At 45.5% G+C, this 143,416-nt stretch overlaps 4 protein-coding genes and 2 long non-coding RNA genes across 21 annotated transcripts in view; 1 reads left to right on the top strand and 5 right to left on the bottom strand.

Moving 5' to 3' along the window:
* Nucleotides 1-64,479: 64,479 nt before the first annotated feature.
* Nucleotides 64,480-75,708, bottom strand: rcc1 (regulator of chromosome condensation 1). Of its 2 annotated transcripts, none has more exons than XM_054735520.2 (10): nt 75,603-75,708; nt 67,836-67,924; nt 67,464-67,651; nt 67,205-67,384; nt 67,013-67,109; nt 65,707-65,829; nt 65,496-65,636; nt 65,294-65,413; nt 65,042-65,194; nt 64,480-64,886 (listed from the first exon to the last, which is right to left on the bottom strand). In XM_054735520.2, the coding sequence occupies exons 2-10, from the start codon at nt 67,912-67,914 to the stop codon at nt 64,711-64,713; spliced, it is 1,257 nt and encodes a 418-aa protein (XP_054591495.1). In that variant the 5' UTR covers nt 67,915-67,924; nt 75,603-75,708; the 3' UTR covers nt 64,480-64,710. The 2 variants fall into 2 exon arrangements, with proteins under 2 accessions (XP_054591495.1, XP_054591496.1); XM_054735521.2 differs by lacking the exon at nt 75,603-75,708 and adding an exon at nt 68,054-68,072.
* Nucleotides 75,709-78,675: 2,967 nt separating this feature from the next.
* On the bottom strand, nt 78,676-105,492 carry phactr4b (phosphatase and actin regulator 4b). 8 transcript variants are annotated; one of them, XM_054735517.2, is made up of 17 exons: nt 104,609-104,780; nt 103,593-104,240; nt 97,009-97,124; nt 96,702-96,746; nt 91,243-91,413; nt 90,645-90,725; nt 89,238-89,741; nt 85,541-85,858; nt 84,640-84,771; nt 82,770-83,298; nt 82,436-82,698; nt 82,162-82,360; nt 81,971-82,026; nt 81,642-81,703; nt 81,409-81,546; nt 81,197-81,273; nt 78,676-80,044 (listed from the first exon to the last, which is right to left on the bottom strand). In XM_054735517.2, the coding sequence occupies exons 4-17, from the start codon at nt 96,712-96,714 to the stop codon at nt 80,029-80,031; spliced, it is 2,559 nt and encodes an 852-aa protein (XP_054591492.2). In that variant the 5' UTR covers nt 96,715-96,746; nt 97,009-97,124; nt 103,593-104,240; nt 104,609-104,780; the 3' UTR covers nt 78,676-80,028. The 8 variants fall into 8 exon arrangements, with proteins under 8 accessions (XP_054591492.2, XP_054591489.2, XP_054591490.2 ...); XM_054735514.2 differs by lacking the exons at nt 103,593-104,240; nt 104,609-104,780 and adding an exon at nt 105,344-105,492; XM_054735515.2 differs by lacking the exon at nt 103,593-104,240.
* Nucleotides 105,493-114,472: 8,980 nt separating this feature from the next.
* On the bottom strand, nt 114,473-118,172 carry LOC107395642 (endothelin-2). Its single transcript, XM_054735511.2, has 5 exons — nt 117,944-118,172; nt 117,369-117,525; nt 117,069-117,182; nt 116,502-116,555; nt 114,473-116,413 (listed from the first exon to the last, which is right to left on the bottom strand). Exons 1-5 carry the CDS (start codon nt 118,089-118,091, stop codon nt 116,338-116,340), a joined length of 549 nt encoding a protein of 182 aa, XP_054591486.2. The 5' UTR covers nt 118,092-118,172; the 3' UTR covers nt 114,473-116,337.
* A 3,698-nt stretch (nt 118,173-121,870) lies between these two features.
* Nucleotides 121,871-126,568, top strand: LOC139069819 (uncharacterized). 4 transcript variants are annotated; one of them, XR_011520487.1, is made up of 7 exons: nt 121,871-122,819; nt 123,061-123,167; nt 124,038-124,102; nt 125,395-125,583; nt 125,686-126,187; nt 126,256-126,317; nt 126,388-126,566. It is a non-coding gene; the product is annotated as an uncharacterized lncRNA (long non-coding RNA). The 4 variants fall into 4 exon arrangements; XR_011520486.1 differs by having other exon boundaries at nt 126,256-126,568; XR_011520485.1 differs by having other exon boundaries at nt 125,686-126,317; nt 126,388-126,567.
* Nucleotides 126,569-126,672: 104 nt separating this feature from the next.
* On the bottom strand, nt 126,673-128,423 carry LOC107397340 (uncharacterized). Its single transcript, XR_001574504.3, has 4 exons — nt 128,113-128,423; nt 127,765-127,871; nt 127,171-127,279; nt 126,673-127,093 (listed from the first exon to the last, which is right to left on the bottom strand). It is a non-coding gene; the product is annotated as an uncharacterized lncRNA (long non-coding RNA).
* A 2,381-nt stretch (nt 128,424-130,804) lies between these two features.
* LOC107395643 (HIVEP zinc finger 3) overlaps nt 130,805-143,416 on the bottom strand; it is a 104,905-nt gene continuing 92,293 nt past the window's right edge. For all 5 annotated transcript variants that reach the window (XM_070550773.1, XM_070550771.1, XM_070550775.1 and 2 more), the window contains 4 exons: nt 134,337-134,512; nt 134,123-134,224; nt 132,424-133,046; nt 130,805-132,275 (listed from right to left, as the gene is read on the bottom strand). In XM_070550773.1, the coding sequence (XP_070406874.1) occupies nt 131,646-132,275; nt 132,424-133,046; nt 134,123-134,224; nt 134,337-134,512 (1,531 nt within the window). In that variant the 3' untranslated portion in view covers nt 130,805-131,645. The remainder of the gene's footprint in view (nt 132,276-132,423; nt 133,047-134,122; nt 134,225-134,336; nt 134,513-143,416) is intronic.

The following is a 143,416-nucleotide window of genomic DNA, read 5'->3' as shown; positions in this document are numbered from 1 at the left end:
CGTGCGCGAAATGAATGGCTTTTTGGGGACCTTAACATACCCCAAAACTCACAATATTTTGCACAATTGTCAGGCCTGGTGAAAAATTTGATATTTTAAAGGTCCCAAAAAAATCGCAAAGAAAATGGCTGAACAGCGCCCCCTACAAAGTGAAAAAAACCCCTCTCCATAAAGCTTAGTTTATCGTACAGTTATGAAATTTGGTACACTTGTAGTACTCAACAGTCCGCACAGAAAAGTCTCTTGCAAGCATGGTAAATATCAAACAGGAAGTCGGCCATTTTGGGATGAAATGGCGATTTTTGGCCGTTTTTGCCGTTTTTAGGGTCAGTCTCTGATTGGATTGCTCGATCAATTTTCGCACGATCGTCTCAAAAATGGTATAAAATTGCTCAGAAGAAATGGCCGAACAAAATGAGACAAGGATTCTGAGTTTTCGTATATGATGAAGGGGCGGGGCCAGGCCTCGAAGTTTGACTACTCGCCAAAAAAATTATAACTGCTATAACTTCATAATTGAATGGAATAGAGTTACCAAACTTTCTGTGGTCATTTGTCATCCTCCCACAAAGTAAAATGAATGGTCGGATGATGACATCACACAAGCCCCGCCCCCTCAGGACCAAAAAGGTCAAGTTTTACTATGAAAGGTCCCAAATGGCCCCATTTCACTCAATCCCCACAAATTTGTAACTGTTAACTCAAGACAAGTGGGGGTTGCTTGGCGTCACTTTATGGGAGTTTTCGACAGAGGGCGGGGCTGTGGCGGCGCGGCGAAGTCAGGCGTACCGCCGTGGCCTTACGTTTGCCTCCCATTTCGTCATTTCTAAAAATATCGTCACGAAACTTCTTGTGAGTGATCCTAGTCCGGCCCCTCAAAAGAACTGATGTGAACATCCGGTGGGCGTGGCCTATTTTCTGAAATAGCGCCCCCTAGGACCATTAAAACTGTCAGCCCCAAGCCATGCTTTGACTGAGGATTACGAAATTTGGTACACTAATGTGGTGTCTCAGGACCTACAAAAAAGTCTCTTGGACCCAAGTGCAAAGTCGTACAGGAAGTCGGCCATTTTGGTCCAAGTACGCGATTTAGTGGTTTTCGCACACGTTGTTTGGAGAGTGATGCTCCGTCGTCCTTTTCACCAATCTCCTTCAAACTTCTGCCATATGCTCTTAAGACATCGGGGAAAAAATTCAACCGTCGGATTTTTCAAAAGTTGAAAGGTGTGGGCGTGGCTAAGCCTCAAACTTTGACCTTTCGCCACGCCACTCTTTTTTTCACAGCTTCCTATTGGACTCCTTTTACCCAATCACCAATAATCTCTGGCAAATAGCAGTAGACAACTTGAGGTCACTTGGTATCCAGTACTGGCAGGTTTCGAGTAAAGGCGGGGCTTTGGCAGCATGGCGAAAATCACCATCACGCCATGGAAATACGTTTGCCTCTCATTTCTTCAGTTATTGTGATAGCGCTACGAAACTTCTTGTAAGTGATCCTTGTCTGACCCCCAAGAGACAAACATAGCTGAAATTTGTGGGCGTGGCCTATTTTCTTAAATAGCGCCCCCTAGGACCATTTAAACTAATAGCCCCAAGCCATGCTTTGACTGAAGATTACGAAATTTGGTACACTAATGTGGGGTCTCAGGACCTACAAAAAAGTCTCTTGGAGCCAAGCGTAAAGTCGCACAGGAAGTCAGCCATTTTGGTCCAAGTACGCGATTTAGTGGTTTTCGCACACGTTGTTTGGAGAGTGATGCTCCGTCGCCCTTTTCACCAATCACTTTCAAACTTCTACTATATACTCTTAAGACGTAGGGGAAAAAATTCAACCGTCGCATTTTTCAAAAGTTGAAAGGTGTGGGCGTGGCTAAGTCTCAAACTTTGACCTTTCGCCATTACTTTACTTGACTTAATAACTCCCATGTGCAAGATCAGATCTTTTTCAAACTTTGTCTGTGTGATCATTGACCATATCTGTAAAAAATGACAATGTGGACAGCTGACATCACCTAAGCCCCGCCCCCTGACCACAGGAAGTCTATTTTTTTATGCTGAAATGCCCATATTTGTCCCCTCTAATTTAGTCAACAAGACACCAAGGTCATGCACTGTCTTCATGATGCTGTATTGACCATTCAGATCTGATAGCTTTCCAGAAAGGGAAGGGCTTTGATGCCATGGCGAATTCTGGCGTAACGCCGCACCCTTACAATTCAATTTAATGGTGAGCTCAGAGGGGATGCTGAGTAAGGGTGAGGTGCGGACTAGGAGGCCATTTGCGGTTTCTAGTGTCGGGGCGGTTGACGTTTCTGTTCTGCCAGACGTGCCCTGGTGCCCCGGGCTGTCGGCCAGGCCGGAGCGGCGCGGAGCTGCGAGGGCCGAACGACGCTGCTTGCAGCTTTAATTATTAGGCCCGAGCAGCGAAAGCGCTGCGAAGGCCTCTTGTTTTTGCTCTGTTTATTATTATTTTTATTTATTATTCCGGTGCCGCTTTGAATGGCTTTTTGGGGACCTTAACATACCCCAAAACTCACAATATTTTGCATACTTGTCAGGCCTGGTGAAAAATTTGATATTTTAAAGGTCCCAAAAAAATCGCAAAGAAATTGGCTGAACAGCGCCCCCTAGAAAATGAAAAAAAACCCTCTCCATAAAGCTTAGTTTATCGTACCGTTATGAAATTTGGTAGACTTATAGTACTCAATAGTCCGCACAGAAAAGTCTCTTGCAAGCATGGTCAATATCAAACAGGAAGTCGGCCATTTTGGGTTGAAATGGCGATTTTTTGCCGTTTTGGCCGTTTTTAGGGTCCGTTTCTGATTGGATTGCTCGATCATTTTTTGCACGATCATCTCAAAAATTATGTAAAATTGCTCAGAAGAGATGGGCGAACAAAATGAGACAATAAAACTGACTTTTCGTAAATACTGAAGGGGCGGGGCCAGGCCTCGAAGTTTGACTACTCGCCAAAATTTTTTAAATTGCTATAACTTCATAACTGAATGGAATAGAGTTACCAAACTTTCTGTGGTCATTCGTCATCACCTCACAAAGTAAATTGAATGGTCGCATGATGACATCACACAAGCCCCGCCCCCTCAGGACCAAAAAGATCAAGTTTTACTGTGAAAGGTCCCAAATTGCCCCATTTCACTAAATCACCACAAACTTGTAGCTGTTAACTCAAGACAAGTGGAGGTTGCTTGGCGTCACTTTATGGGAGTTTTCGGCAGAGGGCGGGGCTGTGGCGGCGCGGCGAAGTCAGGCGTACCGCCATGGCCTTACGTTTGCCTTCCATTTCGTCATTTCTAAAGATATCGTCACGAAACTTGTTGTGAGTGATCCTAGTCCGGCCCCTCAAAAGATCTGATGTGAACATCCGGTGGGCGTGGCCTATTTTCTGAAATAGCGCCCCCTAGGACCATTAAAACTGTCAGCCCCAAGCCATGCTTTGACTGAGGAGTACGAAATTTGGTACACTAATGTGGTGTCTCAGGACCTACAAAAAAGTCTCTTGGAGCCAAGTGCAAAGTTGCACAGGAAGTCGGCCATTTTGGTCCAAGTACGCAATTTAGTGGTTTTCGCACACGTTGTTTGGAGAGTGATGCTCCGTCGCCATTTTCACCAATCTCCTTCAAACTTCTGCCATCTGCTCTTAAGACATAGAGGAAAAAATTCAACCGTCGGATTTTTCAAAAGTTGAAAGGTGTGGGCGTGGCTAAGCCTCAAACTTTGACCTGTCGCCGCGCCACTCTTTTTTTCACAGCTCCCTACTGGACTCCTTTTACCCAATCAGCAGGAGTCTCTGGCAAATAGCAGTAGACAACTTGAGGTCACTTGGTCTCCAGTACTGGAAGGTTTCAAAAAAAGGCAGGGCTTTGGGAGCATGGCGAAAGTCGCCATCACGCCATGGAAATACGTTTGCCTCTCATTTCTTCATTTATCGTGATATCATTACGAAACTTCTGGTGAGTGATCCTAGTCTGACCCCAAAGAGACATAGACAGCTGAAATATGTGGGCGTGGCCTAATTTCTGAAATAGCGCCCCCTAGGACCATTTAAACTAATAGCCCCAAGCCATGCTTTGACTGAGGATTACGAAATTTGGTACACTAATGTGGTGTCCCAGGGCCTACAAAAAAGTCTCTTGGAGCCAAGCACAAAATTGCACAGGAAGTCGGCCATTTTGGTCCAAGTACGCGATTTAGTGGTTTTCGCACACGTTGTTTGGAGAGTGATGCTCCGTCGCCCTTTTCACCAATCGCCTTCAAACTTCTGCTATATACTCTTAAGGCATAGGGGAAAAAATTCAACCGTCGGATTTTTCAAAAGTTGAAAGGTGTGGGCGTGGCTAAGCCTCAAACTTTGACCTTTCGCCATTACTTGACTTAATAACTCCCATGTGCATGATCAGATCTTTTTCGAACTTTGTCTGTGTGATCATTGACCATATCTGTAAACAATGACAATGTGGACAGCTGACATCATCTAAGCCCCGCCCCCTGACTAAAGGAAGTTATTATTTTATGCTGAAATGCCCATATTTGTCCCCTCTAATTTAGTCAACATGACACCTAGGTCATGCACTGTCTTCATGATGCTGTAATGGCCATTCAAATCTGATAGCTTTCCAGAAAGGGAGGGGCTTTGATGCCATGGCGAATTCTTGCGTATGCCGTAACCTTACAATTCAATTTAATGGTGAGCTCAGAGGGGATGCTTAGTCAGGGTGAGGTGCGGACTAGGAGGCCATTTGCTGTTTCCGGTGACGGGATGATTGACGTTTCTGTTCTGCCAGACATGCCCTGGTGCCCCGGGCTGCCGGCCAGGCCGGAGCGGCGCGGAGCTGCGAGGGCCGAACGACGCTGCTTGCAGCTTTAATTATTATTATTTTTTTTTCTTCCGCGTCTTTGGGTGGCCTTTAGGGGGTCTTAGCATATCCAAAAACTCACCAAATTCTGGCCCAATATAGAAAGTGCGTGAAATTTACGTATTTCAGTGGCAATGTGAAAGTTCATAAAAAAGTGGCTGAACAGCGCCCTCTAGAAAGTGAAAAATACCCCTCTCCATTAAGCTTAATTTATCGTACAGTTATGAAATTTGGTTTACTTGTAGTACTCCACAGTCCGCACAGAAAAGTCTCTTGCAACCATGGTCAATATCAAACAGGAAGTCGGCCATTTTGGGTTGAAATGGTGATTTTTAGACGTTTTGGCCATTTCTAGGGTCTATATTTGGTTGAACAGTTTGGTCATTTTTCGCACGATCGTCTCAAAAATAGTGTGCGATCGAACAGAAGCGATGGACGATTAAAATGAGACAATAAAATTGACTTTTCGTAAATACTGAAGGGGCGGGGCCAGGCCTCAAAGTTCGAGCACTCGCCAAAAAAATTCAAATTGCTATAATTTCATAAATGAAAGAATTACAGTTAAAGTAACTTTCTATAGACAATCGGCATCGCCCCCCGAAGACAAATGAATGTTCTATTGATGATGTCACATAAGCCCCGCCCCCTCAGGACTTAAAAGGTCAAGTTTTACTGGGAAATTTTCAAAAATTCGCCCTTTCAAATAATCATCCCAAATTTGTAGCAGGTAACTGAAGACAAGTTGGGGTTTCTTGGCGTCACTTTATGGGAGTTTTCTGCAGAAGGCGGGGCTCTGGCGGCGCGGCGAAGTCAGGCGTACCGACGTGGCCTTACGTTTGCCTCCCATTTCGTCATTTCTAGAGATATCACCACGACACTTCTTGGGAGTGATCCTAGTCCGGCCCCCAAAAGAATCTAATGTGAACATCTGGTGGGCGTGGCCTATTTTCTGAAATAGCGCCCCCTAGGACCATTAAAACTGTCAGCCCCAAGCCATGCTTTGACTGAGGAGTACGAGATTTGGTACACTAATGTGGTGTCTCAGGACCTACAAAAAAGTCTCTTGGAGCCAAGTGCAAAGTCGCACAGGAAGTCGGCCATTTTGGTCCAAGTACTCGATTTAGTGGTTTTCGCACACGTTGTTTGGAGAGTGATGCTCCATCACCCTTTTCACCAATCACCTTCAAACATCTGCTATACACTCTTAAGACATAGAAGAAAAAATTCAACCATCGGATTTTAAATAAGTATAAAGGTGTGGGCGTGGCTAAGCCTCAAACTTTGACTTGTCGCCACGCCACTCTTTTTTTCACAGCTCCCAATTGGACTCCTTTTACTCAATCACCAGCAATCACTGGCAAATAGCAGCAGACAAGTTGAGGTCACCTTGTCTATAGTACTGGCAGGTTTCGAATAAAGGCGGGGCTTTGGGAGTATGGCGAAGTTTGCCATCATGCCATGGAAATACGTTTGTCTCTCATTTCTTCAATCATTGTGACATCGCCACACAATTTCTGATGAGTGATCCTACTCTGACCCCTAATAGAAATGGACAGCTGAAGTTTGTGGGCGTGGCCTATTTTCTGAAATAACGCCCCCTAGGACCATTAAAACTGTCAGCCCCAAGCCATGCTTTCACTGAGGAACACGAAATTTGGCACACTAATGTGGTGTCTCAGGACCTACAAAAAAGTCTCTTGGAGCAAAGTGCAAAGTCGCACAGGAAGTCGGCCATTTTGGTCCAAGTACTCGATTTAGTGGTTTTCGCACACGTTGTTTGGAGAGTGTTGCACCATCACCCTTTTCACCAATCGCCTTCAAACTTCTGCTACATACTCTTAAGACAAAGGGGGAAAAATTCAACCATCGGATTTCAAATAAGTATAAAGGTGTGGGCGTGGCTAAGCCTCAAACTTTGACCTTTCGCCATTACATTCCTTGACTTAACAACTCCCATGTGCATGATCAGATCTATATCAAACTGTGTCTGTGTGATCATTGACCACATCTCAAGACAATGACAATGTGGACAGCTGACATCACCTAAGCCCCGCCCCCTGACTACAGGAAGTCGATTTTTTCATGGTGAAATGCCCATATTTGTCCCCTCTAATTTAGTGAACATGACACTAAGGTCATGCACTGTCTTCATGATGTTGTAATGACAATTCAGATCTGCTAGCTTTTCAGGAAGGGAGGGGATTTGATACAATGGCGAATTCTGGCGTGACGCTGTGACCTTACGTTTGACTGTAACTTCCACAAACAGCCTCCGATTTGCCCGAGACTGAACATCACATCACCAGTTTGGTAAAGATAGAGTATCTCCTAGTGGTGAGACGTGTAATGGTGGGCTCAGAGGGGATGCTGAGTCAGGGTGAGGTGTGGACGAGGAGGCCGTTCACGGTTTCTGGTGGCGGGGTGGTTGACTTTCTGTTCTGCCAGACGTGCCCTGGTGCCCCCGGCTGCCGGACAGGATGGAGAAGCGCGGAGCTGGGTTTGGAGAGGGTCGGGGATGGAGCGGAGGGGGTGCGGAAGGAGGGCGAGCAGCTTCGCTGCGAGGGCCGAACGACGCTGCTTGCAGCTTTAATTATTTTTTTTTTTTTTTTTTTTTTCTTCCGCGTCTTTGACTGGCCCTTAGGGGGTCTTAGCATATCCAAAAAGTCACCAAAATCTGGCCCAAAATAGAAAGTGCGTGAAATTTACGTATTTCCTTGGCGATGTGAAAGTTGATAAGAAAGTGGCTCGACAGCGCCCCCTAAAAAGTGAAAAATACCCCTCTCCATAAAGCTTAGTTTATCGTACAGTTATGAAATTTGGTACACTTGTAGTACTCAGCAGTCCGCACAGAAAAGTCTCTTGCACCCATGGTCAATATCAAACAGGAAGTCGGCCATTTTGGACTAAAGTGGCCATTTTGACCCCGTTTTGACCATTTCTAGGGTCTATATTTGGTTCAACAGTTTGGCCATTTTTCGCACGATCGTCTCAAAAATAGTGTGCGATCGAACAGAAGCGATGGACGAATCAAATGAGACAATAAAATTGACTTTTCGTAAATACTGAAGGGGCGGGACCAGGCCTCAAAGTTCGAGCACTCGCCAAAAAAATTCAAATTGCTATAATTTCATAAATGAAAGAACTACAGTTAAAGAAATGTTCTATGGACAATCGTCATCAACCTCCGAAGACAAATGAATGGTCGATTGATGATGTCACATAAGCCCCGACCACCCTCAGGACTTAAAAGGTCAAGTTTTACTGGGAAATTTTCCAAAATTCGCCCTTTCAAATAATCACCCCAAATTTGTAGCAGGTAACTGAAGACAAGTTGGAGTTGCTTGGCGTCACTTTATGGGAGTTTTCTGCAGAAGGCGGGGCTGTGGCGGCGCGGCGAAGTCAGGCGTACCGCTTAGGCCTTACGTTTGCCTCCCATTTCATCATTTCTAAAGATATCGCCACGAAACTTCTTGGGAGTGATCCTAGTCCTGCCCCCCAAAAAATATGATGTGAAAATCCGGTGGGCGTGGCCTATTTTCTGAAATAGCGCCCCCTAGGACCATTAAAACTGTCAGCCCCAAGCCATGCTTTGACTGAGGATTACGAAATTTGGTACACTAATGTGGTGTCTCAGGACCTACAAAAAAGTCTCTTGGAGCCAAGCACCAAGTCGCACAGGAAGTCGGCCATTTTGGTCCAAGTACTCGATTTAGTGGTTTTCGCACACGTTGTTTCGAGAGTGTTGCACCATCGCCCTTTTCACCAATCACCTTCAAACTTCTGCTATAGACTCTTAAGACAAAGGGGAAAAAATTCAACCTACGGATTTTAAATAAGTATAAAGGTGTGGGCGTGGCTAAGCCTCAAACTTTGACTTGTCGCCACGCCACTCTTTTTTTCACAGCTCCCTATTGGACTCCTTTTAACCAATCACCAGCAATCACTGGCAAATAGCAGCAGACAAGTTGAGGTCACTTGGTTTATAGTACTGGCAGATTTCGAATAAAGGCGGGGCTTTGGGAGCATGGCGAAATTCACCATCAAGCCATGGAAATACGTTTGTCTCTCATTTCTTCAATCATTGTGACATCACCACACAATTTCTGATGAGTGATCTTACTCTGACCCCTAATAGAATTGGACAGCTGAAGTTTGTGGGCGTGGCCTATTTTCTGAAATAGCGCCCCCTAGGACCATTAAAACTATCAGCCCCAAGCCATGCTTTGACTGAGGATCACGAAATTTGGCACACTAATGTAGTGTCTCAGGACCTACAAAAAAGTCTCTTGGAGCCAAGTACAATGTCGCACAGGAGGTCGGCCATTTTGGTCCAAGTACTCGATTTAGTGGTTTTCGCACACGTTATTAGGAGAATGATGTCTCGTCGTCCTTTCCACCGATCACCTTCAAACTCCTGCTATATACTCTTAAGACATAGAGGAAAAAATTCAACCGTCGGATTTTAAATAAGTATAAAGGTGTGGGCGTGGCTAAGCCTCAAACTTTGACCAGTCGCCATTACGTTACTTGACTTAATAACTCCCATGTGCATGATCAGATCAATTTCAAACTTTGTCTGTGTGATCACTGACCACATCTGAAGACAGTGACAATGTGGACAGCTGACATCACCTAAGCCCCGCCCCCTGACTACAGGAAGTCTACTGTTTTATGGTGAAATGCCCATATTTGTCCCCTCTAATTTAGTCAACATGACACTAAGGTCATGCACTGTCTTCATGATGTTGTAATGACCATTCCGATCTGATAGCTTTTCAGAAAGGGAGGGGCTTTGATGCCATGGCGATTTCTGGTGTGACGCTGTGACCTTACGTTTGCCTGTAACTTCCACAAACAGCCTCCGATTTGCCCGAGACTGAACATCACATCACCAGTGTGGTAAAGATAGAGTGTATCCTAGTGGTGAGACGTGTAATGGTGGGCTAAGAGGGGATGCTGAGTCAGGGTGAGGTGTGGACGAGAAGGCCGTTCACGGTTTCTGGTGTCGGGGTGGTTGACTTTCTGTTCTGCCAGACGTGCCCTGGTGCCCCCGGCTGCCGGCCAGGATGGAGAAGCGTGGAGCTGGGTTTGGAGAGCGTCGGGGATGGAGTGGAGGGGGTGCGGAAGGAGGGCGAGCAGCTTCGCTGCGAGGGCCGAACGACGCTGCTTGCAGCTTTAATTAGGCCCGAGCAGCGAAAGCGCTGCGAAGGCCTCTTGTTTTTGCTCTGATTATTTTTTGTTATTCCGTGCCCCCTTTGAACAGCTTTTTGGGGACCTTAACATACCCCAAAACTCACAATATTTTGCAAACTTGTCAGGCCTGGTGAAAAATTTGATATTTTAAAGGTCACAAAAAAATCGCAAAGAAAATGGCTGAACAGCGCCCCCTACAAAGTGAAAAAAAACCCTCTCCATAAAGCTTAGTTTATCGTACAGTTATGAAATTTGGTACATTTATAGTACTAAACAGTCCGCACAGAAAAGTCTCTTGCATGCATGGTCAATATCAAACAGGAAGTCGGCCATTTTGGGTTGAAATGGCGATTTTTTGCCGTTTTGGCCCTTTTTAGGGTCCGTTTCTGATTGGATTGCTCGATCATTTTTTGCACGATCGTCTCAAAAATTGTGTAAAATTGCTCAGAAGGGATGGGCGAACAAAATGAGACAAAGATTCTGACTTTTCGTACATGTTGAAGGGGCGGGGCCAGGCCTCGAAGTTTGACTACTCGCCAAAAAATTTTAAATTGCTATAACTTCATAACTGAAAGGAATAGAATTACCAAACTTTCTGTGGTCATTCGTCATCCAGCCACAAAGTAAATTGAATGGTCGGATGATGACATCACACAAGCCCCGCCCCCTCAGGACCAAAAAGGTCAAGTTTTACTGTGAAAGGTCCCAAATTGCCCCATTTCACTTAATCACCACAAACTTGTAGCTGTTAACTCAAGACAAGTGGAGGTTGCTTGGCGTCACTTTATGGGAGTTTTCGGCAGAAGGTGGGGCTGTGGCGGCGCGGCGAAGTCAGGCGTACCGCCATGGCCTTACGTTTGCCTTCCATTTCGTCATTTCTAAAGATATCGTCACGAAACTTGTTGTGAGTGATCCTAGTCCGGCCCCTCAAAAGATCTGATGTGAACATCCGGTGGGCGTGGCCTATTTTCTGAAATAGCGCCCCCTAGGACCATTAAAACTGTCAGCCCCAAGCCATGCTTTGACTGAGGAGTACGAAATTTGGTACACTAATGTGGTGTCTCAGGACCTACAAAAAAGTCTCTTGGAGCCAAGTGCAAAGTTGCACAGGAAGTCGGCCATTTTGGTCCAAGTACGCAATTTAGTGGTTTTCGCACACGTTGTTTGGAGAGTGATGCTCCGTCGCCATTTTCACCAATCTCCTTCAAACTTCTGCCATCTGCTCTTAAGACATAGAGGAAAAAATTCAACCGTCGGATTTTTCAAAAGTTGAAAGGTGTGGGCGTGGCTAAGCCTCAAACTTTGACCTGTCGCCGCGCCACTCTTTTTTTCACAGCTCCCTACTGGACTCCTTTTACCCAATCAGCAGGAGTCTCTGGCAAATAGCAGTAGACAACTTGAGGTCACTTGGTCTCCAGTACTGGAAGGTTTCAAAAAAAGGCAGGGCTTTGGGAGCATGGCGAAAATCGCCATCACGCCATGGAAATACGTTTGCCTCTCATTTCTTCATTTATCGTGATATCATTACGAAACTTCTGGTGAGTGATCCTAGTCTGACCCCAAAGAGACATAGACAGCTGAAATATGTGGGCGTGGCCTAATTTCTGAAATAGCGCCCCCTAGGACCATTTAAACTAATAGCCCCAAGCCATGCTTTGACTGAGGATTACGAAATTTGGTACACTAATGTGGTGTCCCAGGGCCTACAAAAAAGTCTCTTGGAGCCAAGCACAAAATTGCACAGGAAGTCGGCCATTTTGGTCCAAGTACGCGATTTAGTGGTTTTCGCACACGTTGTTTGGAGAGTGATGCTCCGTCGCCCTTTTCACCAATCGCCTTCAAACTTCTGCTATATACTCTTAAGGCATAGGGGAAAAAATTCAACCGTCGGATTTTTCAAAAGTTGAAAGGTGTGGGCGTGGCTAAGCCTCAAACTTTGACCTGTCGCCGCGCCACTCTTTTTTTCACAGCTCCCTACTGGACTCCTTTTACCCAATCAGCAGGAGTCTCTGGCAAATAGCAGTAGACAACTTGAGGTCACTTGGTATCCAGTACTGGAAGGTTTCAAAAAAAGGCGGGTCTTTGGGAGCATGGCGAAAATCGCCATCACGCCATGGAAATACGTTTGCCTCTCATTTCTTCATTTATCGTGATATCGTTACGAAACTTCTGGTGAGTGATCCTAGTCTGACCCCAAAGAGACATAGACAGCTGAAATATGTGGGCGTGGCCTAATTTCTGAAATAGCGCCCCCTAGGACCATTTAAACTAATAGCCCCAAGCCATGCTTTCACTGAGGATTACGAAATTTGGTACACTAATGTGGTGTCCCAGGACCTACAAAAAAGTCTCTTGGAGCCAAGCACAAAATTGCACAGGAAGTCGGCCATTTTGGTCCAAGTACGCGATTTAGTGGTTTTCGCACACGTTGTTTGGAGAGTGATGCTCCGTCGCCCTTTTCACCAATCGCCTTCAAACTTCTGCTATATACTCTAAAGGCATAGGGGAAAAAATTCAACCGTCGGATTTTTCAAAAGTTGAAAGGTGTGGGCGTGGCTAAGCCTCAAACTTTGACCTTTCGCCATTACTTGACTTAATAACTCCCATGTGCATGATCAGATCTTTTTCGAACTTTGTCTGTGTGATCATTGACCATATCTGTAAACAATGACAATGTGGACAGCTGACATCATCTAAGCCCCGCCCCCTGACTAAAGGAAGTTATTATTTTATGCTGAAATGCCCATATTTGTCCCCTCTAATTTAGTCAACATGACACCTAGGTCATGCACTGTCTTCATGATGCTGTAATGGCCATTCAAATCTGATAGCTTTCCAGAAAGGGAGGGGCTTTGATGCCATGGCGAATTCTTGCGTATGCCGTAACCTTACAATTCAATTTAATGGTGAGCTCAGAGGGGATGCTTAGTCAGGGTGAGGTGCGGACTAGGAGGCCATTTGCTGTTTCCGGTGACGGGATGATTGACGTTTCTGTTCTGCCAGACATGCCCTGGTGCCCCGGGCTGCCGGCCAGGCCGGAGCGGCGCGGAGCTGCGAGGGCCGAACGACGCTGCTTGCAGCTTTAATTAGGCCCGAGCAGCGAAAGCGCTGCGAAGGCCTCTTGTTTTTGCTCTGATTATTATTATTTTTTGTTATTCCGTGCCCCCTTTGAACAGCTTTTTGGGGACCTTAACATACCCCAAAACTCACAATATTTTGCACACTTGTCAGGCCTGGTGAAAAATTTGATATTTTAAAGGTCCCAAAAAAATCGCAAAGAAAATGGCTGAACAGCGCCCCCTACAAAGTGAAAAAAACCCCTCTCCATAAAGCTTAGTTTATCGTACAGTTATGAAATTTGGTACACTTGTAGTACTCAACAGTCCGCACAGAAAAGTCTCTTGCAACCATGGTCAATATCAAACAGGAAGTCGGCCATTTTGGGTTGAAATGGCGATTTTTTGCCGTTTTTGCCGTTTTTAGGGTCCGTTTCTGATTGGATTGCTCGATCATTTTTCGCACGATCGTCTCAAAAATTGTGTAAAATTGCTCAGAAGGGATGGGCGAACAAAATGAGATAAGGATTCTGAGTTTTCGTATATGTTGAAGGGGCGGAGCCAGGCCTCGAAGTTTGACTACTCGCCAAAAATATTTAAATTGCTATAACTTCATAACTGAATGGAATAGAGTTACCAAACTTTCTGTGGTCATTCGTCATCCACCCACAAAGTAAATTGAAAGGTCGGATGATGACATCACACAAGCCCCGCCCCCTCAGGACCAAAAAGATCAAGTTTTACTGTGAAAGGTCCCAAATTGCCCCATTTCACTTAATCACCACAAATTTGTAGCTGGTAACTCAAGACAAGTGGGGGTTGCTTGGCGTCACTTTATGGGAGTTTTCGGCAGAGGGCGGGGCTGTGGTGGCGCGGCGAATTCAGGCGTACCGCCTTGGCCTTACGTTTGCCTCCCATTTCGTCATTTCCAAAGATATCGTCACGAAACTTCTTGTGAGTGATCCTAGTCCGGCCCCCCAAAAGATCTGATGTGAACATCTGGTGGGCGTGGCCTATTTTCTGAAATAGCGCCCCCTAGGACCATTAAAACTGTCAGCCCCAAGCCATGCTTTGACTGAGGATTACGAAATTTGGTACACTAATGTGGTGTCTCAGGACCTACAAAAAAGTCTCTTGAAGCCAAGTGCAAAGTCGCACAGGAAGTCGGCCATTTTGGTCCAAGTGCGCGATTTAGTGGTTTTCACACACGTTGTTTGGAGAGTGATACTCCGTCGCCCTTTTCACCAATCACTTTCAAACTTCTGCTATATAGTCTTAAGACATAGAGGAAAAAATTCAACCGTCGGATTTTAAATAAGTATAAAGGTGTGGGCGTGGCTAAGCCTCAAACTTTGACCTTTCGCCACGCCACTCTTTTTTTCACAGCTCCTTATTGGACTCCTTTTACCCAATCACCAGGAATCTCTGGTAAATAGCAGCAGGCAAGTTGAGGTCACTTGGTCTCCAGTATTGGAAGGTTTTGCAAAAAGGCGGGGCTTTGGGAGCATGGCGAAATTCGCCATCACGCCATGGAAATACGTTTGCCTCTCATTTCTTCATTTATCGTGATATCACCTCGACCATTGTTGTGAGTGATCCTAGTCTGACCCCCAATAGAAAAGGTCAGCTTAAGTTTGTGGGCGTGGCCTATTTTCTGTATTAGCGCCCCCTAGGACCATTAAAACTGTCAGCCCCAAGCCATGCTTTGACTGAGGATTACGAAATTTGGTACACTAATGTGGTGTCTCAGGACCTACAAAAAAGTCTCTTGGAGCCAAGTGCAAAGTCGCACAGGAAGTCGGCCATTTTGGTCCAAGTGCGCGATTTAGTGGTTTTCACACACGTTGTTTGGAGAGTGATGCTCCGTCGCCCTTTTCACCAATCGCCTTCGAGCTTCTGCTATATACTCTTAAGACATAGAGGAAAAAATTCAACCGTCGGATTTTAAATAAGTATAAAGGTGTGGGCGTGGCTAAGCCTCAAACTTTGACCTTTCGCCACGCCACTCTTTTTTTCACAGCTCCCTATTGGACTCCTTTTACCCAATCACCTGGAATCTCTGGTAAATAGCAGCTGACAAGTTGAGGTCACTTGGTCTACAGTACTGGCAGGTTTTGAAAAAAGGCGGGGCTTTGGGAGCATGGCGAAATTCGCCATCACGCCATGGCAATACGTTTGCCTCTCATTTCTTCAATTATCGTGACATCGCCACAAAATGTCTGGTGAGTGATCCTAGTCTGACCCCCAATAGAAATGGGCATCTGAGATTTGTGGGCGTGGCCTATATTCTGAAATAGCGCCCCCTAGGACCATTAAAACTGTCAGCCCCAAGACAAGGTTTGACTGAGGATTACGAAAATTGGTACACTCATGTAGGGTCTCTGGCCCTACAAAAAAGTCTCTTGGAGCCAAGCGCAATTTCGCACAGGAGGTCGGCCATTTTGGTCCAAGTACTCGATTTAGTGGTTTTCGCACACGTTGTTTGGACATTGATGGCCCGTTGCCCTTTACACCGATCACCTTCAAACTTATGCTATGTACTTTTAAGTCAAAGCGGAAAAAATTCAACCGTCGGATTTTAAATAAGTATAAAGGTGTGGGCGTGGCTAAGCCTCAAACTTTGACCTTTCGCCATGACATTACTTGACTTAATAACTCCCATGTGCATGATCAGATCTAATTCAAACTTTGTCTGTGTGATCACTGACCACATCTCAAGACAAAGACAATGTGGACAGCTGACATCACCTAAGCCCCGCCCCCTGACAACAGGAAGTCTATTGTTTTATGGTGAAATGCCCATATTTGTCCCCTCTAATTTAATGAAAATGACACTCAGGTCATACAGTGTCTTCATGATGTTTTAAAGACCATTCAGATCTGATAGCTTTCCAGAAAGGGAGGGGCTTTGATGTCATGGTGAATGCTGGCGTGACGCCATGACCTTACATTTGACTGTAACTTCCACAAACGGCCTCCGATTTGCCCGAAACTGAATATGGCAATGAACAATCATGCCCTTTAGCCAATGAGGCACAAACGGTTGGTGAATGTTATATAATGTCACCAAAGCTGACCTCAATGGGACTTTTCTGTAGTTGGTCACAGCGCCACCTAGATAACGTTATCCTTCGATAACTTTAAAAAACATGGTCAGAATAGCATTAAAGTTGGTCACTGTCATCACACCACCAGTGTGGTAAAGATAGAGGATTCCCTAGTGGTGAGACATAAAATATAATGGTGGGCTCAAAGGGGATGCTGAGTCAGGGTGAGTTGCGGACAAGGTGGCCGTTAGCAGTTTCTGGTGTTGGGGTGGTCGACGTTTGTGTTCTGCGGACGTGCCCTGGTGCCCCGGGCTGCCGGCCAGGCAGGAGCGGCGCGGAGCTGCGAGGGCCGAACGACGCTGCTTGCAGCTTTAATTTTTATTTATTATTCTTAGCCCGCTTTGAATGGCTTTTTGGGGACCTTATCATACCCCAAAACTCACAATATTTTGCAAAGATGTCAGGCCTGGTGAAAAATTTGATATTTTAATGGTCCCAAAAAAATTGCAAAGAAAATGGCTGAACAGCGCCCCCTAGAAAGTGAAAAAAAACCCTCTCCATAAAGCTTAGTTTATCGTACAATTATGAAATTTGGTACACTTGTAGTACTCACCAGTCCGCACAGAAAAGTCTCTTGCAAGTATGGTCAATATCAAACAGGAAGTCGGCCATTTTGGGTTTAAATGGCGATTTTTAGCCGTTTTTGCCGTTTTTAGGGTCCGTTTCTGATTGGATTGCTCGATAAATTTTCGCACCATCATCTCAAAAATTGTGTCAAATTGCTCAGGAGGGATGGGCGAACAAAATGAGATGAGGATTCTGAGTTTTCGTATATGTTGAAGGGGCGGGGCCAGGCCTCAAAATTTGACTACTCGCCAAAAAAATTTAAATTGCTATAACTTCATAACTGAATGGAATAGAGTTACCAAACTTTCTTTGGTCATTCGTCATCCACCCACAAAGTAAATTGAATGGTCGGATGATGACATAACACAAGCCCCGCCCCCTCAGGACCAAAAAGATCAAGTTTTACTGTGAAAGGTCCCAAATTGCCCCATTTCACTTAATCACCACGAATTTGTAGCTGGTAACTCAAGACAAGTGGGGGTTGCTTGGCGTCACTTTATGGGAGTTTTCGGCAGAGGGCGGGGCTGTGGCGGCGCGGCGAAGTCAGGCGTACCGCCGCGGCCTTACGTTTGCCTCCAATTTCGTCATTTCTAAAGATATCGTCACGAAACTTCTTGTGAGTGATCCTAGTCCGGCCCCCCAAAAGATCTGATGTGAACATCCGGTGGGCGTGGCCTATTTTCTGAAATAGCGCCCCCTAGGACGATTAAAACTGTCAGCCCCAAGCCATGCTTTGACTGAGGATTACGAAATTTGGTACACTAATGTGGTGTCTAAGGACCTACAAAAAAGTCTCTTGGAGCCAAGTGCAAAGTCGCACAGGAAGTCGGCCATTTTGGTCCAAGTGTGCGATATAGTGGTTTTCACACACGTTGTTTGGAGAGTGATGCTCCGTCGCCCTTTTCACCAATCGCCTTCAAACTTCTGCTATATACTCTTAAGACATAGAGGAAAAAATTCAACCGTCGGATTTTAAATAAGTATAAAGGTGTGGGCGTGGCTAAGCCTCAAACTTTGACCTTTCGCCACGCCACTCTTTTTTTCACAGCTCCCTATTGGACCCATTTTACCCAATCACCAGTAATCTCTGGTAAATAGCAGCAGACAAGTTGAGGTCACTTGGTCTCCAGTACTGGAAGGTTTTGAGAAAAGGCGGGGCTTTGGGAGCATGGCGAAATTCGCCATCACGCCATGGAAATACGTTTGCCTCTCATTTCTTCATTTATCGTGATATCACCTCGAAACTTGTTGTGAGTGATAATAGTCTGACCCCCAATAGAAATGGATGGCTGAAGTTTGTGGGCGTGGCCTATTTTCTGAAATAGCGCCCCCTATGACCATTAAAACTGTCAGCCCCAAGCCATGCTTTGACTGAGGATTGCAAAATTTGGTAGACTAATGTGGTGTCTCAGGACCTACAAAAAAGTCTCTGGGAGCCAAGTGCAAAGTCGCACAGGAAGTCGGCCATTTTGGTCCAAGTACGCGATTTAGTGGTTTTCGCACACGTTGTTTGGACAATGATACCCCGTCGCCCTTTTCACCGATCACCTTCAAACTTCTGTTATATTTTCTTAAGACAAAGGGGAAAAAATTCAACCGTCGGATTTTAAATAAGTTTAATGGCATGGGCGTGGCTAAGCCTCAAACTTTGACCTTTCGCCATTACATTACTTGACTTAACAACTCCAATGTGCATGATCAGATCTATATCAAACTTTGTCCGTGTGATCAATGACCAAATCTCAAGACAACGTCATTGTGGACAGGTGACATCACCTAAGCCCCGCCCCCTGACAACAGGAAGTCTATTGTTTTATGGTGAAATGCCCATATTTGTCCTCTCTAATTTAGTCAACATGACACTAAGGTCAGGCACTGTCTTCAAGATGTTGCAATGGCCATTCAGATCTGATAGCTTTCCAGATAGGGAGGGGCTTTGATGCCATGGCGATTTCTGGCATGACGCCATGACCTTACGTTTGATCGTAACTTCCACAAATAGCCTCCCATCTGCACGAGACTGAACATGGCAATCAACAATCATGCCCTTTAGCCAATGAGACACAAATGGTTGGTGAAATTCGTATAATAACACCACAGCACCCCCTACACAACATTAAAACTGTAATAACTCCTACAGACGAGGTCGTAACTGCACCAAACTTGGTGTGCTCAGAGGGGATGCTCAGTCAGGGTGAGGTGCGGACGAGGTGACCGTTAGCTGTTTCTGGTGTCGGGTTGGTCAAAATTTTTGTTCCACGGACGTAACCTGGTGCCTCGGGCTGCCGGCCAGGCCGGAAAGGCGCGGAGCTGCGAGGGCCGAACGACGCTGCTTGCAGCTTTAATTAGGCCCGAGCAGCGAAAGCGCTGCGAAGGCCTCTTGTTTTTGCTCTGTTTATTAGGCCCGAGCAGCGAAGCGCTGCGAAGGCCTATTGTATCTGCTCCGTTTATTTTTAGGCCCGAGCAGTGAAGCTGCGAAGGCCTATTGTATCTGCTCCGTTTCTTCTTATTATTAGGCCCGAGCAGCGAAGCGCTGCGAAGGCCTATTGTATCTGCTCCGTTTATTTTTCTTTTTTTTTCTTTTTTTTTCTTCCGCGTCTTTGGGTGGCCTTTAGGGGGTCTTAGCATATCCAAAAAGTCACCAAATTCTGGCCCAATATAGAAAGTGCGTGAAATTTACGTATTTCACTGTCAACATGAAAGTTGGTATAAAAATGTTTCAACAGCGCCCCCTGGAAAATTAAAAATACCCCTCCGCATTGACCTTTTTTCATAGTAGAGTGATGAAATTTGGTACACCTGTAGAACTCAACAATACGCACAGAAAAGCCTCTTGCACCCATGGTCAATATCAAACAGGAAGTCGGCCATTTTGGACTAAAGTGGCCATTTTTACCCCGTTTTGGCCATTTCTAGGCTCTATATTTGGTTGAACAGTTTGGTCATTTTTCGCACGATTGTCTCAAAAATAGTGTGCGATCGAACAGAAGCGATGGACGATTAAAATGAGAAAATAAAACTGACTTTTCGTAAATACTGAAGGGGCGGGACCAGGCCTCAAAGTTCGAGCACTCGCCAAAAAAATTCAAATATCTTTAATTTCATAAATAAAAGAATTACATTTAAAGTAATTTTCTATGGACAATCGTCATCGCCCCCCGAAGACAAATGAATGGTTGATTGATGATGTCACATAAGCCCCGCCCCCTCAGGCCTTAAAAGGTCAAGTTTTACTGGGAAATTGTCCAAAATTCGCCCTTTCAACTAATCACCCCATATTTGTAGCAGGTAACTGTAGACAAGTTGGGATTGCTTGGCGTCACTTTATGGGAGTTTTCTCCAGAAGGCGGGGCTGTGGCGGCGCGGCGAAGTCAGGCGTACCGACGTGGCCTTACGTTTGCCTCCCATTTCGTCATTTCTAAAGATATCGCCACAAAACCTCTTGTGAGTGATCCTAGTCCAGCCCCCCAAAAAAATTGATGTGAACATCCGGTGGGCGTGGCCTATTTTATGAAATAGCGCCCCCTAGGACCATTAAAACTGTCAGCCCCAAGCCATGCTTTGACTGAGGATTTCGAAATTTGGTACACTAATGTGGTGTCTCAGGACCTACAAAAAAGTCTCTTGGAGCCAAGTGCAAAGTTGCACAGGAAGTCAGCCATTTTGGTCCAAGTACGTGATTTACTGGTTTTCGCACACGTTGTTTGGAGAGTGATGCTCCATCGCCCTTTTCACCAATCGCCTTCAAACATCTGCTATATACTCTTAAGACATAAAGTAAAAAATTCAACCGTCGGATTTTAAATAAGTATAAAGGTGTGGGCGTGGCTAAGCCTCAAACTTTGACCTGTCGCCACGCCACTCTTTTTTTCACAGCTCCCTATTGGACTCCTTTTACGCAATCACCAGCAATCTCTGGCAAATAAAAGCTGACAAGTTGAGGTCACTTGGTCTACAGTACTGGCAGGTTTTGAAAAAAGGCGGGGCTTTGGGAGCATGGCGAAATTCGCCATCACGCCATGGCAATACGTTTGCCTCTCATTTCTTCAATTATCGTGACATCGCCACAAAATGTCTGGTGAGTGATCCTAGTCTGACCCCCAATAGAATTGGGCAGCTGAGATTTGTGGGCGTGGCCTATATTCTGAAATATCGCCCCCTAGGACCTTTAAAACTGTCAGCCCCAAGACAAGGTTTGACTGAGGATTACGAAAATTGGTACACTCATGTAGGGTCTCTGGACCTACAAAAAAGTCTCTTGGAGCCAAGCAAAATTTCGCACAGGAGGTCGGCCATTTTGGTCCAAGTACTCGATTTAGTGGTTTTCGCACACGTTGTTTGGACATTGATGGCCCGTCGCCCTTTACACAGATCACCTTCAAACTTATGCTATGTACTTTTAAGTCAAAGGGGAAAAAATTCAACCGTCGGATTTTAAATAAGTATAAAGGTGTGGGCGTGGCTAAGCCTCAAACTTTGACCTTTCGCCATGACATTACTTGACTTAATAACTCCCATGTGCATGATCAGATCTAATTCAAACTTTGTCTGTGTGATCACTGACCACATCTCAAGACAACGACAATGTGGACAGCTGACATCACCTAAGCCCCGCCCCCTGACAACAGGAAGTCTATTGTTTTATGGTGAAATGGCCATATTTGTCCCCTCTAATTTAGTGAAAATGACACTCAGGTCATACATTGTCTTCATGATGTTTTAATGACCATTCAGATCTGATAGCTTTCCAGAAAGGGAGGGGCTTTGATGCCATGGTGAATGCTGGCGTGACGCCATGACCTTACATTTGACTGTAACTTCCACAAACGGCCTCCGATTTGCCCGAAACTGAATATGGCAATGAACAATCATGCCCTTTAGCCAATGAGGCACAAACGGTTGGTGAATGTTATATAATGTCACCAAAGCTGACCTCAATGGGACTTTTCTGTAGTTGGTCACAGCGCCACCTAGATAACGTTATCCTTCGATAACTTTAAAAAACATGGTCAGAATAGCATTAAAGTTGGTCACTGTCATCACACCACCAGTGTGGTAAAGATAGAGGATTCCCTAGTGGTGAGACATAAAATGTAATGGTGAGCTCAAAGGGGATGCTGAGTCAGGGTGAGGTGCGGACAAGGTGGCCGTTAGCCGTTTCTGGTGTTGGGGTGGTCGACGTTTGTGTTCTGCGGACGTGCCCTGGTGCCCAGGGCTGCCGGCCAGGCCGGAGCGGCGCGGAGCTGCGAGGGCCGAACGACGCTGCTTGCAGCTTTAATTATTATTTTTTTTTCTTCCGCGTCTTTGGGTGGCCTTTAGGGGGTCTTAGCATATCCAAAAAGTCACCAAATTCTGGCCCAATATAGAAAGTGCGTGAAATTTACGTATTTCACTGGCGATGTGAAAGTTCATAAAAAAGTGGCTGAACAGCGCCCTCTAGAAAGTGAAAAATACCCCTCTCCATAAAGCTTAGTTTATCGTACAGTTATGAAATTTGGTTTACTTGTAGTACTCAACAGTCCGCACAGAAAAGTCTCTTGCAACCATGGTCAATATCAAACAGGAAGTCGGCCATTTTGGGTTGAAATGGAGATTTTTAGCCGTTTTGGCCATTTCTAGGGTCTACATTTGGTTAAACAGTTTGGTCAATTTTCGCACGATTGTCTCAAAAATAGTGTACTATCGAACAGAAGCGATGGACGATTCAAATGAGAAAATAAAATTGACTTTTCGTAAATACTGAAGGGGCGGGGCCAGACCTCAAAGTTTGAGCACTCGCCAAAAAAATTCAAATTGCTATAATTTCATAAATGAAAGAATTACAGTTAAAACAATTTCTAAGGACAATCGTCATCGCCCCCCGAAGACAAATGAATGGTCGATTGGTGATGTCACATAAGCCCCGCCCCCTCAGGACTTAAAAGGTCAAGTTTTACTGGGAAATTTTCCAAAATTCGCCCTTTCAAATAATCATCTCAGATTTGTAGCAGGTAACTGAAGACAAGTTGGGGTTGCTTGGCGTCACTTTATGAGAGTTTTCTGCAGAAGGCGGGGCTGTGGCGGTGCGGCGAAGTCAGGCGTACCGACGTGGACATATGTTTGCCTCCCATTTCGTCATTTCTAGAGATATCGCCACGACACCTCTTGGGAGTGATCCCAGTCCGGCCCCCAAAAGAATCAGATGTCAACATCTGGTGGGCGTGGCCTATTTTCTGAAATAGCGCCCCCTAGGACCATTAAAACTGTCAGCCCCAAGCCATGCTTTGACTGAGGAGTACGAAATTTGGTACACTAATGTGGTGTCTCAGGACCTACAAAAAAGTCTCTTGGAGCCAAGTGCAAAGTCGCACAGGAAGTCGGCCATTTTGGTCCAAGTACTCGATTTAGTGGTTTTCGCACACGTTGTTTGGAGAGTGTTGCACCAACACCCTTTTCACCAATCACCTCCAAACATCTTTTATACACTCTTAAGACATAGATGAAAAAATTCAACCGTCGGATTTTAAATAAGTATAAAGGTGTGGGCGTGGCTAAGCCTCAAACTTTGATCTGTCGCCACGCCACTCTTTTTTTCACAGCTCCCTATTGGACTCCTTTTAACCAATCACCAGCAATCACTGGCAAATAGCAGCAGACAAGTTGAGGTCACTTGGTCTATAGCACTGGCAGGTTTCGAATAAAGGCGGGGCTTTGGGAGCATGGCGAATTTCACCATCAAGCCATGGAAATACGTTTGTCTCTTATTTCTTCAATCATTGTGACATCGCCACACAATTTCTGATGAGTGATCCTAATCTGACCCCTAATAGAATTGGACAGCTGAAGTTTGTGGGCGTGGCCTATTTTCTGAAATAGCGCCCCCTAGGACCATTAAAACTGTCAGCCCCAAGCCATGCTTGGACTGAGGATCACGAAATTTGGCACACTAATGTAGTGTCTCAGGACCTACAAAAAAGTCTCTTGGAGCCAAGCGCAATGTCGCACAGGAGGTCAGCCATTTTGGTCCAAGTACTCGATTTAGTGGTTTTCGCACACGTTATTAGGAGAATGATGTCTCGTCGTCCTTTCCACCGATCACCTTCAAACTCCTGCTATATACTCTTAAGACGTAGAGGAAAAAATTCAACCATCGGATTTTCAATAAGTATAAAGGTGTGGGCGTGGCTAAGCCTCAAACATTGACCAGTCGCCATTACGTTACTTGACTTAATCACTTCCATGTGCATGATCAGATCAAATTCAAACTTTGTCTGTGTGATCACTGACTACATCTGAAGACAGCGACAATGTGGACAGCTGACTTCACCTAAGCCCCGCCCCCTGACTACAGGAAGTCTACTGTTTTATGGTGAACTGTCCATATTTGTCCCCTCTAATTTAGTCAACATGACACTAAGGTCATGCACTGTCTTCATGATGTTGTAATGACCATTCAGATCTGCTAGCTTTTCAGAAAGGGATGGGCTTTGATGCCATGGCAAATTCTGGCGTGACGCTGTGACCTTACGTTTGACTGTAACTTCCACAAACAGCTTCCGATTTGCCCGAGACTGAACATCACATCACCAGTGTGGTAAAGATAGAGTATCTCCTAGTGGTGAGACGTGTAATGCTGGGCTCAAAGGGGATGCTGAGTCAGGGTGAGGTGTGGACGAGGAGTCCGTTCACGGTTTCTGGTGTCGGGGTGGTTGATGTTTCTGTTCCGCCAGACGTGCCCTGGTGCCCCCAGCTGCCGGCCAGAACGGAGCGGCACGGAGCTGGGTTTGGAGAGCGTCGGGGATGGAGCGGAGGGGGTGCGGACAGAGGGCGAGCAGCTTCACTGCGAGGGCCGAACGACGCTGCTTGCAGCTTTAATTAGGCCCGAGCAGCGAAAGCGCTGCGAAGGCCTCTTGTTTTTGCTCTGATTATTATTATTTTTTGTTATTCCGTGCCCCCTTTGAACAGCTTTTTGGGGACCTTAACATACCCCAAAACTCACAATATTTTGCACACTTGTCAGGCCTGGTGAAAAATTTGATATTTTAAAGGTCCCAAAAAAATCGCAAAGAAAATGGCTGAACAGCGCCCCCTACAAAGTGAAAAAAACCCCTCTCCATAAAGCTTAGTTTATCGTACAGTTATGAAATTTGGTACACTTGTAGTACTCAACAGTCCGCACAGAAAAGTCTCTTGCAACCATGGTCAATATGAAACAGGAAGTCGGCCATTTTGGGTTGAAATGGCGATTTTTTGCCGTTTTTGCCGTTTTTAGGGTCCGTTTCTGATTGGATTGCTCGATCATTTTTCGCACGATCGTCTCAAAAATTGTGTAAAATTGCTCAGAAGGGATGGGCGAACAAAATGAGATAAGGATTCTGAGTTTTCGTATATGTTGAAGGGGCGGAGCCAGGCCTCGAAGTTTGACTACTCGCCAAAAATATTTAAATTGCTATAACTTCATAACTGAATGGAATAGAGTTACCAAACTTTCTGTGGTCATTCGTCATCCACCCACAAAGTAAATTGAATGGTCAGATGATGACATCACACAAGCCCCGCCCCCTCAGGACCAAAAAGATCAAGTTTTACTGTGAAAGGTCCCAAATTGCCCCATTTCACTTAATCACCACAAATTTGTAGCTGGTAACTCAAGACAAGTGGGGGTTGCTTGGCGTCACTTTATGGGAGTTTTCGGCAGAGGGCGGGGCTGTGGCGGCGCGGCGAATTCAGGCGTACCGCCTTGGCCTTACGTTTGCCTCCCATTTCGTCATTTCCAAAGATATCGTCACGAAACTTCTTGTGAGTGATCCTAGTCCGCCCCCCCAAAAGATCTGATGTGAACATCTGGTGGGCGTGGCCTATTTTCTGAAATAGCGCCCCCTAGGACCATTAAAACTGTCAGCCCCAAGCCATGCTTTGACTGAGGATTACGAAATTTGGTACACTAATGTGGTGTCTCAGGACCTACAAAAAAGTCTCTTGAAGCCAAGTGCAAAGTCGCACAGGAAGTCGGCCATTTTGGTCCAAGTGCGCGATTTAGTGGTTTTCACACACGTTGTTTGGAGAGTGATACTCCGTCGCCCTTTTCACCAATCACTTTCAAACTTCTGCTATATAGTCTTAAGACATAGAGGAAAAAATTCAACCGTCGGATTTTAAATAAGTATAAAGGTGTGGGCGTGGCTAAGCCTCAAACTTTGACCTTTCGCCACGCCACTCTTTTTTTCACAGCTCCTTATTGGACTCCTTTTACCCAATCACCAGGAATCTCTGGTAAATAGCAGCAGGCAAGTTGAGGTCACTTGGTCTCCAGTACTGGAAGGTTTTGCAAAAAGGCGGGGCTTTGGGAGCATGGCGAAATTCGCCATCACGCCATGGAAATACGTTTGCCTCTCATTTCTTCATTTATCGTGATATCACCTCGACCATTGTTGTGAGTGATCCTAGTCTGACCCCCAATAGAAAAGGTCAGCTTAAGTTTGTGGGCGTGGCCTATTTTCTGTATTAGCGCCCCCTAGGACCATTAAAACTGTCAGCCCCAAGCCATGCTTTGACTGAGGATTACGAAATTTGGTACACTAATGTGGTGTCTCAGGACCTACAAAAAAGTCTCTTGGAGCCAAGTGCAAAGTCGCACAGGAAGTCGGCCATTTTGGTCCAAGTGCGCGATTTAGTGGTTTTCACACACGTTGTTTGGAGAGTGATGCTCCGTCGCCCTTTTCACCAATCGCCTTCGAGCTTCTGCTATATACTCTTAAGACATAGAGGAAAAAATTCAACCGTCGGATTTTAAATAAGTATAAAGGTGTGGGCGTGGCTAAGCCTCAAACTTTGACCTTTCGCCACGCCACTCTTTTTTTCACAGCTCCCTATTGGACTCCTTTTACCCAATCACCTGGAATCTCTGGTAAATAGCAGCTGACAAGTTGAGGTCACTTGGTCTACAGTACTGGCAGGTTTTGAAAAAAGGCGGGGCTTTGGGAGCATGGCGAAATTCGCCATCACGCCATGGCAATACGTTTGCCTCTCATTTCTTCAATTATCGTGACATCGCCACAAAATGTCTGGTGAGTGATCCTAGTCTGACCCCCAATAGAAATGGGCATCTGAGATTTGTGGGCGTGGCCTATATTCTGAAATAGCGCCCCCTAGGACCATTAAAACTGTCAGCCCCAAGACAAGGTTTGACTGAGGATTACGAAAATTGGTACACTCATGTAGGGTCTCTGGCCCTACAAAAAAGTCTCTTGGAGCCAAGCGCAATTTCGCACAGGAGGTCGGCCATTTTGGTCCAAGTACTCGATTTAGTGGTTTTCGCACACGTTGTTTGGACATTGATGGCCCGTTGCCCTTTACACCCATCACCTTCAAACTTATGCTATGTACTTTTAAGTCAAAGGGGAAAAAATTCAACCGTCGGATTTTAAATAAGTATAAAGGTGTGGGCGTGGCTAAGCCTCAAACTTTGACCTTTCGCCATGACATTACTTGACTTAATAACTCCCATGTGCATGATCAGATCTAATTCAAACTTTGTCTGTGTGATCACTGACCACATCTCAAGACAACGACAATGTGGACAGCTGACATCACCTAAGCCCCGCCCCCTGACAACAGGAAGTCTATTGTTTTATGGTGAAATGCCCATATTTGTCCCCTCTAATTTAATGAAAATGACACTCAGGTCATACAGTGTCTTCATGATGTTTTAAAGACCATTCAGATCTGATAGCTTTCCAGAAAGGGAGGGGCTTTGATGCCATGGTGAATGCTGGCGTGACGCCATGACCTTACATTTGACTGTAACTTCCACAAACGGCCTCCGATTTGCCCGAAACTGAATATGGCAATGAACAATCATGCCCTTTAGCCAATGAGGCACAAACGGTTGGTGAATGTTATATAATGTCACCAAAGCTGACCTCAATGGGACTTTTCTGTAGTTGGTCACAGCGCCACCTAGATAACGTTATCCTTCGATAACTTTAAAAAACATGGTCAGAATAGCATTAAAGTTGGTCACTGTCATCACACCACCAGTGTGGTAAAGATAGAGGATTCCCTAGTGGTGAGACATAAAATATAATGGTGGGCTCAAAGGGGATGCTGAGTCAGGGTGAGTTGCGGACAAGGTGGCCGTTAGCAGTTTCTGGTGTTGGGGTGGTCGACGTTTGTGTTCTGCGGACGTGCCCTGGTGCCCCGGGCTGCCGGCCAGGCCGGAGCGGCGCGGAGCTGCGAGGGCCGAACGACGCTGCTTGCAGCTTTAATTATTATTCTTTTTTCTTCCGCGTCTTTGGGTGGCCTTTAGGGGGTCTTAGCATATCCAAAAAGTCACCAAATTCTGGCTCAATATAGAAAGTGCGTGAAATTTACGTATTTCACTGGCGATGTGAAAGTTCATAAAAAAGTGGCTCGACAGTGCCCCCTAGAAAGTGAAAAATACCCCTCTCCATAAAGCTTAGTTTATCGTACAGTTATGAAATTTGGTATACTGATAATACTCAACAGTCCGCACAGAAAAGCCTCTTGCAACCATGGTCAATATAAAACAGGAAGTCGGCCATTTTGGGTTGAAATGAGGATTTTTAGCCGTTTTGGCCAATTCTAGGGTCTATATTTGGTTGAACAGTTTGGTCATTTTTCGCACCATCGTCTCAAAAATAGTGCGAGATCGAACAGAAGCGATGGACGATTCAAATGAGACAATAAAATTGACTTTTCGTAAATACTGAAGGGGCGGGGCCAGGCCTCAAAGTTCGAGCACTCGCCAAAAAAATTCAAATTGCTATAATTTCACAAATGAAAGAATTACAGTTAAAACAATTTCTAAGGACAATTGCCATCGCCCCCCGAAGACAAATGAATGGTCGATAGATGATGTCACACAAGCCCCGCCCCCTCAGGACTTAAAAGGTCAAGTTTTACTGGGAAATTTTCCAAAATTCGCCCTTTCAAATAATCACCCCAAATTTGTAGCAGGTAACTGAAGACAAGTTGGGGTTGCTTGGCGTCACTTTATGGGAGTTTTCTGCAGAAGGCGGGGCTGTGGCGGCGCGGCGAAGTCAGGCGTACCGCTTAGGCCTTACGTTTGCCTCCCATTTCGTCATTTCTAAAGATATCGCCACAAAACTTCTTGGGAGTGATCCTAGTCCTGCCCCCCAAAAAATGTGATGTGAAAATCCTGTGGGCGTGGCCTATTTTCTGAAATAGCGCCCTCTAGGACCATTAAAACTGTCAGCCCCAAGCCAGGCTTTGACTGAGGATTACGAAATTTGGTACACTAATGTGGTGTCTCAGGACCTACAAAAAAGTCTCTTGGAGCCAAGCACCAAGTCGCACAGGAAGTCGGCCATTTTGGTCCAAGTACTCGATTTAGTGGTTTTCGCACACGTTGTTTGGAGAGTGTTGCACCATCGCCCTTTTCACCAATCACCTTCAAACATCTGCTATACACTCTTAAGACATAGATGAAAAAATTCAACCGTCGGATTTTAAATAAGTATAAAGGTGTGGGCGTGGCTAAGCCTCAAACTTTGACCTGTCGCCACGCCACTCTTTTTTTCACAGCTCCCTATTGGACTCCTTTTAACCAATCACCAGCAATCACTGGCAAATAGCAGCAGACAAGTTGAGGTCACTTGGTTTATAGTACTGGCAGGTTTCGAATAAAGGCGGGGCTTTGGGAGCATGGCGAAATTCACCATCACGCCATGGAAATACGTTTGTCTCTCATTTCTTCAATCATTGTTACATCACCACACAATTTCTGATGAGTGATCTTACTCTGACCCCTAATAGAATTGGACAGCTGAAGTTTGTGGGCGTGGCCTATTTTCTGAAATAGCGCCCCCTAGGACCATTAAAACTATCAGCCCCAAGCCATGCTTTGACTGAGGACCACGAAATTTGGCACACTAATGTAGTGTCTCAGGACCTACAAAAAAGTCTCTTGGAGCCAAGTCCAATGTCGCACAGGAGGTCGGCCATTTTGGTCCAAGTACTCGATTTAGTGGTTTTCCCACACGTTATTAGGAGAATGATGTCTCGTCGTCCTTTCCACCGATCACCTTCAAACTCCTGCTATATACTCTTAAGACATAGAGGAAAAAATTCAACCGTCGGATTTTAAATAAGTATAAAGGTGTGGGCGTGGCTAAGCCTCAAACTTTGACCAGTCGCCATTACGTTACTTGACTTAATAACTCCCATGTGCATGATCAGATCAATTTCAAACTTTGTCTGTGTGATCACTGACCACATCTGAAGACAGTGACAATGTGGACAGCTGACATCACCTAAGCCCCGCCCCCTGACTACAGGAAGTCTACTGTTTTATGGTGAAATGCCCATATTTGTCCCCTCTAATTTAGTCAACATGACACTAAGGTCATGCACTGTCTTCATGATGTTGTAATGACCATTCAGATCTGATAGCTTTTCAGAAAGGGAGGGGCTTTGATGCCATGGCGATTTCTGGCGTGAAGCTGTGACCTTACGTTTGACTGTAACTTCCACAAACAGCCTCCGATTTGCCCGAGACTGAACATCACATCACCAGTGTGGTAAAGATAGAGTATCTCCTAGTGGTGAGACGTGTAATGGTGGGCTCAGAGGGGATGCTGAGTCAGGGTGAGGTGTGGACGAGGAGGCCATTCACGGTTTCTGGTGTCGGGGTGGTTGACTGTCTGTTCTGCCAGACGTGCCCTGGTGCTCCCGGCTGCCGGCCAGGATGGAGAAGCGCAGAGCTGGGTTTGGAGAGCGTCGGGGATGGAGCGGAGGGGGTGCGGAAGGAGGGCGAGCTGCTTCGCTGCGAGGGCCGAACGACGCTGCTTGCAGCTTTAATTTTTCTTTTTTTTTCTTTTTTTTTCTTCCGCGTCTTTGGGTGGCCTTTAGGGGGTCTTAGCATATCCAAAAAGTCACCAAATTCTGGCCCAATATAGAAAGTGCGTGAAATTTACGTATTTCACTGTCAACATGAAAGTTGGTATAAAAATGTTTCAACAGCGCCCCCTGGAAAATTAAAAATACCCCTCCGCATTGACCTTTTTTCATAGTAGAGTGATGAAATTTGGTACACCTGTAGAACTCAACAATACGCACAGAAAAGCCTCTTGCACCCATGGTCAATATCAAACAGGAAGTCGGCCATTTTGGACTAAAGTGGCCATTTTTACCCCGTTTTGGCCATTTCTAGGCTCTATATTTGGTTGAACAGTTTGGTCATTTTTCGCACGATTGTCTCAAAAATAGTGTGCGATCGAACAGAAGCGATGGACGATTAAAATGAGAAAATAAAACTGACTTTTCGTAAATACTGAAGGGGCGGGACCAGGCCTCAAAGTTCGAGCACTCGCCAAAAAAATTCAAATATCTTTAATTTCATAAATAAAAGAATTACATTTAAAGTAATTTTCTATGGACAATCGTCATCGCCCCCCGAAGACAAATGAATGGTTGATTGATGATGTCACATAAGCCCCGCCCCCTCAGGCCTTAAAAGGTCAAGTTTTACTGGGAAATTGTCCAAAATTCGCCCTTTCAACTAATCACCCCATATTTGTAGCAGGTAACTGTAGACAAGTTGGGATTGCTTGGCGTCACTTTATGGGAGTTTTCTCCAGAAGGCGGGGCTGTGGCGGCGCGGCGAAGTCAGGCGTACCGACGTGGCCTTACGTTTGCCTCCCATTTCGTCATTTCTAAAGATATCGCCACAAAACCTCTTGTGAGTGATCCTAGTCCAGCCCCCCAAAAAATTTGATGTGAACATCCGGTGGGCGTGGCCTATTTTATGAAATAGCGCCCCCTAGGACCATTAAAACTGTCAGCCCCAAGCCATGCTTTGACTGAGGATTTCGAAATTTGGTACACTAATGTGGTGTCTCAGGACCTACAAAAAAGTCTCTTGGAGCCAAGTGCAAAGTTGCACAGGAAGTCAGCCATTTTGGTCCAAGTACGTGATTTACTGGTTTTCGCACACGTTGTTTGGAGAGTGATGCTCCATCGCCCTTTTCACCAATCGCCTTCAAACATCTGCTATATACTCTTAAGACATAAAGTAAAAAATTCAACCGTCGGATTTTAAATAAGTATAAAGGTGTGGGCGTGGCTAAGCCTCAAACTTTGACCTGTCGCCACGCCACTCTTTTTTTCACAGCTCCCTATTGGACTCCTTTTACGCAATCACCAGCAATCTCTGGCAAATAAAAGCTGACAAGTTGAGGTCACTTGGTCTACAGTACTGGCAGGTTTTGAAAAAAGGCGGGGCTTTGGGAGCATGGCGAAATTCGCCATCACGCCATGGCAATACGTTTGCCTCTCATTTCTTCAATTATCGTGACATCGCCACAAAATGTCTGGTGAGTGATCCTAGTCTGACCCCCAATAGAATTGGGCAGCTGAGATTTGTGGGCGTGGCCTATATTCTGAAATATCGCCCCCTAGGACCTTTAAAACTGTCAGCCCCAAGACAAGGTTTGACTGAGGATTACGAAAATTGGTACACTCATGTAGGGTCTCTGGACCTACAAAAAAGTCTCTTGGAGCCAAGCGAAATTTCGCACAGGAGGTCGGCCATTTTGGTCTAAGTACTCGATTTAGTGGTTTTCGCACACGTTGTTTGGACATTGATGGCCCGTCGCCCTTTACACAGATCACCTTCAAACTTATGCTATGTACTTTTAAGTCAAAGGGGAAAAAATTCAACCGTCGGATTTTAAATAAGTATAAAGGTGTGGGCGTGGCTAAGCCTCAAACTTTGACCTTTCGCCATGACATTACTTGACTTAATAACTCCCATGTGCATGATCAGATCTAATTCAAACTTTGTCTGTGTGATCACTGACCACATCTCAAGACAACGACAATGTGGACAGCTGACATCACCTAAGCCCCGCCCCCTGACAACAGGAAGTCTATTGTTTTATGGTGAAATGGCCATATTTGTCCCCTCTAATTTAGTGAAAATGACACTCAGGTCATACATTGTCTTCATGATGTTTTAATGACCATTCAGATCTGATAGCTTTCCAGAAAGGGAGGGGCTTTGATGCCATGGTGAATGCTGGCGTGACGCCATGACCTTACATTTGACTGTAACTTCCACAAACGGCCTCCGATTTGCCCGAAACTGAATATGGCAATGAACAATCATGCCCTTTAGCCAATGAGGCACAAACGGTTGGTGAATGTTATATAATGTCACCAAAGCTGACCTCAATGGGACTTTTCTGTAGTTGGTCACAGCGCCACCTAGATAACGTTATCCTTCGATAACTTTAAAAAACATGGTCAGAATAGCATTAAAGTTGGTCACTGTCATCACACCACCAGTGTGGTAAAGATAGAGGATTCCCTAGTGGTGAGACATAAAATGTAATGGTGAGCTCAAAGGGGATGCTGAGTCAGGGTGAGGTGCGGACAAGGTGGCCGTTAGCCGTTTCTGGTGTTGGGGTGGTCGACGTTTGTGTTCTGCGGACGTGCCCTGGTGCCCAGGGCTGCCGGCCAGGCCGGAGCGGCGCGGAGCTGCGAGGGCCGAACGACGCTGCTTGCAGCTTTAATTAGGCCCGAGCAGTGAAGCTGCGAAGGCCTATTGTATCTGCTCCGTTTCTTCTTATTAGGCCCGAGCAGTGAAGCTGCGAAGGCCTATTGTATCTGCTCCGTTTATTATTATTATTTATTATTATTATTATTTTTTTTTTTTCTTCCGCGTCTTTGGGTGGCCTTTAGGGGGTCTTAGCATATCCAAAAACTCACCAAATTCTGGCCCAATATAGAATGTGCGTGAAATTTACGTATTTCACTGGCGATGTGAAAGTTCATAAAAAAGTGGCTGAACAGCGCCCTCTAGAAAGTGAAAAATACCCCTCTCCATAAAGCTTAGTTTATCGTACAGTTATGAAATTTGGTTTACTTGTAGTCCTCAACAGTCCGCACAGAAAAGTCTCTTGCAGCCATGGTCAATATCAAACAGGAAGTCGGCCATTTTGGGTTGAAATGGAGATTTTTAGCCGTTTTGGCCATTTCTAGGGTCTACATTTGGTTGAACAGTTTGGTCATTTTTCGCACGATTGTCTCAAAAATAGTGTACTATCGAACAGAAGCGATGGACGGTTCAAATGAGAAAATAAAATTGACTTTTCGTAAATACTGAAGGGGCGGGGCCAGACCTCAAAGTTCGAGCACTCGCCAAAAAAATTGAAATTGCTATAATTTCATAAATGAAAGAATTAGAGTTAAAGTAACTTTTTATGGATAATTGTCATCGCCCCCCGAAGACAAATGAATGGTCGATTGATGATGTCACACAAGCCCCGCCCCCTCAGGACTTAAAAGGTCAAGTTTTACTGGGAAATTTTCCAAAATTTGCCCTTTCGAATAATCAGCCCAAATTTGTAGCAGTTAACTGAAGAGAAGGTGGCGTTGCTTGGCGTCACTTTATGGGTGTTTTCTGCAGAAGGCGGGGCAGTGGCGGCGCGGCGAAGTCAGGCGTACCGCTTAGGCCTTACGTTTGCCTCCCATTTCGTCATTTCTAGAGATATCGTCACGACACTTCTTGGGAGACATCCTAGTCCGGCCCCCAAAAGAATCTGATGTGAACATCTGGTGGGCGTGGCCTATTTTCTGAAATAGCGCCCCCTAGGACCATTAAAACTGTCAGCCCCAAGCCATGCTTTGACTGAGGAGTATGAGATTTGGTACACTAATGTGGTGTCTCAGGACCTACAAAAAAGTCTCTTGGAGCCAAGTGCAAAGTCGCACAGGAAGTCGGCCATTTTGGTCCAAGTACTCGATTTAGTGGTTTTTGCACACGTTGTTTGGAGAGTGATGCTCCATCACCCTTTTCACCAATCACCTTCAAACATCTGCTATACACTATTAAGACATAGAAGAAAAAATTCAACCGTCGGATTTTAAATAAGTATAAAGGTGTGGGCGTGGCTAAGCCTCAAACTTTGACTTGTCGCCACGCCACTCTTTTTTTCACAGCTCCCTATTGGACTCCTTTTACTCAATCACCAGCAATCACTGGCACATAGCAGCAGACAAGTTGAGGTCACTTGGTGTATAGTACTGGCAGGTTTCGAATAAAGGCGGGGCTTTGGGAGCATGGCGAAATTCGCCATCACGCCATGGAAATACGTTTGTCTCTCATTTCTTCAATCATTGTGACATCGCCACACAATTTCTGATGAGTGATCCTACTCTGACCCCTAATAGAAAAGGACAGCTGAAGTTTGTGGGCGTGGCCTATTTTCTGAAATAGCGCCCCCTAGGACCATTAAAACTGTCATCCCCAAGCCATGCTTTGACTGAGGAACACGAAATTTGGCACACTAATGTGGTGTCTCAGGACCTACAAAAAAGTCTCCTGGAGCTAAGTGCAAAGTCGCACAGGAAGTCGGCCATTTTGGTCCAAGTACTCGATTTAGTGGTTTTCGCACACATTGTTTGGAGAGTGTTGCACCATCGCCCTTTTCACCAATCGCCTTCAAACTTCTGCTACATACTCTTAAGACAAAGGGGGAAAAATTCAACCATCGGATTTCAAATAAGTATAAAGGTGTGGGCGTGGCTAAGCCTCAAACTTTGACCTTTCGCCATTACATTCCTTGACTTAACAACTCCCATGTGCATGATCAGATCTATATCAAACTGTGTCTGTGTGATCATTGACCACATCTCAAGACAATGACAATGTGGACAGCTGACATCACCTAAGCCCCGCCCCCTGACTACAGGAAGTCGATTTTTTCATGGTGAAATGCCCATATTTGTCCCCTCTAATTTAGTGAACATGACACTAAGGTCATGCACTGTCTTCATGATGTTGTAATGACCATTCAGATCTGCTAGCTTTTCAGAAAGGGAGGGGATTTGATGCCATGGCGAATTCTGGCGTGACGCTGTGACCTTACGTTTGACTGTAACTTCCACAAACAGCCTCCGATTTGCCCAAGACTGAACATCACATCACCAGTGTGGTAAAGATAGAGTATCTCCTAGTGGTGAGACGTGTAATGGTGGGCTCAGAGGGGATGCTGAGTCAGGGTGAGGTGTGGACGAGGAGGCCGTTCACGGTTTCTGGTGTCGGGTTGGTTGACTTTCTGTTCTGCCAGACGTGCCCTGGTGCCCCCGGCTGCCGGACAGGATGGAGAAGCGCGGAGCTGGGTTTGGAGAGGGTCAGGGATGGAGGGTAGGGGGTGCGGAAGGAGGGCGAGCAGCTTCGCTGCGAGGGCCGAACGACGCTGCTTGCAGCTTTAATTAGGCCCGAGCAGTGAAGCTGCGAAGGCCTATTGTATCTGCTCCGTTTATTATTTTTTTTTTTTTTCTTTCTTTCTTTCTTTTTTTTTCTTCCGCGTCTTTGGATGGCCTTTAGGGGGTCTTAGCATATCCAAAAAGTCACCAAATTCTGGCCCAATATAGAAAGTGCGTGAAATTTACGTATTTCACTGGCAACGTGAAAGTTGGTAAAAAAATGTTTCAACAGCGCCCCCTGGAAAATTTAAAATACCCCTCCGCTTTGACCTTTTTTCATAGTAGAGTGATGAAATTTGGTACACTTGTAGAACTCAACAATACGCACAGAAAAGCCTCTTGCACCCATGGTCAATATCAAACAGGAAGTCGGCCATTTTGGACTAAAGTGGCCATTTTGACCCCGTTTTGGCCATTTCTAGGGTCTATATTTGGTTTAACAGTTTGGTCATTTTTCGCACGATCGTCTCAAAAATAGTGTGCGATCGAACAGAAGCGATGGACGATTAAAATGAGACAATAAAATTGACTTTTCGTAAATACTGAAGGGGCGGGACCAGGCCTCAAAGTTCGAGCACTCGCCAAAAAAATTCAAATTGCTATAGATTCATAAATGAAAGAATTACAGTTAAAGAAATGTTCTAAGGACAATCGTCGTCGCCCTCCGAAGACAAATGAATGGTCAATTGATGATGTCACATAAGCCCCGCCCCCTCAGGACTTAAAAGGTCAAGATTTACTGGGAAATTTTCCAAAATTCGCCCTTTCCAATAATCACCCCAAATTTGTAGCGGGTAACTGAAGACAAGTTGGGGTTGCTTGGCGTCACTTTATGGGAGTTTTCTCCAGAAGGCGGGGCTGTGGCGGCGCGGCGAAGTCAGGCGTACCGCTTAGGCCTTACGTTTGCCTCCCATTTCGTCATTTCTAGAGATATCACCACAAAACCTCTTGGGAGTGATCCTAGTTCAGCCCCCCACAAAATGTGATGTGAACATCCGGTGGGCGTGGCCTATTTTCTGAAATAGCGCCCCCTAGGACCATTAAAACTGTCAGCCCCAAGTCATGCTTTGACTGAGGATTATGAAATTTGGCACACTAATGTGGTGTCTCAGGACCTACAAAAAAGTCTCTTGGAGCCAAGTGCAAAGTCGCACAGGAAGTCGGCCATTTTGGTCCAAGTACTCGATTTAGTGGTTTTCGCACACGTTGTTTGGAGAGTGATGCTCCATCGCCCTTTTCACCAATCGCCTTCAAACTTCTGCTATAGACTCTTAAGACATAAAGGAAAAAATTCAACCGTCGGATTTTAAATAAGTATAAAGGTGTGGGCGTGGCTAAGCCTCAAACTTTGACCTGTCACCACGCCACTCTTTTTTTCACAGCTACCTATTGGACTCCTTTTACCCAATCGCCAGCAATCTCTGGCGAATAGCAGCTGACAAGTTGAGGTCACTTAGTCTCCAGTACTGGCAGGTTTTGAAAAAAGGCGGGGCTTTGGGAGCATGGCAAAATTCACCATCACGCCATGGCAATACGTTTGCCTCTCATTTCTTCAATTATCGTGCCATCACCACAAAATGTCTGGTGAGTGATCCTAGTCTGACCCCCAATAGATTTGGACAGCTGTAGTTTGTGGGCGTGGCCTATTTTCTGAAATGGCGCCCTCTAGGACCATTAAAACTGTCAGCCCCTAGCCATGCTTTGACTGAGGAGTACGAAATCTGGTACACTAATGTGGTGTCTCCGGTCCTACAAAAAAGTCTCTTGGAGCCAAGTGCAAAGTCGCACAGGAAGTCGGCCATTTTGGTCCAAGTAGTCGATTTAGTGGTTTTCGCACACGTTGTTTGGAGAGTGTTACACCATTGCCCTTTTCACCAATCACCTTCAAACTTCTGCTATAGACTCTTAAGACAAAGGGGAAAAAATTCAACCTACGGATTTTAAATAAGTATAAAGGTGTGGGCGTGGCTAAGCCTCAAACTTTGACCTGTCGCAACGCCACTCTTTTTTTCACAGCTCCCTATTGGACTCCTTTTAACCAATCACCAGCAATCACTGGCAAATAGCAGCAGACAAGTTGAGGTCACTTGGTCTATAGTACTGGCAGGTTTCGAATAAAGGCGGGGCTTTGGGAGCATGGCGAAATTCGCCATCACGCCATGGAAATACGTTTGTCTCTCATTTCTTCAATCATTGTGACATCGCCACACAATTTCTGATGAGTGATCCTACTCTGACCCCTAATAGAATTGGACAGCTGAAGTTTGTGGGCGTGGCCTATTTTCTGAAATAGCGCCCCCTAGGACCATTAAAACTGTCAGCCCCAAGCCGTGCTTTGACTGAGGATCACGAACTTTGGCACACTAATGTAGTGTCTCAGGACCTACAAAAAAGTCTCTTGGAGCCAAGCGCAATGTCGCACAGGAGGTCGGCCATTTTGGTCCAAGTACTCGATTTAGTGGTTTTCGCACACGTTATTAGGAGAATGATGTCTCGTCGCCCTTTCCACCGATCACCTTCAAACTCTTGCTATATACTCTTAAGACATAGAGGAAAAGATTCAACCGTCGGATTTTAAATAAGTATAAAGGTGTGGGCGTGGCTAAGCCTCAAACTTTGACCAGTCGCCATTACGTTACTTGACTCAATAACTCCCTTGTGCATGATCAGATCAATTTCAAACTTTGTCCGTGTGATCACTGACCACATCTGAAGACAGTGACAATGTGGACAGCTGGCATCACCTAAGCCCCGCCCCCTGACTACAGGAAGTCTTCTGTTTTATGGTGAAATGCCCATATTTGTCCCCTCTAATTTAGTCAACATGACACTAAGGTCATGCACTGTCTTCATGATGTTGTAATGACTATTCAGATCTGATAGCTTTTCAGAAAGGGAGGAGCTTTGATGCCATGGCGATTTCTGGCGTGACGCTGTGACCTTACGTTTGACTGTAACTTCCACAAACAGCCTCCGATTTGCCAGAGACTGAACATCACATCACCAGTGTGGTAAAGATAGAGTATCTCCTAGTGGTGAGACGTGTAATGCTGGGCTCAGAGGGGATGCTGAATCAGGGTGAGGTGTGGACGAGGAGGCCGTTCACGGTTTCTGGTGTTGGGGTGGTTGACTTTCTGTTCTGCCAGACGTGCCCTGGTGCCCCCGGCTGCCGGCCAGGATGGACAAGCGCGGAGCTGGGTTTGGAGAGCGTCGGGGATGGAGCGGAGGGGGTGCGGAAGGAGGGCGAGCAGCTTCGCTGCGAGGGCCGAACGACGCTGCTTGCAGCTTTAATTTTTAGGCCCGAGCAGCGAAAGCGCTGCGAAGGCCTCTTGTTTTTGCTCTGATTAGGCCCGAGCAGCGAAAGCGCTGCGAAGGCCTCTTGTTTTTGCTCTGATTATTATTATTTTTTGTTATTCCGTGCCCCCTTTGAACAGCTTTTTGGGGACCTTAACATACCCCAAAACTCACAATATTTTGCACACTTGTCAGGCCTGGTGAAAAATTTGATATTTTAAAGGTCCCAAAAAAATCGCAAAGAAAATGGCTGAACAGCGCCCCCTACAAAGTGAAAAAAACCCCTCTCCATAAAGCTTAGTTTATCGTACAGTTATGAAATTTGGTACACTTGTAGTACTCAACAGTCCGCACAGAAAAGTCTCTTGCAACCATGGTCAATATCAAACAGGAAGTCGGCCATTTTGGGTTGAAATGGCGATTTTTTGCCGTTTTTGCCGTTTTTAGGGTCCGTTTCTGATTGGATTGCTCGATCATTTTTCGCACGATCGTCTCAAAAATTGTGTAAAATTGCTCAGAAGGGATGGGCGAACAAAATGAGATAAGGATTCTGAGTTTTCGTATATGTTGAAGGGGCGGAGCCAGGCCTCGAAGTTTGACTACTCGCCAAAAATATTTAAATTGCTATAACTTCATAACTGAATGGAATAGAGTTACCAAACTTTCTGTGGTCATTCGTCATCCACCCACAAAGTAAATTGAAAGGTCGGATGATGACATCACACAAGCCCCGCCCCCTCAGGACCAAAAAGATCAAGTTTTACTGTGAAAGGTCCCAAATTGCCCCATTTCACTTAATCACCACAAATTTGTAGCTGGTAACTCAAGACAAGTGGGGGTTGCTTGGCGTCACTTTATGGGAGTTTTCGGCAGAGGGCGGGGCTGTGGTGGCGCGGCGAATTCAGGCGTACCGCCTTGGCCTTACGTTTGCCTCCCATTTCGTCATTTCCAAAGATATCGTCACGAAACTTCTTGTGAGTGATCCTAGTCCGGCCCCCCAAAAGATCTGATGTGAACATCTGGTGGGCGTGGCCTATTTTCTGAAATAGCGCCCCCTAGGACCATTAAAACTATTAGCCCCAAGCCATGCTTTGACTGAGGATTACGAAATTTGGTACACTAATGTGGTGTCTCAGGACCTACAAAAAAGTCTCTTGGAGTCAAGTTCAAAGTCGCACAGGAAGTCGGCCATTTTGGATCAAGTACGCGATTTAGTGGTTTTCGCACACGTTGTTTGGAGAGTGATGCTCCGTCGCCCTTTTCACCAATCTCCTTCAAACTTCTGCTATATACCCTTAAGACATAGGGGAAAAAATTCAACCGTCGGATTTTTCAAAAGTTGAAAGGTGTGGGCGTGGCTAAGCCTCAAACTTTGACCTGTCGCCACGCTACTCTTTTTTTCACAGCTCCCTACTGGACTCCTTTTACCCAATCACCAGGATTCTGTGGCAAACAGCAGTAGACAAGTTGAGGTTACTTGGTCTCCAGTACTGGCAGGTTTTGAAAAAAGGCGGGGCTTTGGGACCATGGCGAAAATCGCCATCACGCCATGGAAATACGTTTGTCTCTCATTTCTTCAGTTATCGTGATATTGCTACGAAACTTCTGGTGAGTGATCCTAGTCTGAGCTCCAAGAGAAATAGACAGCTGAATTTTGTGGGCGTGGCCTATGTTTTGAAATAGCGCCCCCTAGGACCATTTAAACTATTAGCCCCAAGCCATGCTTTGACTGAGGATTACGAAATTTGGTACACTAATGTGGTGTCTCAGGACCTACAAAAAAGTCTCTTGGAGTCAAGTTCAAAGTCGCACAGGAAGTCGGCCATTTTGGATCAAGTACGCGATTTAGTGGTTTTCGCACACGTTGTTTGGAGAGTGATGCTCCGTCGCCCTTTTCACCAATCTCCTTCAAACTTCTGCTATATACCCTTAAGACATAGGGGAAAAAATTTAACCGTCGGATTTTTCAAAAGTTGAAAGGTGTGGGCGTGGCTAAGCCTCAAACTTTGACCTGTCGCCACGCTACTCTTTTTTTCACAGCTCCCTACTGGACTCCTTTTACCCAATCACCAGGATTCTGTGGCAAACAGCAGTAGACAAGTTGAGGTTACTTGGTCTCCAGTACTGGCAGGTTTTGAAAAAAGGCGGGGCTTTGGGACCATGGCGAAAATCGCCATCACGCCATGGAAATACGTTTGTCTCATTTCTTCAGTTATCGTGATATTGCTACGAAACTTCTGGTGAGTGATCCTAGTCTGAGCTCCAAGAGAAATAGACAGCTGAAGTTTGTGGGCGTGGCCTATATTCTTAAATAGCGCCCCCTAGAGCCATTAAAACTTTCAGCCCCAAGCCATGCTTTGACTGAGGATTACGAAATTTGGTACACTAATGTGGGGTCTCAGGACCTACAAAAAAGTCTCTTGGAGCCAAGCGTAAAGTCGCACAGGAAGTCGGCCATTTTGGTGCAAGTACGTGATTTAGTGGTTTTCGCACACATTGTTTGGAGAGTGATGCTCCGTCGCCCTTTTCACCAATCACCTTCAAACTTCTGCAATACACTCTTAAGACATAGGGGAAAAAATTCAATCGTCGGATTTTTCAAAAGTTGAAAGGTGTGGGCGTGGCTAAGCCTCAAACGTTGACCTTTCGCCATTACTTTACTTGACTTAATAACTCCCATGTGCATGATCAGATCTTTTTCGAACTTTGTCTGTGTGATCATTGACCATATCTGTAAACAATGACAATGTGGACAGCTGACATCACCTAAGCCCCGCCCCCTGACTACAGGAATTTATTTTTTATGCTGAAATGCCCATATTTGTCCCCTCTAATTTAGTCAACATGACCCTAAGGTCATGCACTGTCTTCATGATGCTGTAATGACCATTCAGATCTGATAGCTTTCCAGAAAGGGAGGGGCTTTGATGCCATGGCGAATTCTGGCGTAACGCCGTAATCTTAATATTCAATTTAATGGTGAGCTCAGAGGGGATGCTGAGTCAGGGTGAGGTGCAGACTAGGAGGCCATTCGCGGTTTCTGGTGTCGGGGTGGTTGACGTTTCTGTTCTGTCAGACGTGCACTGGTGCGACGGCAGACCGGAGCGGCGCGGAGCTGCGAGGGCCGAACGACGCTGCTTGCAGCTTTAATTAGGCCCGAGCAGCGAAAGCGCTGCGAAGGCCTCTTGTTTTTGCTCTGATTATTATTAGGCCCGAGCAGCGAAAGCGCTGCGAAGGCCTCTTGTTTTTGCTCTGATTATTATTATTTTTTGTTATTCCGTGCCCCCTTTGAACAGCTTTTTGGGGACCTTAACATACCCCAAAACTCACAATATTTTGCACACTTGTCAGGCCTGGTGAAAAATTTGATATTTTAAAGGTCCCAAAAAAATCGCAAAGAAAATGGCTGAACAGCGCCCCCTACAAAGTGAAAAAAACCCCTCTCCATAAAGCTTAGTTTATCGTACAGTTATGAAATTTGGTACACTTGTAGTACTCAACAGTCCGCACAGAAAAGTCTCTTGCAACCATGGTCAATATCAAACAGGAAGTCGGCCATTTTGGGTTGAAATGGCGATTTTTTGCCGTTTTTGCCGTTTTTAGGGTCCGTTTCTGATTGGATTGCTCGATCATTTTTCGCACGATCGTCTCAAAAATTGTGTAAAATTGCTCAGAAGGGATGGGCGAACAAAATGAGATAAGGATTCTGAGTTTTCGTATATGTTGAAGGGGCGGAGCCAGGCCTCGAAGTTTGACTACTCGCCAAAAATATTTAAATTGCTATAACTTCATAACTGAATGGAATAGAGTTACCAAACTTTCTGTGGTCATTCGTCATCCACCCACAAAGTAAATTGAATGGTCGGATGATGACATCACACAAGCCCCGCCCCCTCAGGACCAAAAAGATCAAGTTTTACTGTGAAAGGTCCCAAATTGCCCCATTTCACTTAATCACCACAAAATTGTAGCTGGTAACTCAAGACAAGTGGGGGTTGCTTGGCGTCACTTTATGGGAGTTTTCGGCAGAGGGCGGGGCTGTGGCGGCGCGGCGAATTCAGGCGTATCGCCTTGGCCTTACGTATGCCTCCCATTTCGTCATTTCCAAAGATATCGTCACGAAACTTCTTGTGAGTGATCCTAGTCCGGCCCCCCAAAAGATCTGATGTGAACATCTGGTGGGCGTGGCCTATTTTCTGAAATAGCACCCCCTAGGACCATTGAAACTGTCAGCCCCAAGCCATGCTTTGACTGAGGATTACGAAATTTGTTACACTAATGTGGTGTCTCAGGACCTACAAAAAAGTCTCTTGAAGCCAAGTGCAAAGTCGCACAGGAAGTCGGCCATTTTGGTCCAAGTGCGCGATTTAGTGGTTTTCACACACGTTGTTTGGAGAGTGATACTCCGTCGCCCTTTTCACCAATCACTTTCAAACTTCTGCTATATAGTCTTAAGACATAGAGGAAAAAATTCAACCGTCGGATTTTAAATAAGTATAAAGGTGTGGGCGTGGCTAAGCCTCAAACTTTGACCTTTCGCCACGCCACTCTTTTTTTCACAGCTCCTTATTGGACTCCTTTTACCCAATCACCAGGAATCTCTGGTAAATAGCAGCAGGCAAGTTGAGGTCACTTGGTCTCCAGTACTGGAAGGTTTTGCAAAAAGGCGGGGCTTTGGGAGCATGGCGAAATTCGCCATCACGCCATGGAAATACGTTTGCCTCTCATTTCTTCATTTATCGTGATATCACCTCGACCATTGTTGTGAGTGATCCTAGTCTGACCCCCATTAGAAAAGGTCAGCTTAAGTTTGTGGGCGTGGCCTATTTTCTGTATTAGCGCCCCCTAGGACCATTAAAACTGTCAGCCCCAAGCCATGCTTTGACTGAGGATTACGAAATTTGGTACACTAATGTGGTGTCTCAGGACCTACAAAAAAGTCTCTTGGAGCCAAGTGCAAAGTCACACAGGAAGTCGGCCATTTTGGTCCAAGTGCGCGATTTAGTGGTTTTCACACACGTTGTTTGGAGAGTGATGCTCCGTCGCCCTTTTCACCAATCGCCTTCGAGCTTCTGCTATATACTCTTAAGACATAGAGGAAAAAATTCAACCGTCGGATTTTAAATAAGTATAAAGGTGTGGGCGTGGCTAAGCCTCAAACTTTGACCTTTCGCCACGCCACTCTTTTTTTCACAGCTCCCTATTGGACTCCTTTTACCCAATCACCTGGAATCTCTGGTAAATAGCAGCTGACAAGTTGAGGTCACTTGGTCTACAGTACTGGCAGGTTTTGAAAAAAGGCGGGGCTTTGGGAGCATGGCGAAATTCGCCATCACGCCATGGCAATACGTTTGCCTCTCATTTCTTCAATTATCGTGACATCGCCACAAAATGTCTGGTGAGTGATCCTAGTCTGACCCCCAATAGAAATGGGCATCTGAGATTTGTGGGCGTGGCCTATATTCTGAAATAGCGCCCCCTAGGACCATTAAAACTGTCAGCCCCAAGACAAGGTTTGACTGAGGATTACGAAAATTGGTACACTCATGTAGGGTCTCTGGACCTACAAAAAAGTCTCTTGGAGCCAAGCGCAATTTCGCACAGGAGGTCGGCCATTTTGGTCCAAGTACTCGATTTAGTGGTTTTCGCACACGTTGTTTGGACATTGATGGCCCGTTGCCCTTTACACCGATCACCTTCAAACTTATGCTATGTACTTTTAAGTCAAAGGGGAAAAAATTCAACCGTCGGATTTTAAATAAGTATAAAGGTGTGGGCGTGGCTAAGCCTCAAACTTTGACCTTTCGCCATGACATTACTTGACTTAATAACTCCCATGTGCATGATCAGATCTAATTCAAACTTTGTCTGTGTGATCACTGACCACATCTCAAGACAACGACAATGTGGACAGCTGACATCACCTAAGCCCCGCCCCCTGACAACAGGAAGTCTATTGTTTTATGGTGAAATGCCCATATTTGTCCCCTCTAATTTAATGAAAATGACACTCAGGTCATACAGTGTCTTCATGATGTTTTAAAGACCATTCAGATCTGATAGCTTTCCAGAAAGGGAGGGGCTTTGATGCCATGGTGAATGCTGGCGTGACGCCATGACCTTACATTTGACTGTAACTTCCACAAACGGCCTCCGATTTGCCCGAAACTGAATATGGCAATGAACAATCATGCCCTTTAGCCAATGAGGCACAAACGGTTGGTGAATGTTATATAATGTCACCAAAGCTGACCTCAATGGGACTTTTCTGTAGTTGGTCACAGCGCCACCTAGATAACGTTATCCTTCGATAACTTTAAAAAACATGGTCAGAATAGCATTAAAGTTGGTCACTGTCATCACACCACCAGTGTGGTAAAGATAGAGGATTCCCTAGTGGTGAGACATAAAATATAATGGTGGGCTCAAAGGGGATGCTGAGTCAGGGTGAGTTGCGGACAAGGTGGCCGTTAGCAGTTTCTGGTGTTGGGGTGGTCGACGTTTGTGTTCTGCGGACGTGCCCTGGTGCCCCGGGCTGCCGGCCAGGCAGGAGCGGTGCAGAGCTGCGAGGGCCGAACGACGCTGCTTGCAGCTTTAATTATTTTTTGTTATTCCGTGCCCCCTTTGAACAGCTTTTTGGGGACCTTAACATACCCCAAAACTCACAATATTTTGCACACTTGTCAGGCCTGGTGAAAAATTTGATATTTTAAAGGTCCCAAAAAAATCGCAAAGAAAATGGCTGAACAGCGCCCCCTACAAAGTGAAAAAAAACCCTCTCCATAAAGCTTAGTTTATCGTACAGTTATGAAATTTGGTACACTTGTAGTACTCAACAGTCCGCACAGAAAAGTCTCTTGCAACCATGGTCAATATCAAACAGGAAGTCGGCCATTTTGGGTTGAAATGGCAATTTTTTGCCGTTTTTGCCGTTTTTAGGGTCCGTCTCTGATTGGATTGCTCGATCATTTTTCGCACGATCGTCTCAAAAATTGTGTAAAATTGCTCAGAAGGGATGGGCGAACAAAATGAGATAAGGATTCTGAGTTTTCGTATATGTTGAAGGGGCGGAGCCAGGCCTCAAAGTTTGACTACTCGCCAAAAAAATTTAAATTGCTATAACTTCATAATTGAATGGAATAGAGTTACCAAACTTTCTGTGGTCATTTGTCATCGACCCACAAAGTAAATTGAATGGTCCGTTGATGACATCACACAAGCCCCGCCCCCTCAGGACCAAAAAGGTCAAGTTTTACTGTGAAAGATCCCAAATTGCCCCATTTCACTTAATCACCACAAATTTGGAGCTGGTAATTCAAGGCAAGTGGGGGTTGCTTGGCGTCACTTTATGGGAGTTTTCGGCAGAGGGCGGGGCTGTGGCGGCGCGGCGAAGTAAGGCGTACCGCCGTGGCCTTACGTTTGCCTCCCATTTCTTTATTTCTAAAGATGTCGTCACGAAACTTCTTGTGAGTGATCCTAGTCTGGCCCCCCAAAAAATCTGACGTGAACATCCGATGGGCGTGGCCAATTTTCTGAAATAGCGCCCCCTAGGACCATTAAAACTGTCAGCCCCAAGCCATGCTTTGACTGAGGATTACGAAATTTGGTACACTAATGTGGTGTCTCAGGACCTACAAAAAAGTCTCTTGGAGCCAAGTGCAAAGTCGCACAGGAAGTCGGCCATTTTGGTCCAAGTGCGCGATTTAGTGGTTTTCACACACGTTGTTTGGAGAGTGATACTCCGTCGCCCTTTTCACCAATCACTTTCAAACTTCTGCTATATAGTCTTAAGACATAGAGGAAAAAATTCAACCGTCGGATTTTAAATAAGTATAAAGGTGTGGGCGTGGCTAAGCCTCAAACTTTGACCTTTCGCCACGCCACTCTTTTTTTCACAGCTCCTTATTGGACTCCTTTTACCCAATCACCAGGAATCTCTGGTAAATAGCAGCAGGCAAGTTGAGGTCACTTGGTCTCCAGTACTGGAAGGTTTTGAAAAAAGGCGGGGCTTTGGGAGCATGGCGAAATTCGCCATCACGCCATGGATATACGTTTGCCTCTCATTTCTTCATTTATCGTGATATCACCTCGACCATTGTTGTGAGTGATCCTAGTCTGACCCCCAAAAGAAAAGGTCAGCTTAAGTTTGTGGGCGTGGCCTATTTTCTGTATTAGCGCCCCCTAGGACCATTAAAACTGTCAGCCCCAAGCCATGCTTTGACTGAGGATTACGAAATTTGGTACAATAATGTGGTGTCTCAGGACCTACAAAAAAGTCTCTTGGAGCCAAGTGCAAAGTCGCACAGGAAGTCGGCCATTTTGGTCCAAGTGCGCGATTTAGTGGTTTTCACACACGTTGTTTGGAGAGTGATGCTCCGTCGCCCTTTTCACCAATCGCCTTCGAGCTTCTGCTATATACTCTTAAGACATAGAGGAAAAAATTCAACCGTCGGATTTTAAATAAGTATAAAGGTGTGGGTGTGGCTAAGCCTCAAACTTTGACCTTTCGCCACGCCACTCTTTTTTTCACAGCTCCCTATTGGACTCCTTTTACCCAATCACCTGGAATCTCTGGTAAATAGCAGCTGACAAGTTGAGGTCACTTGGTCTACAGTACTGGCAGGTTTTGAAAAAAGGCGAGGCTTTGGGAGCATGGCGAAATTCGCCATCACGTCATGGCAATACGTTTGCCTCTCATTTCTTCAATTATCGTGACATCGCCACAAAATGTCTGGTGAGTGATCCTAGTCTAACCCCCAATAGAAATGGGCATCTGAGATTTGTGGGCGTGGCCTATATTCTGAAATAGCGCCCCCTAGGACCATTAAAACTGTCAGCCCCAAGACAAGGTTTGACTGAGGATTACGAAAATTGGTACACTCATGTAGGGTCTCTGGCCCTACAAAAAAGTCTCTTGGAGCCAAGCGCAATTTCGCACAGGAGGTCGGCCATTTTGGTCCAAGTACTCGATTTAGTGGTTTTCGCACACGTTGTTTGGACATTGATGGCCCGTTGCCCTTTACACCGATCACCTTCAAACTTATGCTATGTACTTTTAAGTCAAAGGGGAAAAAATTCAACCGTCGGATTTTAAATAAGTATAAAGGTGTGGGCGTGGCTAAGCCTCAAACTTTGACCTTTCGCCATGACATTACTTGACTTAATAACTCCCATGTGCATGATCAGATCTAATTCAAACTTTGTCTGTGTGATCACTGACCACATCTCAAGATAACGACAATGTGGACAGCTGACATCACCTAAGCCCCGCCCCCTGACAACAGGAAGTCTATTGTTTTATGGTGAAATGCCTATATTTGTCCCCTCTAATTTAATGAAAATGACACTCAGGTCATACAGTGTCTTCATGATGTTTTAAAGACCATTCAGATCTGATAGCTTTCCAGAAAGGGAGGGGCTTTGATGCCATGGTGAATGCTGGCGTGACGCCATGACCTTACATTTGACTGTAACTTCCACAAACGGCCTCCGATTTGCCCGAAACTGAATATGGCAATGAACAATCATGCCCTTTAGCCAATGAGGCACAAACGGTTGGTGAATGTTATATAATGTCACCAAAGCTGACCTCAATGGGACTTTTCTGTAGTTGGTCACAGCGCCACCTAGATAACGTTATCCTTCGATAACTTTAAAAAACATGGTCAGAATAGCATTAAAGTTGGTCACTGTCATCACACCACCAGTGTGGTAAAGATAGAGGATTCCCTAGTGGTGAGACATAAAATATAATGGTGGGCTCAAAGGGGATGCTGAGTCAGGGTGAGTTGCGGACAAGGTGGCCGTTAGCAGTTTCTGGTGTTGGGGTGGTCGACGTTTGTGTTCTGCGGACGTGCCCTGGTGCCCCGGGCTGCCGGCCAGGCCGGAGCGGCGCGGAGCTGCGAGGGCCGAACGACGCTGCTTGCAGCTTTAATTATTATTATTTTTTGTTATTCCGTGCCCCCTTTGAACAGCTTTTTGGGGACCTTAACATACCCCAAAACTCACAATATTTTGCACACTTGTCAGGCCTGGTGAAAAATTTGATATTTTAAAGGTCCCAAAAAAATCGCAAAGAAAATGGCTGAACAGCGCCCCCTACAAAGTGAAAAAAAACCCTCTCCATAAAGCTTAGTTTATCGTACAGTTATGAAATTTGGTACACTTGTAGTACTCAACAGTCCGCACAGAAAAGTCTCTTGCAACCATGGTCAATATCAAACAGGAAGTCGGCCATTTTGGGTTGAAATGGCGATTTTTTGCCGTTTTTGCCGTTTTTAGGGTCCGTTTCTGATTGGATTGCTCGATCATTTTTCGCACGATCGTCTCAAAAATTGTGTAAAATTGCTCAGAAGGGATGGGCGAACAAAATGAGATAAGGATTCTGAGTTTTCGTATATGTTGAAGGGGCGGAGCCAGGCCTCGAAGTTTGACTACTCGCCAAAAATATTTAAATTGCTATAACTTCATAACTGAATGGAATAGAGTTACCAAACTTTCTGTGGTCATTCGTCATCCACCCACAAAGTAAATTGAAAGGTCGGATGATGACATCACACAAGCCCCGCCCCCTCAGGACCAAAAAGATCAAGTTTTACTGTGAAAGGTCCCAAATTGCCCCATTTCACTTAATCACCACAAATTTGTAGCTGGTAACTCAAGACAAGTGGGGGTTGCTTGGCGTCACTTTATGGGAGTTTTCGGCAGAGGGCGGGGCTGTGGTGGCGCGGCGAATTCAGGCGTACCGCCTTGGCCTTACGTTTGCCTCCCATTTCGTCATTTCCAAAGATATCGTCACGAAACTTCTTGTGAGTGATCCTAGTCCGGCCCCCCAAAAGATCTGATGTGAACATCTGGTGGGCGTGGCCTATTTTCTGAAATAGCGCCCCCTAGGACCATTAAAACTATTAGCCCCAAGCCATGCTTTGACTGAGGATTACGAAATTTGGTACACTAATGTGGTGTCTCAGGACCTACAAAAAAGTCTCTTGGAGTCAAGTTCAAAGTCGCACAGGAAGTCGGCCATTTTGGATCAAGTACGCGATTTAGTGGTTTTCGCACACGTTGTTTGGAGAGTGATGCTCCGTCGCCCTTTTCACCAATCTCCTTCAAACTTCTGCTATATACCCTTAAGACATAGGGGAAAAAATTCAACTGTCGGATTTTTCAAAAGTTGAAAGGTGTGGGCGTGGCTAAGCCTCAAACTTTGACCTGTCGCCACGCTACTCTTTTTTTCACAGCTCCCTACTGGACTCCTTTTACCCAATCACCAGGATTCTGTGGCAAACAGCAGTAGACAAGTTGAGGTTACTTGGTCTCCAGTACTGGCAGGTTTTGAAAAAAGGCGGGGCTTTGGGACCATGGCGAAAATCGCCATCACGCCATGGAAATACGTTTGTCTCTCATTTCTTCAGTTATCGTGATATTGCTACGAAACTTCTGGTGAGTGATCCTAGTCTGAGCTCCAAGAGAAATAGACAGCTGAATTTTGTGGGCGTGGCCTATGTTTTGAAATAGCGCCCCCTAGGACCATTTAAACTATTAGCCCCAAGCCATGCTTTGACTGAGGATTACGAAATTTGGTACACTAATGTGGTGTCTCAGGACCTACAAAAAAGTCTCTTGGAGTCAAGTTCAAAGTCGCACAGGAAGTCGGCCATTTTGGATCAAGTACGCGATTTAGTGGTTTTCGCACACGTTGTTTGGAGAGTGATGCTCCGTCGCCCTTTTCACCAATCTCCTTCAAACTTCTGCTATATACCCTTAAGACATAGGGGAAAAAATTTAACCGTCGGATTTTTCAAAAGTTGAAAGGTGTGGGCGTGGCTAAGCCTCAAACTTTGACCTGTCGCCACGCTACTCTTTTTTTCACAGCTCCCTACTGGACTCCTTTTACCCAATCACCAGGATTCTGTGGCAAACAGCAGTAGACAAGTTGAGGTTACTTGGTCTCCAGTACTGGCAGGTTTTGAAAAAAGGCGGGGCTTTGGGACCATGGCGAAAATCGCCATCACGCCATGGAAATACGTTTGTCTCATTTCTTCAGTTATCGTGATATTGCTACGAAACTTCTGGTGAGTGATCCTAGTCTGAGCTCCAAGAGAAATAGACAGCTGAAGTTTGTGGGCGTGGCCTATATTCTTAAATAGCGCCCCCTAGAGCCATTAAAACTTTCAGCCCCAAGCCATGCTTTGACTGAGGATTACGAAATTTGGTACACTAATGTGGGGTCTCAGGACCTACAAAAAAGTCTCTTGGAGCCAAGCGTAAAGTCGCACAGGAAGTCGGCCATTTTGGTGCAAGTACGTGATTTAGTGGTTTTCGCACACATTGTTTGGAGAGTGATGCTCCGTCGCCCTTTTCACCAATCACCTTCAAACTTCTGCAATACACTCTTAAGACATAGGGGAAAAAATTCAACCGTCGGATTTTTCAAAAGTTGAAAGGTGTGGGCGTGGCTAAGCCTCAAACGTTGACCTTTCGCCATTACTTTACTTGACTTAATAACTCCCATGTGCATGATCAGATCTTTTTCGAACTTTGTCTGTGTGATCATTGACCATATCTGTAAACAATGACAATGTGGACAGCTGACATCACCTAAGCCCCGCCCCCTGACTACAGGAATTTATTTTTTATGCTGAAATGCCCATATTTGTCCCCTCTAATTTAGTCAACATGACCCTAAGGTCATGCACTGTCTTCATGATGCTGTAATGACCATTCAGATCTGATAGCTTTCCAGAAAGGGAGGGGCTTTGATGCCATGGCGAATTCTGGCGTAACGCCGTAATCTTAATATTCAATTTAATGGTGAGCTCAGAGGGGATGCTGAGTCAGGGTGAGGTGCAGACTAGGAGGCCATTCGCGGTTTCTGGTGTCGGGGTGGTTGACGTTTCTGTTCTGTCAGACGTGCACTGGTGCGACGGCAGACCGGAGCGGCGCGGAGCTGCGAGGGCCGAACGACGCTGCTTGCAGCTTTAATTTTTCTTTTTTTTTCTTTTTTTTTCTTCCGCGTCTTTGGATGGCCTTTAGGGGGTCTTAGCATATCCAAAAACTCACCAAATTCTGGCCCAATATAGAAAGCGCGTGAAATTTACGTATTTCGCTGGCAATGTGAAAGTTGGCAAAAAAGTGTTTCGACAGCGCCCCCTGGAAAATTAAAAATACCCCTCCGCTTTGACCTTTTTTCATAGTAGAATGATGAAATTTGGTACACTTGTAGAACTCAACAATACGCACAGAAAAGCCTCTTGCACCCATGATCAATATCAAACAGGAAGTCGGCCATTTTGGACTAAAGTGGCCATTTTGACACTGTTTTGGCCATTTCTAGGGTCTATATTTGGTTGAACAGTTTGGTCATTTTTTGCACGATTGTCTCAAAAATAGTGTGCGATCGAACAGAAGCGATGGACGAATCAAAAGAGAAAATAAAATTGACTTTTTGTAAATACTGAAGGGGCGGGGCCAGACCTCAAAGTTCGAGCACTCGCCAAAAAAAATCAAATTGCTATAATTTCATAAATGAAAGAATTAGAGTTAAAGTAACTTTCTATGGATAATTGTCATCGCCCCCCGAAGACAAATGAATGGTCGATTGATGATGTCACATAAGCCCCGCCCCCTCAGGCCTTAAAAGGTCAAGTTTTACTGGGAAATTGTCCAAAATTCGCCCTTTCAAATAATCAGCCCAAATTTGTAGCAGGTAACTGAAGACAAGTGGGGGTTGCTTGGCGTCACTTTATATGAGTTTTCTGCAGAAGGCGGGGCTGTGGCAGCGCGGCGAAGTCAGGCATACCGACGTGGCCTTACGTTTGCCTCCCATTTCGTCATTTCTAGAGATATCGCCACGAAATCTCTTGGGAGTGATCCTAGTTCGGCCCCCCAAAAAATGTGATGTGAACATCCGGTGGGCGTGGCCTATTTTCTGAAATAGCGCCCCCTAGGGCCATTAAAACTGTCAGCCCCAAGTCATGCTTTGACTGAGGATTACGGAATTTGGTACACTAATGTGGTGTCTCAGGACCTACAAAAAAGTCTCTTGGAGCCAAGCGCAAAGTCGCACAGGAAGTCGGCCATTTTGGTCCAAGTACTCGATTTAGTGGTTTTTGCACACGTTGTTTGGAGAAGGATTCTCCATCACCCTTTTCAACAATCATCTTCAAACATCTGCTATACACTCTTAAGACATAGATGAAAAAATTCAACCGTCGGATTTTAAATAAGTATAAAGGTGTGGGCGTGGCTAAGTCTCAAACTTTCACCTGTCGCCACGCCACTCTTTTTTTCACAGCTCCCTATTGGACTCCTTTTAACCAATCACCAGCAATCACTGGCAAATAGCAGCAGACAAGTTGAAGTCACTTGGTCTATAGTACTGGCAGGTTTCGAATAAAGGCGGGGCTTTGGGAGAATGGCGAAATTCGCCATCACGCCATGGAAATACGTTTGTCTCTCATTTCTTCAATCATTGTGACATCGCCACACAATTTCTGATGAGTGATCCTACTCTGACCCCTAATAGAATTGGACAGATGAAGTTTGTGGGTGTGGCCTATTTTCTGAAATAGCGCCCCCTAGGACCATTAAAACTGTCAGCCCCAAGCCGTGCTTTGACTGAGGATCACGAAATTTGGCACACTAATGTAGTGTCTCAGGACCTACAAAAAAGTCTCTTGGAGCCAAGCGCAATGTCGCACAGGAGGTCGGCCATTTTGGTCCAAGTACTCGATTTAGTGGTTTTCGCACACGTTATTAGGAGAATGATGTCTCGTCGCCCTTTCCACCGATCACCTTCAAACTCTTGCTATATACTCTTAAGACATAGAGGAAAAGATTCAACCGTCGGATTTTAAATAAGTATAAAGGTGTGGGCGTGGCTAAGCCTCAAACTTTGACCAGTCGCCATTACGTTACTTGACTCAATAACTCCCTTGTGCATGATCAGATCAATTTCAAACTTTGTCCGTGTGATCACTGACCACATCTGAAGACAGTGACAATGTGGACAGCTGGCATCACCTAAGCCGCGCCCCCTGACTACAGGAAGTCTTCTGTTTTATGGTGAAATGCCCATATTTGTCCCCTCTAATTTAGTCAACATGACACTAAGGTCATGCACTGTCTTCATGATGTTGTAATGACTATTCAGATCTGATAGCTTTTCAGAAAGGGAGGAGCTTTGATGCCATGGCGATTTCTGGCGTGACGCTGTGACCTTACGTTTGACTGTAACTTCCACAAACAGCCTCCGATTTGCCAGAGACTGAACATCACATCACCAGTGTGGTAAAGATAGAGTATCTCCTAGTGGTGAGACGTGTAATGCTGGGCTCAGAGGGGATGCTGAATCAGGGTGAGGTGTGGACGAGGAGGCCGTTCACGGTTTCTGGTGTCGGGGTGGTTGACTTTCTGTTCTGCCAGACGTGCCCTGGTGCCCCCGCCTGCCGGCCAGGATGGACAAGCGCGGAGCTGGGTTTGGAGAGCGTCGGGGATGGAGGGGAGGGGGTGCGGAAGGAGGGCGAGCAGCTTCGCTGCGAGGGCCGAACGACGCTGCTTGCAGCTTTAATTAGGCCCGAGCAGTGAAGCTGCGAAGGCCTATTGTATCTGCTCCGTTTCTTCTTATTATTATTCTTTTTTCTTCCGCGTCTTTGAATGGCCTTTAGGGGGTCTTAGCATATCCAAAAAGTCACCAAATTCTGGCCCAATATAGAAAGTGCGTGAAATTTACGTATTTCACTGGCGATGTGAAAGTTCGTCAAAAAGTGACTGAACAGCGCCCCCTAGAAAGTGAAAAATACCCCTCTCCATAAAGCTTAGTTTATCGTACAGTTATGAAATTTGGTATACTTGTAGTACTCAACAGTCCGCACAGAAAAGTCTCTTGCAACCATGGTCAATATCAAACAGGAAGTCGGCCATTTTGGAGTAAAGTGGCCATTTTGACCCCGTTTTGGCCATTTCTAGGGTCTATATTTGGTTGAACAGTTTGGTCATTTTTCGCACCATCGTCTCAAAAATTGTGCGAGATCGAACAGAATCGATGGACGATTCAAATGAGACAATAAAATTGACTTTTCGTAAATACTGAAGGGGCGGGGCCAGGCCTCAAAGTTCGAACACTCGCCAAAAAAATTCAAATTGCTATAATTTCATAAATGAAAGAATTACGGTTAAAGAAATGTTCTGTGGACAATTGTCATCGCCCTCCGAAGACAAATGAATGGTCGATTGATGATGTCACATAAGCCCCGCCCCCTCAGGACTTAAAAGGTCAAGTTTTACTGGGAAATTTTCCAAAATTCGCCCTTTCCAATAATCACCCCAAATTTGTAGCGGGTAACTGAAGACAAGTTGGGGTTGCTTGGCTTCACTTTATGGGAGTTTTCTGCAGAAGGCGGGGCTGTGGCGGCGCGGCGAATTCAGGCGTACCACTTAGGCCTTACGTTTGCCTCCCATTTCGTCATTTCTAGAGATATCGCCACGAAGCTTCTTGTGAGTGATCCTAGTCTGGCCCCCCAAAAGATCTGATGTGAAATTCCGGTGGGCGTGGTCTATTTTCTGAAATAGCGCCCCCTAGGACCATTAAAACTGACAGCCCCAAGCCATGCTTTGACTGAGGATTACGAAATTTGGTACACTAATGTGGTGTCTCAGGACCTACAAAAAAGTCTCTTGGAGCCAAGTGCATTGTCGCACAGGAAGTCGGCCATTTTGGTCCAAGTGCGCAATTTAGTGGTTTTCGCACACGTTGTTTGGAGAGTGATGCTCCGTCGCCCTTTTCACCAATTGCCTTCACACTTCGGCTACATACTCTTAACACATAGATGAAAAAATTCAACCGTCGGATTTTAAATAAGTATAAAGGTGTGGGCGTGGCTAAGCCTCAAACTTTGACCTGTCGCCACGCCACTCTTTTTTTTCACAGCTCCCTATTGGACTCCTTTTAACCAATCACCACCAAACAGTGGCGAATAGCAGCAGACAAGTTGAGGTCACTTGGTCTATAGTACTGGCAGGTTTCGAATAAAGGCGGGGCTTTGGAAGAATGGCGAAATTCGCCATCACGACATGGAAATACGTTTGTCTCTCATTTCTTCAGTCATTGTGACATCGCCATACAAGTTCTGATGAGTGATCCTACTCTGACCCCTAATAGAATTGGACAGCTGAAGTTTGTGGGCGTGGCCTATTTTCTGAAACAGCGCCCCCTAGGACCATTAAAACAGTCAGCCCCAAGCCATGCTTTGACTGAGGATCACAAAATTTGGCACACTAATGTAGTGTACCAGGACCTACAAAAAAGTCTCTTGGAGCCAAGCACAATGTCGCACAGGAGGTCGGCCATTTTGGTCCAAGTACTCAATTTAGTGGTTTTCGCACACGTTATTAGGAGAATGATATCTCCTCGCCCTTTCCACCGATCACCTTCAAACCTCTGCTATATACTCTTAAGACATAGAGGAAAAAATTCAACCGTCGGATTTTAAATAAGTATAAAGGTGTGGGCGTGGCTAAGCCTCAAACTTTGACCAGTCGCCATTACCTTATTTGACTTAACAACTCCCATGTGCATGATCAGATCAATTTCATACTTTGTCTGTGTGATCACTGACCACATCTGAAGACAGTGACAATGTGGACAGCTGACATCACCTAAGCCCCGCCCCCTGACTACAGGAAGTCAACTGTTTTATGGTGAAATGCCCATATTTGTTCCCTCTAATTTAGTCAAGATGACACTAAGGTCATGCACTGTCTTCATGATGTTGTAATGACCATTCAGATCTGATAGCTTTTCAGAAAGGCAGGGGCTTTGATGCCATGGCGATTTCTGACGTGACACTGTGACCTTACGTTTGACTGTAACTTCCACAAACAGCCTCCGACTTGCCCGAGACTGAACATCGCATCACCAGTGTGGTAAAGATAGAGTATCTCCTAGTGGTGAGACGTGTAATGGTGGGCTCAGAGGGGATGCTGAGTCAGGGTAAGGTGTGGACGAGGAGGCCGTTCACGGTTTCTGGTGTCGGGGTGGTTGACTTTCTGTTCCGCCAGACGTTCCCTGGTGCCCCCGGCTGCCGGCCAGGACGGAGAAGCGCGGAGCTGGGTTTGGAGAGCGTCGGGGATGGAGCGGAGGGGGTGCGGAAGGAGGGCGAGCAGCTTCGCTGCGAGGGCCGAACGACGCTGCTTGCAGCTTTAATTATTATTTTTCTTTATTTATTATTCCGGTGCCGCTTTGAATGGCTTTTTGGGGACCTTAACATACCCCAAAACTCACAATATTTTGCACAGTTGTCAAGCCTGGTGAAAAATTTGATATTTTAAAGGTCCCAAAAAAATCGCAAAGAAAATGGCTGAACAGCGCCCCCTACAAAATGAAAAAAAAACCCTCTCCATAAAGCTTAGTTTACCGTACAGTTTTGAAATTTGGTACACTTATAGTACTCAACAGTCCGCACAGAAAAGTCTCTTGCAAGCATGGTCAATATCAAACAGGAAGTCGGCCATTTTGGGTTGAAATGGCGATTTTTTGCCGTTTTTGCCGTTTTTAGGGTCCGTTTCTGATTGGATTGCTCGATCATTTTTTGCACAATCCTCTTAAAAATTGTATACAATTGCTCAGAAGAGATGGGCGAACAAAATGAGACAATAAAATTGACTTTTCGTAAATGCTGAATGGGCGGGGCCAGGCCTCGAAGTTTGACTACTCGCCAAAAAAAATTAAATTGCTATAACTTCATAAATGAATGGAATAGAGTTACCAAACTTTCTGTGGTCATTCGTCATCCACCCACAAAGTAAATTGAATGGTCGGATGATGACATCACACAAGCCCCGCCCCCTCAGGACCAAAAAGATCAAGTTTTACTGTGAAAGGTCCCAAATTGCCCCATTTCACTTAATCACCACAAATTTGTAGCTGGTAACTCAAGACAAGTGGGGGTTGCTTGGAGTCACTTTATGGGAGTTTTCGGCAGAGGGCGGGGCTGTGGCGGCGCGGCGAATTCAGGCGTACCGCCGTGGCCTTACGTTTGCCTCCCATTTCGTCATTTCCAAAGATATCGTCACGAAACTTCTTGTGAGTGATCCTAGTCCAGCCCCCCAAAAGATCTGATGTGAATATCTGGTGGGCGTGGCCTATTTTCTGAAATAGCGCCCCCTAGGACCATTAAAACTGTCAGCCCCAAGCCATGCTTTGACTGAGGTTTACGAAATTTGGTACACTAATGTGGTGTCTCAGGACCTACAAAAAAGTCTCTTGGAGCCAAGTGCAAAGTCGCACAGGAAGTCGGCCATTTTGGTCCAAGTGCGCGATTTAGTGGTTTTCACACACGTTGTTTGGAGAGTGATACTCCGTCGCCCTTTTCACCAATAACTTTCAAACTTCTGCTATATAGTCTTAAGACATAGAGGAAAAAATTCAACCGTCGGATTTTAAATAAGTATAAAGGTGTGGGCGTGGCTAAGCCTCAAACTTTGACCTTTCGCCACGCCACTCTTTTTTTCACAGCTCCCTATTGGACTCCTTTTACCCAATCACCAGGAATCTCTGGTAAATAGCAGCAGGCAAGTTGAGGTCACTTGGTCTCCAGTACTGGAAGGTTTTGAAAAAAGGCGGGGCTTTGGGAGCATGGCGAAATTCGCCATCACGCCATGGAAATACGTTTGCCTCTCATTTCTTCATTTATCGTGATATCACCTCGACCATTGTTGTGAGTGATCCTAGTCTGACCCCCAATAGAAAAGGTCAGCTTAAGTTTGTGGGCGTGGCCTATTTTCTGTATTAGCGCCCCCTAGGACCATTAAAACTGTCAGCCCCAAGCCATGCTTTGACTGAGGATTACAAAATTGTGTACACTAATGTGGTGTCTCAGGACCTACAAAAAAGTCTCTTGGAGCCAAGTGCAAAGTCGCACAGGAAGTCGGCCATTTTGGTCCAAGTGCGCGATTTAGTGGTTTTCACACACGTTGTTTGGAGAGTGATGCTCCGTCGCCCTTTTCACCAATCGCCTTCAAGCTTCTGCTATATACTCTTAAGACATAGAGGAAAAAATTCAACCGTCGGATTTTAAATAAGTATAAAGGTGTGGGCGTGGCTAAGCCTCAAACTTTGACCTTTCGCCACGCCACTCTTTTTTTCACAGCTCCCTATTGGACTTCTTTTACCCAATCACCTGGAATATCTTGTAAATAGCAGCTGACAAGTTGAGGTCACTTGGTCTACAGTACTGGCAGGTTTTGAAAAAAGGCGGGGCTTTGGGAGCATGGCGAAATTCGCCATCACGCCATGGCAATACGTTTGCCTCTCATTTCTTCAATTATCGTGACATCGCCACAAAATGTCTGGTGAGTGATCCTAGTCTGACCCCCAATAGAAATGGGCATCTGAGATTTGTGGGCGTGGCCTATATTCTGAAATAGCGCCCCCTAGGACCATTAAAACTGTCAGCCCCAAGACAAGGTTTGACTGAGGATTACGAAAATTGGTACACTCATGTAGGGTCTCTGGCCCTACAAAAAAGTCTCTTGGAGCCAAGCGCAATTTCGCACAGGAGGTCGGCCATTTTGGTCCAAGTACTCGATTTAGTGGTTTTCGCACACGTTGTTTGGACATTGATGGCCCGTTGCCCTTTACACCGATCACCTTCAAACTTAAGCTATGTACTTTTAAGTCAAAGGGGAAAAAATTCAACCGTCGGATTTTAAATAAGTATAAAGGTGTGGGCGTGGCTAAGCCTCAAACTTTGACCTTTCGCCATGACATTACTTGACTTAATAACTCCCATGTGCATGATCAGATCTAATTCAAAGTTTGTCTGTGTGATCACTGACCACATCTCAAGACAACGACAATGTGGACAGCTGACATCACCTAAGCCCCGCCCCCTGACAACAGGAAGTCTATTGTTTTATGGTGAAATGCCCATATTTGTCCCCTCTAATTTAATGAAAATGACACTCAGGTCATACAGTGTCTTCATGATGTTTTAAAGACCATTCAGATCTGATAGCTTTCCAGAAAGGGAGGGGCTTTGATGCCATGGTGAATGCTGGCGTGACGCCATGACCTTACATTTGACTGTAACTTCCACAAACGGCCTCCGATTTGCCCGAAACTGAATATGGCAATGAACAATCATGCCCTTTAGCCAATGAGGCACAAACGGTTGGTGAATGTTATATAATGTCACCAAAGCTGACCTCAATGGGACTTTTCTGTAGTTGGTCACAGCGCCACCTAGATAACGTTATCCTTCGATAACTTTAAAAAACATGGTCAGAATAGCATTAAAGTTGGTCACTGTCATCACACCACCAGTGTGGTAAAGATAGAGGATTCCCTAGTGGTGAGACATAAAATATAATGGTGGGCTCAAAGGGGATGCTGAGTCAGGGTGAGTTGCGGACAAGGTTGCCGTTAGCAGTTTCTGGTGTTGGGGTGGTCGACGTTTGTGTTCTGCGGACGTGCCCTGGTGCCCCGGGCCTCCGGCCAGGCCGGAGCGGCGCGGAGCTGCGAGGGCCGAACGACGCTGCTTGCAGCTTTAATTTTTTTTTCTTTTTCTTCCACGTCTTTGGGTGGCCTTTAGGGGGTCTTAGCATATCCAAAAACTCACCAAATTCTGGCCCAATATAGAAAGTGCGTGAATTTTACGTATTTCACTGGCAACGTGAAAGTTGGTAAAAAAATGTTTCAACAGCGCCCCCTAGAAAATTAAAAATACCCCTCCGCTTTGACCTTTTTTCATAGTAGAATGATGAAATTTGATACACTTGTAGAACTCAACAATACGCACAGAAAAGCCTCTTGCACCCATGGTCAATATCAAACAGGAAGTCGGCCATTTTGGAGTAAAGTGGCCATTTTGACCCCGTTTTGGCCATTTCTAGGGTCTATATTTGGTTGAACAGTTTGGTCATTTTTCGCACCATCGTCTCAAAAATACTGCGAGATCGAAAAGAACAGATGGACGATTCAAATGAGACAATAAAATTGACTTTTCGTAAATACTGAAGGGGCGGGGCCAGGCCTCAAAGTTCGAGCACTCGCCAAAAAAATTCAAATTGCTATAATTTCATAAATGAAAGAATTACAGTTAAAGAAATGTTCTATGGACAATCGTCATCGCCCACCGAAGACAAATGAATGGTCGATTGGTGATGTCACATAAGCCCCGCCCCCTCAGGACTTAAAAGGTCAAGTTTTACTGGGAAACTTTCCAAAATTCGCCCTTTCAAATAATCATCCCAGATTTGTAGCAGGTAACTGAAGACAAGTTGGGGTTGCTTGCCGTCACTTTATGGGAGTTTTCTGCAGAAGGCGGGGCTTTGGCGGCGCGGCGAAATCAGGCGTACCGACGTGGCCTTACGTTTGCCTCTCATTTCGTCATTTCTAGAGATATCGCCACGACACTTCTTGGAAGTGATCCTAGTCCGGCCCCCAAAAGAATCTGATGTGAACATCCGGTGGGCGTGGCCTATTTTCTGAAATAGCGCCCCCTAGGACAATTAAAACTGTCAGCCCCAAGCCATGCTTTGACTGAGGAGTACGAAATTTGGTACACTAATGTGGTGTCTCAGGACCTACAAAAAAGTCTCTTGGAGCCAAGTGCGATGTCGCACAGGAAGTCGGCCATTTTGGTCCAAGTACTCGATTTAGTGGTTTTCGCACACGTTGTTTGGAGAAGGATGCTCCATCACCCTTTTCACCAATCACCTTCAAACATCTGCTATACACTCTTAAGACATAGATGAAAAAATTCAACCGTCGGATTTTAAATAAGTATAAAGGTGTGGGTGTGGCTAAGCCTCAAACTTTGAACTGTCGCCACGCCACTCTTTTTTTCACAGCTCCCTATTGGCCTCCTTTTAACCAATCACCAGCAATCACTGGCTAATAGCAGCAGACAAGTTGAGGTCACTTGGTCTATAGTACTGGCAGGTTTCGAATAAAGGTGGGGCTTTGGGAGCATGGCGAAATTCGCCATCACGCCATGGAAATACGTTTGTCTCTCATTTCTTCAATCATTGTGACATCGCCACACAATTTCTGATGAGTGATCCTACTCTGACCCCTAATAGAATTGCACAGCTGAAGTTTGTGGGCGTGGCCTATTTTCTGAAATAGCGCCCCCTAGGACCATTAAAACTATCAGCCCCAAGCCATGCTTTGACTGAGGATCACGAAATTTGGCACACTAATGTAGTGTCTCAGGACCTACAAAAAAGTCTCTTGGAGCCAAGCGCAATGTCGCACAGGAGGTCGGCCATTTTGGTCCAAGTACGCGATTTAGTGGTTTTCGCACACGTTATTAGGAGAATGATGTCTCGTCGCCCTTTCCACCGATCACCTTCAAACTCCTGCTATATACTCTTAAGACATAGAGGAAAAAATTCAACCGTCGGATTTTAAATAAGTATAAAGGTGTGGGCGTGGCTAAGCCTCAAACTTTGACCAGTCGCCATTACGTTACTTGACTTAATAACTCCCATGTGCATGATCAGATCAATTTCAAACTTTGTCTGTGTGATCACTGACCAAGATCAAGACAGTGACAATGTGGACAGCTGGCATCACCTAAGCCCCGCCCATGACTACAGGAAGTCTACTGTTTTATGGTGAAATGCCCATATTTGTCCCCTCTAGTTTAGTCAACATGACACTAAGGTCATGCACTGTCTTCATGATGTTGTAATGACCATTCAGATCTGATAGCTTTTCAGAAAGGGAGGGGCTATGATGCCATGGCGAATACTGGTGTGACCCCGTGACCTTACGTTTGACTGTAACTTCCACAAACAGCCTCCGATCTGCCCGAGACTGAACAAGGCAATCAACAATCATGCCCTTTATTCAACGAGGCACACAAGGTTGGTTAACTTTATATAATTTCACCACAGCGCCCCCTACACACCATTAAAACTGTAATAACTCCAACACACGAGGTCGTAACTGCACCAAACTTGCTATGTGTACTCACACAAAGGCACCCAACACAATCCTGTAGTAAGTTGTTGATATCGCTTTAGCTCCGCCCCCTGACAGATATTAGGCCCTGAATAACACATGCATGATGCAATTCACACCAAACTGCACACAAATGACTGTCATCAACCTACAATCTTCTTCATGGAATAATTCCTAAATTTGGGACAGCGCCCCCTAGATACAAAAAGCCTTTGTAACTTCTGCAAAAAAGCTCCAAACTACATCAAACTTTGTAGGAGTCATCACACAACTGCAATCAACACATGTATGTGCTCACTTGTTCAATTCACTTTAACTCCGCCCACTTACAGCTTTTTGTCTCTAGATGACCCATGCAACGTTTGATTGATGACAAATTAACAGGAAACCATCTTTGATGACCAAAGATGACCTCTATGGGATTTAGTTGTAAATGGTCACAGCGCCCCCTAGATGGGTTCAAACTTTATTAACTTCTAAAGACAAGGTCAGAATGGCATTATACTTGGCTTGTGACATCACGTGACTGCACCAAACACACTGATATGGTTGTTGGTTCAAATCTCTGTAGATCCGCCCATTTCAGCTCACTGGCTCTAGATAACACACACAACGTCCGTTTGATGCCAAAATAAAAGAAAACTTTCTTTGTCAACCAAAGCTGACCTCAATGGGATTTTTCTGTAGTTGATCACCCTAGATAACTTTCACTTTCGATAACTTTAATAAACATGGGCAGAAAAGCATTAAAGTTGGTCTTTGTCATCACACCAACAGTGTGGTAAAGACAGAGTATGCCCTAGTGGTGAGACATGTAATATAATGGTAGGCTCAGAGGGGATGCTGAGTCAGGGTGAGGTGTGGACGAGGTGACCGTTAGTTGTTCTTGGTGTCGGGGTGGTGGACGTTTCAGTCCGTGGACGTGCCCTGGTGCCCCGGGCTGCCGGCCAGGACGGAGCGGCGGGGAGCTGGGTTTGGAGAGTGTCGGGGATGGAGTGGAGGGGGTGCGGACGGAGGGCGAGCAGCTACGCTGCGAGGGCCGAACGACGCTGCTTGCAGCTTTAATTCTGATTATTATTGCTCAAAGAAGACCTTAAAAAAACTATTTTTCAGGAGCTTTAACAGTCTGCGCTCTCACTTCCTCGTCCTACATGCAATCACCTCCACAAACACAATTTCAGTCGTACAAATGACTCAGTAAAATTTAATTGAAATCTTAAAAAAAACAAACAGATTAATTTCTCATGATCTAAACCAACGTTTCGCCCCAGGTTAAGAACAAATAAGTTCTCATAAGAGTTTAGGCCTCCGGTGACCCCACGTGGCCTGAACCCCTCACGCTCCCTCGGCTCAGCACAGCAGGTCAAACATCAGCTCGTCTCAGCATCCTGAACGTCTTCCTGTCCAGCACAACATCAGCTCTCCTGTTTGTCTTTGACCAGCAAGACGGTGTGCTGCCCCCCACTGGACGCCATCAGAACTTCACGGTTCTCCAGCTGTTTGCCTGTCATCTTCACGGGGCTCCACTCATCCTCCTCCTCTCCTGTTCCAAGCTGCAGGTTGGTTCCCATGCCCCAAGCATACACCGATCCTGAAAACACACAAACACGCTTCAGTAAGAACTGATATCTAGTCTGGTTTCATTTAATGTGGCGAATATTACAACCAGTTTAAGCTTTTAGCGATCATCAAAAGGTACGAGAACGTGTGGTAGTTCCCAAAAGCCCAAACGACTCTGCTGCCCACCTTCTTTGGTGACGGCGTAGCTGACAGAAGCCCCACATGACACTTCCCGGGCCGACTCCAGCCCTGTCACCGGCGTGGGCTCGCTCTTCTCTTCAGCTCCTCGACCCAGCCCGAGGCGACCGTACTCGGCTCTCCCAAGACTATAAACCTGCCCTAAACATGTGAACAAAAATCAAAAGCAAAACAATTCTGTTAGTTTTTTTTTTTACGTTGGTCAGAATAAAATCAGAGTACGGCGACCCGTCTGTCCACCTTCAGAGTCTAGGCAGAGCGTGTGATGTTGGCCTCCAGAGAAGTCCACCCAAGTGGTCGTTGAGTTCTTGAAACACGTCAGCTTCACCGGGACGAAACACATCTTGGTGCTTTTAGTGCCTGGAAAGAAAAACAGGATTAGCAAACAGTGGGACCACTCACTGGCACGGTTCAGTTCCCACGACACAAACTCAAGACTCACCGAGCTGGTGGTAGTTTGAGAGGCCGAACCCATAAATGTATCCTTCTTTAGACATGGCAAAGGTAAGATACGCCCCGCAGAACACATCCGTAAAGTGAACCCTCCTATTGAGTTTCACCATCTGAGGCACCAGCAGTCGCTCTGGAACCAAAGCACAAGTTTAACTAAACAGAGACACACGAATGTCTTCAGCCGCGTTCTTTTTACCCACCGAGACCTCTCCTGCCCCCTCTGTTTGAAAACTGCTCCGGCACTCGTCCCAGCTGTCCCTGTTCTGCAGAGCCTGATGTGTACAGATCTCCGTCCAGCGTCAGCAGGACCAGGTGGTCATTCCCTGTGAAAGCAGCAGAGTTCCTGTAAACTGGGATTAAACCAAAGGTGTGGAGCTTAAACACAGTAGGGGTTGTATGAACTAGTCGACTTCACTGCTCTGTAGTGACTTTTTATGCCTGTCATCGACTATTCGCTGTCAGGTGATAATGACCGGCAAGATGCAGTCCTCGGAAAATACAGCAGGTGATGAGCTCCTGCGCGTCGGGAGGTAACGCGCTGTGCCAGAGCGTCGGTACTGACACCCGCCGTAAAACGGACATTTAACCAAATTGTGACCTTTACCCTCTTGTAATTTAACCTTCCCCTCACCCCCATCCTAACCTTAACCAGCTTGCGCATGCAAAGCTCTGATCGTTGACACGCTCCAGACATCTGCGTCCTGAGCACAGCCACAGTAACATTATCAAATCAGGTGTCGCCACCTCAAAAACAAATTTAACATGCGATCGTTCATATCGGCTCATTTCCTTTTATGTATTCTGTCTTTTATTCTTTTATTTGTGCCTGATGCGTTTCGCTGCTGTGGATTGGGGCGCATCACCTGTTTTGTCCTCAGTGAAGCACCTAACTGATGCGGCCGGCAAGCAGCACGCACTCCGCTGTTTTTGCGGTCGGTAGATCTTTTAGAACTGCAGTTCAAAGGTAACTCATAAGGTGAATATATATGAACCCAGGTAGCAGTTTCTCTTTAGGATTGAGAGGAGATGCAGGAAGATAATAAACAGGCAGGACAGAAAAATAGTCAAATAAAAACAAGTTAGTTTTTGTACCTGGTGGTTGCAACAAACAGACACCATTGAAGGTAATCAGAAGAGAGGAACACAAAATGAAATAATTATTTTAATGTTTAGAGCAGCAGGAACTCCGAGAGGCTGCAGGCGCATCAGTGAGTTTGTGGCCGCTGCGCAGGGGGAGGGGGGAGAGGGCTGAAGCAGGGGGAGGGGGGAGAGGGCTGAAGCAGGGGGAGGGGGGAGATGGCTGAAGCAGAAACTACCGTTGTTAAAAGAAATGTGTTTAACTTTGAAAATGTGGGCACAATTTTATTTGTCACCCCCCCCCCCCCCCCCCACTTCAAGTGTATGACGTCATCAACGACTAGTCAAAGTCGACTCAATTTTTATTACTTGGCAGTCGACTTTAAAAAAAATTAAGTCATGCAGCCCCTAAAACACAGCATTGTCTACCTGAAGCAACTTTCACTACAGCCTCTGTCAGCTGGATTTTAACAGGAACGGGACACGTCGCCATGGGATCCAGAAGACCAATCACACCATTGTTGTCCTGAGAGGAGCAAAAGCAAACACACAGAGAAAATAATAAACGATTTTTATCGTCCCAGCTGCTCAAATGTTGTTTGTAAACAGCAGTTGACCAACCCTGAAGGAGCCCCAGATGTACACATGTCCATCCTCTGTGAGTGCAGCTGTGTGGCTGTCCCCTGCAGACACCTGGACCACCTTCTCCTCCAGAGACACCTTTCCTGGGACCATCTCAGATCCTTCTTCTGACGTGTCCCGTCCAAGAGCTCCCTCATCATTACAGCCAAATGTGTAGACCTAAACAAATTAACAGTGTTAAACTTGTGGCTTCTCTGTGAAAATAAAGAGAATAAAACCAGGACTGATGTTCACGTACATGCCCGCTTTCACTCAGACACACGGTGTGCATGCCTCCTGCTGCCACTTGCACCATTTTCTCCGGTAAAGACAGAAAAGCTGGCTTCTTCCTCTCAGTGATGTTCTCACCCAGGCCCAGCTGTCCAACATCACCCTGGCCCAGAACTAGAACCTGGCCTGCCTCTTTACGATGACTCCTGTGAGAAACTGATACAAATACAGACACAATCACATCACATTTACAGTAAAATAAACAATCGTGCGGTTGTCTTTTAAACCCAACAGTGTTTTATTCAATAAGAAACAGAAGGTTCTTAAAGCAGTCTTCTAGTCAGCTTGGTAAAGACATTAAGGTCTGCTCGTCCCTTTTAACCCTGTTTTAATGTCGTACCTTTCACCTTTTTTGATTCACCGACATCTTCTCCAACAGCTGCAGACTTTCTTTTATGGACGGTCTTTCTGGAAGACATGGCAGTCGCACTGAAAAAAAAAAAAAAAACAGAAGGAAAACATGAACACCCACAAAAACCCCCCGATCTGTGATAAAAAATATATATCGAATAAAATACCAACTAAAATATCATAATGACAATGAATTCAATGTGTTACACATTCTAAAGACCAGCAAACAGTCCAAGTGTACGACCGAAGAGCCTTTATCACAGCTGCAGCTGATGGGACTCACCAGCTGTCAGATGGTCAACGCAGCAGCTGACGCAACAGTTGTGTGGTGATTCACACACACACACACACACACACACACACACACACACACACACACACACACACACACACACACACACCTTAGGGCGATATATCGGGCCAATATTTGTCCTTGGTAAAGCCGATTTAAAGTCAGGGACATACTCGAACAGTCCGATGATGTTGCAGGAGTTAATTTAAACACGTTTTACATTAGCTAATAACATCTGCATAATACTCTAAATTAACTTTATTTAGATGTCTGACTTTAACACTGAACAATGCACAAAGTTAAGATTTAACAGTTAGTTAAATTCAGAGTTCAAAAACGGATTCAGCTTCACAAATTGTGAGAATCAGATGATGTTATTAGTGACATTTTAGCATGAAAATCAGGTGGAAACTAGGGATGTAAGAAAATATCGATATGGCAATATATCGTGATATTTTTTCCTGCAATATTATATCGATATTCAAAAGCCGTGTATCTAATTTTTGGAAGAATTTACATGCAAACATTTGTGTATTTTCTTTTGGTGCAATTCAAACGCTTATCGCGAGTTGGCAGCAGTGTGTAATGGGTTTTGTTTCCGCCATTAAAATGTAAACCCATCTGTTATGGTTTCGATACCTCATGTTAAACATGTTAAGTATCAGTTTGGACTGTTTATTACATTTTCTTACAATGAAACATTTTCTTACAATGAATTCAGTCTAAAAAAATCACTAAAATCCTCTGGCTGAATGTATCGTAATATTTATCGTCTCCCCTGTATTGTGATACATATCGTATCGGCAAAATTTCACCAATACACATCCCAAGTGGAAAACATCTGGATATAGTCAATAAATTCAGTAGTAGATATCGGCCATCGGCTAATAATGTCTGGGCATCATTGTCGTTGGTATCGGCCAACCTCTAGTTTTAATCAATAACTGAGATTATAGTCAAACAACAAAGTTGTGTTTATGTAGTTCCCTTATTACTGATTTTGAAGTATTGATGAAAGACACACAAAACACTTCTGCTGCCAGGATTATGTTCCCCTTGGGAAATCATTAAATCGAGGCTCACCTGGTCAACAGAAGAAATGTTATTGAGTCAACTTTACCAGAAAATACAAATAAACAAGATCTAAATGAAATAATTTGACATAAATGTGTCTTTAAGAGTTCTATTTCGTCTAGTCTTAGCCCTTAAGCTAGCTGCTATTGGAAGGATGATCTCCGCATCAGCCAATCATGAAGAGCTTAAATGTACGCCCACCAATAGTGGGCCCCCTCGTGGTATATAACCGCAGTGACCCCACTGCTCACCTCCTTTTTCTCTTCATGCCAAGCTTGAGAGCTTTATTAAAGAGCAAATATTATCTCAAAAGAGCGAAATTATCCGAAGACGACTTACCAGCCATGTCCAGCGACGCCAGACCCTGCCCGACCTGCCAGACGGGCTCCATTTCCAGTGGAGACCTGCACACTAAGTGTGAGGTCTGTCTCGGGGCTCACCACGCTGGCCTGGCCTTGACCCCGCAGGCCTCGTGCCCGTTCTGTGCCGCTCTGCCCGTGGCAGAGAAGATTTGCCGGGTCGAGTACTTCACTCCCGCCGCCGACGAAGAATTTCCGGTGGCTGACTCCTACCCGCTGGACAAGGCTTTGGTTTTCTTCGACGCCGGTCAGGAGCCGGCTGGCTTCAACCGGCTGGATGACGTCACCGACAGTGAAAACTACGATGAGGCGGCATCCCTCCTAGACATAACGGAGGTCGACGAGCTTCGCTCAGCGGGTCCTTCTGCCCCAGTGGCTTCTCGCTCCTCCCTGCCAGCAGTAAGAGCACTGCTCCAGGAGCTGCCCGCCATCATTTCTGCGGCAGCAGCCCGCAAGGGGCTAGCTGTGCCAGAACCGGCCCTGCCTGAAGCGGATGATTTGGCGGGAATTTTCGTGGCAACTCAGACACGCTGTCCAGACCCTGTCTGGCCGCGCTTCCCCGCTGCTATGAGCTGCTGGTCTGCCGCCTTCTCCGAGCCTGCCAAGCTCAAGGCGCCAGTCTCCACGTATGCGCCCATCACCAAGGTCGAGGGGTTTTCCAACCAAGGCTGGCCGTCCGTTCCTCCACTAGAGCCGGATTTGGCCTCGCTGTTCGGCGCCAAGAACCACCTCGCTGGCCCGCGAGCTGTTCCCGCTTCAAAACATGACCAGCTGCTGACGCGGCTCACCGACCGCGCACATCAGTGTGCCTTTCAGACCGGCGCTGCAGGGAATAACATCGCCCTTCTTGCCTTCGGCGTCTCCAAGATGATGGAGGAGCTGGAAGCTCCCGAGGAGTCGAAAGCCGTCATAACTAAGACTGCTGATGCTATCCTCAATTTGTGTGCTGCTGTGCTCACCGGTTCTACTCGCATCGCTGCCTGGCAGACCCTCATCCAGCGAGCGATCTGGCTGAAGGCCCTGCCCTCCATTCCGGAACATCTGCAAAGGGAGATGCTGGATGGCCCCATCACCACCGATGTTCTGTTTGGTCCCCATCTTAGGGGCGTCATTGAGAGTGCTCAGAAGACGGCCGAACTATCGGCTACGGTGCGAGACCTGGTCCACCCTCGGTCAGCCTCGCACTCCGGCCGTTCAGCCAGAGGATGGGACGGACGGCGCGGAAGCTTCAGACGTCCAGCTGCACCGCCCGCTCCACGGAGCCGGCCTCCCGCTTTGGCTCCGCATCAGCGGGACCAGCGAGATGGCGGACAACGGTTCCGGCGGGGCCAGCAGACGCCGTCTTGGCAGTCCCAGGTGCAGGAGCCTCGCCGAAAGCAGCCACGGAAGTGACTCTTTGGGGGGAATGTGTGTGTTACTGATTGTTCTGATGTTGTTGGTTTTGAAATAAAACCCAAAAAACGTCACTCAAAGAGCTCAATCCTACAGTCCTCCGCAGAATCCTCTGCCGAGTTTTCACACATGTTCCCCACACCAAGCACTGCTGCACGCACACATGTTCCTGCAGGTAGTCATAATACACGGCCAGCCGTAAGGGTGCGCTCCATTTGCGCTCTGGCCCCAGCATCCGGCCAAGCCCAACTCTTCCCGCTCTCCCCACGCCGTTGGGTGGGGCGGGATGTCATGTCGCTGTCTCGACCACGCGCGGCGGCACAGTGCGCGGCTCCATCCGCTAGCACTCTGTCGCCCCCGTGCACAGGCCCGGCTCCCACTCGTCCTTCACTCTCGGACTCCACGCTCCGCGGTGTGGACCAGCCTGTTCCAGCTGTTTCGCACTTGCCCTTTCGAGCGCAGCCCTCCATGGGTCGCCCCCAGTTCTCTGGTACGGGCGACGGCGGTAAGGGCGCATGCACAACCCTCAGACGTTGTTCACGTGACCGCGCACACGCGTCCATTGTCGGAACGCGCGCACGAGTGGCGCCGCCTTTGCATCATGAGCAAATGGATTTCGGACACCATTCATTGCGGTCACACACTTCATTTTCAGGCCACTCCACCTCCCTTCAACGGGATCGTGGAGACGACGTTCACATCGCAAGTACAGTCTCAGGCGCTAGAGCTGGAGCTGCGGGAACTTCTGTCCAAAGACGCTATTTCCCGAGTCCCTCGCGGACAAGAACTCTCGGGTTTCTACTCCCGCTACTTCGTAGTACCGAAGAAGTCGGGAGGAATGAGGCCGATTCTCGACCTGTCCTCGACCTTCAACTGCTCCATAGCAGTAATGCATTTCCGCATGTTAACGATGAGACAAGTCCTGGAATATGTGCGCCCCGGGGATTGGTTCACGTCAATCGACCTGAAAGACGCATACTTCCACATACCAGTAGTTCCAAACCACCGGAAGTTTCTGCGTTTTTCGTTCAAGGGAGTTCAATATCAGTTCAATCGCCTCCCTTTCGGCTACTCGCTAGCCCCGCGCACCTTCTCCAAATGTCTGGAGACCGCGCTGCAGCCACTGCGCACGGAGGGAATGAGGGTCTTATTTTTACATGGACGATCTTCTCCTGTGCGCTCGGTCCAAGGACGAGGCGTCACAGCAAACCAGGAGGTTGACAGGGCATCTGTCAACCCTAGGGTTTTCTATAAACTGGGAAAAGAGCTCCATCCTTCCATCCCAGTCGATTGTGTATCTCGGGGTGGAGTTGGACGCCTCCCTAATGAGAGCACGTTTGTCGCCTGCAAGAGCGGCAGATCTCTCCACGGTGATCTCCCGTGTTCAACCCCGCAAGATCGTGAGAGCCCGGTTAGTCATGAAACTCCTGGGCATGATGTCCGCAGCCCATTCAGTAGTGCCGCTAGGTTTGCTGCGCACGAGGCGCTTGCAACGCTGGTTCGTCCGCCTCCGGGTACACCCGATACGTCAGAAGAGACGTATGTTGAGGATTCCCCCTTCAGTGGGCGGGGACCTCGCTCACTGGGGGAACCCCTGCATCCTCTCACGCGGGGTTCCCATCGGACGTCCTGCGTCACACGTATCTGTGTTTACGGATGCGTCACTGTCGGGGTGGGGGGGCACGTGCTTGTCCCATACGGTGGCAGATCGCTGGCCCTCCCACACGCACGAGCACATACATGTGTTGGAGCTTATGACAATGAGGAATGTGATCAGACACTTCGCTGCCCTTCTAGAGGGCCGTCATGTCGAAGTTCACACAGACAACCGGGTAGCGGCAGCCTACATAAATCGCCAAGGGGGAGTTCGATCCCTCCCACTGTTGCGTGTCGCCACAGATTTACTGTGTTGGACACATGTCCACCTGCTGTCCATCAGAGCCATCTACATTCCGGGGGTACTGAATGTAGCGGCAGACATCCTGTCGAGAGGGGGACCCCGCGACTCCGACTGGCGTCTACATCCTGCACTGATATCACAGATCTGGATCAGGTTCGGGGAACCGTCTGTGGATCTGTTCGCGGCTCGTGAAAACGCTCAGTGTCGCCTGTGGTTTTCCCTGAGTCCCCGGGACGGACCCCCGCTCGGGGCGGACGCCTTCTCACACCAGCCCTGGCCTCGAACGCTCCTTTATGCGTTTCCACCAGTCCCTCTGATTCCCCGTCTCCTGGACCGAATTCGGTCGGAACAGCTCTCGGTGATTCTGGTGGCTCCCAGACGCGTGTCCGCGTCATGGTTTCCGGACCTGCAAGCGCTAGTGTCCGGCTCCCCGTGGAGGCTCCCGTGGAGGGCGGACGCCCTTCTCCAGGCGGATGGGATAATCAAACATCCTCTGGAAATAGGCCAATGGCTGTGGGTCTGGCCGCTGAGCGGTCACGCTTAGAGGCTTCTGGGCTGCCGCATGATGTGGTCGCCACGATTCAGAGTGCGCGGGCGCCCTCTACCATTGCGTCTTACGCTGCTAAATGGGCAGCTTCCAGAACTGGTGTGCAGAACGGAATGTTCAAGCGCTCTCCTGCCAGCTGGCGGATGTCCTATCGTTTCTGCAGATACTGATGGACAGGGGCCTCGCATTCAGCACTGTTAAGACATATGCTGCAGCTATCTCATCATGTCATCAGGGTTTTGGAGATAGATCTTTTTTCAATCATCCCCTCACAAAACGTTTTCTAAAAGGTGTCAGGAGGAACAGACCTGTGTCCCGCCCGCTTTTTCCCCAATGGGATCTAACGGTGGTTCTGCGTGGCTTATCTGAAGCTCCATTTGAACCCTTGGACCAGGTCTCACTCAAGTTCCTGTCGCTTAAAACTGCATTGCTGCTGGCGCTAGCATCAGTTAAGAGAGTGAGTGACCTAACCACCCTCTCAGTGGCTCCCGCATGCCTCAGGATCCGGGAGGATGGCGGATCTGCTGTTTTATGCCCCAACCCAGCCTTTGTGCCCAAAAGCATTAATGCTTCCTTCAAATCCAGGTCAATCTCATTGGCTGGACTTTTTCCTCCTCCCCATAATTCTGAGGAGGAGGCGGCTTCTCACCTTCTCTGCCCGGTGCGCGCGCTTGCACGATATGTGTCACGCACTTCAGGGATTCGTCGCTCACAAAACCTGTTTGTGCACTACAGGGAGTCTTCCCTTGGTCAGGCGCTGTCGGCCCAGCGCCTTTCACGCTGGCTGTGTGACGCCATTTCCCTCGCTTACACATCATCAGGGCAGGATCCCCCTGAGGCACTCAGGGCTCACTCAGCCAGAGGGATTTCTTCTTCGATGGCGCTCCTCAGTGGTGTGTCAATGGAAGACATTTGTCAGGCTGCTTCATGGGCTTCCCCATGTTCCTTTACTCGTTATTATTTACGAGATGTGTCTTCAGGATCCATCACTCGTTCAGTGCTTGGACCCCAGCAGGCTAAATGAATGCTTATGGCACCCCATTGGCCTTGCTGAGATGGATTTCATCCTCTTGTGGATGATGTTTTTTAGTGGGGGCCCCTCTCTTATCGTGCCTGCCTCAGTCTTTAAGCCTGGTCTGAGGCTGAACGTCCCCCACTAGAGGAGATTTGATTGGGTGTGTCCATTGGTTGTGTTAACCAGTGGGGCGTAAACCCATCCAGCTGCGCTTTATTCCAATAGCAGCTAGCTTAAGGGCTAAGACTAGACGAAATAGAACGTTGGTTACGTTTTGTAACCCCAGATTCTATGAGTCTAGTTGCAGCCCTTAAGCCACTGGCCCCACTGGTTATGATGGGAATAAGAGCCATTGGAGGTGAGCAGTGGGGTCACTGCGGTTATATACCACGAGGGGGCCCACTATTGGTGTGCGTACATTTAAGCTCTTCATGATTGGCTGATGCAGAGATCATCCTTCCAATAGCAGCTAGCTTAAGGGCTGCGACTAGACTCATAGAATCTGGGGTTACAATACGTAACCAACGGTCTAAAATCACGCTTTCTCGGTTTTAAATAGAAATGTGTTTTAAAAAGCTCTACCGTAAGGGGTGCTTTAACCAAACCAGCATGTCAGAGACAGACAGACAGCACACGAAATACCACAAATCTACTGAATCGGAGGCTTTGCAACATTAATTACTAACCTTTAACAAGAGCACGTGTGTGTGTGTGTGTGTGTGTGTGTGTGTGTGTGTGTGTGTGTGTGTGTGTGTGTGTGTGTGTGTGTGTTGCTACAGCAGTAAACACGGCCAATTTAAACCCGTCGCCTGACCTAACACTGTTGTCAACACCCATGTGCCACTGCTAACATTCTGAGTTAGCTGTTTTACGATCCAATCTGAAGGGAATTCTTCACTCCCAATAAACGTGACGCACCTATTACACTTCCCCTAACAAACAGTAAAGAAAATACACGATTTCACATAAAATCATTTATTTTTGGGCAATAAATAAAAGCTGTATGAGACTGAATTACTTTCTAGCTGTTGCCTGCTAGCTATCGGTGTTAGCATCACACCGAGGAATGAATTCATTATTGTAACAAAGTTTCTGTTCGCTGACCAGTAATATGTTCATATGTTACTGTCGGCTGTTTGTTCAACAACTTGGGTTTAAGAGCAGAAGAGTTACTGACCTGAAAACACAGATAAATTGGTGGTTTGACTAGAGGTGAACGCTAAACTGCCTGTTCCCGGTTTTCAGACATGCAACTCACGCGAGACTTCACGTTGTTTGAAACCTGTGGAAGGCTGGTTTTCTTAAAGAGACCGCGGCACTTAAAACGCCATCCAATGGGTAATGATCTGATGTGCTATTATTGTACAGTACCATTTTTGTACCTCAACCAAGTATAGCAAGCATTTTCTTTCTTTCTATCTATCTATCTATCTATCTATCTATCTATCTATCTATCTATCTATCTATCTATCTATCTATCTATCTATCTATGTCAAATATACACATCTTGCAGAAAAAAAATAAACAAATTAACATTTAGGCAGATAAAAACTGTCAGAAGCAAACTGGAATCACAATTCTCTATGCAAAAAACCCACAATGTTATGAGCAAAAGATTAATAAATAAATAAAAATATACTGTAGACAATTTTCAAGTACTGAAGTTTTACATCCATTTTTACTGCAGAATAATTATGTCACACTATGTTTTTTTTAATGCTTATAGCATACAGGTGGCCAATTCTCACAGAAATATATATTTAGGTAACATTACATTCAGACTCAGCTTTCAGTTAAATGCTCTGCATATTTGTAACCCTTTTATGCACAGGCCCATGTCTAGGTCTCCCTGCTAGCGCCTGCTCTTTGTTGGCCTCACATGCTTCAGCATGATACTCAGACACTCTCCAGCCTGGTCTTATCTTTGTTTTAGTTTTATGTCTGTGAAAGGGAATGCTAGCCTTAAGTAGTGCATTCACTGTCATCATACAAGTTACCTACTGCTGCTATGTGTTCTACGGAAAGTACGAGTTATGTCTATTTCAGTTGATGTAATCTTGAACACATATAATTAAAATAGGTTTAATGAATTTTAGTAATTAAGTAGTTTGTATAAATGAAGCCATTCTGTTTTTACTGTTATCTAATATCTGTCTATGCTGTTAATGCTAACCCGTGGTCATTTTAAAGGTGTTTTATTTTGAAGGAACCTACAGGAAGTGCAGAGTTTTGTCTTGTGTAGCGTTATAAATGTTGCCTGTTAGTAACAGCATTCATCCGCTAGAGGTCAGAAAAATTCTTACTCTTGAAAGCAAGTCACCCCCAAATAAACTTATTTTTTGCTGATAAACTACATAAATGAATGTCGTGCTGTAGACAGGTGTAGTCAATAATTTTGTACTTTAATGCATCCTAGTTAAAATGTAAAAATTCTGCTTAAAACTGTCAGTGTTGCGCCCTCTTCAGGTAAAACCTCTGCACTGCATTTGAATTGAAATCTGCCATTGCTGTTGGCTAACAGGTACACAATGACGTTAGCTGGTACATTATGATGTCACAGTGTCGTTGTGACCCTGTGTGTGTGTGTGTGCATTTGTAAGCGGCTCCGCCCTCTCAGTCAGGGTTGGGCATCATTTGATTTTGAACCATTCCGATTCTAATTCCTCAGTTTGATTGCGGTTCCTATCGATTCCCGATTCCAATTCTTTGAAGTCATGACATGTGGTACATGAGCCAGCTAACCACAGGTCCTACTTGATGAAATAATCTTAACTTCAACATGAATTTTAATTCTATGAACAATAACATCACCTTCATTTGGACAAAAACGTGTTTTGGAGGAAAAAAGAAAAAGACTTGCAGCACAACCAGTGTGTTTGTTTCTGACCACAACCAAAGTCTGGAAGCAGCCTCTGGGATGAGAGGCTAAATGTCTCCAACATATCCAGAAACGTGCAGCCGATTTCAGCTAAAACTCTCAGGATGATCATGTCCAGGATGACTGAGAACTACACCTCCATGCTGCAGCAGCATTCAGTCAGAACAGGAAGTGAAACGTAAATGTAGCTGCTGTCAGCAACAATCTAACAGATTTTAAACATTAAGACTCAACAGAAATAGTTCAGAAAGGAAATTAAAATGTTCACAACTTATTATTATTATATAAATATTTATTGTGGCAGAAGCTGGTGTGGTCCACCACAGAGAAGCTGCTCTAGCATGATAACTTTAATTATTCTACAGGTTATTGTTCAGCCTTCTGACCTCACACACACACACACACACACACACACACACACACACACACACACACACACACACACACACACACACACACACACACACACACACACAGAGTGTTGGTGAGCGGCTGCGTCTGACTGCTGATGCTCCGTGTGTGTTTTATTTCTGCAGTGATACAATCTCACCTCACACCGTCCAGAGTTTGTTCTTTAAAGCTTCTATTAAATCCACCGTGTTGACGTAGTTTAACAAGTTTCCTCTACGCTGCAGGAGTTAAAGTTTACATTACGGAGTAAAAGTTCGGCAGACGCGTTTGTTTATATCTGGGAGGGGGGAGGGGGGACTCGGTGCTACACAGACAGCTGGTGTGATCAGCTCTGATAAGCGTTGATCACAATTTGCAGATCACGTTTATTTTTCACGGAGATCGTCCGCGGATTCCTCTTCCGGTTGGCATTCTTGGAATCAAAATAAAAAACTTTGAACGATTCTGGGAAAAACTAACTCTTGGTGCCATTTCCAATCGATGCTCGATGCCCAACCCTACTCTCGGTCTGCTAGGCAACAGCATTTGTTGCCTTTTTCAAACAGGAAGTGGGAGTGGAGTAAGACTCTGGTAGGGGGTGACTTGCTCTTTAAGAATTGGGTTCACGTGTTTCCATCCAGCTGACCTAAATAAAACATTTAAAATTAGGTTTAGACAAAGAACAAACTGCAGTCTCTAATAATGAATTTTTCCAAGCAAATAAATCTAAAATGTTCAAATTAAGTGAGATTTAGTCAGAACACATAATTTTCATTTAAACTGAAGCAAAACATCATTAAGGACCTTCAGAGGCCCAGCTGCCTTCATTCACACCTACTAGCAGTGTAATAATCCTAATTTATTTCATTTTAATTTCAAGAGTGTATCTGATGTATTTTAAAGTAATGTTTTAAAAACCATCTCCCCAAAACTAATGTCAGTTTTAACAAGGTTATATAAAAACACGTCTGATGCAGCCTGATTTCACAGGAGGTTCAGAGAGTTTTATTTAATTAGATTCAGTCGTGACTATTTACAGTTAAAACTGTCAGAATTTCACATCCAACTGAAAACAAACTTAACTTTTCCAGGAAAAAGTTCACTTTCATATTTCCATTCTTGTAGCAATGAATCATAAACTAATGTTCTGCACTTAAAAAAATAGCAACCTATAATACTTTAAATTCTTCTTAATTGGAAGGAAGACAAGATATACAGAAGCAATAGTTAAACCTGTCCACCTGTACAGCAGAGAGAACCCCTTCAGCTACTGGCCAGACCAAAAAAATAAAACCAGTTAAAACATCTGCAGCTTCAAAGCGACTCCCAGTTCACCGTTTATACGTTTTCAGACGTTTTTGATAAATCCCTGATCTATGTTCGTGTGAAACTCTCTGTACAGACGCTACCTTCAAGACCCTACTCAAAAACGGCTACAGAAGTCTGATCTTTAAAGGGAAGTACAAAAACTCATAAAAAGTATAAATGAGGAGAGATCATCCAGGTATAATGGCACTGGACTCCATGTTGGCTCGTGCAGCAGATCGCAGAAGTCCGTTTCCTATCAGTCCTTGAGGCATCGCTGATGTTGGCACACACACCGACATCCCACTCGGCCGCCTCCTTCTCCGTAACGCTAGAGTAATTGGCCACCGCACATCACAAACACAGGCAGACAAATAAAAAAGGCTTGAATAAAAGCGGTCACTACCATGTAATCAGAATTACAAAATAAAACATCTTGTGCATTACAGAATATTTCCTCATTGCATTCTAAGGTTTAACAGTCTGTACACAATCAATATATAAAACACAATATCCCCGAGATGCCCTGTTCTAAAGCTTCTCCATCCTCTCCCGACCCAGCCCCGCTTACCTATTATTACTGTGTGATAGGTCATTCTTATTATTACCGCTTTAATTGTAAGATATTACATCAGCAAGATGAGTTAGTGTTTCATATGCAGTAAAGGAAAAAAAGGCAACACAGAATGAGGCCGCGTTAAAGGTTTTCACTAATCCGAGTCCCTGAGGGGCGCCACACAGCAGCAGGGGGAGAGAGAGCCCTGTGGTTCGTTAGGTCCTTCGTTGGCACGTGGCTCCCCCTGTTGTCCGGGAGAAATACTGCATCTAGTCCTCACCCACCACCTCCTCAGTTCAGCACAAGCAGTGCAGGGGGAGAGAGAGAGAGTGCAGCGGAGGGCAAGCGACAAGCATCCAGAGTCAGTTCCAGGCTTTCCCTGATCAACAGCACGGCACATTCCAGAAAGGTAAGAAGGGGAATCTGCACACGGAGCAGCTTGTTCTTCACAAAAATCTTAAGTGCTTGTGGATGCTAAGGCCGATGAAACCTGGGAGAAACAAACAAACAGAAGATTACTTCAGCAGACCTGCCAACCGTGTCAAATTTCTGGAGTACCACACGCGTGGACTGTTGCTACTCCGTTGATGTCCACGCTGTAATGTCCCCGTTCACTGGCTGGACACCGCTTCTCAAACAGTCCAAAGTATCACGTATTTAATGTTCACTAACCAGTAAAACTCAAAAGTTGCCTATCTTATAAAAGCCGATAGCCACAAGCTGCTAGCACTGAAATATTTCAATACCTAATTATTCAAAAATAATATAAATATATATTTTAATATGTACTACTGGTAATTATTTCTTTTGTATATAGCAGCAGGTGGTTCAACAAGGTCCTAATAAATAGGCTTAGCCCTCCCACTGTCCTACTGGGTGACCCCGCCAGGAAGGTTGACCACTGAGCAGGGTCGATGGTTTATCCCTCCAGGTCCACGTGGCGGGGGTGAGGTGGTGCTCACTCCTCACCCCTGCTCTCTTTCTCGTAAAAACAAACAAATAAATATTCACATCGACAAGCCATCTCTGAGGTGATCCGTACGCATGTTATGCTACATACAACTTCCATAACTGAATTAGCTCCAGTATCAAATGTTGATTTGCACAAACTGCATGTTTTATGCACGGAGGCTGCAGATCTGTTGTGTGTGAGCAGAGGCGTCCAGAACGTTACGCCTCGCTGCCGGTGGAAAGGAGCTCGTCCACCGCCACGGCGACTGATTGCCGCGTAGTGTGTTTCGCATCCGTTTTGCAACGCTTTTACGTCCGGTGGAAAGGAGGGGTTCGGATCAGTTAAACACAAGCTGCTGATAGCTCCCTGAACAACTTTGGTTTGAGGAAACAGAGACTAGTTCCAGGTCTAACAGACTTCAGTTCCCGAGCACGATTTAAAACAGCAGCAATCCACTTCTACTTTATTTCTCCAAACTGAGGTCATTCAATGAGCTTTCAACAACAAGTGAGACATTCATGTACAGAAACGAACCTCATTTTGCTAAATGATTCCTTTTTAGGCCTCAGATGAAACAGAAGTCGAACAAAAACACCCTTTTGGTGAAATTTCTACACTTTGAACTAGAAAAAGATGTAAACAACAAAATAAAAATGGATGATTTCTATTGTAAGTGAAAGAGCTACACACCTCGTGTAAATTCTGCTTTCTTCATGAACTTCCATCTCAGTGCTCTTGTAATCGTTGAGCTCCTTCCGGATGGCTGCCTGTGAGAACACTCTGTTAACTCTGAGCCAACATGCCAAACATCTGACTTGGTGCCGTAATTATGCTAAACACTGTCCATTGAAAGTGTCCCTCTGAGCCTGAGACGATACGCTCTACGGTTGTGTAAAGCGAACCTTGTCGGCCGGAGTCAGCTTGGTCCACGGCTTGTCCGCCCTCCTGTCGTAGTCCTGGGCCTCGGTGACCTCCACGTACTCGTGGAACCGCAGGATCTTTCTCGCCTGTAGTTCTGCAACCGTGGGTCTTTGACTCAGCTGTAACAAACGGGAGCTTTAACGTTTACGCACAGTTTGATCTCTGACAAGCACACCAAGACTCTGGGATGTTGGGTGCTGATGAGTCGCTTCACCTTTCTGGTCAGCCGCCGCTTGATTTCACGAACCTCAGCTTGTCTGTCAGCCTGGTTCTTGGCTGCAGAAAGAACGAGGACAGTGGGCGGGGGACAGGGTTTATTTTACACGTCTTCATGAAAGCTCGGTTTGATGAGCAGGAAAAAAAGCAGGCTCTAAAATTAGATAACCAAGTAACCTTTCAAGATGTTTTTCTTCCCCTGTTTGGTAGCGTGATTAGCTTAAATGCCAACACAACAGCCTGGACGATAAAACACACTGCACCAAAAGGTGGAGAGTTCACATCCTGACACATATTAGTGGAAACGGACAGAAAGGTGATACTGACGCTGAAGGATGTTTCGCTGCTCGAGCTCCTCGGCAGTGGGTCTCTGGCTAAGTCGTCTGATGTGGAAAAAGAAACAAAAGATAAATAGCGCTACTATTTTTACACCGTTTCATCACACTGACAGTCAGGCAGTAAGTAGGACGATGATCTAGGAGAACTAACGCGTTTCTATCAGAGGAGGAGCCGTTTACCGCGTGAGGGCCGTGCCGATCTGCGTGCGGATGGCCTCCCACTGCTCCCTGCTCTGCCAGGTGAGGCCCGTCTGCCCTGGAGGCTGGTCCTCCCTGCTGCTCCTCTCCTGAGTGAAGCGGTCCCTGTCGGGGGTGCAGGGGCGGCTGCTGAGCTTCAGAGCCAGCGTGTCCTTCCTCTTCACCCTGCTGGCCAGGGCACCTGAGACAAGCCGGGACAAAGATCAGAGCCGTCCGGCGTCCTCCACCTAACCACGATTACAGGCGCTACACTCACTCGGCGGGGGTTCGTCCTCCTCGTCAGAGTCTTCGTCTTTAGGAGCATCTGACTCACTGTCCTCTCTCTTATGGTCTCCATCCTCGTCTTCCTCCTCCTCTTCATCACTGCTGTTTCCTCCAGGGATGATGCAAATGCCAGCATCACCCACCAGGCACCGGCGACTCCGAGGCTCCAGCTCAGGCTGAGGGATCTCACCATCGTACTCCTCCTCTTCCTCATCGTCCTCCTCTTCTTCCTCCTCTGAGTAGTCATCTTCAGATCTGAAAGAAAAGAAACATCTTTCACAAACTGGACTTGTTCTGGTCGTGTTTTCGTCTCCAGAGGAACTCACAGTTTTAGCGGTTGGATGCTGACGGGCAGAGGCCGACAGCGATCGCCCTGGTAATCCAGAGGAGTTTCAAACAGTAACGCGTGAGCACGCTGCGACCCATCCGGGTGCGGCTGCGCCGGGCCGGGACTGGACAGGGCTCTCTGGATCATGATGTGCAGCGGGACAGGGGCCGGGCGTTGGGGGGACTCCGCGGTCGGGCTCGGGGGGTCGAACAGCATCGGTATGGGCTGGGGGAGCGGGTGAGGGTACGAGTGCTGATGGTGGAGGTGGTGGGTGTGTATGTGCTGGCGAGGTGGAGAGGGCGGTATGTGAGCAGGGAGGGGCGGGGAGGGGGGAGGAGGGGGCAGCTGGAAACTTACGGGGAGGCCGCTGTTGTCCTCGACAGAAAGAGGGGAGGGACTTATGGGATGGTTCTGGGCGGAGTCCTCTGTGCTGCGTTTCGTGACCGGAGTGGTCCTCTTCGGAGGCATTGGAGGTGACGGCTTGGCTGGATGTAGACTGGCCCCCCCCGGGGCTTGTGTGAAGTCACCTGAACATGGAAAAACCAAAGAGATAATCCAGATGTTCCTCATAAAGCAGCAGGGCTCCAGCTTACATGTGGGTCTTACACGGAGAGTCATGAGAGCACTGCTGCACACACACAGTGAGCCGCATCACAAGGCTGTGCCAGAGCGCACACAGAGCAGCGTGCACGAGCGTGAGCCCCCGGTCAAAGAGAAGATGCAAACATGCTCTTCACAGCCGCGCACCACCCCCTCCACCAGGGGCACACACCACCTCTCACACTAGAGCTTTAAATGCAGATCATCTCAGAGTGATTGATGTCATCGCTGTTAGGGTCAAAGCTTCAATATAAAATTAGTTTGATCATGTGATCGGCTGGTCCTCAAAGTGTGTGTCATATGTGAATCAACGCACAGGCACACAAACACACACACTCACTCACACACATGCATGCATGCACACACACTCACACACATGCTTGCACACACACACTCACGCATGCATGCACACACACACACTCACACACATGCATGCACACACACACTCACGCTTGCACACGCACACGCATGCATGCATGCATACACGCACACATGCATGCACACACACACAAACACACACGCATGCATGCACACACTCGCACGCATGCATGCACACTCACGCATGCATGCACACACACACACACACGCATGCACGCTCACACACACACACACGCATGCACGCTCACACACACGCATGCACGCTCACACACACGCATGCACGCTCACACACACACACACACACACGCACGCACGCACGCACGCACGCACGCACACACACACACACACACACACACACACACCAAAGTCTTGTCACCCAGCTTTCGTCGTTGGGTGGTTGAGAATCAGCCTGCAGAAGCTGGCAGACCTTTCATGCTATCCCTTGCAGTAGTGTGCATGCAGTCTTAGCTACAAAAGTGAGCTTTATGCTCCTAAAATCCATAGAGCAGCTGCAAAGCAGCAGCAGAGCTGACAGCATGGCCGTACTACGGAGGTGACAGACACAACATGCAGTAGAGCCGCTCTGTGACGCATCACTTCTTCTCTACAATAAAAGTGATGCTCTGTCGTTGGCAGCTGGACCCCGCTCAAGGCTCTTCACATGTATCGTGTCTAAAATCTGCTCTTGCTCTGCACTTCGCCATCTGACAGACATCAGCTTGTTAAATGCATGCGGCTCTTATTCAGCTCGTCCAGAGAGAAGCATTAAAGGCCAATCAACAAGTTGGAGGCAGCAGGGAGGAAACACGCTAGAAAGGACATGACACCATGAGGAAGAGAGGGGGAGTGGGGAGGGATTCCAGATACCGACATCCTGATCTCCTCTTTACCTGAGCGCAGGCCTCCGGCCCGCCGGCACAGATAGACGGGCAGGGACAGGTAGACATCATAGTCGCACTCTCGCTTCCAGCAGGACCAGTAGAGGGGAAGCTGAGCGTTTTCTCCCCCCTGCAGGGCGGAGACTAACAGGGAGGAGATGGAGGCCTTCAGACGGAGCATTTAGTGAAGCTACATAAGCTAAAGAGCAGGGATGGATGCTTCTACCCTAAATGTTCAGCTGGAAGCTAAACTAGCCTTTAAAATATGCAGACTGTTTTATCCCTAAAACAACACATTTTAAGGATTATTTTTAGAATGAATATTTTTAAATGATGAAAGTCGGATCCTGGTGAGTACCAGTAACAAAAGAGGAGAAAGCAAAGAAATTAATAAAAAGGATTTAAAACCAAACAAAACCCAGAGAACATGTTTTTAAATACGTACAGATGATTTAACATCAAAAAGGTAAAAGCGTGTTCCTTCTGACGTAACGTTACATCTGATGTAACACTAACGTTACATGTAAAAATGAATTATAATACAGAGCTGGCCCAAGAGGGAAACACACACACACACACGCACGCACGCACGCACACACGCACGCACGCACGCACACACACACACACACACACACACACACACACACACACACACACACACACACACACTAGTCTTCATTATTTTGTAAAATGCTTGAAAACACTGAAGCTAAAGGAGTTCAGCCATACTAAATAAACTAGAAAGGGAAAAGCTGCTCAAGCTGTTGGGATCACATCATTACCAGGATGTGTGTGTGTGTGTGTGCGCGCGTGTGTGTGGTAGCTTTTCATTGTTCACAGACTTGTAAAAGTTCAGATTTCCTGAAGGAAATTAGCATTCTGATTGCTAACAGAAGGGTTTAGTAGGACTCACCCAGCATGGCGGCGTTGCCCCTGTTCACTGGCTTGGGTGGAGGCGGGGGGGGCTGCTTGGTGGTCTGAGAGGTGGAGGTCTGCTGAGTGCTCGTACCCGCAGAAGCCACAGACCGGACGGGTTTGGACGTCGCGGTGGAGGGGGAGGAAAACTGAGGGGGGAGGTGGTTGGACGGTGTCCGCGGCGGACCGTTGCTGCCGGGCTCTGGGGTCGAACTGATCAGCCACTTTGGAGGTACGACGGACTGTTTAGGTGGCAGAGGTTCACGCAGGCTGTCCTGCAGGGCGTCTGGGTCAGGAACAAAATGGCTGTCTGACTCTGTTAACAGAAAAAGTACCACAGGGGTGAGTTCTGTAAGCAAAGTTCAGTCCACTGACAGAAAATTCATCAGCAGCAGCAGACTGGGCTTAGATCCCCGATGTTAAGGCTAAAGGACTAAGCCTCTCTGTTCTGTTAAAGTTGTTTGTTTTGTTAAAGCTGACGTGCACGTGTGTGAAAATCACATTGTCTGATTTTTAAAGAATTTATTTGCAATTATGGTGGAAAACAGGCAATATTTCTGGCTCTCAGACCTGGAACTTCTTCTGTAAGAAGCTCCTCTGTCCCCCTGTTGGAACTCGTCATCAGTATAAAGGACACCTGTCCACAACCTCAGTCACTCCAAACTCCACTATGGACAAGACCAAAGAGCTGTCAATAGACACCAGAAACAGACTTGTTGACCTGCACAAGGCTGGGAAGACTGGATCTGCAACAGATAAGCAGCTCGGAGTGAGGATATCAGCGGTAGGAGCAGTTATTAGACAGTGGGAGACCTACAAGAAGACCACTGATAATCTCCCTCCATCAGGAGCTCCACACAAGATCTCACCCTGTGGGGTCCAAATGAAGCTCCTCCTGAATCTGAGGTTCGACAGTCTGTCGGACCCTCTTCTCCAGAACCCCTGAATACTTTACAAGGAGTGTGATCTCCCTGTAGTTGGAACATGTCCTGTGGTCCCCCTTTTTTAAATAGGGGGACCACCACCCCAGTCTGCCAATCCAGTGGAACTTCCCCTGATGTCCACGTGATATTGCAGAGCAACACATCGTACTCTTTATTTGTTGTAATGTAGGAGGACCTGCTCGAAAGCGTGATGTCACATCTCAAGCGGTTTATCCTCCTGAAAAACATAAGTCAGATAAGCCCAAAGCCCCCGGACTCTCCTCCTTCACCGGAGGACGTTTCGGTGGGATCGAGGACGTCCTGTTCCTGAGCTGAGGTGAGCACTCTCTCCACACTAACCATCTCTGAGACAATCTTCCACAGGTGAGGAGCGGAGGGAGCGGCAGGTGCGCCGAATCTCCAATCTGGAGGTCGGGTATAAAGGGAGGATGGAGACACCACACTACGCCGGATGATTGCACCTGTTAGGTAGCCCCAGCCTCTTGACTTTGCTTGCTCGTTTCGCTCGTTTGAATTTGATATTGGATTTTTTGGATCTGAACCTTGGACTGTTTTTTCTGGATTAAGCTTTTGGATTCTCCTCTGAACCCTGTTTGTTACTCTGTTCAGGAAACATCACTCTGCACAATTCTCTCGCCGCTCAAACCCCGGATTTCCCGAACCACGTTCTATCCTCCTCTACAACTCCTGCCTGTTCATCTCCGCTGCCTCACCCGCCTCAGCCCGCTGAAGCTCCACCAGCACTCACCTTGACAACCCACCTTTCCCACACATATTGGACTATTACATGGACTAAAGTCGAACAGCACATCCTCACTGGACTTTCCAGTGCACCTTTTGTTCCTGTTTTAAAAATAAAATAACTTTTCTTTTACTCACTCATTGAAGTCGTGTTGATTCTGCATTTCTTGGGTTAAACACCTCCCTCGAGTCATGACAGAGGAGGCCTTCGCAGTACACCGCCCACCGATCCACAACGTCCCAAGTCCAGGTCAGCAGCACCGTCCCCACTACTGAATTATTGTCCAGCCCTAATTTAGATGGACTTTTGCTGTTGACCAAATACTTATTTTCCACCATAATTAGCAAATAAATTCTTTAAAAATCAGACAATGTATTTTACTGGATACTTAAAGATTATGATACTTCTGTTTCTTGGAAGAAAAATATAATGAAAAACAAATAAACAAATAAATAAATAAACAAACAAATAAATAAATAAAAAAGGACCGACTAAAACATTCTGAATCTAAAGGATCACAAATGTTCATCCTCAGAAGTCTTTGGCTTTCAAATCGTGTTCTGACTTTAGTTGGTGTAAAAACTAGCATCAGATTTGGTTCTGTCGTCGTCTCCATCGTCTTTTTTCTGCTCTGATTTGAAGACACCAGCCACCTAACACCTATCTGACTAGACTTGTTGTCTTTCTTTATCTAAACTGTGAATTAGAGCTTATTTTCTGTATTTATAATAGAGTTCTGCAAATCAGTAAAAACACCCTTCAGCTGTTTGAGGTTTCTTCCTGTTAAAGGGGAGTTTTCCTCTCCACTGTCGCTACATACTTGCTTAGTATGAGGATTGCTGTAAAGACTCTGACACTACAAGTCAGTGACTCGATGCAACCTGCTGGGTTTCCTTAGTTAGGAAACTTTTCAGTAATTGGAATAACGAGCTGAGCTCAGTGCACTAATATGTAGGCTCCAATGGAAGGTTTAGTTAGTAATGAGCCTTGAGACGACTCTTGTTGTGAGTTGGCGCTACATAAATAAACTGAACTGAATAATCCCCGAGTTTGGAAATGAACACAAAAACAGATAAATCAGCAGAGCTGGTTAAAAATCACGAATCCAGCAGGGAAAACTCTCAGCTGCGTCCAGTCGGCTTCAAGAAAAACCCTCAGGAATATAATCTGTGAACTTTGAGACCATTAATCCTCAGATAAAACGTCATGATGGTGAGAGCAGGAGGAAGAGCTGAACCAGGTCTGAAACAGTCTGAGCCTCTGGGCTGGCTTGAGAGCTGCGTTATCTGGGGATCAGCTGAGAAGGTAAACAGTGTAGACGGCTGCAATTACCACCGAAACACCCACCCACCCCCCTCTACCCACCCCCACACCGCTGCTGCTGCTCCCACGCCATTCCTCAAACTCACGGCTCGGAGTTGTTTATTTACAGATGAACCTTCATCACTGTGACATCACTCAGCTGATACGGAGAACATCCAGAACAAAGCAGGAGGTTGGAAAGAAGAGAAGAATGAAATAAAGGTGCAGCAGGATTTGAAGAAAAGGTGAATGAAGCTGCCTTAGAGGAATACACAGGCAGGAAAAATCTCACAAGTCAGACACAACTTCCTGTTGTCACTGATTTGTTTCTCCTCTCAGTCACACGCTTGTCCACACAGGATGGATGAGCATCAGAGCAGAGTTGGCTGTAGTTGTCAGAGGCGGCTTTTGGCCTCTCACAGCTCTCACGATGTGAGCGTTAAAGGCGTGAGGATGGGTGTAGTGATGGTGGCACATTAATTAGGAGGAGCTTCTCCCTCGTGTTCCTGAATAAGAAGCTGGAGCAAGCCTCCTGAGAGCAAGCAGGAGACTGTCTATATCTGGGAGGACAGCACATGAGCTGAGGGAACAGCAGCAGAGCCGAAGACTCACCTGATACCTGGTACATGAGCAAGATTAAAACGGGAACAGTGCACCTAATCCTTCAGCACTAAAGGATCTCAGAGGGGGAGAAGCATAAAGCTCACCTCTGCGAGCTCTCCCCTCCTCTGCAGATGCGTGTCGAGGGAGCGTGGGCTTCCAGTCTGCTTCTGCAGGCCGGCTCCTCCTGCCGTCCTCTGACGGGGCCTTCTGCAGCCCCGGCCTCCTGTATCCATCCTCGGGGTAAAGTCTGCCCCCACACCTTCCTCCCTCCTTCTGCTCATGAATCTGCCCGTGCCGAGCCAGGTTAGACTTCCACTCCCCCTCCCCATGTGCGCGTGTCCCCATTCCTCCACTTCTCCACACCTCTTCAATTCCTGTGCCCCTGGAGCTTAAAGCTCCGCGGTGGTGTCCATCGGGGGGTGAGTGGCCCCTGCGATCCTCCGGCTGGGTGAACCTCACAGGGTTCATCCTAAAGTCTGAGTCTGCTGGGGCTGTGGCCTGGTTGGACGGGCTCCTAACAGAGCTGATCCCTCCTGGTCCTCCAACCCCGACAGGAAGAGTGTGACCATTTTTCACATGGGTTTGTTTTACATTCTGTGAGTCTGCATCTGAATAGGTAGGCCAAGAAATAAAAATATCAGATCAGATGACAGGAAACATGACAAAGTTTATAAAATACCAGACATTCTGAACACACACACACACACACACTACAGGGCCTAGAGCAACTGTCTGCAAACAAATGTATGCATGCTCCGTTCTGAAGGTCAAACAAGATTAGTGAACAGGATCTGACATAAACAAAAGGAGTCACTGGAAGCAGCGTAACCTTGAGGCATGAGAATTAGATGCATCTTTCATGTGAAACTCAGTTTTATCTGAAATTAAGTCAACTTCTTACCATTTCTTCCCGTAGAGCTTGCCTGTCGAGCATTCACCCCCGTTCATAGCAGTGTGTGCAGGACAAGCATCATCTGTAGTTTTCATATTTATGCATCATTCCCACATCTGGCCTCAGCTGTTTCAGGCTCTTTTTATCGTTACTTTACTTCTGTTTGCTGTCAGATCTATTTACTGATCCGACATTTTTAATAGTAAACAAAGTAGCCAGAAAAAAGAAGAAGGATTCATCCTGTAGGCGAGCCCCAAAGACATGTTCAGTGTTTGTTGGAGTGATGAAGCAGCAGCTGTAGGTTTAATAAATGAGCTTCTGTAGCATGGGGTGGGGGGTGGGGGGTGGGGGGGGGGGGGGGGGGTGCAGAAAGCCTGCACTCCTCTCCAAGCTTTGTTGCTGCAGGGCATCATTTGTTCCACTTTCCCTGAGCTCTGGAGAGCGGCATGTAATTTTAAACAGCTATTGCATTACTGTGAAAAACATCAAGCCTCTTTAGAAATAGGCCTCAGACACCGGTGAGAGGGTGTGTGTGTGCGTGTGTGTGTGTGGGGTCTCCTGGAGACCAGGTGTCAGGAACAAACATCGCTCCTCAAACAGACCAGGTGGAGCTTCTTACCGTTGTCTGGGACCTCCTTCAGCACTCCTTGTTCTATCAGTTCCTGTCGCGTACGCCTCGTCGACATCTTCCTCTCCAGCTCTGCCGCGAACAAACACAGTTCACTCAAGTTTAATCATCTTTTGGTTGCAGAAACACATCGTGGTCACAGGAAAGCTTTGAAGCCCTACGAGCGCACACACATTGAGGAGTTATATGGTAAATGGCCTGTATTTGATATAGCGCCTTCTAGAGTCCTGGAACCCCCCATGGCGCTTTACAACACAATCAGTCATTCACCCATTCACACACTGGTGGTGATGAGCTACGATGTAGCCACAGCTGCCCTGGGGCTCACTGACAGAGGTGAGGCTGCCGAGCACTGGCGCCACCAGTCCCTCCGACCACCACCAGCAGGCAAGGTGGGTTAAGTGTCTTGCCCAAGGACACAACGACAGCGACAGACTGAGCGGGGCTCGAACCTGCAACCTTCCGATTACGGGGCGAGCACTTAACTCCTGTGCCACCGTCGCCCCAATGATATGATATGATGAGACTCATCAATACAATCAGCGACCGGGGGGGGGGGGGGGGGGGGCAGACTACAAATGGCACAAACCTTCAGATGTTTCCTTGAACTTCTCGCTGCTCTTCTTCTTCCGCCACTTCCAGGGTTTGAAGATCTTGCCAAGGGTGGAAAACTTGCCTTTGCGCTTTGGGGGAGGGGTGCCATCCCCGGTGCTGCCCCCCTCTCCCACAACGGTGCTGTGGTGCTGCTCGGCTTCATCATCTAAACATCAGACAAAAACAACTATTTTAAAACACAGAGGAGACTCTTTAAAGCTCAGATCCAAATGCCATCAGGTCCATCAGTCGTCATTCCTACTCTTGACTGATCGTTGCTGCCTTTGTAACAGCATCACGGCCCGTATCATCTCCAGCTGATGGCTCTGCTCGTGCTTTGACAAGGTGACGCTGAGAGCTCGTGGACTCCTTCGAAAGGCCACAGCGAACAAGAGAAGCCTGACGATGGCAATCAGCCAAGGGTTGCTCTCTGTCAAGGGCTCACATTCCTCTGCTGGATGGAGACTGGAGCCTTATCAGCCCCTCTGCTGAGACGAGGAGGGCTACACACTACAGCTCAGTCAACACACGGCACACGGCTAACAGTCGGTAAACGAGACCCTTTTCCGAGGAACGCTGATCATTGCATCACTGCGGTGTTAAACGGCATTCTGCAGGAGAGGCTACATATTCTGGGATCAGTGATTGACAGGTTCTCTGACAAAGTGCTGAGCTCGAGGAGAGTCTCTGTTTTAGAGGCTGCAGCTGCTGGGTTCAGCAGACATAATATTTACCAGAGGAAGGAGAGCAGAGTCCGATCTGAAACATCCAGGCTCGTGCACGCACAGGATGCGTTGGCGTCAGTCTCATTCCCACAGTATGCTCTCACACAATGCTGATACAGGCCAGGAAGGGACACCGCAGCACTAAGACCGATTTAAAGTGACTACAGGGTTAACAAGGATCAGCAGCGCCGCAGCAGCTGGGGTTTCATTTCTCACTAAAACACGCCCTAATGGTCGTTCCATCTCATGCATTTCTTGTCTATCCCATCTAAAAGCAAGCACCGGTCTACCTGGGAGAGGCGTGTTAAGGGTCCAGCTTCTATAGTGGGACCTGAAACAGCAAGCCATGGAGGCACTGGGAGCATTCGGAAACCACAAAGTTCCAACTCTCCAGTGTGTATCCAAAGAATTAACTCAATGAGGAAGGAAGGCAGGATGAGCAGGTTCCAAGGTGAAACTAAGACGGAGAGGGTCCGGGTTCAACAGGCAGGTCCAAACCGCAGAAATCCATCTTATCTCGGAGAGGTAGGAGTCTGGGAATTCAGACCAGCTGCCATAACATCCAGATTAGGCACTGCTCTAAGAGGCTTCTCTGTGATGGAGGTTCTCACGCAGAGGAGACCATCGCACTGGAAACGCCTCTATCGGAGGGGCTGAGCTGAGCCAGGCAGGGAGGCAGCATGAGAGCTGGTTGTGTCGGGCCTGCACGCCGAGCGCTGCGGAGACGAGGATCAGAGAGTGACGATATCCGTAAAAGACTTGGACGCAGGCCAATGAAGCTTGATAATTAAACGTGTCAATCCGCCATCGTAAACCAGGAAAAACAGCAGAACTGAGTCCTGCGACACGCCGAGGGTTCAGCTGTAGTCAGAAGAGGTTTGGACAGTTGTGTCCAGGAGCAATGTGGACCCAAAGAGCAACAAGGGAGTAAAAGTACAGAAGCTTTGAGGTGAGGAGGCGGGGGGGCTGGAAACAGTCACACAATCAGGGTGGAGTGCCATTTCCTCCCGGAGAACAAAGACAGCCTCTTCCCCTCAAACTCAAAACGCTCTACCACCGGGATCACAGGAGTCTGGTGCTTCTAGATCAGGGTAGGCAACCCCGGCCCTACAGAGTCCAGCACGTTTTAGTGATGTCTCTGAATAAACACACCTGATTTTAATCAGCAGGCTTCTGCTGTGAACCAACTGTGTTGAAGCAGGGAATCAACTAAAACATGCTGGACCAGGTTGGCTTTCCCTGTGTTTGATGCAGAAACGTCGGTCAGCGGTGGTCTGTTCTCCAATCAGACGCTCTTCCACGAGAGAAGCCAGTCGGAAAACACGGGGTGTGTGACCTCGTCGATGTAGCTCTTCCTCCTCCAGCATCTCCCCGAGGGGCCACGTTACTCCGGTCAGGTGAGCCTCAAAGCCACGCCGACCACTTACATAAGACACCCACATCCCTCCAACTACTGGGAAACACCTCCAACCTCAACAAAAGCTTTCCTCGTGCCAGGGCAGATTATGAATTCAATCTGAGCACAGCGGCCATAACCAGTGTTTGTGTTCCAGTCAACATGTAGAAGCAACATTAGGTCAGAGAACTCCCTCAGAGTCACCAAACGCCTCTTTGTCGTGCTAATTCTGCTAGTGTGCAGCACATCCACATGATCCCAGTGATTTAACATTCCTCGTGGTGGTGAAAGCGAAGGAGCGAACTGCGAAGCTGATTACACAATCTCCGGCCCTTCTCTCTCCGGTGTTTAGAGTCTTTGAAAAACGCTCAAATCAGAGATGCGAACGTTTGCGGTGAAGCAAAACCAAACAAAGTGCTGAAGTGAGGTCTGAAACTCACCGCCGGGGTTGTGCTGCTGCGGGTTCTGAGCTGGCGTCTCCACACCAAAGCCCTGTCCCATGATCCAGCCCCCCAGGGGCCTCTACCTGTCCTCCACCCAGGACTGTCTGCTCCACACCAGGCCGATCCGCAGCAGCACCTGCCTTGCTGAAAAGCTCCCTCAGATCCTTTCTTCTCTTCGTCTCATCAGCATTTACTCTATGCTTTCAGCCCCCCCCCCCCCACACACACACACACACACCACCACACACCAATCCCTCCTTCTCTCAAGCTTCTTAAGATTTCCCTCCCTCCCTGCAGGAGATGGGACTCCCTCTCCCCCACACTTGAGTGACCCTCCCTCCTTGGCTCGCAGCACAGATCAGCATTCACTGACGGATGCCTACCATTCCTGGGAGAAAGACCAGTTATGTTTTTAATTTGGCATGCATGCTGCGGTCTGTGGCGCTTTGTGTGGATCCAGTCGTACAGATTCAGTGTGAAGCACGTTAGAAATCAGGAAAAAGCCTTAAATAAAAAAAAAAAAAGATTCAACCGGAACAAAAGAAACAAGTCTTCACGCCGCAAATGTCAGACGGACCCTGATCCATGTCAGTAAAACAGAAGCTACTGTTCTCAGCAGCGAGTGAGAGGGTGAGGGTTTTAGGGAATCTGAAGACAGAGGAGACAGGAAAAAGACAGGGTGGTGTTGGAGAAACATCTAGGATTACTGGGATGAGGTGGTTTTCTGGGATTGAACTAAATGATTCGTTAGGATTCATTTGAGATTCTCTAAACGGTTCTCCGCTGGTTTATTTACAGCCCTGTTGTGTTTTCAGTCGGCCAATCTGCCTTTTTAACCAAGTCCGAAACAACAGTTTGTGGAAAAACACAAAGAAGGAAAACAGGAGGGCTCGGAAAAGTCGGATCTGCCATTAAGCTCAAACTAAAGTGAGTCTTTTGCTCTGAGATTAAAGGAATAATGATGGATTCTGAGCGGATTGATAGGACAACAGCTAGTCAGCTGGGCCAAGACCAAAATGGACTATGAAAGGGTCCGTCAGGGGGCCGCTTTCCCTTTACCTGCTGAGACACAGCCAGAAGAGAAAGTAGGAGCTTGTTTTGTTTTGGATGTAAACAAAGTGAGAAGCTCTGTTTACAGATGCCTACAGAAGAACATGTGGCGTCGAGAGCAGCTCTTCCCAAAGCTTGGGTCGGGACCCCACTCAGGGTCACAACGCACCAAGAGCGGGTCCTGAGCTGATTCCAGAAACGAATTTGGCAGAAAAAAAACACATGAGTGAAAACAATTTTTAGCCAAAAGATTAAAACTAGTTGGATAAATGGATACTTTTTATTATGCTTGTGCTTAAATTACTTGTGATATTTGTGTCCTTAGGGTGTGATAATTGGGGTCCCAACTAGACCCTTTGTAGGGCAAAAGCTGAGAAGTTTGGGAACCACTGGTTTAGAGCATCAGACTGGGTTTTGCTGCTGGTTCCCAGTGCTGCATCACTGCAGATTAGAGACAGAATCTCCAACTTGGGCCAGGAAATATGTCTCTAAAGGCAAATTCATGAAACTAAAGACAGAAAAAGCCCTAGCAGGAAGTGTTTATGATGCTGCTCAGAACTCCTCGTGCCTACAGAAACCTCATTTTTAACTTTCCATTCAGTTTTAGATGTCCTGGAAGAATTAAAAGGACTCTGATACACAAAATCACTTCTGCTTTAGGCATTTTTACAGAGAAGTACAGAAAAAGAAACAGCTTTTCTAAACCAAAAACAACGACGAGGTGAACTTGGACCCCCTGAATCAGTTCTCTGGCTCCTTTTGAGGTTTGAGTGACTTCAGGCAGCCCAGAGAGGGGTCCAGCGTGCCGGGCGGCCTCTATAGATCAGAGTCTTTAAGAGTGTTTGGCTGCATCTCGAGCTGCTTGTGAAGATGAAGAGCTAGTGTTCGGCAGCGCTGCTTCTCTCTCCCTCCGTGGCCCACATACAGCCTTCACACCGGGCCGGCTTCCAGAGAGAACTGAGCCAATTCGCATGGGCCCAGAACCTGCTGGCCTGACCTGGATAACAGACTGGGCCGGGCTCCTTCAGCACGCAGGCCAGCTGACTCAGTTACAGACATATGTTGGCACGATGGGCGAGCCACGTCCATCAACATGAGTTTGGAAGACGAACAGCTCTTTCTACAGAGGATTAAAGTGTGACTTTAGATCACCAGTAGGTGTCGCACTAGAGCAACAAACTAGCCCAAAGTAAAACCAACCTTCCAACCATAGCATGGAGAATGTTCTATAGAGCATCTCCTTCTCATCGCGTGTTACTGGGGAAGAGTTTTCCACGCACAGATAATTAAAGCGAAGGCCACAGGGTTGTAAACACGAGGCACTGAACCCAGCTGATAATGCTTCTATACTAGCTTAAAACACAATCCCAACACTTCTGAAAAATGTCCGAAGATGTTCTTCTGTCATACAGCAGCTAGACAATGGTGTGACTTTTATTCTGAAGAACCTACAGGAAGTCTGGAGTTACACTAGGACACCGAGCACAATCACACCTAAAAACGTCCACGTGTTCAGGCTGTTAAACAAAAGGGAACCGCTTCTGTTTGCTTACTGTGAATAAAAAGCAGAGTCTGTTTTCAAGGTGAGAACTTCCTGTTCCTGTACAGCTGATGATGTCATTACAAAAGAAAGGATTGATGCTGCTGCACAAGAGATGAGCACCAACACCTCAAAAGACCACCGTGTCCAAGGGAAGCAGGAGATAGTTCTGAGGGTTGCAGGATATTAGAGGAAAATGTGTGAGCGTGCACTCAGCTCTGAGAGACTCATAGATGCTCACTGTGGAGGTTTAATGAGACGAGAAGAGTTAAAACATCCCGACAGTCCCTCGGTACTCACCACGATTTTCCATCACAGAGAATGAGGCGCGCCAATCACTGCGTCCTGAAAAATACAAATACTTAGAGTCAGAGCTGGTTTGAACGTGAGCTGAGTGTTTTAGTTCACTTCACATTTTACTTTTGTAAACAAACACAAATAACACGTGAGCCTGTCATTACAGTGACTTTTATTATGAAAGGGTCAGGGTCAAAAAGAGAGAGGCAGCTCATGCCAGATATAATTGTTAATCGTTTGTGTTAATTACTATTCTTAACAATAGTGTTAAGAATCGGAGCCCTTTGGAAACAGGACAGAGAGGACGTACACTGGAGAATGTCATGGATGGTGTAGGGACGGCTGAGGTCCTACGGAGCCGTTTGGATGAATTTCATTCGTTTTTCCTGCATGCTGGTGACAGCAGCTCCACCCATCCTAACCACTCTGAAAGAAAGAAAATAACATACAAGATTCTCATATGACCCAAACATCAAACATCCCACTCCCAGCTCCCTCTGGAGATCCCCTGTTGCTCCCAGGAAGTAGATGATTGATAATCCCTCCAGTGAGTTCGGAAGATTACAGGCTTGTCTTGAAGACATAAAAAAATTAGATGACTCTAAACGTTCAGCTTTTAAATCAAGACGAGACTGTAGTTCTCACCTTTGGGCCTGAAATTCAGAAAAGGAAATTACTTGGGTCAATCACCTGACCTGAACCGAGAACAAAGTAAGGAACCTTGGTGTTATCTTTGACCAGGACATGTCATTAGAATCCCAGGTTAAACAGGTTTGTAGGATTTCCTTCTTCCACCTTCAGAATATTGCTAAGATTAGAAGCATCCTTTCCAGAAGTGATGCTGAAAAACTAGTTCATGCATTTATTACATCAAGACTGGATTACTGTAATTCATTACTCTCAGGAAGTCCACAGAATGTAGTTTAAAGTCTTCAGCTTGTCCAAAATGCTGCAGCTAGAGTTCTGATGAGAATTAAAAAGAGAGATCATATCTCTCCTGTCTTAGCTTCCCTACATTGGCTGCCTGTTAAATTCAGAATAGATTTTAAGATCCTTCTTCTCACATATAAAGCTCTTAATAATCAAGGTCCATCGTACATCAGTGATCTGATTGTTCCATATGTTCCTAACCGAGCACTTCGCTCTCACACTGCAGGTTTACTGATGGTTCCCAGAATATCTAAAAATAGGATGGGAGGCAGATCTTTTAGTTATCAGGCTCCTCTCCTGTGGAACTAGCTCCCAGCTTTAGTCGATGAGGCAGACACCTTGTCTACTTTTAAGACTAGGCTTAGAACATTTTTATTTGATAGGGCCTATGGTTAAAATCTGATGTTAGCTTAGATTTGGACAAGTGGGGGAGTAGACAAGTGGGGGAGTAGACAAGTGGGGGAGTAGACAAGTGGGGGAGTAGTAGGGAGCTGGAGTGTAGTCGTTAAAGACGGCTCTCCCTTGCCCTGCCTCCAACATGCCTACATCTAAAAGGCTAGGTTATCCAGAGTTATCTCTGTAGTTATGCTGCTATAGGCTTAGACTGCTGGAGGACACACTAGCCACTTTTCACACACGACTATTTTCTTCTACAATCTGCTCTTTAACTGTATTATTTTCTGCTATTTCAGCTGTTAACTTTATTTTTTCTCTAAGTGTTTTTCTCCCCAGAAGAAGCTACAATGATGTTCTGCTGAGCTGTGGTGGCCTCATGGAGGGGGCCATCGTCTAGCACACTGCTGCTAACCACTTAAACTTTCTCCCTCCTGATAATAACTTTTTGCTTTCCTTGACGTTGGATGTGCTACTACTAGTTTACCCGTTTAACAATAGATTCACTAGGATAAATACAATAAAGTATGTGAAGAAATCACAATGTAACCATAGAAACACTACTTGGTATATATGTTTTGTGTGTGTGTGTGTGTGTGTGTGTGTGTGTGTGTGTGTGTGTGTGTGTGTGTGTGTGTGTGCGTGTGTGCTCTGTCTTCTCGATCCCCAGTGAGTCGTGGAGGATGGCTGCTTATACTGAGCCAGGATCCTCTGGAGGTTTCTTCCTGTTAAAAGGGAGTTTTCCTCTCCACTGTCGCTGCATGCTTGCTTAGTATGAGGACTGCTGTAAAGACATTGACACTAGTCAGTGACTCGATGCAACCTGCTGGGTTCCTTATATAGGAAACTTTTTACTGATTGGCTTAATGAACTGAACTATTGGGATGTTTACTGTGTGAAGGTCCTTGAGACGACTCTTGTCGTGATTCGGCGCTTTATAAATAAACTGAATTGAATTGAGTTCTGGATCTACCTCAGCGGTTTCCTCCTTGGTTGGAGGTGACCATGAAGCATCCTATTCTGACACCCGAACCACCTCGGTTGACTCCTGTCAGTGTAGAGGAGCAGCCGCTCTAGTCCAAACCACTTCCTCCTCTCTGAGGCTGAGCCCATCTAGCCTGGCCTGCCAGACTCCTCCTCTGTGTAATTCTGCGGAGTTCACTGCGGCTCTTTCCTCTGTTCTAAATGACTTGAATGTCTTTAAAACCACAAGTAGAAGCACTAAAAGCCTTTCTTGTAAAAAAATAAAAGATGTTTGCGCCATCGCCAGACGCCTTTTTTACTACATCTAAAAAACTACAGCGTCGCACGGTACAGTCCACATTTCCGTCTTTTTTCTGATTGGTTATTTTTGAGCTGTCTAGTCCCGCCCCTCAAGTGCCTCTCTGCCTGTGAGTTACCAGACTCTTTCTCTGTGCAGAATTAAACAGAGGACGAGTCTGGCAGGCCAGGCTGGAGCCCGTCCACCACCGAGGAAGATCGTTTTAGCCGTTTATGATTGGGATCTCATTCCAGGGACAGGACTAAAACTCCACTTTCGTAAAAACAGACCAGGACAAATGATGAAGCCCAGATTCATCGGTCCATCGTGGGATGGACCAACCAATCATCACCATGATACCTGAACTATTTGTGACATTGTAAAAACAAAGATTTGACTACTGAATGCTACAGCTCTGTTTTCCAATTGCACATTTCTGGATGCGATAAAGGCTCCGGGTGTCTGAGAGTGTGAGAACATCTCAGTCCAGACAGTTTTCTGTCGACTGGACGTGACGGAGCTCTGCCGCTCTCCAACTGAAGGCAGTGAGAGAACAGTTTCCTGGCAAACACCCAGACTTCTGCTTCAAACGGATCATTTCTCTACTTACTGCTAAGAAGCTTCATTGCAGCCCTTCAGTTATGTCCCTGAACACTTACACTGTCAGAACAGAACTTCAAACCATCGCTATAATTAGCTGGAGTGAGTCGCTCACTGTACGTGGGACATTTGGGTTTCTGAGCTGTCAAGGAAAAATGCTAAACAAATAAATTGAAATAAGTCAAGATGCAAAACCATAATTGTTTATATTTAATGGGAATAATTATTATTTATCCGTTAATGCCTAAAATAATGTGGCTGTGGTCTATGGTAACAGAGTTTTTTCTACATATTTCTGTCCTTCCTCTCCTCTGTGTTAATGTGGACGGTCAAACTTTGACAGGTTAAATTGGAGGCATGTGAGACTCGGCTTAGTTTATAAACTGAGTTTTTCACCACTTTAATGAACGGAGGCTGATGCTGTCGTAAAAATAGATCTGACTTTATGTCATTAATCCACACGGTGTCAAACACTAACAACTCCAATCAAAAAATAAAAGAGGCTGAGCTATTTTCTGTTTGTGAGTGGTTAAATGGACTCATCTGCTGTGAGACGAGAGACACACACTTCTGGTCTGCTGAGGAGAAAGGATGAGAGGTTCGGTAACGCGTGAGGCTGAAGGAAAAGATCACAGAAATCAGAGATCGGCTGATTTCTGTGAAAAGACTCGATAATCTGATAAAATCGGTCTGAGGCTTTCTTAGTTTAGAAAGTAACACGTGGAGTTTAAGTCACGCCCATCTACTTCCGGATCACGGGTCTCCAGAAGAACAAACAAATAAACGGGGCTAAAAACGCTCTAATTCTAATTCTGCTTGTTTTGGGCCATGGATTATATGATGTCTGTGAATTTTAAAGACACATTTTGATACCAAGAACACGCTTATTTTCAAATGGGTGGAAACGTTATTTTAAGTTTTGTGTGAAAATAAGTCCAGGACTACAAATGCACGTCATGAAAGTGACGTCATGAACCAGACACGGAGAAAACTGGGAAAATGGCTGTAAGTTCAGCAAACTTCCCACAGGAGGAAAGAACCACCATGAATCTGGTCATGTGATAAGTAGCAGCTACGCTAGGGGAGAGGAGATTATGTGGAGACGTCACATATGCGACGTGCCGATGTCTAATTTGTAGTCATGGTAATTACAAACATTTACAAGCTAAAAAATCTCAAAGTACGTGACCCACCCATCATTAGTTTTCATTTAAATTGCAGTACAGCATACGTGTGATCCAGGAAGTAAGGCAAAGCAGACTAGAGAACAGCGTTTTTAGCCCCGTTGACTTGCATTCCTTTTTTCGTTCTTCTGGGGACCCGTGAGCCGACCAGAAAGGGGGGAGACTTAGGCTCCCTATTGCCCATTAAAGAGATGACATCCAACAGGAAGTCTTGTGCATATCCTGTTTTAACTTCGTCTGCTTCACTCCAACCAGCGTTGGTTTACTACTTGTGTTGCTTTAAGCTAACTGGATGATAGCCAACACGAGAGAGAGAGCGCAGGTCGTACCAGAGAGGAACGAGCTTCATGAGATCGTTTGGTTTTCTAGCGTACATGTAAACTAGCATAAAGACTCCCACTTTATCACTTGAGATCGACCTAGATGTGCGTAAACGCAGATTCTAGAATATTGAACCTTTTCACAATATACTAATTTTCTGACACACTGTTTAGTTTTATGCGCTATTCCAGGATATGGAGTAGGACATAATTTTAGATGTGATTGTAATGTTTGCATTGGTAACGGGTTGGGGACTGTTTTAACTGTTTTTATCTGATTATTTGTTGCTGTTGTGACTGTTTATAATAGTTCTTATCTCTATCCTATTGTCTGGCGCCACTTCTCGTCTTTTTAATTTCATTCAGTATTATTATGCTTGCCTAGTATGGGGATTGCTGTAACGTCTACGTCACAACAAGTCAGTGACTCGATGCAATTTGATGGTTTTCCTTGGATAATGAACTAAACTCAGTGTACTGATATGTAGGTTTCACTGGAATGTTTACTTTGCAGAGAGCCTTGAGACGACTCTTGTTGTGAATTATCACTATGTGATTAAACTGAATTGAATTGAGTTACACTGATAGAAAATCAAAAAATCTGTTTCAGGACAAACACTCTGCAGTCAGACATCTCTGCTCTTTACAGTAAAATAAGCCCAAACCATAAATGAGGCTGAAACATTCCTTCAGTGTCTCTCCCAACATCACCGCTGAGTTTCACTGCAAACTATCCTTCTAACGGTGCTCCATATTGTCTTACACTGAGTGGATTACTGGTCTAACCAAATTACAGCCAGGTTGCCTTGTGGGCTAATGTTATTTTCTATGCAGAGAGAAGACGAGAAGTCCTCTCCGACTCTGTGACCGGCCTGAAAACTATTAGTCTCACCAATATCCAGACGTGAAGTAAAACGTCTAACCATACTGCTGGTGATCTGAATATATGCTACCTCTAATATCGTTATTCCTCTTTGAGATTAGTTTACAGGCAGGGTCAAAGGTGAACTTCCCCATTAGAAAAAGAAGAAGTTAGACATCAAACAGGTCTGAAATCCCGTCTGAAACGACTCAGATGGGCCAGAACAGAGAAGAACTGAAATGTTGCTGGAAGAGGCAGATGCACTTGCGGTCAGAGGTGAAACGTTTTACACTCACACTCAGCGCCTGCCACGGCCTCGGAAGGGTGACTGAAAATGATCGAGAAGACCAAAGACAACTATGGACTTGGAAAGTAAAACGCGATTCTTAACGACAGATTCTACCTTCAGGGACAAGTAAATAAACCAACCCCGGACAAAACTAATGTAAAATGTTATGGATGGTTTGGCTTCAATATTGCTCTGTTTCATTTGCTGTCCCTGCATAGTCACAGCCAGAGCACGAAAAAGTGATGTTGCCGTCCTAGTTCCCTTTTTGAGTTGTTAACTCTCTCCCCATCGTGTGGATCAGACCTATATGAAAGTCACGAGAGTGTCCTGGCTCTTCTGTCTCCATCATCATAAACAACCTCCTTGTGGGGGATAAACAAAATCAAACTCTCCTAATGATCCAAGACAAACAGATCAAAGACGCCACACACACACCACCAGCTCCAGGGACACGACTCCCAATTAGAGACTAGTTATTCTAACAGAGTACCCCACCTCTCAACATCTTCAATCACCATTCACGCCGTAATCGACTCTATGCCAACAAGAATGGAGCTGCCCATTGGAGAACCTACACGTGGAGCGGATGGGACAAACTGGGATTTTTGTCCTCCCAAAGACACAATCTAGAAGCAGGAAGCACCGATCAGGTATGTGAAAGTAGACATCTCAGACCATGCAGAGGTCCCAACCTTGTAATCTTCTGCAGAGAGTGCACACCCTCACTGATGCGTACTAGCGCTGATTCAATTACGAAGGGAGCGGAAACGGCAGCAGCTGGCAGGGTTATGCCATCTTTAAATAGCTATTTGCCTTCTCACGCCGAGGCTTGAGCTCAGGGGCTAAAGGAAAGTCTGCAAGTCAGTGGGAAAAAAAACACTCTTCGTCTACTTTCCAATACGGCAGCCACATGCAGTCAAGAATAAAGTGCAACTAACTAAACTAGTACCGGAGACAGGGGGAGAGAGATGAAGCGTATTCACAGGCCACCTCGTGATGGGCACTGTTCCACAGTTCTTTCTGCAGAATGAGTGAGAGCGACACGGTTTCCTCACCTGGCTCCACAAATGGATGGACGAGGGCACGTCTGTTCCCAATCCGGGTTGGATGAGCGTCACCACCGAGCCTGCCCCAGAAAACCACCGCCCACCACGGGGACCGGTGGCCCACTTTTACAAGGAGCCCAAAACACTCCTCCTCTTTGCTAAACTTTTCCTCCTTCAGCACCCTTCCGACGTGTGAGTCGGGAACCTTTTCACTGCCAAAACTGGCAACAACACGGTCCACATGTATGTTCTGATGAGCCAAGGTACGCCATGGTTGTCGGTTACTGGTCCTTGTAAGAGGAAGAGATGTGTCTTAAATGGAGGAGGTGGATTGGAGACACTTAGCAGAGAGCTTTGATTGAATCTCAAGCAACAGATCGGCCTCATCTGCGGTCAGGCCGAATCAATCAAGCCCAGATGACAGCTTAACCATCGTGGTTGCCTCTTAATGGCCCATTAAAGAGAGGACATCCAATGGGAAGTGGGAAGCGCTGTAACACACAGGGCTGCTGTTTTTTTCTTCTTCTTTCCTTCTTCTTGGAAGAGCAAATGAACTTCAGGAGCTCTAGGCTGCAGGCAGATGAAACCAAAGGAAGCAGAAGGGAACAGGTACAGATCCGAACCTGGATCCAGGAGGTCTCACATGTGGTTGGTGTGCTGATTTTAAAGTAAGTAAACACAACAACAGGGTAATTTCACGATTATAAACACAAAGTCCTAACCTCACCATCATCTGAAACATATTAGTGAGTAATTTCTGAACGGCTCTTGTAGAAAATGTCCTTGAAATAATAATAAAACATTTTTGTCCGTAATAAGCTACAAAAGCATTGCCAGGCTGCGAGGTACTCAATAGCACTTAAATATTATCCACACAAAGAGCCGACAACGATGATTATGAATCTTCCATCTTCGCCCCAACACTCTTAAGTAGATCTATATTCCGCTGCTGCTTTCTAATTGCATCCCAGAGATTAGACGGTTACCTAACACCTTTTCTTTCCCACCTGAAGAGAAACAATTACCTTCACTGTTGAATCGGGCAGAGGCGTGAAAAGTGTCCGACTAAAGAGTAGTGGGAGCCGTGGGAGTGACGAGCCCGAGCCGCCGTGTGTGGAGGCTCAAAGCGAGCGGTTTCTAACGGCTCCGGAGATGCTGCTCAACCGGAGGCAGACCGAAGTGAAGCGTCAAACACGGAACAATACCACTTCCGGTGCACAACTTCAAATTAAAAGCACCATTAAATCGCAACACAATATATTTCACACGTCAGATCTCTTTAAGAAATTTTAAATACATATTTCCAATCACTTATTATGGTAACACGTGTAAATTCAATTATTGGGAACCATTGTCCCAGAGGGGAAACGAGTTTCCGACGCCGGTGCTTTTATTTTCTCATAATTGTAAACATAAAGCGGAACTTTATTGTTCACACAATTAAAAGAGGTCACCGGCTACATGTTTGCCTCACACACACCCTGCTGACTAGTCGCATCCTTTGAGCAGTCAGAATTTAGTTTTACAAAGAAGAAAAAAAAACTAAGATTTTTTTTAATGAATTAGTAAAATAAAAACTACCCCAGATAGTCTGCAAAGAGATCTGCGCAGCATCGCATCACAGTGCTGCAGCAAACTCCTCTTGTTGTCTGTGGAGAAATCTTCCCTCCAAATCAAAACTCACGCTACCCCTGCGGACTCTCCCTCCCCTGAAAACACTTACAACCGTGTTAAAAATAGCATCCCGGTCTTTTGCTCACCTCACACACTTCCAGCGGCAGATCCAAACCACCCAAACACTCCAGGCTCGTCCCGGAAACCATCACTTCTTGTTTCCCTTTGTGTTTTATTCCAGGCATCTCGGTACTGGTAGTTCTGTTGCCGATCAGCAGACGCTGCAAACAAGACCCCGCTTTGTGTGGGGAGGACTTCAGTACCCACCAGGCCTTGCAGCGCATCGATCTGGGGGAGGCAGGGGGAAGGGAGGGGGAGCACGACTGAAAGTAGAAAATGCATTTTGCGCACTCTTCCTCTCTCCCATCAGCATAAATAAACAAATGAGGAATTGCCCATACCTTCATACTAACATGTAGTATACAGACCTGACTGATGATTAAAGGACACACAGGGGGATTGTCTTACTGACAAAAAGCAACTTTGTTTAATACAGATAGTTTTAGATTACAAGCTAAAATATTTTTTTTGCATTGTCATAAAAATAAATACAATTCTTATATTCCTTTGGAATAATTTCCTCCAACTGTGTTGAATGTCAGTTTTTAAAAAGAAACAGTTTAAAAAACACACATAAACTTGTTATTTCAGTACAATTGCTGTGGTTTCTAATATTCCTTGTGAGTCAATTTCTGTAGAAAAAAGGCTCTGACACTAGTGGGTGGCAGAAAAGGCGGGATTTTGAGTCTTGCTCATTAACATTCATGATATACGAACATATCGCCTCTGATTGGCTACCAACAATGCAACTCTTTCGCTGCCTTCATTTGCTCTTCATTCTTGGGTAACAATGTAACATTGATGTGTTGTGTCCACAAATAACACAAGCCTGAATGTGTTGCTAATGCTAACGGTTAGCTTTCACCCGCCTGTTCTGCTCTCTCCTGGCCACTAAATCAACACAGCCTCACCAAGCTGGGGGAATACATGAATGCTAATGTTAAAGTTAAAGTCCCATTAGTCCTCACACGCTGGTGACTTTCATCTCCTGACCCATGGGGGGGGGGGGGGGGGGGGGGGGGTGAGCTGCAACTGTGGCTGCGCTCAGGAACTATTTGGTGGTTTAACCCCCCTATCCAACCCTAAAGCTGTGTGTCAAGTGGGGAGGCATTGGGTCCCATTTTTAATGTCTTTGGTATGACCCGACCAGGATTTGAACCCCAATCTCCCAGTCCCAGGGTGGACACTCAACCACTAAGCCACTTTTACAGTGTGAAGTAGATCTGTGGTGCTTTTTCTGACCCAACCATTTCCACATCTACTTTCTTTCAGCAGCTAATACAGACCATAGCGATAGAAGACTATTTTTACGTTCAGCATGCAGGTAAAACTCAGAATGGCTGATTGTATTTCTAAAATAACAAAAGGAATACATTTTTCAGTGAACTTTTATGTTTTGTACAATCCCACGGAGATCTCAGGCAGCATGTTGCTTCTTGGTCTATGTGATGTGAATGACTCCACAACTACCAACAAAAGATTTATCCAATATCTGCAAATATGACGTTATAAACATGCCATTTGTTAAAGTCACATCAAAAGATTTATTTTCAGAGTTTTTAATTTATTTGTTTGGTCAGACAAGGTTAACTCCAAAGCGGTTGATGCTAACGTTTTTTAAAGGGAGACTAGGCAGTTTCGGCTTGCTTTCAGCACCCCCTAGTGTCTGTTTAGTGGAAACAAAAGCCAAACCTATCTCCTCGCGGTGTTTTTCTCTTTATAAAATCTTAATCTAACAGCTGAAATGGCTTCCCAGCCTTCATTAGTGTCTACAGGAGCGGTTCATCACTAAATTAAACAGATCAGCCGTGTTCATGATCTAAAAACGTGCAGGAAACATGCTGGAACTGCAGCGCCAGGTATGTCACAGACGGGACCCAAAACTCTGAAGTTGCAAATGGAATATTCCAGCCACGGGGGGCAATAGGGGCTGGTTGGCCTTTCATTAACCTTGTAAATGGTTATTTTAGCACGTATTGGCTCAAGAAAAAGATTTAAAAATATGAGAAAATATAAGTGAATACAAGTAAATATATTACGCAATAATAGGGGTGTGTGTAGGGAGTCACGCCCGTTCTGGTCCATGGGTCCCCTACTGCCCAAAAAATGAATGGGAGTCTGTGGCCAGTAAAAGTTATTTTCTGATCCCGTTTGATATGTGCTGTGGATTTGACATATGATGTCAGTGATTTTTAAAAAGACACATTTTGTGCTCATTGAAAGTGCTTATTTCCAACAGGCGGCAAAAGTTACTTTAGGGTTTTTGTGAAATGACACGAAGAACTCCGAACTGCTCGTCTCGCCAAATACACAAGAGGAGCAGACGAGGAGAAGAAGAAAATAGCTGTTTCTGTGACGTCTGATTTGTGACAAACATAGTCGAAACACACAATTATTTATCATTTAAACTGAAATACAACATATGTGTGATTGGGGGCAAAAGGCAAAGTTGACCAGAAGATAATTTTATAGTCCCATTTACTTACATTCATTTGTTTTGTTCAGGAGACCCATAGATGGATGAGGAGGAGACGTACGCTCCCTATTGGCAAGAATCTGGTGATGCGATGTTTACAATACAGGGGAGATGACATGATGTATCGTGATATTTACTGAATTTACCTGGAAAACTCGGGCCAGAATCTTCCAAATCAAATCCAGTGTTATTGCGAAACCTTGTTCTGTCAGAATTAAAGTTGTAAAAACTGCTGCCCATGGGTGTGATTTCGGGGGGGGGGGGGGGGGATGGGGGGCAAGCCCCAAATAGTTGAGGAGAGGGAAGTCTGGGCCTCTGTGCTTAGGCTGCTGCCCCGCAAATGAAAATGGATGGATAGCGTTTACTATTTTTGTTTCCTTGAAGATGAAAACAGATTTCAAGGTCGGGTTTTAGAAACCTTTCTTTTTTTCTTATTATTTTGTGTTCAAATCCAGAGTTAGCAGATGCCTTTTGGGCCCTTTCAATGTTTCAGTAACAAATGGGCCATTCCCACCTGTACCGGGTCGGCCCGGGCCGGGTAGCGTAGGTTGTTTACATATCTGGGTGGCCTGGTATTTTTCCGGGCCAACCAAGGCTCATTCTCAGCCCTCTTCTCGAGGGGGTCTGCTTCAGACCGACCAGGGCCGACACACCCACTGCTGACAGCAAATTCACACCTTCCATTAGAGCAAGCCTCTGATTGGTGGGTAGAATCAGCCCACATGGACTTAAGGCAAGGATGTGTGGAATCAACCGGGCCAGGCTGGGGCCGACTGGGGCTACCCGGCCCGGGCCAACCCGGTACAGATGGGAATGGCCCAAAAATCAATCATCAGATTCATTGATCAACATTTTGGTTTGCTTCAACTCATCCAGGCTCAGACAATTGTTTGACTTTATATTTATGTTTATGTTTATTTATTTGGCAGACACCATTGTTTACTTATAGGGCATGTTTAGTCATGAGCTCTCTCTCTTCTATGTTCATGCATTCGTTCTGCACCATGGTCCATGCACCCTCTTGTGTCGGCCTCTAAAGCCTCAGTTTCAGTCTACCATGTCTTCTTGTATCCATTCTGTGACCTTTGGCACCACTGCAACAGTTAACTTTTTAGTGTAACTTCAGTACAGAGGGTCAATGTTACTGAGCATCACATGCTGGCAGCTCTTTACCTGCATCATCACTGCAGGAGAAAAGAAGCTCAAACCAACCCACACACCTAGGCCATGACATAAGGCATCACCCACTGTGAACACATGTTTCAGCATCACGCACTACCAACACGACACAAGTGGATGTAATTACACAATACATGATTACAATTGCCAAATTTGGCTAAATTAGACCATATTCAAAAAAATTGCACGTTTGCTATTGGAAATGACGTTAACCCTAATCCTCCAATATCTTGCAGATACTGAGTTGCTCTCTCATTAAAAAACCAGTCATTCGTTGTTTATCTGACTCATACTCGTAGGTGTTTATTTCCACTGATTTTTCAGAGAAACAGAACTGAGATGTAATAGAGCAAAGACACGCCCCTCAGACTAGGCTAATGCTAGCATGTATTAAAAAAGAGCCTAGTGTTTATTTCTGGCCTGTGCAGCATTGTTGTTGCAGTTTTCTCAAGCACCACAAGAGGGGGTAAAGTACCAGCAGACCTCCACTTCAGCCACTATAGCAGCGATCTACACTGGCCTTTCAACATCTTGTGTCTGTAAACAAAACAGGATAAATAAAAGCCGTAATACCTTAGATTTGTAGAGGAAACCCCAAACTAAACCATTCCCTTCCTCTATCTTGTGTGTTACATTCTTCCTTTATTAGGATATCTGGTGTTGAGTGTTGGCAGTGCAGCTCTTCTTGGGACAAACATTACAGCATATTTTGTGCTTTAGATCATCACCGTCGTGGAGGTGTGTTGACTGGGGTGGGGGGGGGGGGGGGGGGGGCAGCCGACAAAAAGTTTTGGCTGCTTTTATTTTGAAAAGTGACACAAATGAACTATTCAGGGGACCCAGGTAAAAACGAGGCCTCATTTGTCACCAGTCACATCATTTCTGTGAACACCAGCAAGCTTTGAGTCAGACCTTTCTGACTCGCCGCTTTTTGCTTGGTACACGCCTCAGAGCCCCAGCCTCAAATGTCCCATCAGTACTCCGATGCCTGACTGTCACTTCTGTGGTTCTGCCTACGGTCTTTATTTACTTATCTAATGCTTGAGTATATTTTTTAGACTTGCTTTTATTAAATTATATCTGTGCAGTGACTAGTCTGTTGTGGTGATAAGCGAGCTAAGCCAGAGAATAAAGCTCTCCACTGATTGGTCAAGCCCAGCTCTCTCCCCTCATCACGAGTTTTGGGTAATGATCAAACGTACAAGATCATGATTACAATCAGGGCAGCAGTAGCTCAGGTGGAAGACCGGATTGCCTCATGATCGGAGGGTCATGGGTTCAATTCCAGCTCCCGCCAGGGGTATCCTGCTGTTGTGTCCTTGGGCAAGACACTTCACCCAACTTGCCTGTGTTAGTTGTGGTCAGAGGGGTTGACGGCGCCAAATGGCAGCCTCGCCTCTGTCAGACCTCCCCAGGGCAGCTGTGGCTACAAGTAGCTTACCATCACTAGCAGTGTGTGAATGTGAGAGAGTGTGAAAGCATCTTTGGGTGTCTAGAAAAGCGCTATATAAGTTCCATGCATTATTATTATTATTATTAATCATCCATAATTAGTGTCCTGCCCTTGGTGGCTGGGCTCAGTCTTCTAGAAAAAGGCTGAGGAGCTCAGACATCCTCAAAGCAGAGCAGCTGCTCCTCCTCATCAAGAGAAGCCATCTGAGGTGGTTCACATCTTTGGACAGAAAGCCTCCGGGATGCCTCACTGGAGAGGTGTTTCCAGTAAGTTCTGCCAGCAGGAGCGCACCAGGACCACCCAGTACACCATGGAGGTTGACAGTACATCTCCAGGTTGACCAGTGAACACCTTGGGATCCCTTTGGTGGAGTTGGCTGGGCTGCATTGTCAACCATAAAATGACTAAGAAAAGCTGCATCGGGCAATAATGGTTGGTTTGGACAAGCCTTGATGAGCTGATAGAGTCCGTTTGAAGTGTGAGTAAAACAGAAAGCCTTGATAAGGAGATCATAAATCAGCATCAAGTACTTTCCTCGGAAGGGCGTCAGAGATATAGATACGTTTATGTGACAGAAGGACAAACTAATGCAAATCTTCACACTGACTGGAGATTATTTCACAGTTCTGTTACTATTGACTGTAGGAGTCGTAATAATCCACACCCCTCATCATTTAAAATAAACCATTTAGTGTTTTGTTTGAGTATTTTACCCATCTCACTGATACGCCAGCTGACTCTACTAAAGTCTACATCTTCAGCCAACTCTGAAGAACAGAAAAGCTCCTGGGAGGGCTACGGTGAGAGGAAATGGTTTAAATGTAACAGGAGCAGGACAGACAGCTGCCCCAACCCACACAATGAAACATGATCTTGTGCCTTAGTAGAAAAAATATGATGTCATGGGTTGAATTATCTTTCAATCAGATCTTTGTTTTTTGTCATGCCTATTGTTTAAGATTTAGTGCTGAAGGAAGCAGAAATCTTTGCTGTTCAGAGCTACAAATGCTGCGTTGGGGCTTTCCTGACTTGTCATCATAATTTAATGTAACTTCAACGATTTTAAATGCATTTTAAACATACGAGTGCATAATTTTCTCCTTAGATTTATTATAGAGCTTGTTTTACTGTTCGGTTTGACCCAGTGCCTGCCCCGAACATCAGCAGTGTCATTCATGACCTCACACCCCATCGGTGTCTCTGGTAAGACTCAGAGAGCAAACACACGGCTGCTTAGCTCGATCCAAACAAGCGTGTAGCTTTAAGTTCAGGTTGCTTAATGGAGAGAGCCAGGTTCATACTTCAAACCAAACTTGCATGCTCCTTTAAAGTTCTACCTTTCTGTGACCATATTATAAATAATGACAAATAAGGAAGGTAATGGTTTTTAATATTATTTAACAAGATGCGATTGTAGCTTGTCAGGTCTTGATGATAAAGAATGCCCATTCATCAGTTTTCATCTGCTTGTCACTTGGGCCAGCTCCTCCGAGGGAATCCTACGGCGTTCCCTGGCCAGCCAAAAGACACAGTCCCTCCAGCGTGTCCTGGGTCTTCCTTGAGGCCTCCTCTCAGTTGGACGTGTCTGGAAAACCTCATCAGGGACGCGTTCGGGAGGATGACCGAGCTTCTCTCCCTATCTCTAAGGGAGAGCCCGGACACCCTGCGGAGAAAACAAGTTTCAGCCGTTTGTATCAGCGATCTCGTTCTTTCAGTCACTACCCAAAGCTCGTGACCATAGGTGAGGGTAGGAACGTAGATCGACCGGGAAATCAAGATCTCAATCTGCTCACCATGACAGATCGGTACAGTGCCCACATCGCTGCAGACGCAGCACCAATCCGTCTATTGATCTCACGCTCCATCATTCCCTCATACCCAGAGATACTTAAACTCCTCCACTTGGGGCAGAACCTCATTCCTGACCCGGAGAAGGTATTCTACCCTTTTCCGAATCAAGACCACGGTCTCAGATTTAGAGGAGCTGATTCTCATCCCAGCTGCTTCTCACTCGGCTGCGAACCGCTCCAGCGAAAGCTGAAGATCACGTTCTGATGAAGCCAGCGGGACCACATCATCTGCAAAAAGCAGAGGCCTGATCCTCAGGCCACCAAAACGGATGCCCTCCACACCTTGGCTGCGCCTAAGAATCCTGTCCATAAAGGTTATGAACAGAATCGGTGACAAAGGGCAGCCTTGGCGGAGTCCAACTCTCACCGAAAACAAGTCTGACTTACTGCTGGCAATGCGGACCAAGCTCTGACACCAGTCATACAGGGACCTAACAGCCCGTATCAGAGGGCCTGGTACCCCATACTCCTGGAGCACCCCCACAGGGCCCCCTGGGGGACGCAGTCAAACGCCTTCTCCAAATCCACGAAACACATGCAGATATACCTAGGGGTCTAGAGCTGGGGCCTCATTTATCAAGCTTGCTTACGCACAAAACTGGTCGGAAAACTGCGTAAGCAACTTTCCACGCAAACTTTGGGATTTGTTAAAGAAAACGTAGCGAAAAAATGTGCGCAACTTTAAGTTGACTGAGGACCTGGTTTACGCACATTTTGGACATGGAGAGCACCTGCGGTGCTGCTGCTGAGAAGGATAAAGTTATGAATTCCAGCAGCATTACCACTTGTACCCCCCCCCCCCCCCCCACACACACACACACACACGTGCACAGCCTGAAGCGCAGAATACGGAATGAGACAGAATGTTATACGTCTGTGACAGTATGAGCATCCCGTCACTGTGACAGCGCTAAGAAAAATTGACAGCAACACTTCACAACTTGTCTGTAATAAAAAAATTAAATAACAACTTTAATCGTTCCTTTTGTGTTTACTTCTTGCCCAACACGTCGGTTTAACTCAGTAAAAATTACAAAAATATTTACTGGAGTCAATGAGCTTGAACATTTCGTGAACATGGTTTAACTCAAAGCAGCTTTCCGGAGTTTTCTACTTTCAGAAATTATGTATGGTTTTTCAGAAATCTGTAAAAGTGACTATCTCATCATGTACCGTGACATAATGTAAGCATTACATCTTTTTTATTTGCTAAGCACGCCCCCTGTCCCGCAGAGCTCCGTGCAATAGGAAACTGAGCGCCGACCAGAACTAACCAATAGCGTTAGACGACCGCTTAGACGCTTCACATTTAAGGAATGCCTCGGCTGATGCAGAGTTGATGAACCTTTCACGGACAAGAAAGTCTCTAAAATATAAATATATGAGAACACAACATGACATGAGAATATTACTCGTGAAACATGTTTTAGCTGTTTGTCGGCTACAGAAGCACATTTATAAACAAGAAATGTGAAATCGCCATCTTAAGAACACAGAGCGACAGACTTTTTGTGTCATATGCCTGTCAGCCACTAGATGGTGCCATCAGATAAGAGAAATACTCCGGAAAGAGACTTTAAGTGAGCTAAACTAACTTGTCAGGTTTTACAGTGCAGTTCTATAAAACACCTGTCGTGTTTGATGAACTGCTGATAAATGGGTGATGAGTAATACTTGAATGGTTTCATTTTCACGTAAACAACCCATAAAGTACCAAATACTCTAACTAGATTACTGATACAGTACATTATACCGAATGGTGTGTGCGTGTGTACGGAAGTGGTATTGTTCTGTGTTTGGAGCTTCGTTCCAGTCTGCCTCTGGTTTAGTATGAGTAACCCAAAGATCCTCTGAACCAGCCTGGCAAACCATCGTACATGTATGAATATAAAGTCTGGCCATGACCCACAGACAGAGTTCAGTCGAGGAGCAGAATCTACGGTTGTGTCTCAGTTTGAAACATCACAATGTTTGGACAAACAATGTAATGTACTCATCGCTATGAATATCAGTCAACGGGCCAGTAGTGGACCTGCTGAGGCTCAAATGGAGCGTGGCTAGACTGACCTGTGGCCCGAAATCCTTTTGCTTCTACTATGGTCTGTCTAGATTTCTAGACTTCTCATGAACCACTGGATGATCCTAGTTTGAAGTGACAATATGTATTTTTACCTCTAGTCTCTGGAAATATCCATCGGACTGTTGTTGAAAATGATAAAATGACGCCCAGTCGTAACCGTAAGTACATAGGGCACAGGTCTTTTGTCTTTGGGGGGCATCATATTAGACGCCATGTTTCCTTCTGGCCGGCTCGGGGTCTTGCACCTGTCGATGACGTCACACTGGATGACTGGCTGGATGTACGACCTGTGGAAGTTACGTTACTTCTTCAAAAACATTTAGGCAGTAAGAAACACAAATTTAATAACAAAACTGCAAAACCCCTTCCAAAACATATGTGAAAGAACAGAGTCGGAAAAGAGATGCAATAAATTTTGGCTTGGTGGTATTGCCGTAGTATGATGATGTAATCGGCATGCAGGCAGCAGATCTAGACACTACGGCGCCAGAAAACTACAATCGGCACACAATCGACGGAATCAGCTGAAGGACAACTTCTGGATGACTTGTCAGGCTTGTTCCAGCACCATGGACAGAGCCAGGGGTTAAAATGCTCCCATTGGTTAATCATTAATATGTATTTTTTTAATGATGTAGATGAATGGCTTATCTTTTACAGCATCATATTCTTTTAATTGGGTTTGCTCCGAGTGCTTCTTGGAAACACCAAAGAATTGGCTCAACTGGGAAAAAAAGAAAAAAGAATGATGCCAAACACCCAGCGACCATAGTTACACTTCCTTGTTTTGTACATGAAGTTTTTTGAGACAAAACTAAAGCCCTGAGGTCATGCTGAGGTGTGTCCTTGCAGTGTCTGGGTGTGAGCTCCATAGTTCTGTGTGTTACGCAGTGAGAGTCGATCTGCTTGGAAAAGATGGCTGCAGGGGGTTTCTCTTACACATTTATGACAAGGATGAAATGAAAATGTCCTCAATTAGAAGCACGTCAACACTTGACTGACATTCCTTATCAGCGCTGCTTGATGTCACCATAGTAACAGCTCGGTAACACAGAAGCTTGATTTATGACTCAGCAGTTTTCAGCTCAAACCCTCGGCGGCCTGCCTGCGTATTCAGGTGTGCTCGGACCATATGTGCAGTGCACGCAAGCGGAGATGAACACAAGGCGACAGTGTGTTTTGCAGCTCTCTGTCACACACACTCTTCTTCCAAAATGCTGAATTCTTTCCACAGATCCCTGTGATAACACAGCCGGCGCTGCCTTTTGAAAAGCAGGTGAACGCATTATTGGCGCAGAGAGGAGAATTCCTGAGCCATCCACCCATGCCTGGCCTCCTTTTGATCTCAAAAACTGTGTTTGCCCCTCACACAACTGAATCACACATGTTGCTTCATGTGATTTATGGGCTTCTGAACGGCTCTTCCCGTGTAGCTTATACTTTAGCTACAGCAACTAAAGAAAAATAAAACCTAAAGTATTTTTCTATCTGAACAAAAGAATATGGAAACATGAATTCCCATTTATTTTTGCACTATATTTAATCCTGAAAGAAAAACAATAACAGCCATTTTCAATTAAAACTCTTAGTTTAGAGGAGCTTTTTCTCTAGAATACATGAACTACGTTGATAACATAAAACAGAGTTACTGTTTTGCATGCTTCTCTTTTTTTTTACCAGAATTGTCTGAAATTGCACAGTTGCACAAAACCATCCTAAAACCTGCACATCCACCTTGCAACATCTTCTGTCAGGTCCCATTTGTCTCCTCTGTATCCATCACGTGCCTGCCGACCTTCATCCAGCTCTACTTGCAGGTGAAACCTGAACTATTTGTGGCTCAGTGGGACTTCGTGGACGGGATGCGTTCTAAGCAACCCTTTGTTTCCCTCCTCTTTGTGAAAGGAGTGCCATTTGTTCAGGTGCTCGTTCTCTCTCTCTCTCGCCCTCTTTTGCTGTCACTGCTTCAGCAGCCTCTTCATTCAGGCGATTTTCCTCCGAGGGGACTCATCTGAACCCAGGGTATCTACAGCTGTCTTTGATTTGTCAGCTGAAGCTCTGTGAGACATACATAGAAATCAAACACTTTGTCAAAGTGTGATTAAAGTGTAATTAAAAGAGTGACGAGTTTGATTTTAAAACTCACCTGATGGTGCTGAGCGTGTCAAGCTGCAGACTCTTCACCGATGAGATTTCAGGGCTGCACAAATGAAAATAACAAAAAATCACCAACGACTACAGAAACCTCAAATGTTCTGAATTAGCTGCATGAAAGCACCTGCTCTCATTTCACGATCACGTTTAAGACCTTCTTTGTCACTTTTGCACAACTACTTAAAGTCACTTTTCAGTCGGTTTCTCTGAGTTCACGCGTCTCGTCTGCTGCCTGTGAGCCTGTTGCTCACCGTCTCCTCGACTTCAAGCTGTCGTTTTAGTACAGTCATTTCTGGGGAATGTGGCTATAAGTTTCACAGCCTCCAACAACTATCATGCACCTACACACACACACACACACACACACACACACACACACACACACACACACACACACACACACACACACATACACACACACACACACACACACACACACACACACACACACTCTAATAATAGCACACATTTCCTGACAGCCCACCACTCCCTGGCCTCTTCAGTCCCCACCTGCAGCTACAAAGTGTTTTTGAGGAACGGGGAGGATGCCTTGACTCACCGGAGACAACAGAAACGTCTGCAGGTCTGATCATCAGGGTTGGAACAGGCGCAGCGTCCAGTGGACCGTTTACGACGCAGCAAAGCACCACCCAAACCATAAAGAGTTGTTTTACTGCAGAGGAAACAAAAAAAATAATACTCAGAGTCACAGTGGCGATATAAACACATTGCAGACTTTGCTCTTTGCTGCTCTGTTACTGCAGATATGGGGATTGTTCAGCTGTCTTTAAACTTTGCATCAGAGTTGCTTAATTTTAAGCCAGACCGTGTTGTTTCTCTGTAACACCCTCGTGCTCACCTGGGTGTGTTGATCCAGATGATGTCCAGATGACAGAAGTAGTGGCACTCAGAGTCCAGCCGGTTGCTGCAGGCGCAGCGCCGGGTCCGGGCTCGGTGCACCGGGGGACTACCATCGATGCCTTCAGGGACATCCTTCACAACTGGAAGACCCAAACCTACGGCGTTCCAAAGAGGCACTCTGTTAGGGTGAACCCTCAGCTCCACAAGGACAGCCGTCCTTTTGCAGTAAAATAAAAATTGTCTTGAATATTTTCTTTAAATTCACTGGATGACAAAACCTAAACTGTTTCTCTGTGAAAGGATAATAAAAAATCCCAAACATAAATATTCCTGCTCTTAAACAAAACGCATTTCTAATAATAAAACATGGGAAAAACATAAACTTCTGCTGCTTCCTGAATTATTTAAAAAGATTAAAAAAACAGATAATTTTAGCTTCAGAAGCATAAAAACAAAAATTCTGTGTTCACAATGATAAAATCCTCTTCTTTTATCACAAATGGAAAAAGTCAAATGTCCAGTTTTACACCTAAAAGCACCTCAATAAAACAAAACTTTAACTCAAAGACTCACCATCCTGAACAGAAGTCCAAATAGTGACAAGGAGAAGAAGGTAGCTGTGTGTGGCCATGCTCTGCTCCCTGAACCTCTTTATTCTGCTGTTGTGGTTCCTGTGCTGAAGGTGTTTGAGCTTTATACCTCTCCTCCCCAGTGATGTCATGGCAGAGGCTCCCCCCACGCCCGCCTGTCACAGAGCAGCAGCCCACGACCCTCAGGGTGCTCCAACCTGTGGCACGAATCTCGGAAGCTTTCCATCCCTGATAAATGTCACCTGCTGAATGACGTTTGAACTTGAATGAGGAATCATCTGGCTATGGGGAGAACAAGAGATGGGTTTCACAGATTACTGATCTGAGGCAGTGACCACTGCAGTCACACGTGGGAGGAGATAAGAGGAAGATGCTGAAGGGATGTTTTATCAGAGATATTTTGTGTTTTTTAACCCACAAAAGCAGGATCTTTACAATGCAAAAACATACAAAATGTCTGATTCACAGAGTCGCAGCAGTGCACCTGATCAGCTGACCCGAGAGAACGGGAGGAGGCTGCAGCAGCTCAGAGAGGCCGGACGGGGCGAGGCCGCATGGAAGTAAATAAAAAACTTGTGGATCCTAAAGTGAACAGGCAAACAGTGGAGAGAGGGTACAACAAAGAGTAATGTGCTCATATTTACATGATGAAAGGTGCTGGAGGGTTTTGTGACACCTGAAGAAGCTCTGACCTTTGTTTATTTATTTATTTGTAGAACAGTGTCATGTTTTTGGGATGGAATCGAATAGGAGCAAACAGGAGGGTACCTACAACTGAGCCCTGTGGAACGCCTCACTATAGAGGAAGAAAAGAGGTCACCGAGACCACCCCTGGTGCCCACAGCTCCAAATGACAAAAAGTTCACGTTCCAAAATAACACCGACGTCCATGTCAGGAGCATAAAAACACACAGTTCTGTGACACGAGCTGAAAACATGGCTGTGAGTTTAATGTTGGGTATCTATTAATGTTTTAAATGTGAAAAAATAAAATTCTCCTTTATTTTTTAGCAGGACAGTGTCTGAGTTGTGACTGACTCAGAAACGGTGTGAAACTCATTCATCTGATTGCCGCGTACAGACAGTGTGACTAACTTCTGCCTGACAGGCTGCAGGGATCCTGCTCGTGTCACACCTGCATGACCTGCAGGGACAGGTCAGCCCTGTCGGGTCAGGCTGATAGTCAAATATCAGCCTTTACTCATGAAAACACAGGAAATACAGAAACGACACGGCTGTCATTAGAGAATCTGCTGCTCCAGCTGAAATGGGCAACATCTGCATTAAACAGGAAGAAGATACAACCATAGGCGTGGAAACTTGGAATGATTTTGTGACGTTCTGCTATAGGAACCAAGCATCACCTGTAGGCTGTTTTTACATTTATGAAAACATGAAAGGGAATCAGTAAATTCCTAAAAAGAAAGACTTAACTTAAATAATAAAAAATGGCTTTAATTTATTATAATAATTTTATCATGTAACCTAATTTCATTTGCTGTGTGAGGGGCTTTATTCCCTTCATAATTAAAATGTCATAATGCTATAAAAAACTTTAATTCTGCTCCTTTGTTACGTTTGTACTGTGTTTGTTTTCTGATTGGGTTTTCTTCAGTTCTTCGTTGTATACAGTGTGATGAGGGTTTGTTTCACCTTTGCTGACTAATTCTGCTCGTTTTCATCGTTTTATCCGAGTCCGGGTCGAGGGGGTAGCAGCTCCAGTGGAGAGGCCAGAGCCTACCCGATGACTCCACCAGCTCCACTGCCAGAATCCCCAGGCGTTCCCTGGCACAACATCCTCCTGGAGCTTTCTTCCTGTTAAAAAGGAGTTTTCCTCTCCACTGTCGCTGCATGCTTGCTTAGATGAGGATTGCTGTAAAGACTTTGACACTAGTCAGTGACTCGATGCAACCTGCTGGGTTCCTTATATAAGAAACCTTTTACTCATTGACTTAATGACCTGACTCTTGTCGTGATTTGGCATTATATAAATAAACTTTAATTTAATTTAATTGAAAATGGAAGCATAATCCCTCCAGCAAATTTAAAAAAACTTTATTTGTAGAAAGAAAAACAACAAAACAAGGCAAAATGTCATGAATAAGAGCTAATTCAAATGCCATGCCAATTTTTATGCCTATATAATATTTTCTTATGAGTAATTTAATTAAAACAGTAACAAAAGCTTAAAATGACTGTTTAAATTGCTCTTTGATATTTCAAACATATTTGACAAAAACAACTGACCGAGTCCTCATTGACTCGTGAAAAAATGAAGTTGCTGACAAGTAAAAAATGTTGTTTCATTGGAACTTTTCACATGAATAAACACACTGACTGCATTCATGAGTGTGTACGTAGCTCTTTCCTGCAGCAGCACATTTTCCACTCATGTTAAAGCTTCTCTCCACACTCTTCCCACCCTACAACGCGTCCACTGGCTCTGCCACTGCACTGGTCCCCACACCTTTGGCTGCAGACCGGCTGTAAAGGTCAGTGCTCATAGCATGATTTTTACCATCTTTATTTACAAGATATTTGCACCAAAATCATAAATGATTCTTTGTGGAGAGTCCTATTCAACTATCAGTGTATCGTAATTTCGTTTACTGTCAATAACGTTAAATAATAATGTGTTTTAAGTGACAGTGTGTATTTTTCCTGGCGACAGGGGGCAGTAGATACCTAAATTACTGCAAGCAAGTAGTGTTTTTGTGTTGGAGTAAGATCTTCACAACGGATGACCATTAGGGTCAAAAACCCCCAGGGGAGTACAAACTTCATCAAAATGACAAACACACAACTTATTGTGGGCAGTCTAAGGCACACCTGTACATTATTCATGCTGTCTAATCTTGATAAGCTGCACCTGTGAGGTGGGATGGATAAAGGAAAAGTGCTCACTAACACACATGTAGACACATTTCAGAACAATATTTGAGACTTGTGGGCGTTTTGGTGTATGCATGTTTGAGTTCAGCTCATGAAAAATGGGAGAAAAAACAAAAGTGTTGCTTTTATATTTCTGTTTAGTGTAAATTAAACTTTCAATAACATGTGTTCAGTGGTTCATGAGTTTTAAGACATGGCAGCAAACTCCAGAAAAGCAAAAACACTCACGCTGCAGGCTCTGAGCATAGCGCCTCCTCAGCTGGAACAATTCGGCTCCAGCCCGATCTGCGGCCTCGCGCAAGCCGAGATCTGGCGAGGCAGACATGTGGGAGCTGAGCGTGAAATGCTTCATCAGAAATGAAGGAAGCCCCGGCGGAGGACTGCCTTTTTAACCCTCCCACTGTCCTAATGGGTGTGACCCCGCAAGGACAGTTGACCACTGAGCAGGGTTGATGGTTTATCACTTGAGGTCCACGTGGCAGGGGTGAGGAGTGAGCACCACCTCACCCCTGCCACGTGGACCTCAAGTGATAAACCATCAGTCCTGCATAATGGTCAGTGTTGGGAGTAATGCGGTACAGAAGTAATTAATTACTGTAATGCATTGCTTTTTGCTGTAATGTGGTAATGTAAGGCATTACAGGGAAAGAAAATGGTAATATTTACTCGGTACAATTGTCAGTAACGCGGTAATTACAATGCATTTTAAACCCAGAATCAAGATACGTTTCTTAAAAATTCAAATTGCGGGAAACCCGAAAAAAGATCCGGTATCTGCATATATTACGTCATTTATGGACTCAGCTTTGCGGGCAGAGAGGACGTAGCGGTAACGGCTCAACTACTCCAGCTGCGTCCTGCACGCGGCCACTGTAACATTCACAAAATCGCTCCACTAAAACAAAATAATTCACTTGCGATCGTTCATATCAGCGCATGTTCTCTGGTATTCTGTACTTTTCTGACATGCTTTGCCTCATCTGAGTTAATCTGGGCCCCAGTGATTTTAACTCATTGCTGCTGGAGCGCCGCGCATGTGAAGATCCCTTTGGCTGATAGTTAGAAAGTAGGAAGTCTAGGAAACAGTTTTTTCTGGAAGACGGAGAAAACATGCAGCATGCAGGAAGGTTAGAGAGAGAAAGGGCCGGAAATTATTCAAATAAAATCAAGAAAACAAAACAAAGTGCTTGAAAAGACAAAAAGTAGGTAGATTTATCCCCAATACACATTTTTACCAGTGAAAAGCAATAATATAAGCATTTAATATTTATACATGTGATAGAATCAGATCACCCCAGAAGCCAGTCTATGGGATTAGATTTGTGCCAATAGGATCAAGAAAAACACTTTGGAGAGCAAACAAATTTTAAGACATTGAGAGAAAAATATGGGATTAGATTTGTGCCAATAGGATCAAGAAAAACACTTTGGAGAGCAAACAAATTTTAAGACATTGAGAGAAAAAACATTGGTTTCAAAAGAAAAACTTACGATCTGAATCAGATTCTTAAAATGATCAAGAAAAACACTTTGACGGTCAAACATAAATTAAAAAATTGACAAAACAAAAATATTGACTAAAGGAAAAAAACATGTTTCAAAAGTAAAACTTACTATCTGAATCAACTTCTTAAAATGAGTAACAAAGTATGTTTCCTTTTTCTGTTTGCTAGTTTTGTTCCCGCTGCTCACAGCTTTGCTCTCACTACCAGATTTGCACTTACACTGTCTGGCTTTCTCCTTTGCAATCCCTGAGTTTTTGGTTGCAATTCTGACACAACCCTTTCGGGTGGGCGGGACTTCTGAGAAGTCCTCTCCCATAGGACAGTGGTTTCTCTTGAGTGACAGTTCAGTGACCTGGAAGTGATGTGGCCTCCGAGACATTTTTTTCTACCTGGTCAACAACATGAATTTTGAGCCCCAAACACGTTATTTCTGCTGTCTGTGGTGTCTACTGAGGATCTAAAGTGAGTATTGATAATATATTTTATCTTTTCTTAGTTAATCTGTAAGTTAAACCACTTTTTAAGTTGGTTTAAAGCAGACGTTAGCTCACTAGCTAGCTGCTAAGCAAGCCATTGTGCTAGCCTCAGGACAATGGTCTATTGTTCCAGAGAGACGTATTAAAAACTCATCTTAACATATTCATTACTGGTTTCATGGAATTAATTATTGCAGTTTATGTTAATAAGTTTGCTAAATTTTCAGGAACCTGTGGAACATCAGAGACTTTGCAGCTATTAGAGCTAACCTGTGTACTGCTAACTTGCTACAGAGGAAGCAGCAGAAAGCTGAGCTAACAGGCTGTTTTGCAGGTAAATACTCTTTTAGTGGAACTGCAGGATTTTTATGGTATAACTCAGAATCTACATGAGCTATTGTGGGAAGACATTTAAACTACATTTACATACAGATAAATGTATTTTTTATTCCATGTTACTTGGATGGGCTAAACAAGTTCATAGTTCTGCCTGCTCCTTTTTCAGTGAAATGAATGGATTATATGATGTAACTCTGACTGAATAATTATCTAAGTGAGTATGTTTGATAATAAATTTATTTCCAGTATACAGATCTGACATTTGTTTGTCAGAACAAGACAAATCAGATTCAATGTGCTTTCTGTCACGTGTTCTATATTCTCCATCAAAAGAATGTTATCCAAGGCAGATAATCAATAATGAGTTTAATACATGTTTTTAATTAATTTTTACATAAAATCTATATTTTTGTCTTAAAGCTATTTTAGACTGGCTTTCTCAGTCCTAGCACCGTTACTCTGGAACCATTTGCCACCCTCAGTTAGGCTTTCCCCCTCTCTGCTAGTCTTTAAGAATCACCTAAAAACACACCTCCTCTGCTTGGCGTTTCCAGAACATGTTTGATTTTGGCCCTCTTTTATGTTGAATTTATTTCAGTTTTCATTGGTTCACTCAATCCATCCACTCAATCCAAATGTGTTTCACACATTTGTCCTGTACCAGAGTGTTTCATCTATCTTGTAATTTCCATTTTGTATTTTGTAATTTGAATTGCTTTTATTGTTGATTTATTCAATATATTTACCTACAACTGTACCATGTTCAGCGCTTTGGGCTTCCTGACAGGGTTGCGGAAGGTGCTTTATAAATAAAGCTTTGATTGATTGATTGATTGATTTTTTATTTATTTGTTCTTTCTTTTAGATTGAAAACTACTGCATTGCATTACAATGGAAGTGCTACACGGCCACATGCATCAACTGCAGCTGGTGAGCTAAGACACACCATAGTGTACACAAAGTACACTGCAGACAAGGGATGTAAGAAAATATCAATATGACAATATATCGCAATATATTTTCCCAGTGATATTGTATCGATATTCTCAAACTGTGTCTCTAAAATATCGATATGGCAATATATCGTGATATTTTTTCCTGAGATATTACATCCATTTTCAAAAGCAGTGTATCTAGTTTTTGGAAGAATTTACATGCAAACATTTGTGTATTTTCTTTGTTTTTGGTGCACTTTAAATGTCGACCGCTAGTCGGCAGCAGTGTGCATTGGGTTTTGTTTCCACCATTGAAATTTAAATCTCGCTATTATGGTTCAGATAAAGCCGGGCATACACTGTGCGACTTTTTCACTCGCAGCGTTCAGCTTCAGCTCCAGCTCACACTGTACGACTTCCTCGCAGGGCAGATCTCACGAGTCAGGCGCTCACACTGTACGACCCAGTTCTCGGATGCGACCTGACTGCTCATACTGTACGTCTGGTAGCAACACGTCGGCCCTAAAAATGTGCTAAAAATAGCAGTTTTTACTCAACACGTCAGACGTTTTTGTCTTGTTTTGCCTGTTGTCCTTCGGGAGTGCTGCAGGAGGACACACAGGGATTTATGGGGGTTGGATGAGGAAAACGAAATAAAGTAAATCTGTGTTTTGTGATCAGTTTAGTTTGACATGAACACGACGAACATGCTTTCTTGACAATCTTTGTGAGTAAAAAAAAACGTGTAGAAACAAAAACGAACAGCGTGTGTTATTAGGGAAATAGCGAGCGGCGTTGATGCATGATTGCACATGCGGCGTGAGCGGTTCTGATACTTTTTGGGTCGCAGCTGCTCGCAGCGCCGCTTCAACAGTGCCATACCCTCACGAGGGACGAGCTAAATATTAAACACGCCAGAAGTCCGTGCGACCTCACGATTGCTTATCGGCAGCTGGTCACGTGGTGTTAATCGCCTCTCGTAACCCCCTGCACACTACACGACGCTCAGCGCAAAACTCGCCCCGATGTTGTGGATTCTCGCACGACTGGAAAATCGGCTCAAAAAAGTGAAAAAGTCGCACAGTGTACACCCGGCTTAAGTCATGTTACATATGTTATCAGTTTGGACTGTCTATTGAATATTCCTACAATAAATTCAGTCAAAAATACACATCCCTACTGCAGACCAATCCCACCTCATGTATTTCATAGGATGTATAATAAACCCACAGTGATGGTTATGGATAAATATCTGTACTAATGGTAATCTTTTTCCATTGTTTCCAGTTGACAAGCATATGGACCTATTGTTCGAGTCCGTGGTGGTGGATGCTCTACCATATCAGGAGTCTGTGGTGGTGGATGCTCTACCATATCAGGAGTCTGACTAAGTACCCGGGCCTGAACCTCTCTGTGTCTAGTTCAAAAGACCTGCTGTAAGCAGGCACAGGTTAAGATTTTAAAAGAACCTGTAAGGTGAGCAACACAACACAATATAAATCTTTATTATTATTGTACGCTGTACAGCTAGAATAAACTTGCATGCTCAGAAGCCACGTATGATTACATCGCCTACAGGTTGCCTGATGCTGAACTTCGGGCAGCTGCGTGTGACTGTACTCCCGAGGAACAACCGCCTGTGGGAGGAGTCGTTGTGTTGCTGTCAGGAGTTTGGGTTGGAGTCCTGGGTTTGTGTTCCCTTTAATCTCTTCCTTAGCCTTGCTAGTCACCATTGCAGAGAACCATGGAGAGGCTTACCTGAAAACTCTTCTCATGGGGCAGGCACATCCTCACACACCTGTAACCCCATCCTTGAATAAAAGCTGGTAGCTGGTCACTCATCAGTGTTTTAACCCATATCTAGCCCATGACTCTGCCGTTTTTCAAACTTACGTTCTCATGTTCTATGAAGATCTATGGGAATTCTTTCCTTGAAGCTCCTTATCACACAACCGTACTGGCAGTCGGCTTACCCACTACCTTCTGCTCACCCGCTTGCAACTCATGCTGTCATTCTCCCAGACTTCTGGTTGTTTCTCCACCATTCTGCTGTCTCCCGTCTGCGCTATGACTTCAGACTGTAAGTACCTAAACTTTTCCTTTTGTAAGTCTCTCTTTAGTCATTACTAACACTCAATTTTACCTCAGGGCCTTCTGATCTTTAAACACTAAAACCTGTGGCTCCATCTCTGTGGCGTTTCTCAATCTCTGTAAGCTACCTGCACAGTCTAAGAAAACCCTGACCTGTTGCCTCTTACTAACCTCTGCTCTTCCTCGCAGAAGCTTCTGGTTCCTGATCTCCAGCTGTTACCTCTTCAGTCATCCGTCAAACATTTTAATAAACTAAACTGTTTTTAGCTCATTTGTCTCCTGAGTTTCTCTGCACGAAGGTCAGGTTGTTGCAAAAATCATGACATCAGCAATTACTTTGCACAACTTTGTTAAACAGCTGATATTAATTTCAAGTGTATCTTTAAAAATACATTGAATGTCAAAGTGAATGAAAGGCATCCATTCAGCTTTCGGTGTCTTATGCAGAATTTTACGGACAGGCACCAAAACAGGAAATTTATAAATTGAGATTTATTTATTAAATCAGGTAAACCATAATAAAATACTAATGTTTAAAGTCCGGAGGAGGGAGGAAGGCTTTATAGCAGGGGTATTCAATTCTAGTCCTGGATGGCTGGTATCCAGCACGTTTTAGTTGTTTCCCTGCTCCAACACACTTGAATCAGGGGTTGAATTACCTGTGCAGCAGCTCTGCAGAAGCCTGTTAATTATCTGCTGACTGAAATCAGGTGTGTTGAAACAGTTAAAACTAAAACGTGCTGGATACCGGCCCTCCAGGCTCAGAAGTAAATACCCCTGCTTTATAGGCACAGAGAACTCCCATCAGGATCCTGGAGACGGCACAAGGAGATGACGACATGAGTGTGCCCTCCCAGATCACACCAACACCACCTGACCACATGGAGGCATGTGTCTGTAAGAAAGAAAAACTGGTGATGTATGAGATCTAAACAAAATCTACGAACAAAATCAATTTTACAGTTGTTTAACCTGCTGAGCATCGCCTCCCCAAAGAGCAGCACAAAGGTGCAACTGGCTCAGAACCAGGGTGCTCCGTAATGCAGGTAGTCACCTCCTCCTGCTGACACCCGAGGATTGCCTACAACAAAGGGAAAACTGATATCAATAAGGAAATAATTAAATCTGAGCTAAAAGTTTAATTTTAGTGTGACGTTTGAGATTGTGGGAAATAAATGTGGACATTATGATTTTCTATTGTGGGGTCAGTACCTTGGGCGTTTCTCTGCAGCAACATTTTGTCTGGCTGACAATGAAGTAGAAAAGTCACCAGTTGAGGCAGAGTTAGACTATATTACTCCAGCTAAGCTAAATGTAGCTAAACTAGACACTAGTCACCAGACTATGGTTACTATAGATTTACTAGAGTTACATCATATACAGTAATCCATTCGTTTCACCGAAAAAGGAGCAGGCAGAACTATGAACTTGTTTAGCCCGTCCAAGTAACATGGAATAAAAAATGCATATATATGTAAATGTAGTTTAAAAGTCTTCCCACAATAGCTCATGTAGATTCTGAGTTATACCATAAAAATCCTGCAGTTCCACTAAAAGAGTATTTACCTGCAAAACAGCCTGTTAGCTCAGCTTTCTGCTGCTTCCTCTGTAGCAAGTTAGCAGTACACAGGTTAGCTCTAATAGCTGCAAAGTCTCTGATGTTCCACAGGTTCCTGAAAAATTAGCAAACCTATTAACATAAACTGCAATAATTAATTCCATGAAACTAGTAATGAATATGTTAAGATGAGTTTTTAATACGTCTCTCTGGAACAATAGACCATTGTCCTGAGGCTAGCACAATGGCTTGCTTAGCAGCTAGCTAGTGAGCTAACGTCTACTTAAAACCAACTTAAAAAGTGGTTTAACTTACAGATTAACTAAGAAAAGATAAAATATATTATCAATACTCACTTTAGATTCTCAGTAGACACCACAGACAGCAGAAATAATGTGTTTGGGGCTCAAAATTCATGTTGTTGACCAGGTAGAAAAAAAAATGTCTTGGAGGCTACATCAATTCCAGGTCACTGAACTGTCACTCAAGAGAAACCACTGTCCTATGGGAGAGGACTTCTCAGAAGTCCCGCCCACCCGAAAGGGTTGTGTCAGAATTGCAACCAAAAACTCAGGGATTGCAAAGGAGAAAGCCAGACAGTGTAAGTGCAAATCTGGTAGTGAGAGCAAAGCTCTGAGCAGCGAGAACAAAACTAAGGAAATTGATAACAAAAACACATAGAGTTAAACAGAAAAAGGAAACATACTTTGTTACTCATTTTAAGAAGTTGATTCAGATAGTAAGTTTTACTTTTGAAACATGTTTTTTTCCTTTAGTCAATATTTTTGTTTGGTCAATTTTTTAATTTTTGTTTGACCGTCAAAGTGTTTTTCTTGATCATTTTAAGAATCTGATTCAGATCGTAAGTTTTTCTTTTGAAACCAATGTTTTTTCTCTCAATGTCTTAAAATTTGTTTGCTCTCCAAAGTGTTTTTCTTGATCCTATTGGCACAAATCTAATCCCATAAATCCTAGCTCAGACAGCACATCACCTTCCACCGGATGTGTCATGAGTTCACCAGGCATCAGATTACCAAACTCATACCGAAGTTGTTTTGTTGAAAGTAACTTAGAGTAATGCAAAAGTAGTGTAATGCCTTACATTTTAAAATCAGTAATATTGTAATGTAATGAATTACTTTAAAATGAGGGTAACAAGTAATAAATAATGTATTACAGTTTTGAAGTAACTCTCCCAACACTGATAATGGTCAACTTTCCTCGTGGGGTCACACCCATAAAGACAGCGGGAGGGTTAAAAAGAGGAGTTTACTCGTTTAATCAACACATTTGCAGGAGTAGGAATGAATGCCTTACAGTTCGTACTCAGGGTACAAAGATGCCCACAAACCCCCTGGTCCAGCAGGGCCAAGTCTGCCACACGTCTGTGCTTCGAACGGGTGGATTTGAAGTATTTTTTTCCTGATATTTAGACATCTTGCCTCGGATTGGAATAAAGCAATGCAACTCAGACTCTGGTTGGAGACGTGGATGCTTTATCCCCACAAGTAGCAAGCCTGGAGGAGCTCCCGCCATGTTTGAGTTGCTAATGCTAGCAGTTATTAAGTGAAATAATGTGTCCTACCTCCATCCTAGAGTTTCACCGTCCCTTTTCAGAAGCTAATGCAGGAGATGTGTAGGTGTAGGAGACTATTTTAATGTTCAGCCTGCATTAAAAACTGAGAGGAACCAGTTATAATCAGAAATAATCATTAAAAGGTTTTTTTTAGTGCCTTTCAAAGTAAGAGGACTCCAAAGTGCTTTACAGTACAGTGTGTCGTTCATCCATTCATACACTGGTGGTGATGAGCTGCGATGTAAACCACAGCTCCTCCGGGGCGCCCCGACAGAGGCGAGGCTGCTGAGCACAGGCGCCACCAGTCCCTCTGACCACCATTAGGCAAGGTGGGTTAAGTGCCTTGCCCAAGGACTCAACAGCAGAATCCTCTACCGAGACCTGGGATCAAACCTACAACCTTACAATTACTTCTTTGTGACTTCGTTTCTGTAGAAAATTTCACAGAAATTTTGTGATTTCTTTTTCTCTTCTAAAGTCATACTTCTTTAATTTTCTGTCACTTAGTCACCTATTTTATGTTAATTGTTCATAATTGCTGGTAAGGATGCTCGATATTATCAGTCTAGCACTAATATCGGCATTCAAACATTATACAGAAAAAAATCGGTATCGGTTTTCAGTCTTTTAGTGACCCACCTTTTTACGTACCATACATATGTTACACATAAAACTCTCCGGATACTTATATATAAATATACTTGTATATAAATATACTTATACATAAATATACTTGTATATAATTATACTTATACATAAATATACTTGTATATAAATATACTTATACATAAATATACTTGTACATAAATTTACTTGTATATGAATATACTTATACATAAATATACTTGTATATAAATATACTTGTATATAATTATACTTATACATAAATATACTTGTATATAAATATACTTATATATAATTATACTTATACATAAATATACTTGTATATAAATATAGTTATACATAAATATACGTATACGTAAATATACTTATATATAAATATACTTATACATAAATATACTTGTATATAAATATAGTTGTACATAAATATACGTATACGTAAATATACTTATATATAAATATACTTATATATAAACATACTTATACATAAATATACTTATACGTAAATATACTTATATATAAATATACTTATCTGATGTTTAGTTTAGAGATATTTGACTTTATTTGACACAACTTGTTTAGATTAGAGGGTGTTCCGTGACCGTATTTGTGTTCAAAACCGAGCTTGTTTGGTAAATTCGCTATAGCAGCTTTAAACTGAAGTTTAAGCGTGTTGGGTAAGACAAATGTGATTATAGCAACCTAAGGTGTTTTAGCTGTTCTTGTTTATGAGTGGGACACGGCATATATCGGACATCGGTGAAAAAGCCAATGTCAAACATCCCTGATTGTCGGTGAAAATTAATAAACAGACATTGTTAAAAAATGGAAGGAAGACAACTTGAAGGAAGTCTGGTGCATTATTTTTTATTTCTCCAATGACTAAAAATGTGACCGTGTGAAATATGCAGGGCACTTGATCCTCTGGTACCAGCCAAACGCCGCTTTTCATCCCCACCGCCAGTTCAAGTTACAAGAAAACTCATAAAAAAAGGACACTGATGAACGTTTTCTTTTCACCCAAATAATGCAAAATAAAAAAGGCAACAATTTCAAATAATAATCGTCATCAAATTAAATAAATACGGAGCGTTCTCCCTGTGCAGACATAGACTCTGATCTCAAGTCTTTAGTAATAAAAATAGAACTTCAGTGCATTTCATTGGACACGTTTCTGCTGCTCCTTCAGCGTCTCCAACATCATTACCCTGCAAAGCAATGGCATCTAGAGCAGAGACAGAGCAACATTTTCTCCCCGTTAACAGAAAAACATTGTAAAAAATTCACAGCCTTCTCTTCATCTATGTACTCCATGTTTAAAAACACAAATCAGACAGAAAAGGCACAAGAAACTAGAAATTAACACTCAAATAAACAAAAAGGGAATCATTTATTTTAAATATAACGTTTTGGTCATTTACAACTGTAATCATATTCTTTTTGTGTTTATATATATTCAAGAAAACATTAAGGTTACCGGTATCTGATCAGATACAGGATATACGCGTTTACAGAAACAAGGTTTTCACACAGAAAAAGTGCTTTTTTTAAACAAACCTGAATATTGCCAAAGAACAAACATTGAATAGTATTGAAATCTGTAAAAAAAAAAAAAAAAAAACATAACAATAAAAAACTTAACTAGTGTAGCAACCAACGACCCAAACCGCGGTGCGAGATGCATCGACTCTGTTAAGTGCTCTGGTCTGTTCGGGCTGCTTCCTGCTCCACCGGACCGCCACCCCACTCCTCCCGCTCTGCTGGATCTCCCTTGGCACGCGAGGCTACGGCGGCTGCTCGGCTGAGGCGGGGCGTTCCGGATCCGGCTCCCCTGGTCTCTGCAGCAGAGCCGTGAGTTTGGATGGAGCTGTGCAAGCTGCCATATTGCTTTGAGTCCGTGGTCTCCGTCTCAAGTTTGGAAAGTGTAAGTGCCGTGCTAAGACCGTGTCGCGCCGACTGGCTGGTTCCTGCTGCCTGGTGCTTGGACCAGTTGTCTCCAGGAGTCCTGAGCCCTTGAGTCCTGGGGGTCCCGCCCCAGTACGGTTCAAAGCGGGCGAGGGTCTGCGCCTCCACTGGGGGAGTTGTTGGAGATGATGGCGTAGGGGGGTGGGAGCTCGGTCGAGCCTGAACCATCTGGATCCCACCGATCGGTATCATCAGGTAGGGGAGCTTGGCTTGTTGGGAGTGCATAGGGAGATGGCTGAAGATGTTATCTGACGTGTGGAGGCCGCTATAGGCCTCACAGGTGGAAAGACGAAAAGCAGGTGGAAACAAACTGGTTTCTGGGAATGATGACCCTTCTGCTGCTGCTCCTCGTTTCTCCTGCAGGGGAAGCAAACACTTTATTTTTACAGCTCAGTGACCTGTTGTGTCGGCACACCGAGTACTTCACACCCCGAGGAAATAATCTATTCATTTATATTTCCTTGTTTATTTGTAAATATATAAACATGAGAAGACGAGAACTGACCCGTTTGCCGGGACCTCCTGTAGGTCCAGGACTCTCCCAAGGCAGGTATCCGAGGGGTTTACACTGCTCCCCCAGCGGCGATGGAGGGGTTCGAACTTGTGGTGCTCGGTAGCAGCTGGGTGAAATGGGACGGAGAGGAGACAGAGGTCTGACGGGAGAGGGCCTTCTCTCAGGGGAGGGTGAGATGTGTTGGCTGGGCGAGGACAGCTCAGTCCTGGGGGACAAGCTGTGGATCGGTGAGGACAGCTCCAGGCGGGGGGACAGGCTGCGGCTGGGGGAGCAGCTCTCACTGCTGGGGGAAAAGGCTCTTGGAGAGGCCTTCCAGCCCTGCCGAGAGAACATCGCTCTCCTCTTGCCCGGCGAGGCCGCTCGCCTGCTGGGCCACACTCCTCGCAGGGACAGCTCCTGACCGGGACTCGGACTGGGCTCCGGATCAGGTGTCCCTTGCTGGGAGCGCCCCCCCGTTGATGGGTGGGTGTCTGAGGAACAGCAAGATGGCAGATCTTCATGGGATGCAGTTTCTTCATCCTCGTCTTCTTCGTCATCGTCATCGGACTCCCCCACATCGGAAAACTGATGCTCCTCCTGTTCCTCTGGCCCAAAGACACGTTCATCGCTCCCTCCTTTCAGTGCAGACACAGAACACACAAACACACCTTTAATGAATCCCTCTGCTGTCCTTTCAACTCCTAAAGTCTGACTGCTCATCTAGAAAATCACAACAAACTCAAAAAACCCTTCAAAGACCCAACCTTCCAACCATCAACATCCACTCGGAATGAAAAGGCTGGAATTTAACCGAACAGCACCGAGCTGCCATTCACAAACTAAGTGTTCAGCCGTGTGAATGGGACAAACGGCGCGTCCTCGGCTGGGACGAGAGAGGCTCGTCTGCAAGCAGCAGGAGGAGGAAGCAGACAAATCAGGGTATCTGCAGGTGTAAGGGAGCCAAATGTAAGACTTTTTAAGACCTTTTTTAAGGCCACTTTGACCAAATTTAAGCTATAATTTCCAGCTATTGCCTGGAACCGGTGCTAACCGCGTTGCAAACGTGGGATTAGCCATCTAGATACCATTAAACTTGCACTTCCCCATGGCGCAAGCTCCCACTAGCTTAACCAGCTAATGTGCTCATCTAAAAATATCCCCTCTTCACAACCAACTGAATGTGTATGGTTCCACTGATGCAAATGTCATACACAAAAAATGCTGAACACAAACTAGGAATTCACAAAAAAAAAATTAGAAATAAAAGAGTCTTATTAATTGGGTCTTTGGTAATTTAAGACCTTTGGAAACTGTATTTAAGGATTATTTGTCATTTTTAAGGATTTTTAAGGCGTTAAATTTGGAAAAGCAAATTTAAGACTTTTTAAGGACCCGCGGATACCCTGCAAATGTGAGGAGGACAGAATGACATGAAGGTTTGGAAGCTGCTTTAGCTTTAGACGCAGGAACGAGGTTTCCTACAACTCCATCAGAAGATCACAGCCTGCTCTGTTCTTCATTTATTTATCTTCTACCTTTTCCTCGCTCTTATGCAATGCTGGAGGACAGAGAATAGAACATGCTGTTGCATAAGCTGTCAGCACCGAGCAGCTTCTATTCTTCACACGCTGAACTTCACACAGCTATGCACCCGTGGCTTCATGGGGTGGAAGGGAAATGTGTGAGGAAGCATTCCCGTCCTCTGAAGTACCTGTTTCCTCGCTCTCTGGCTCGTCTAGCGATGACTCAGACAGTCCCATTGCCAGGCATTTCTTCCCGTGAGCCTTCGACTTCATGTGTTTTGTAAGGTTTCCTTCAAAAGAGAAAGAAAAGCACACGAAATCTTACAAGATGCCCTGAAAAGGACATTTTTCATCAACAGAGTTAAAATCAAGCCCAAATCCACATGCAGATCGTCCCTTTACCTTTGGTTTTGAAGGCAAAATTGCAGTGTTTACAGACGTAGGGACGCACGTCCGTGTGCGTCCTGATGTGCTTTTTCAACATGCTAGGCTTCTTGCAGCGAATGCCACACTCGCCACAAATGTACTTCCCCCGCCCGCGACCTCTCACGTAGATGTATTCTTCATTCGACCTGTACCTGAGAAAAAAACAAGACAGTCAAATGAAAATTGATTTTGTATCATCTCTGGGCAGATGGGGGGTTGTCAGGCATTCTAAAGACATCGAAAAGTGTGATTTTCATCTGACTTTGACTCTTTTTTCAATAAAATTTGTTAAGAATAAATGATAGAAAAAGCAAGATTGACTCCTTTATGAAAAACAATGGAACTGGTTTAAAACTTTTGCACAGTTCAGTCCACCTACTGGATTAAGGGGACAGAAACTTTTTAATCTTTTGGGGGAAATGTTTCATTCTTAGCTTCTTTAAAATAACCATCTAATAAATGCAGCTCTAAAACAAATGGTATCTGCTTCTAAAACCACTTTAACTAATAAAAGCCTCGTTTTGATCCTTTATTTCGTTTTCAGCTAGCTGATGGAAAATGTGAGCTTAGCTGAGCTCTGATTGGTCCCAGCGCTGTCCAATTATGAGTGGAGACAGTTTGAAAGACAACCATAGAGTCTGCCTCATGACTGGGCCGTGTCAATGGTTGCCAAGCTAGGCTGCTCATATAAAAGTGACTTCCATTCAGGGGCGTATCTACATGGGGGCAAAGGGGGGTAACTGCCCCCCTGCTTTAGCGCCTCGCCCCCATACTGGCCAGTGGTTCCCCTGGAGTTTCAGGCATGGCACTGCAACACGCCTGAAATTCCAGCGCCACGGCAACGAACCCCCACCCCCCACCCCCACCCCCCCCGGACCGGATTGAAACACTCCTGCTTTAAGGTTTACTACATTTATGTCCTCACCTACAACTTTAGCTCTCCTAAAGGTGATGGCTGAAACCAGCTCAGAGCTGCAATTTCACCTCCTGTATTTATTTATTTATTGCTTTAATTAATTTCTCTCATTTAAAACGTAAATCATTTTGTTTTCTTTGTAGAAATTAAAACACAAAAATACATAAAAATAAACAAATTATTAACTCTATTCACATATGAGCAATTTTTACTTTCATCAATCGAGGGAGCCCCCCCCAAACCTTTAGATCCACCACTGCTCCTATCACACAGACATTTAACATCTCGTAATGTAAATGTTGACCAGAGCAACACACACACACACGCACACACGCACACACGCACACACACACACACACACACACACACACACACACACCCACCCACACACACACCAAACTGGAGAAAAGGCTGTTTATGGTGCTGGGTTGGGGGAAACCCCACTCAGCCCAGCAGCATGGAGTCTGCTGGTCATGCCCTCCATTAAACTCTGGGAGCAGAAAGAATACCAGCTATTCTGCTGCGATGGTGAGGCTCTGCCAACAACAGCAGCAGCTAAAGAGAGGGAAGGGAAGCCTGGCGACAGCCAACAACCTAAAATACATCTTACATAGAAAGAAGAAATCAAGCAACACATTTAGGTCCAGTCTAAAATAACCTTGATGTTTACCAGAAGGCTTTTTGTGGACTGGCTGGACCACAGGTCCTTTATTTCTGACTGAACTGTCCTCTATGAAAACTTTTCCTCCTCAGGACCAATCCACTCTCAGCTGTAAACACTCAGTCTGTGCTCAGTGTGTTTAATTATGGGATGTGAACCACATCTACAACACTCCCTGTTGTATGACAGAACAAACCATGACAAAATCTTATGCAACTGCAGAATAAGCTGTGTCCATTCAGCAGCTGGCTGCTGTTTAATAGCAGGTGTTTCTCAGCACTTTTAAAAATATCCACTTAAGAAAAGCAGCAGCAAAAAGTCAGAGGTTGCTTTTCACTTTTTTTAACTTTAAATATTGCTGTCGGTTTCACACTACACAGTAATATCATGTTTTGTTGCTAAATGAATGCAGGAACTATTTATTTTGCCCAGGACCAACGCAGCAACTACCCAGTCGCATGGCTTTAATGTCCTTTCTTCAGCAGTCTGAAAGTGTGTGAAGGTACATGTTGTCTGCACTTAAACCAAGATGCATCTTTAGGGCTTTAGCTGGAAATTGTGGAATAATTAGCCATCCATCCATTTTTGTCCGCTTATCCGGAATCGGGTCATGGGGGCAGCAGCCTAAGAAGAGAGGCTCCTCCGGGGGAATCCCACGGCATTCCCTGGCCAGCTGAGAGACGTAGTCCTTCCAGCGTGTCCTGGGTCATCCTTTAGGTCTCCTCCTGGTAGGACGTGCCCAGAAAACCTCACCAGGGAGGTGTACAGGAGGCATCCTGACCAGATGCCTGAGCCACCTCAGCTGGCTCCTCTCGATGTGGAGGAGCAGCAGATCTACTCCGAGCCCCTCCCAGAGGACCGAGCTTCTCATCCTATCTCTAAAGGAGAGCCCAGACACCCTGTGGAGAAAACTCATTTCGGTGGTTGTATCAGCGATCTCATTCTTTCTGTCACTACCCAAAGCTCGTGACCATAGGCGGGAGTAGGAACGTAGATGGACTGGTAAATGGAGAGCTTCGCCTTCTGGCTCACCACAACAGACCGCTACAACGCCCACATCACTGCAGGCGCAGCACCAATCCGTCTGTCAAGTTCACGCTCCGCTCATGAACAAGACTCCGAGATACTTAAAGTCCCCGACTTGGAGCAGGACCTCGTCCCCGACCTGGAAAAGGCATTCTACCCTTTCAGACTCGAGACCGTGGTCTCAGATTTAGAGAAGCTGCTCCTTAAGAACTTCAGCATAAATGCTAATGTAGGTCATGCCCATGTTAATACTGTGTTGAGAGCTAAATCGTGGTTATTGTCCGTTTAAAACAGCGTTAGTTTAATATGCATAATGTAAAAAACAAGTAACTGGTTTAATAACTGATTATTTTGGTGTTAAAGATGAGCCTATACTCATAAGTAACTTTAGGTTTAGATCCTTCTGTACGGAGCTAGGATTGGGACAATATTACATGTAACTTGTAACATGCTTTGTAACTGTAACTTTCATTTTGTAATTTGCAGAAAATAAATCTATGTAAAAGTTTCAAGCCATAACTCTCAGAACACACACCTCAGTCTATAGTTGCATAACTCACACACAGTCCAGCTCATGAGCCTCCCTGATTAGGTCTATTCAGGGGTTCTGGAGAAGAGGGTCTGTCACATAGTCAAACCTCAGATTCAGGAGAGCTGAGCCGGCCGATCTACGTTCCTACCCTCACCTGTAGTCATGAGCTTTGGGTAGTGACCGAAAGAACGACATCACGGATACAAGCGGCCAAAATGAGTTTTCTCCGCAGGGTGGCTGGGCTCTCCCTTAGAGATAGGGTGAGAAGCTCGGTCTCCGGGGAGGGGCTCGGAGTAGATCCGCTGCTTACCCACATCGAGAGGAGCCAGTTGAGGTGGCTCGGGCATCTGGTTAAGATGCCTCATGGATGCATCCCTGAAGAGGTTTTCTGGGCATGTCCAACTGGGAGGAGACCTAAAGGGAAACCCAGGACACGGTGGAGGAACTATGTCTCTCGGATGGCCAGGGAACGCCCAAGTGACTGGGGAGAAGGAAGTCTGGGCCTCTCGGCTTAGGCTGCTGCCCCCGCGAACCAACTCCTTACAAGCAGAAGAAAATGGATAGATACATTATTCATAATCATTACACAAACATCCACTTTAAACAAACAGTTGCTTTGATGACTGTGAGAAATCATTTATAAAACACAACTGCCCACACAAAAGCTCTGCAGAGTCGTGGTTTAAAACTGGACCTGCAAAGAGAGATAGGGATGATGAATTCACAGAATTCTGCTGTGTGCAAGACTTACTAGCTGCGTTTTTCTGCGTTTGCGTGAAGAAAATGCAGAAGGACTTCAAGGGCTGGAAATGCATGAGAGAAAAGGAACTCAGAAAGGGTTCAGAGTGAAAGCAGGAGAATCATGCTCAGAGTAAGCAGAAGTGGGAAAGCTGCCAAAGAGCAGGAGGCAGCACGAGGAAAGGAAAGAGTACAGAAATGTAGACAGACGGGAGGAAGGAACTCTTTATGGAGGTAAATGCACTTCCTCAGTGAGTGCAGCATCTAGTATTCGGCAGAAACCTTTGTCACTTTCAATCAGTTGTGCGTTAAAACACGAACACAAACCTTGGTGTGCTACGAATCAGAGAGCAACCCACAAAGCTGCAGCGGTTCCATAAAACACACGTCCTGCTTACGTGAAAAACAAACCAACACATGCACTCACCGGATCCTGTGTGCATCTTTTTGATTTATAATTAGTATAATTTAGAGCATCACAAACAGAAGTTGGGAACAATTTCTATTTGTGGTGAAAAATTACTTTAAAACACCTTTGTGCTCTAACGAGTCACGTCGAGACAACCGAATAAAAACATCTGAGGACTAGGGCTGGACGATAGAGAAAAATCAATAACAAATGTTTTATATTGATCCATATCGATAATTATAGAAAAATATTAAAACATTTGTAGAACATATATTGCACGTGCAGCCCTGGCATTTTGTTTTTGGTAGTTTTATTTTTTCTGCGCCTCTTCTCGCTGAGACATCTTGATGCCTGATGCTCGGTTTTGGCTTGAGAAGGGGAGGACCTGGTGACGAGTCTGTGGTTTTGATTGGTTAGGAGTAAATAGCAAGTCTAGTATGCTGCTACCTGATAGGTTATAATGAAAAAGGAAACTTTTTTATCAAAGTTTTATCAACCCATTTTTTTCCTATCGCACCACATAGATATATTGAACTATTGAACTATCGTCCGGCCCTGCTGAGGACCGATCTGTCCAGAAGCAACGGGATTGTCGTAAACGTCCTCCTGTGTAGCCTGATGGTGACATCTGCCTCTGCTTGGGATTAAAGTACAAAAACAACTGCACATCTATGTAAAGATGTAAAACCGTAGGTCATTCATCCCCTCTGCAGCAAGAGTGCATAAGTCCTCAGTTTAACTGGTACTAGCATTATCCTGGTACACATTAACATCAACGCAATACTCAGTATGTGTTCAATACTTGTGCAACACTGGATGTAAAAAATCCACGTTTTCTTCTTATTCGTTGTTTAGAGTGGTTGAAGAAGGTGACGATAACAGCTTCCTGCCGTGTGTTTACCTGTACTCTTATTTTCTTCTTCCTTTTCTCTAAGTGGACTTCCCCACTGTGGGACTAATAAAGTCAAATCTATTCTATTCTATTCTGAAGAAACTGTCTGATGTTATGTAGTCTATAAATACCCAATGTGTATTTTTTAATTGAATTATTTAGTCAGATTTAGTTTAGTTTAGTTTTAGTGGCATACAAACATAGTGATTTATTTCAGTAATGCCATTCAAAAAGTGAAACTTGTATGTTAGACTGATTCATCACAAACTGACTGATATTTCAAATGTTTAATTCTTTAATTTTGATGATTATAACTGACAACTAATGAAAATCCCAAATTCAGTATCTCAGAATATTAGAATACTGTAGATAAGTTCAATACTGAAGACCTCTGGTGCTACACTGTAATCAGCTAATTAACTCAAAAAAGTTCCACTAGCTGTCACACACACTACAGGCCCTTCTCAAAACATTAGCATATTGTCTTCGTCTTCGTCTTCGTCTTCCTCCGCTTATCCGGGTCCGGGTCGCGGGGGCAGCATCCCAATTAGGGAGCTCCAGGCCGTCCTCTCCCCGGCCTTGTCCACCAGCTCCTCCGGCAGGACCCCAAGGCGTTCCCGGACCAGATTGGAGATGTAACCTCTCCAACGTGTCCTGGGTCGACCCGGGGGCCTTCTGCCGGCAGGACATGCCCGAAACACCTCCCCGGGGAGGCGTCCAGGAGGCATCCTGACCAGATGCCCAAACCACCTCAACTGGCTCCTTTCGATCCGGAGGAGCAGCGGTTCTACTCCGAGTCCCTCCCGAATGTCCGAGCTCCTCACCCTATCTCTAAGGCTGAGCCCGGCCACCCTATGGAGGAAACTCATTTCGGCCGCTTGTATCCGCGATCTCGTTCTTTCGGTCATTACCCAAACCTCATGACCATAGGTGAGGATTGGGACGTAGATCGACCGGTAAATCGAGAGCCTGGCTTTCTGGCTCAGCTCCCTCTTCCCCACGACAGATCGGCTCAGCGTCCGCATCACTGCAGACGCCGAACCAATCCGCCTGTCGATCTCCCGATCCCTCCTACCCTCACTCGTGAACAAGACCCCGAGATACTTAAACTCCTCCACTTGAGGTAGGACCTCTCCCCCGACCCGGAGGTGGCAAGCCACCCTTTTCCGGTCGAGAACCATGGTCTCAGATTTGGAGGTGCTGATCCTCATCCCAGCCGCTTCACATTCGGCCGCGAACCTACCCAGCAAGAGCTGAAGGTCAGAGCTGGATGAAGCTAGGAGGACCACATCATCCGCAAAAAGCAGAGACGAGATTCTCCTGCCACCAAACTCGACACACTCCACACCACGGCTGCGTCTAGAAATTCTGTCCATAAAAGTGATGAACAGAACCGGTGACAAAGGGCAGCCCTGGCGGAGTCCAACCCTCACTGGGAACAGGTCCGACTTACTACCGGCTATGCGGACCAAACTCACGCTCCTCTGGTAAAGGGACTGAATGGCCCTTAACAGAAAGCCACCCACCCCATACTCCTGGAGCGTCCCCCACAGGGTGCCCCTGGGGACACGGTCATAAGCCTTCTCCAAATCCACAAAGCACATGTGGATTGGTTGGGCAAACTCCCATGCCCCCTCCATCACCCTTGCAAGGGTATAGAGCTGGTCCACAGTTCCACGGCCAGGACGAAAACCACATTGCTCCTCCTCTATCTGAGATTCAACTATCGATCGGACCCTCCTCTCCAGTACCTTGGCGTAGACCTTTCCAGGGAGGCTGAGGAGTGTGATCCCCCTATAGTTGGAACACACCCTCAGGTCACCCTTCTTAAAGATGGGGACCACCACCCCGGTCTGCCACTCCCTAGGAACTGCCCCCGATGACCACGCAATGTTGTAGAGACGTGTCAACCATGACAGCCCTACAACATCCATAGCCTTGAGATACCCAGGACGAACCTCATCCGCCCCCGGGGCTCCGCCGCTGTGTAGTTGTTTGACTACCTCAGCAACTTCTGCCCCCGAGATCGGACAGTCCATCCCCAGGCCTCCCAGCTCTGGTTCCTCCTCGGAATGCGCATTGGTGGGATTGAGGAGCTCCTCAAAGTATTCCTTCCACCGTCCGACTATAGCCTCAGTTGACGTCAGCAGCTCCCCATCCCCACTGTAAACAGTGTGAGCGAGTTGCTGCCTTCCTCTCCTGAGGCGCCGGACAGTTTGCCAGAACCTCTTTGGAGCCGATCGATAGTCTTTCTCCATGGCCTCACCAAACTCCTCCCACGCCCGAGATTTTGCCTCGGCAACTGCCACTGCTGCACCCCGCTTGGCTATCCTCCTTGAACCGTCACCTTATCGTGGTGGAGGAGTTTGAGTGCCCTAATGATCCTAGGAGCTATGTTGTCTGGGGCACTTAGTGCCCCTGGTAGGGTCTCCCATGACAAATTGGTCTTAGGTGAAGGGTGAGACAAAGAACGGTTCGAAGGATCTTTCATGGCGGTTAAAACGAAGAGTCGGAGTACCCGGCCCGGAGGGTTACCGGGGTCCCACCCTGGAGCCAGGCCTGGGGTTGGGGCCCGTGAGCGAGCGCCTGGTGGCCGGGCTTTCGCCCATGGGGCCCGGCCGGGCCCAGCCCGAACCGGATACATGGGCTCGTCCAACTGTGGACCCACCACCCGCAGGAGGAACATGAAGGGTCCGGTGCAATGCGAATCGGGTGGCAGACCAAGGCGGGAGCCTTGGCGGTCCAATCCCCGGACAAGAAAACTAGTTTTTTTTTTAGCATATTGTGATGAAGTTTATTATTGTCTGTAATGTACTGATAAGCATTATATTATATTATTATATTCATATATATTAGATTCATTACACACAACTGAAGTAGTTCAAGCATTTTATTGTTTCTAATATTGATGATTTTGGCATACAGCTCATGAAAACCCAAAATTCCTATCTCGAAAAATTAGCATTTCATGACAAGGTTCTCTAAACGAGCTATTAACCTAATCATCTGAATCAACTAATTAACTCTAAACACCTGCAAAAGATTCCTGAGGCGTTTAAAAACTCCCAGCCTGGTTCATTACTCAAAACCACAATCATGGGTAAGACTGCCGACCTGACTGCTGTCCAGAAGGCCATCATTGACACCCTCAAGCAAGAGGGTAAGACACAGAAAGACATTTCTGAACGAATAGGCTGTTCCCAGAGTGCTGTATCAAGGCACCTCAGTGGGAAGTCTGTGGGAAGGAAAAAGTGGCAGAAAACGCTGCACAATGAGAAGAGGTGACCAAGCCCTGAGGAAGACTGTGGAGAAGGACCGATTCCAGACCTTGGGGGACCTGCGGAAGCAGTGGACTGAGTCTGGAGTAGAAACATCCAGAGCCACCGTGTACAGGCGTGTGCAGGAAATGGGCTACAGGTGCCGCATTCCCCAGGTCAAGCCACCTTTGAACCAGAAACAGCGGCAGAAGCGCCTGACCTGGGCTACAGAGAAGCAGCACTGGACTGTTGCTCAGTGGTCCAAAGTACTTTTTTCAGATGAAAGCAAATTTTACATGTCATTCGGAAATCAAGGTGCCAGAGTCTGGAGGAAGACTGGGCAGAGGGAAATGCCAAAATGCCTGAAGTCCAGTGTCAAGTACCCACAGTCAGTGATGGTCTGGGGCGCCATGTCAGCTTCTGGTGTTGGTCCACTGTGTTTTATCAAGGGCAGGGTCAATGCAGCTAGCTATCAGGAGATTTTGGAGCACTTCATGCTTCCATTTGCTGAAAAGCTTTATGGAGATGAAGATTTCATTTTTCAGCACGACCTGGAACCTGCTCACAGTGCCAAAACCACTGCTAAATGGTTTACTGACCATGGTATTACTGTGCTCAATTGGCC

This window comes from Nothobranchius furzeri, chromosome 5 (assembly GCF_043380555.1).
Source record: "Nothobranchius furzeri strain GRZ-AD chromosome 5, NfurGRZ-RIMD1, whole genome shotgun sequence".
Classification (NCBI taxonomy): domain Eukaryota; kingdom Metazoa; phylum Chordata; class Actinopteri; order Cyprinodontiformes; family Nothobranchiidae; genus Nothobranchius; species Nothobranchius furzeri.
This window is presented reverse-complemented; position numbering and strand designations above follow the sequence as displayed.

Coding starts and splice junctions, on each gene's coding strand:
- rcc1 (XM_054735520.2), bottom strand. CDS start 67,914: ATGTCTTCCAGAAAGACCGTCCATAAAAGAAAGTCTGCAGCTGTTGGA. Junction 67,652..67,835: donor TGAATCAAAAAAGGTGAAAG/GTACGACATTAA, acceptor TATTTGTATCAG/TTTCTCACAGGAGTCATCGT. Junction 67,110..67,204: donor ACATCTGGGGCTCCTTCAGG/GTTGGTCAACTG, acceptor TGCTCCTCTCAG/GACAACAATGGTGTGATTGG.
- phactr4b (XM_054735512.2), bottom strand. CDS start 93,869: ATGGGACAGGGCTTTGGTGTGGAGACGCCAGCTCAGAACCCGCAGCAG. Junction 89,742..90,644: donor GAAGGAGGTCCCAGACAACG/GTAAGAAGCTCC, acceptor CTACCTATTCAG/ATGCAGACTCACAGAATGTA. Junction 81,704..81,970: donor GCAGCGAAACATCCTTCAGC/GTCAGTATCACC, acceptor TTCTTTCTGCAG/CCAAGAACCAGGCTGACAGA.
- LOC107395642 (XM_054735511.2), bottom strand. CDS start 118,091: ATGACATCACTGGGGAGGAGAGGTATAAAGCTCAAACACCTTCAGCAC. Junction 116,556..117,068: donor AGACGTTTCTGTTGTCTCCG/GTGAGTCAAGGC, acceptor TCATTTGTGCAG/CCCTGAAATCTCATCGGTGA. Junction 116,414..116,501: donor GACACGCTCAGCACCATCAG/GTGAGTTTTAAA, acceptor TATGTCTCACAG/AGCTTCAGCTGACAAATCAA.